The following is a 144,179-nucleotide window of genomic DNA, read 5'->3' as shown; positions in this document are numbered from 1 at the left end:
TCATAATAGTCAAGAAATGGAAGCAACCTAAGAGTCAGCTGATAAATAAAGAAAATGCGGTCCTTATACACAAAGGATGCTATTCAGCTATAAAAAAAGAATGAGGTCCTGTCATTTGTGACAACATGGATGAACAGAAGATCATTATGTTCAATGAAATAAACTGGACACAGAAACACAAATACCACATGACTTCACTCCCATGTGGAATCAAAACAAGTTGACCTCATGGAGATTGAGAGGTGGGATGGTGGTTAGTCGAGGTGGGGAGAATAAGTGGGGAAAGGTTGATCACGGGTGCCAAGTTACAGTTAGGTCAGAGCAACAAACTGTTGCACTACTTTACACAGCAGTGTAACTAAAGATAACAATAATAAATAAGTTTTTAAATTAAAAAGGCATAATAAATATAGTATGTGAGAGATCGACAAGCACTGTAGGATAAAGTAATGCAGGATAAAAAGGGTTTAGGAACGCGGGCTGGGGAGCTACTTGAGATTTTTAAACAGATTGTCAGGATATCCCTGAAAGGACATATTTGAGCACAGACTTGAAGAGGTGAAGAAACCCATCAAGAAGATAGTTGGGAGAAGAGCATCCCAGGCAGAGGGAACATCAAGGGCAAAGGCCCAAAGGTAAGGGGGACCTGTTCAAGAGCAATAGGAGGCCAAAGGGCAGAGAGGAGTGACCAAAGGCCATCAAGGCAAGAGATCCATTCAGAAGGGCAATGCGGTGGCACCGAGAGGTGGGGACTTTTTGACTGGGTGAGATGGAGAATTCCAGAAGGATGTAAGCAAAGGAGTGTCATAATTTGACAGATTTCAAAGGAGCCACTCTAGGGATTATGCTGAGCCCACACCAAGGCAGGAAGGTTTTGGAGCAAGGAGACCAGAGCAGTTTTCGTAGCAGTGGAAGTAGAGGGACGGGTTTAGATTCTGGATACATTTTGAAGGTAGAGCCAAGAGATTTTCCTTGTAGGACTGGACACATGACATGAGAGAAAGCCGAGCTGCTGATGGTGTCACAGTTTCATCCTGAACATCTGAGGGATGGAGTTAACCATCAGCTTGACAGGGCCAACTGTGGATGGAAAAGTGGAGTCAAAGATCAGCCCTACAATTTTGTCCTGGGCCATGCTTCTAATCCACTGGTGCCCCAGTGCTAAATACAGCACCTGCCACCAAGTAGACAAAAAAAATACATGTCAAATGGACAAATGAGTGAACGAGAGACAAAGTGCATTCACAAGGCAGGCAGCCTGAGTTCTTGCTGCTTTCTTGAGTTCTACCCAGGGAGCACAGGGCACAATTCATCTTTGCTTCCAGATTTCCCCCAAATCTCCAGAATTTCTTTCAACTCATTTCATCCCCATCTAGGATTTTCATTCATCCTAGGAATGGAGCAATGGTCCATTTCCCAGAGACATAAAGCTCAGTTTCTCTTCTTCCTCTCCAACTATCCTTTGCCAGCTCCAAATCCAGACAATCCTAGTCTATTTCCAGGAATAAGGAAAACCACCTGAATGTGAATTCTTCCAAAGCAAGAGAATTTACTCTTTGCTTTAACCTTTGGAAACTCCAAAATTAAGACTTGTGCTCTTGTTCTCTGAATGTATACTAATTGATCCAAAATTGGCCAGATAAAATTTTGATCTTCTTTGATATTATGTTTTTCATGCCACTGATGGAAGAGGTGGGGGTGGGCGGTGGAGGCAAGAGGTACAATGGAATAGCAGAAATGAAAAACACACCAGTTAATAACCGTGGACTATTATGCAGCTACTTCTTGATCCTTTAGGATGAAATGGATTTTGCCCCTCGAATAGACTATGTCTATGCACAGGATTGTTATCAGTCTGCCCATTGATCCAGAGTAAATGAGCTTGATGATATTTAAGTAAAATAGATTCTTCCCCATGAAATTATGCAAAAATAACAGTGTTCATGTTGGTCATACTGTGCAAGCTAATAATTAGACGTTGTCCGTGTCATTTTCCGCACTTTCAGAGAGAACATTAAACAGTAAGGAATTTGTTAAGGGTAGAACATTTCCAGGAGAAAATGGCCGGCAGGAGAATTGAGGGAAAAGGATGAAAGGTACAGAGAGATGAAAATGAAGTGTAAAGACAGGCTTCTGAGGAAAGAGTGAGAAGCAGACACATCAACAGCAAGGAGGGCACATCTTCCTTTACATTTGGCGAATGTTTATATCCTATCTAATCAGTGGTTTTTATAGGTTAATCATCACCTTTTATTTCTGAAGATGCCAACTCCCTCTTAGCTCTTTAAAGAACAATAGATTATTTAACACATGAGAGAAAGTTCCTGAAACTCTTGAAAATTCCCAAATTCATGAAGATCATATTTCATTTTCCCTTACAAGGGGGTTTCACACAACTGAATAATTATATATAAATTATACAACTCTCACTTGATGATCAGTTTCTGTTCTGTAAGAAACAATTACTAAGTCCATTTCATAAATTTTGCTTTTTTATATATTCAAAAAGAACATATGGCTGGCTTGTTTACATCATGGATTCCCATCACCAATGAATTTAACATTTCACTCCATCTACAAAAAGTCTATTTTCTGGCTAAGAATTAATACTTTTTGAATCTACATCACTTACCTTATCAGTTCTTGAAGCTATCTTCATTTCAAGCATCATTTTCTGGCAGAAGAAAAAATTTTCATACATACATAAGATCATAAGTTAAGACCCAGAACACTCCTGAATGTGCACATCCTGAGCTATACACTGGCTTCTGGCTACATTAATCTCTAAGAGAGTCAGTCCTGCTCACCAGCATTTCGAATTCAAATGTGTACCAGCAAAATTGCAAATTATTTCATGTCATGAACTTTCACGTCACCTGCAAAGAGACAACCACAAATGTTAAATTCATGAAGGCAAAGGGTTCTACTCTAGTTTCCCTTGAAAATAGAGAAATTCAGTTAAAGTGAATTTACATGAAATTATATTAGCAGAGACTAAATTTCAAGGGTTCTTTCATTTAATGAATATTCAAAATAATCTTGAAGGTAATATGGATCATGAAATGATGATTCTCTTAAGGCCCTTGCCCCCAAAGAGTATGTATTCTACCCTGGAATTTAATCATTTGTTCAATAAATGTTTGTTGAGCAAACATTATGTGCCAACTACTCTCATAGATACTAGGCAGACAACGATAAGTGTGAGAGGCGATGCTCCTGCTCTCCTGCAGGAAGACAGACAATAAGCAAGCCAATAAAATATAAGTACTAGTAAATGCTGCAGTAAAATTGTAGCAGATATTGTGATCAAGAATAACCTGGAAGTATGATATTTGCTGTCAGCTTGTCACATCTGAGGCACATTTTTTTCTCTGTCTTTTTCATCATAAAAAGATGTTGAATTTTGTAAATATTCTCTGCATCTATTTAGGTGATCATAGGATTTTCATCCTGCATTCAGTTAAAATGGTGTACTGTATTTAATGATTTGTGTATATTGAACCATCCTTGCACCCCAGGAATAAATTCTACTTGATATTGGCACATGATTCACATAATGCACTGCTGTATTTAGTTTGCTAGTACTTTTTATAGGATTTTTATATCTATGTTTATTAGGGATATTCACCTATCATTTTCTTTTTCTTGTAGCATCTTTTCTGACTTTGATATAAATATAATACTAGCCTCTTAGAGTGAGTTTGGAAGTATTGCCTCATCTTCAATGTTTTGGAAGAATTTGAGATGACTGTTGTTAATCTTTAAAGGCTTGTTATGATTCACCCATGAAAAGCCATTTGATCCTTACCTTTCCTTTGTTGGGAAGGTTGTGATCACTGATTCACTCTTCTTGCTCATTATTGTTTGTTTAGGTTTTGTTTCTTCCTGATTCAGTTTTGATGGGTTGTGTGTCTCTAAGAATTTATCCATTTCTTCTAAGTTATTCAATTCAGTGGTGTTCACAGTAGTCTCTTATAACTGCTTGTTTCTGTAGTTCTAAATAATATCCTCTTTTGCTTTAATTAATCCAGATAAACATTTGTTGATTTTGTTAATCTTTTCCAAAAGTCAACTCTGAGTTTTGTCTATTTTTTTTATCTTTCTAATCTTTGTTCCATGTATACTTTTTTCTCTGATCATTATTGTTATTTTTCTCTTTGCTGTGTTTGGACTTAGTTCGTTCTTCATTTTTCTCATTCCTTGAGGTATAAAGTTGGATGTCCACAATACCCAAAGCAATCTATAGATTTAATGCTATCTTATCAAAATTTCAATTATATTTTTTCACAGAAGTAGAAAAAGCAATCCTAAAATTCATATGAAACTACAAAAGACTCCAAATAGCCAAAGTGGTTTTGAAAAAGAGTAAAACTGGAGGTGCCACACTTCAATTTCAAACTATATTACTAGTCTAAAGTAATCAAAATAATATGGTACTGATATAAAAACAAACACATAGATCAATGGAACAAATAGAAAGCCTGGGAATAAACCAACATATTCATGGTCAGCTAATCTTTGAGAAGGGAACCATGAATACACAATGGAAAGGAAAGTCTTTTCAATAAATAGTATTGGGGACAACAGATCCCCACATGAAGCAGAGTGAGATTAGATCTCTATCTTATACCATATAAAAATTAACTCAAAATGCATTAAAGACTAAAAGTGCAAAACTAGTAGCAAAAAATAAAACATGGAAAAAAGCCTCTAGGATATTAATCTAGACAGTGAATATTTGGATATGACACATAAATCACGAGCAACAGAGGCAAAAGAGACAATGGGATTATATCAAACTAAAAGGCTGCATGCAGCACAGCAAACAATCTCCAGAGGGAAGAGATAGACTACAGAATGGGAGAAATATTTGCAAACCATACATCTGAAAGAAATTAATAGCTAAAATATATAAGGAACCATTAGGTATATAAAAAAATATATTCAATGCAATGAACTTTCCTCTTGGAACTGCCTTCAGAGTACTGGAAATCCATATGTAAAAGAATGAAATTTAACCCCTATCTCTCACCCTGTACAAAACGCCACTCAAAATGGATCAAGAACAGATACATTAAACCAGAGACCCTGTGCCTACTAGAAGAAAATGTAGGCCAAAATTTCCATCATATTGGCTTAGGAACCAATTTCCTCAACAAGACTCCTAAAGTGCAAGAAGTAAAATTTAAAAATTAATAAATGAGATGGTATCTAACTAAAAAGCTTCTCACAGCAAAGGAAACAAGAGCAAGAAGAAAGAGCCTATGGAATGGGAGAAAGTCTTTGCTACTTGCATCCAAGATAGTACACTAATCTCCAGGATATATAAAGAACTCAAAAGACTTAACACCAAAAAAAAAAGTAACCCAATCAATAAATGGGCAAAGGAACTAAACAGACACTTCTCAAAAGAAGAAATACAAAAGGTCAACAAATACATAAAAAAGTCTTCAACATCTCTAGCAATCAGAGAAATGCAAATTAAAACTACACTGAGATTTCATCTCACTCCAGTCAGAATGACAATTATCAAGAATAGAAGTAACAATAAATGTTGGTGATGTGAGAGAAACCGTACACTCATACATTGCAAGTAGGACTGCAAATTGGTCCAACCATTCTGGAAAGTGAAGTGGAAATTCCTCAGAAAATTTGGAATTAAACCACCATTTGACCCAGTTATCCCACTTCTTGTTATATACCCAAAGGACTTACAATCAGCATACTGCAGTGATGCAGCCACATCAATGTTTATAGTAGCTCAGTTCACAATAGCTAAGCTATAGAACCAAGCTAAGTGGCCTTCAACAGATGAATGGACAAAGAAAATGTGGTATATATCCCAATGGAATATTACTCAGCCATAAAAAGAATGACTTTATGACTTTTTCCAGTAAATGGATGGATCTAGAGACTATCAAGTAATGTGAAATAAGCCAATCCCAAGAACCAAAGTTCAAATGTTCTCTCTGATATGGGGATGCCAGCACACACAAGGGGGGAGGATAGAATTCAGTGGATTAGACAAAGGGAATTCAAGGGAAGTAGGGGGGATGGGAAGAGAAAAGACAATAGAATGAATTGGACATAACTTTCCAATGTTCACATATGAATACATTACCAGTGAAAATCTATATCACGTACAACCACAAGAATAGGATCCTAATTAGAATTAGATATACTCATTAGTTCATATATATATATATGTGTTTATAATATGTCAAAGCTGGTCACGATGACTCACTCCTGTAATCCCAGCAGCTCAGGAGGCTGAGACAGAAAGGATCATGAGTTGAAAGCAAGTCTCAGCAAAAAGTGAGGTGCTAAGCAACTCAGTGAGACCCTGTTTCTAAATAAAATACCAAAACCAGGCTGGGGATGTGGCTCAGTGGCTGAGTGCTCCTGAGTTCAATCTCCAGTACCTCCCCACCCCACCCACCCAACCCCCCAAAAAAATAAGAAAGAAAGAAAAGAAAAGGAAATCTATATCATGTACAACCACAAGAATGGGATTCTAATTAGAGTAAGATATACTTTATGTGTGTATAATATGTCAAAATACAGTCTACTGTCATGTGTATCTAAAAGGAACAAATTAAATTAAATTTCCAAAAAAGAAAAATATATTCAGCATCACTAATCACAGAGAAATGCACATTAAAATCACAGTGAATATCACTTTACACCCGTTAGAATGGCCACTATTTTAAAAAAAGCTATAGATAACAACCTGTGGAAAAAAACCTGAAGACTTTATATGTTACCATATGATCCAGAATTCTCACTACTGGTTGTTACCCAAAGGTAATGAAATCAGAATCTCAGACAGAGATCTGCACTCACCTGTTCATTGCAGGATTATTTTCAATAGCAAAGATATGGAAACAACCTAAGTGTCTATCTACAGATGAGTAAATAAGGAAAACTGGGGTGTGTGTGTGTGTGTGTGTGTGTGTGTGTGTGTGTGTGTGTGTAAATAATATTATTTAGCCTTGAAAAAGGAAGAAACTCTGCCATTTGCAGCAACATGGATGAATGTGGAAAACAGTAAGTTAAGTGAAATAAGATAGACACAAAATGGTAAATACTGTAGGGACTCATTTAAATATATAATCTTTTAAAAAGAGTCCAAACAGAACAAGGATGGTGGTTATTAGGTGTGGTAGAGGAGAGTAAATGGGAAATTGTAGGTCAAAGGATAGAAACTTGCATTTATGTAGGATAAATAAGTCTAAAGAAATAATGGACAGCTGGAGGGCTATAGTTAATAATATTGCATTATATACTGTATAATATATTGAAAACATCCTGACAGAGCATACGCATGCACACAAGCATGCCCACAGAGGACTACCATTAACCATGGAAGATGTTGAATATGTTACATTGGCATTAACTACCGAAGGACACACTTGTGGTAATTCACTATGTATGTCATAACATCGGGTTGTACAATCAAGAAAATGAGGGAGGAAACGCAGGTAAGTGTACTGAAGAGAATTAGAATTTTTCTTAATCCTTAATCCAAGGAAATAAAAAAAAAAGCCTCAGTGGTAGAGTCTGGCATAAGTGATGTCCTGGCTCCATCTCCAGCACCACAAAACAAAGAAAAATTACCTGATCCTGTTTCGGTCCACTTGCTTTCAATTTTGTCATTTCCTATTCTTTCTTATGTATGTATATAAGTATTTTTTTCTTGAAAAAACAAACTCATATTCTCTCTATGGGTTGTAACCTGATTTTACCTCCCTGTTTTGCATTATAGTAAGTAGCTACAAATGGCTTTGATTTTTAAAAACATGATTTCTAATGAAGGAATAATATTCCCTTGCACCATAAATTATTGAACCATTTTTCAACTGTTGGACATTAATGCTATTTCCAATTTTTACTATTTTAAATAATGCTAAAGTGACTAACATTAACATCGTACATAAATATTTAACGACAACTCTGATTATCCTGTGATATTTATGCATTCCTTGGAGGCTGTCTACCATAGCAGTAAAATTTTTAAAAAAGTGAAAAAGAAAGAAAAGTCCAGATTCTAGAGACACAGTACCCAAAATTAGATTTGATCTCTACGACTAACTACAGCTTTGTGTCCTTCAGTAGTTAGTTAACCTTTCTGAGCCTGAGAAATATATAAAAGGAACATTCTATGTATTCATGGTTATGAGTACTAGCTTACAATTATGTGATCCAAGGAGCCAAAATTTAAATGGTGAATAAATAATGCCACTATCTGTATACGGTATCAATCCTTGTTTTAAATATGAGGACCTTTACCTCATGCAGTTGAAACAAGAGGTGAGTATAAATTCTTGGAGTTTTAGACATTTTCTTCATTGTGATAATTGTTCGTGTGTTCAGATAGACAAGGAAAGGTGAGAAACAAGTGGTAAATTTCAGAGTATTGTTAATTGAGAGATTTTGCTAATTAATACACTACCTCCTAACAGTGAATGAATAGAGACTTTAATTGTCTTCTTCATTACAAAGACAGAGTTAATGCCAAGGATTTGAGACAAACAGCACTTAACCCCCTGAACTTTGGATGAAGAGGGAGATAGATGTTTGCATCGGATCATTTGGGTCGTTTCATGATCGGAATCAATAACTACTCCTTATAGTTTTGAGTCATGATTCTAATTAGTCATTCTCCTGGTCCTGGTTTGCAAAGTAAAATATAAATCAAATCATATTTGTAAATTCCAAAAGCTTTCTGGGCCCATGCCATCTCAATAAAGTAGTTTAAATGCCACCCGCTAGTTAAAAATGCTTTTCCCTTATGCCAAAATATTTATATTATCAAATTTAAATTATATTTGAAAGGAAAGAGTATTTTAAAAATATGAATAGATAACATCATGCTATTATAAATAATGGGGTATCTGACAAGTAAGTTTATAACTAAATAGAAAAAAAATTTTAATATGTTAAAAATTTCCAAATAAAAATTAATAGGAGAATGTGATGATTATGAAAGGAGAGTGTAGGTGGCATGTCAAATCCAGAAAAAAATGTTCAGAAGAATAATCACCCACAAAAATCCCTCGCTTTGCCAAAGTACAGAAATCAAAACATAGCAAAATGAACATTGGCCTTGAGTTTTGCCCAAACATTTAACACAACCACACAAAATTAAAGAGGACTATTTCTTCAATATCAGAAAATCCTTTCATGAAATAGAAATGTCCATGCAATGGGTGAGGTTAGCTATGAATCCTTTCTGGGGTAGCATATGGGGTGCCCCAGAAATGGGCATTAGCAGTTCGAGCCCTTTGCCAACTCTGTTCAGAGCCTGCTCCATCGGTGCTAACTGAATGAGTTATCCATGTCTTCTCATTGGTTCTGCATTGGGCATGCCACAGTGATTGCCTGCACAGGAACTAGTCACCTGCTTCACCTCTTTAACTTCAGTCTCTGAGGACTGTTTACAACACACATGTTTTATGAATGAATGAATGAATGAAGAGTTGGCTTCCGCGTCTCCTTCACCCTTCCTCCCATGTCAGTCCAGTGAGAAGATAACTTCTATTTTCTGTCTTTTAGAAGTTGCAAAATTTAGCTTCCAAAGCTTTTGGAATTGCCATCAGAGTTTGCCCTAGCCGTGCTCCATTTTTTCATGAGCCCCCAATTTCCTTTGGAATGAAATTCATGAAGGGAATCAAAATAAGATTGAGCCTTTGATGAAGCATTTGTTGTTTAAACAGTATTGGATATTCATGTGACACCTGATATTTGTAGTACTTGGTTTTATATCATAATAGTGTATGTAAATATTTGCATATCTAATTGAACACACACATGCCAAGGACTCATTGATACAAACAGTACCCTGCATGTTTTTCATGTCCAAAGGAAAGCCTCTGGGCTCTTGTGGAGTCCCAGGGAGCTAGGAATTAAGGAGCCCCACCTCCTCCCCAGGTGAGCAATTTTCTCCAGAGCAGGCAGTACCATATCCACTCTTGCTTGATTTGTGGCTTTGGAGACCCTAGGGGCATCAATTGCTGGATGTTCAAATCAGAAAGATTGAGAGGGTTGCCTCTGAGAAGTCCTTAGAGCTACACAATGAGAGGAGGGAAACCCCAGGCTCCTCTCTTTTAAAAATTTGGAGTCATTTCCATTTTAGCAGCAACATATTGGCTTCACATTCTTCACCTTCTTTAACCTCTTATCTTGAACAAGCAGAATAATTAATGTGAATCCTAACACAACAGAAGCCATCATCCAATCCCAGACATTTCCCTTCTATCATTCTCTGTGTCATAGACTCATTTATTACCATGAATGATTTCTTTTGCGATGTCTTTCTGAATAGACCTACTTTAGCCAGAACTGCTTAGTTGCTTCATTAATAGCCATTGCTTTTGTGGGTTTTTTTTTAAACTGTTTTAACTTTATTGGTGAACAAGGAAATTGCAATATTGTGTTAGTTTGAAGTGAGAACCTGTTAGATGTCCTCAGTTTCCCTCTGAGAGATGGAGAGTCACATCTGAGCTGGTCCTTATCTCTCCACTTCGCTATTTACCATAAAGTGGCAAATCAAAAAGTCACTGAACTCCCTTGCACGTCAGTCTCATTAGCCCTTAAAGAACAAGAAGACTATTCCCACTTATGACATAAGGACAAGAGGGAGTCTGGGAACAGACCTTGAACAGAGCATGGAGGACAAGTTTCTCAACACAGTTCCTTTGTGCCCCTGAAAGGCACACAGTGACCTTCATGGCCAAAGAAGCTGCAGGATAGGACACACTACAGCAAATTAAGCTGCATGTTGACTCACCTGTCCCTATTGCCCACCCCACATCTTTCCTCAGATTCCAGAACTTTCTGGCACTGTCATCTCTGTCTGATCCTAACTTTTATGCTCTCAATTTTAGTTTATTACATACAGGACTTTATTGCCTAAGACTCTGGAGTTAACCAACTCATGTTCAAATCCTATTCCTTGTAACTTACTCACGTAAGTTTAGATAAATAACCCATCACCAATACTTGTTTTCTTATCTGTTAAGTGAGGGGCTAATACCTTGAAGGAGTATAGTAGTTACTCAATAAATGAAAATATTCACCTCTTTTAGCTATTTGACATAGATATAAATGATTCAAATGATACTGTTAGAATAATAAGGGGTAAGCAAGGTCTTTATTTATTTATTCATTCATTAATTTATTCATTCATTCATTTTGAGATAGGGTCTCACTATGTGGCCCAAGCTGGCCTCAAACTCCTGGGTTCATGATGTGCCTGCCTCAGCCTCCCAAGTAACTGGTACTACAGGCATGTGCCATCATATCTGGCTTATTATATTATTTTGAAATGGTCTTCTTTGTTCCCAGTAATGCTTCTTGTCTTGAAGTTGACTGTCTAATATTGTTACATCAGTTTTATTAGAGTCAGTGCCTAGACAGTATACTACTTTCAAAGTTATTTTCCTTTCTGCATATCAGTGTCTTGATGTGTAAAGGGTCTCTTGTAAACAGCACAGAGTTGGACCTTGTTGTGTTATTCCAACTGAAAGAATCTGACAATGGTGCATTACTTTCTTTTGTACTTAATACAATTCCTGATACAGTTTAAGTATAACATCTTGCTATTCTTTTTCTAATTGTTCTTCATGTTTTTGTGTTATAGTTTGGATGTGAAGTGTCCCCCAAAAGCTCACATGTAAGAAAATGCAAGAAGGTTCAGAGGAGAAATAATTGGGTTCTAAGAGTTTTAACCTTATCAGTGAATTAATCCCCAATAGGGATTAACTGAGTGGTAGGTTTGTGACTGAAAGAGGTGGGAATTGGGGATGTGGCTTTGGAGTATATATTTGTGTCTGGGAGAGGAGACCTCTCTCTCTGCTCTCTGCTTATCATGTGAGCTGCTCCCTCTGCCACATTCTTCCACCATATTGTTCTGCCTCACCTGGAGACCTAAGGAATGGAGCTTGCTGTCTATGGATTGAGAACTCTAAAACTATGAGGACTCAAGTGAACTTTTCCTCCTCTACAATTGTTATGGTCAGGTGTTTTAGTAACAGCAGTGAAAAATATGACTGAAACATCTTGCTTTTTCATTCAAGTTCTCTGCTGTCTTTGGGGTTAAAGATTTTTATTTTCTCATTTCACTTTATCTTTTTAACTATACATTTTTGTTGTTTGTTCAATAGTGATTTTGAATTTATTATATGTATCACTAACATTTTTACCTTGATTATTATTTTATCTTTTCACATACAAGAACCAAACAAAACCATACTTTCACTTGTCCACCCTACACTTGTGTTACTATAAAATATTTCACTTCTTAAATCTGTTATAAATTATATAATACATTTGTATCAGTGCATTTTCATTATTGCTTTAAGTACTCAATAATCTTCAAAATTAGTTGGGCACGCTGGCACATGCCTATAATCCCAGAAGCTCAGGAGGCTGAGGCAGGAGGATAATGAATTCAAAGCCTGCCTCAGCAATTCAGTAGGGCCTTAAGAAACTTAGCAAGACCCTGTCTCTAAATAAAATATAAAAAAGAGCTGGGGATGTGGCTCGGTGGTTAAACCCCTCTGGGTTCAATCCTTGGTACCAAAAATATGAATAAATAAAATAATCTTCAAAATATTTTAGAAGTACCTTTTTTGTTACTTTCTATTCATTCCTGAATATCTTGTCTTCAATTTTGGCCTCAAAAATATATTCTGTATTATCTCTCATATAATATTTGATTTGCTGATAAAGAATTCTTTAGTTTAGCTTTGTCTGAACATGTACTTGTGTTATCTTCATTTTCAAGTGTATTTTTGCTGGTGTGCAATCCTGGGTGGACATGCTTTTTACTCAGGACTTCACTGAAGTCCTGACCTTGTGATTTGACCTTCATTATTTCTGGTGAGAAGTCAGTCTCCTTCATTTGTTGTTCTGCAGCATTTGATGTGTCTTTTCTTCCCTTGGCTGCTTTTAAGATTTTTCTCTTTTTCTTTGATTTTCAGCCATTTGGCTGTGATGTGCCAAAGTGCGGTTTTCCCTCTATTTGTTCAAATTGAAGTTTGTTGAGCTTCTTGAATTTGTGGGTTGATATCTTTTACCAGTTTTGGAAATTTTTGAGCCATTCTGTCTTTGAACAGTCTGCTTCATTCTGTCTCATCCTTCATGTCTTGAGTGCCCTTTTTCCACCATTATTTTTTCACTCTGTTTCAGTCCAGCTCATTCCTAATGAAGAACATTCAGCTTTACTTGTTCTTTCTTCTACAGTGTCCGGTCCTCTGCTAAGTCCATCAAATTAATTCTTAACTTCAGAGTGTGTGTTGGGCATTTTTTTCTGTTTTTTTTTTTAATCCTAAAATTTCAATCATCTTTACCAGAATTTTCCTCTATTTTCTTTAAAATATTTTTAACTATTGAAGTCTTTACTCTGCTGATTCCAACATCTGGGTCATCTGTGGATGAGCTTCTCTTAACTGGTTTTCTTCTTGATTATTTTCTCATAACTATTTACAAGTTTCACGTTTTTTACATTGTAGCTCGGATATCCTGATTTGACAACTACTGGAGTAAATAGCCTTTTCCCCTAAGAAAGACATACTCTTCCTTCTGTCTGGCAACCAGGATAAGCTACTGATTACTTGGACTCAATCAGGAACGGGACTAGGTTGAGGCAGGGTTGCTGTTTTGGTTCATTTTGCTTTACTTCTGGTTTCATATATTTTAGGAAGAACTATTCCTGCATTTGAGACTGCTCTGTATTCTGTACTGTCACCAGCCTACCCACAATTAATCAGAGTTCTGCTGGTTTCTCACTACCCCCAGAAAGTCCCTCTGCCCATGGAAGACCTAATAATTAACTTGTCCACATTCCAACTTGTTAATTTGCCCCAGGATGAAATTGGCTACCTCCTTTGCTTACTTAAGAAAGGTTTGCCCTTCTGGGGAATGGAGTACCCTTCCATTTCTTTGCATTCATAGTTTTCTGCCGCCTTTTAAAAAATACAGATTTTTATGGTTACCCATTTTATTGTAGCCAGAATGATGGTTTCTCATGATTTTTTTCTTCCTAAGTAGAAAATAAATTTTTAAACCATATCTTTTAAATTCTCCTCCTTTTTTCTTCCCAGTGTTCTCTCCATTACCCAGGAAATAAAGATGTTTTTATGCACCTCCTTCTTTCCACTTTCAAATGCTTAGCTAAATATTGACCATGAATATTGGTATTGTCCATAGATTTTGAGAATACTTTGTGAACTGAATCCCTGATTTAGCAATTTATATGCCAAAAAATAGGGAGATCGGTGCCAAAAGGATCTAGAAAGTCCTTTACAACAAACAGGCTTTCAGGGCAATTATCTTAGCTGTAGATATCTATTTTGAATATAAAAAGTTAATATGATTTCTTTAACAAATCCTAATTCTTTTCTCCTCCCACCACCCCACAGAAGGGTGTTCTAAGCAAATTAAAGTCAAGTGTGTTCACTTAAAGCCAAACAGACCAGATTACACATTTCAAAATATTAGCTCTGTATAATACAACCTTATCTAGGGTAGTCGCAATGAGAATGTGGCCAGGAGATGGAGACAAACACAAATGACCACTTCAGTGGAAGATTCTTCAGGAAAGTGCAAATTATTTCTTCTTTAAAAAATCAACTTTCATTTGCACCCTTCCAAGACTAGTTGACTGGTATCCCTCCAGGACTTCTGAAGCTCGGTATATAATTTTATTTGGAAATATACACACAAATATACATACATACGTATACATAATTATACATGATCATATGTAATATACATTAATATAAAACATAATCATATAATACATAATATCCATTTATTATATAATTATATATTCATATATGTGTATATATATTTATTTATACTTGAAAATATATACATATAGGGGTATGCATATGTGTGTGTGTGTGTGTGTATATATATATATATATATATATATACACACATATACAGTATGATATATATATATATATATATGTCATACTGGATAAGGGTGGGCCCTAAATCCAATGACTCATATTCTTGGAAGGAGTAGAAAATTTGACAATGCACAGAAACAGAAAATGCACAGGGAAGGAGGTCATTTGAAAGCAAAGACAGGGGTTTAGAGTGCTGCCTCTGTAAATCCAGGGACACCAAGGATATCTGCAGCCAGCACTGGCTGGGGGAGTCTCCTTAAGAACCCCAGCAGTGCCAATTTCTTGAATTTACACCATTTTTAAATTTTTAACGTCACATTAATGTTTATTTTTTCTAATTAATTATTTATTTTACAGTAGAATGTGTCATGATATATTGTACACAAATGGAGTACATCTTCTCATTCCTCTGACATACTTGCCTTCTTTAAAATGACCCAATGGGGAAAAAGCAAGAAATTTTTCTGGTTATAGCAGACTTCAGGGGCTGTCATCCCAGTTATTCCAGAGGCTGAGGCAGGAGACCCCAAATTTAAGGCCAGGCTCAGCAATTTAAAGCTACCCTACCTGAAAATTCAAAGAGAGGAAGGTGGTGGGAGGCTGAGGATACAGCTCAGTGGTAGAGCACTTGCCTAGCATGCACTAGGCTCTGGGTTCCATCCCCAACACTACAAAAAAAATAGTGATTTCCTTTTTTAAAAATATTTCTCTGATATTAATAATGACTTGCAGTGTGGGGAAAGGTTTTTTGTTTGTTTTTGTATTCATTTTTTACAGTATTTATAAAAAATAATCTAAATTCAAATCATGAAAACAAAAATTAAATAATAGGATGTCAAAAGTGATAGCAGAGTGCTTTGGCCAAAAAACTAGTGACAATAAGAAAATGTTTCAAAAAGCTAAGTAAAGGAGACTATTTGAGAAGAGGATTAGCAGGTGATGGATGTGTCAAGTTTGCAGGGGCAATGGGAATGGAAGTGAGGAAGTTGCACACTTAGCTGGAAATAACACAGGTCTTAATTATTGCTAATTACAATGAAAATATTTATTAACTCAGCTAATTGCTTTATATCACCCAACTTAAAACAACCCTATGAGGGTGATATTAGAACACCAGTGTTCAAATGAGAAAAAATTGAAGCTCTGATAATTTACATAATTTGGCACATGTCAAACAGGCAAGTAGCAGAACAAGGATTTTAATCCAAAGTCTATGGGATTGTGAGAACTGCATTCTAAGTCTCAGCTTCTGTGCTCCACTATCTCATTTTGAAGGGGAAAAAAAGAGAAAGAAAATACCTATATACTAGTTTACAGGAAAATTCAGAATTAGAGGCAGTTATAAATGATTTATATATTTTTTCCTAAATCCTTCCTGAAGTGACATTTGATTTGATATTTCCTTCCTAATTTCTGATTCTCTTACAGAAGTAGGAAACTTTACTTATTATGGGGCATACCATATGAAGGGTTCATTCTTCAGGCTAATTAGAGAGGCAGAGTGAAGCTTCTTTGGAAATGTTAAATGAGGAATGACAAATTGATATAATCAAGATTTGTAACCACATATTTTAACCAGAGAAAAGTTTTTGCAAGAAAAAAAAAACTGCCTTACTTCAAGTCATGGAAAGTCATTAGTTTAATAATTGCAAAGCAGCCATTTTTGAAAATATATTATGGTGAGAAACAGATTATCTTGCTAGTTTTTCCTCTTCTTTCCTACCTTCCTTCCTTTTCTATTTATTTATTTATTTGTTTGTTTGTTTGTTGATACTATGAATTGAATTCAGGTGCACTCGACCATTGAGCCACATCTCCAGCCCTATTTTGTATTTTATTTAGAGACAGGGTCTCACTGAATTGCTTAGCTCCTCACTTTTCTGAGGCTGGCTTTGAACTTGAGATCCTTCTGCCTCAGCCTCCCAAGCCACTGGAATTACAGGTGTGTGCCACGGCACCTTACCCTTCCTTCCTGTTCTTAATTATGGATCCAGAAGAAAGGCTTAGTTTGGATTTAATTTAAAATGTCTATCTTTTCTATTAAAGTTGTACACATTACAAAGTGGAATGACATATCTTCACATCAATGCAAGATGGCTGTCATCACTGATGATGAGCCTGATCAAGATCCAACCAACTGGTACTAGGAGAACCAACTTCCCCACGTGTACCAGACAATGTTGGATGCCCTTGGGGTTTTGTTTTTAAATTCATGCTTGCAGGAGAGCTCTTCTGTGTCCATGTTTTAGAATATCTGGGGAAAGGAAAGAATGGGACTGTGCATTATTTGAAAAAACTTCCCAGGTGATTCTGAGATTCCCTCTTCCTTCTCTGTTTTGTGATTAGAAGCCCCAGCACCACAAGCTAGGTGGTCATGCCCTCCGATGAGTGGCACTAGCAGGTCTTGAGTTGCAGCTCCCCAGGAGCATCAGACTCCAGCTCTGCAGACCTGAGATTTTCCATAAATGAAAGCCTGTTCCTCTCCTTACATTGCATACCTCATATTCGCTTCGTCAGTAGCATCGTTACCCTGATCTACCATCTATCTACCCTACCTACCAGTGAAATGTCACCACTTAAGTGAGTGTCAAAGGCACAGAAGTGACTGCAGCAGGGGTCTTTTGTATGATCTGGTGCTTAAGATGTGAGCTGCCTTGATGTTTATGTCATAGAAAGCTACTGGATAAAAGTTCGCGGGTGCAATCGCCAATTTATCTACAAAATCTCACTCTCACTGGAAGAAATGTTCCACCTCGTCTTCCAACACCAACAAGACTCATTTTGAATTCATTTTCAATTCTTTCTAGAGTCTCCATAGCCAACCCGTTGGATATAAGCCCCAATGCTCTTTAACTGTAACGTTTTAAAAATAGACTGAAGTAGCGTCTAAGTTCCAGGTTAAAAAAATAAATAAATAGACCAAAGATGTCAAGCACTAAAGTAAGCCATTTTTCTGCCTACACTGGTAGATAACTTTGTGAGACTTAAAAATGACTGAAGTAACACCTTTAATATTTTCAGTGGACTGCAATACGGTGACCCTGTTAGTTGCTTTTTCAGCATGTTTGGGCTGAGGATTTTTTATCTGCACTTACTGTCTCTCTATGGAGGACCTCATATGCCACATCTGCCATATCATATCAGCAGTAGTGAATGTCCTTGGCCAATGCAAATATTTGCAAAATATTCTCCAAGTAGGAAGGGACAGAGTTCGATGATAGTTTAGAATAATTAAGGGAGCCCCATGTGCAAATGTCAAAATAGAAAAAAAATTAGCAGAAAATGGGGCAAAGTGACAATACAAATGGCCAGATCTCCCTATTATCACTTGCTGTACATCTCACAAGACAGCTGATTCCCCGCTCTGCATGGGTTCCAGCATCCAGTGATTTATTGGGTAATTCAGCATTTGCCAGTATGTCTTGTGCTAATTAAATGCATCGCACTCTATTCAGAAATGTCACAATTGATTTGTCTTCTGCAAGCACTGACTTTATTTCAATCTTCTGAAAAAGATTTTATGAGCCTCAGATAACTTATCCTGGCACATTCATCTCCCAGGGTAGCTTCTGTGAGTGAGGGCAGTAAGAGAGGAAGCCCTCAGTGAACATTCAATACAAATTCCTTCGCCTCTTATTTATTTGTTATATGCCATATTTTTGAGCAATAGTTTAAGTATGGCAAAATTACAAACTGCCCTATTAGCCTATAAGTGCATTTAAACATGACAGAAGTTAACGTGAAATGGTATTGGCCGAGCTTATTGGATGATGTTAGATCAATCCAAACAACATGTGCTTTTGAAAGTGTGTTATTTATTACGAGGTGTTTACTTATTCACAAATTGATTTTGACAGAATTTAGCTATTAACTAACTTGCAAACAAGAGGAAATCACATAATGTCCTTTCAGGGGCAGGGAGAGGAGTGGAGAAAAAAAGAATTGTAGTAGATTTTAGGAGATGTCACACATTTCACAAGCTTGCAGAATAACAAAGTTTGCAGAAGACTAAATACTAGCTGTTATTTAATCCCAGGGGGGGTTTCCCCCACCTCATGTCACCCTCAGAACCCAGGTACAGCCTCTGCATTCACTGTGTTCTTTAAAGATCAGCCATAGGAAAAATGTTCAGCTTCATCTATGAGAAATTAAAATTCAGCCTGAAACAGCCACTGCTTATGAATTGATAATCTATGCCACAAAAAGAGAAAGATGACCATTTACGTTGAACTGGAAAAGAGTGATTATTGCATCTATGAGCCTAGGAAAAGATTTTTCCGAGAAAAGCTACTAGGCAAGAAAATCCAGCAGGGAAACTTTAGAGGGTATTTTACCTAGAAACTGGTACTTCCTTAGCATGTATTATTCCATTTGTCTCATTGTGTATACTAACATTTGGGTTTGAATTTAAAAACTGCACCACTGCACAGTAATAATATCAACTTGCAACATCCGTTTTTGTCTTCCACGGACTCTTCCTTTGAAACTAAGCACGACACTAGTCATAAAGGCAGAGTTCTTCGTGGTTTGTAAGTAGCTGTTCTATTAAAATGGCTTTTCATTCCTGTTCTAGTTTCGAAATTGCCTTTTAGTTTCTGTCTATTACAGGAAAAGTCATCAGGTGAATGTGAAACTGAGCTAGTTAGAGGTACTCCAGATCAGCCACGTCGCACTACTTCTCAAACAGTGTAGTCAAATTTTAAAAGTCACTCTACGGGTCTGGTTTGGAAATAGCTAAATAAATAATCTGCAGATATCAATTGGAAAGTTCTTTCAGCAAAAATACAAAAGGAAAGTGTCAGTTAAAGTGTATCAATTGTCTGTGCCTTTATACTTTAGAATACTATTCTTTGTATCTAACTAGGCAGGAAACCAAGATGCAGATCCCTTAAGTGACTGTACTTACAAGCATACATAGGGCAGCAAAATGGCAGAATTGAAACGTAAAACACAGATTCCCGACACCAGTACCTTCTCTTTCCATCAGAGCTCAGTTGAAAGTATTGTAGGGCACTAATATAAACAAAATCAAAGCCCTATCAAGAAAAAATGAATTAACCCAATTCCCAAGTTATTTGGCTTGATGTCAGATCTTGGTGCAGTGGATGATGTGATGTGCTGCACAGACGACCCCTTCAGGAGGAAGGTCCTTATTCCTCAGCTGCCAGAAATGCTGGCAACTGAGTCCCTAACTCAGTCCCTTTCTAAGAACTATCTTAACAGAAGGGGACAGCCCATATCCAATGCCTGGTTCAGTGAGAAGTAAATCTAGACCTCCTGCCTCAGGTGGATTCACCATGAAGACCAACTCAGCTTTAGAAGTGGGAATTACTGAGGTATTTGTTATAACCACATTGGATCAGGTGCTTGGATCTGCAGGTATCCACTTTGACTTCCCTCACTTTCTTATATGCATCATTCCTAACAAACCTCCTGCAATCTAATCTGCATCTCAGAGCCTGCTTACTAGACAACGTGACCTCTGATAACAGGCATCAGATGGATTCAGAACTCATGAAGGATTTTGCATTTCAAGCACATAAGAAAGAACTATGCAGACACACATTTTCTAAAGTTCATTTTTACTAATTATCATCTTCCTGTTTTTGACCACATATGGTTCTCATATTTTCCTTAATCTTATTTGTCCTAAAATTGGGTGCAATGATTATTTGAAATGTAGGTTCACGGGAAATAAAACAACTCATACATATTATAACAGATTGAACCTATAAATAGGTACAAGAGTTTAAACTTGTTTTGAGGTATTCATCATAAAAAATTTAAAGTGAAAGTGATGCTAATCAAAGTTTACAAAGATTATAAAATGTGAATTGAGTTAACATACTTTCTTTTTAACTCAGCACTGTAATAAAGTGTTTTCTCAGTAGTTTGGGGAAAATATGAAAATAAGTTTAAGGCCATCAAATGAAATTGTTATCCAAGTGATGGTAGAGACATAGAATAACAACAGGGTCTGAAAATTTTTAATGAATCTGCAGATTTAAAAATGAGATTAAAAAATAAATTTATGTAGAATAAATTCTAAATAAGTCCACCAAAAAAGGTATTTGTGCAAATTCATTCATGGTTACAAAGAAAAACCAAAATAAAAATGATAGGTACTTCCTTGCTCTAATAATATCTCCCAAAATCCAATATTTAATAGTGAAATATTCAGTTTTTCCCAGATTGAGTGAAATACAAGGATATTATTGGCATTTCTATGGGGAAAAAATAATTTAGTTCAAGCCAGCATGATAAGGCAAGAAAAAATTATAAGAATAACAAAACAAAAAATAAAACTGCTCATTATTTGAAGTTAGCATGATTTTTTGCCCATTTAAGATATAAAAGAAAACAAAATTATTGAAAAATTAAGTAAATTTAACAAGGTCACTGGTTCCAAGATCAGCATATAAAAGTCAATTGTGTTTCTAAAATCAACAACAAATAAAAATTGAAATTGTAAAAATCACTCCTTTAAAATAGTATTAACAAACATAACACAAGTCAGAGATAAATATAAGAAAGATTATACAATGTTATTACACCAAAAATTTTTAAGACTTCATCTGGAGAAATTAAACAAAATTGATAAATATGTTTTTGGTTATAAGGTCAATATCATAAAGATTTCAGTTAAAGCTAAATATATACCTTACTTATGATCCAGCAATTCTACTTCTAGATATTTACCCAAGAAAAATGAAACCATACATCCACAGAAGGATAACCATTAATATTCATACCAGGTTTATTCAAATTGTGGTATGTCCATACATTGGAATACTGCTAAGTAGTAAAAAAGGACTAAACCTCTGATAGACACAACAATGAGGATACATTTCAAAAACATGATGATGAGTAGAAAGAGACAAGAATATGTACTGCATACTTCCATTTGTACAAGATTATAGAATAGGCAAAGTCATCTGTAGTAACAGAAAGTAGATCATTTTCCTGCATGGGGCTGGTATAGAGAGAAGCTTGGCAGAGAAGAGAACTTTTTGGTGTGATGAAAATGTTCTTTAAGGTAATTGTCAAGGTGTTGACACAGGTGTATGCTATTTCAAAACTCATCAAACTATACACTTAAAATGGGTGCAACCAATTTTAATTCAAAAGTCAATTTTTTTAAAAAAAAAAAAAGTCACTAGCTACAAATATATAAAGAATGAGAAACCATTTTAAGTAAACTCATTGGACCCATATAATATATAGCAATGTATTATCTCCAGGAACAGAGACATCTTGCAAATTCTAGATGTATATTTCAAACTCCATATCAGGATATAGGGAGGGAGGTAAAAGGGAGAAGAGAGAGAGAAGAGAGACACTCCAATTAGGTAAATTAAGAATTCAGTAAAGGAATTATTTAAAAGACATGGACAAAGTATAAAAAGACATATAAGAAAGCACGGTAACCCAGAGGGTTAACAGCCCTAAGACTAGAGGGACCAGGAAGGCAGTGGTTACCAGGACATGGAGCAGAGAGCAAGGGAGGGCTGGCTTTAGGAGGAAGTAGTCAGCTGGAAACACCCTTCAGAGAGGGGGAGGGACAGGGAGGATAAATACCCAGACTCCCTTCTCCCTCCCTCCCTCCTGTGAGTCAGTCCCCTTTGCTGAACACACCTGGAAGCCAGAAGGCAAGGAAGCTCAGCAGTGTTCCTGCAGATCAGACTTTTGGGTACAGAGCATACCTGTGGAGAGGCTAGAACACCAGATGCATAACTTGCAACTCCCCAGTCCTTCTCCCTGTCCCATCACCACCAGTTTGTATTTGGTAGCTAAACACTGGGCCCAGGAATTTGAACTCTTAAAAGCTATACAGGTGATCTTGGAGTCAGTGCCTTGGACCACTTCACACATTTCTCCAGGTTGACCGTCAGCACTTGGAATTTATAATATGGCACCATGGACACAAACGTCCTGAGATTTCATTCTTAATTATATTTATTTATTTACTAAGCATGTCAAAAGGCATGGAGCATTTATAACTCATGCTTTCTGGAAGTCGATGGAATAAGTACAACAGATAAAAGTATTTTTTATTGACGGTTAGACACTTAGAAAATTAATGTATTGCAGCTAGGATGCCTGGACAGGAGATTGTTCAAGAGACATAGTATGATAGAGTCATCGAGAGGAACAGGCAAGGGCATCTTCCCATAAAGCAGTAGCCATTGTTTAAAGGATCAGTTTAGCAAAAAAAAAAAAAAACATCTTTCATCTTTGGGAGGTGAGTTTAGAAATAGCTAGGAGGGGTCATCTGACTTCCCAGACTTGTTCAATTGCCTCCTTCTTCATCAGGAGTCTCTTCATAAAATGAGAGGAGCAACAGAAGAGAGAGAAACACTTGTTCTCAGGTACTAGGGAAAAAAGTCAAGATTTCCCCAATGGCAAGGCACATGGTCCACACCTAAATCACTCTGGATCAATTTCACTGACAGACTAGAGTAAGGTGAAGAAAGTTGGGTTGACTTCAACATCAGTACAGATGCAAACACATTCCCAAGGATGTATTTTTGATAGTACAAAAAGCTCTGTTTTTACTTCAAAGTACTTACAAGCAAAAAATAGAACTGAAATTATACTCTAAATTCTGTAAAGAATGCACTTTGAATGTATTTTTATCTTGAATACACGTAATAACGGTATGATGCATGCCTCTTGTGATAAGACAGTTACTAAGACATCCACGAGGCTTCCTTTTTATGTAAATATCACAGTAAGTAGGTGCATAACATTTTTTACATAGAAATCGTACATAAATATATTCATCCTTAAAATGACATAAAACATACGCATAGTTTTAGGTAAAATTACATCTTTAAAGTGTTTCAAATTTTTTCCCACAACAGGATATCAATCCCACTTTCTTTTTATAAGAGTATCATTAGTTGCAGCCTTTAATAGTTTTGTTCTCTGCATCAGCATTTGACATGATTCTACTATAGGAGGATATGCTTCTAAAGACAAAGGAAATAGAGCAGTTCAAGAAACTTCTGAAATCAACAACTTTGAATATGGAACCATGATTAATAGACATAGAAAAATACATGGGTCAACGTCTATGAGGTCAGCAGGGAAGAAACAATTACTGTCATGTAGCCATAAAAGATATTTCTGTAAAGTCATCTCTAGAAGTCAGTAGGAAATAGAAGTCAATGTTTCCTTGTGGATACTCTGCCATGTCTCCATCTAGAACTGCTGCTAACATTTACAGAATGAGGGGTTAGCTTGACCAATCTAGATACATGTAATATTTATCTAAATATTTTCTCATTAAAAATACAGCTAAAAGGCTATAAAATAAACAAATTTCCCACCTTGACAAATATACCCTTTATAATATCAAAATAGAAAATTGTATATAAAGCAATGGCTTTCATATAACTAAAAATTGATAAAACAGCAGGTGATTGAATTTGATTGCTTTTGCATGTATCAGAATATTTTGTCAATGAACCAGTGATGAGTAGATGAACAATAAGATAAAGACTATAGTTCATAAATTCTTATAGATAATTGCATAATTTTTATTTTGTTTTTTTTTGCCACATAATCAATAATTATGCTATTATACTGAATATATTTACATGATTTTTGTTCAGTAATCACCCAAGGATTTTTTTTAACCTTTTTGGATTGTTAAATTTATTTTTATTGGTATATTTTAATTATACATAATTGTGGAATTCATCATGTCATATTCATTTATGCACATAACATAATTGGTCACTCTTATTCCCCAACACCTTCCCTTTCCTTCCTCTCTTTCCTCCCCCACACCAATCTGTTCACTCTACTATTCTCCTTTCTATTAGTATTATTTCTATTTAAATTAGTGCATTATAATTATATATACAAGCAGAATTAATTGTGGTATATTTGTACATGGACATAGCATAATTTGGTAGATTTAGTTCCCCAGTATTTCCCTATTCCCTTCTCTCCTCCATCCTTCTCCATCACCTTCCTCTACTGTATTGGTCTCCTTTCTATTTTCATGAGACCCCCTTTTTATTCCTTACATATCTCTCTCTCTATCTTTCACATGGTCCTTGATTTTTCTAAGTGTGGCTTATTTTACTTAGCATCGAGTTCTCCAGTTCCATCCATTGCCCAAAAACAATACGATTTCATTTTTTTATGACTGAATAGAACTCCATTTTGTGTGTATATCACTTTTTTTAGCTATTCATCTGTTAATGAACATCTGGCTGGATCTGTAACCTGTCTACTATAAATTGCACTGCCATAAACATGGGTACGCATGCATCACCATAGTGTGCTGATTTTAGTTCTTTGGATAAATCCCAAGGAGTGGGATAGCTAGGTCATAAGATGACTTTATTTCTAGTCTCTTGAGAAATCTCCATACTGCTCTCCAAGGTAGTTGAACTATTTTGAAGTACTATCAATCATTTAAAAGTGTACTCTCTCCCTACATCCTCAGTAGACATCACTATAGAAAATGTTTTCAGGTTTTCTCCATGCAGTGTGATTTTGGCTTTGCGTTTGTCATTGACAGGCTTTCTAATGTTGAGGTAAGTTGATCTATTCCTAGTTTCTTCAAAGTTTTTAACATGAATTGTCACTGGGTTTTGTTAAAGCTCTTTCTGCGTCTATTGAGATGATCATGTGATTTTTGTCTTTAATTCTATTTCTGTGATGAGCATCATTTGTTGATTTGACTTTATTGAACCATCCTTGAATTCCTGGAGTGAAATCAACTTGTTCATGGTATAGAATCTTTTTAATGTGTATTTGAATGTGGATTGCTAATATTTTATTAAGAGCTTTGTCTATGTTCATTGGGATATTGTTCTGTAGTTTCCTTTTCTTGTATCTTTAACTGGTTTTGGTATCAGGATGATATTGGCTTCATAGAATTAATTTGGGAGTGTTCCCTCCCTTTCTATTTCTGTAATAATTTGAGGAGGATAGGAATTAGTTTTTCTTTAAGGCTTCGTAGAACTTGGCCGAGAATATATTTAGTTCCTGGCTTTTCTTTATTGGAAGCTTCTTATTACTGTTTCAAACGTATTGCTTGATATTGGTCTGTTTAAGTTTTCTATATCTTCTTGGTTAATCTTATAGATTTTCTAACTTATTGGAATATAAATTTTCAAATTAATCTCCAATGATCCTCTGGATTTCATAAATGTCTGTGTTGATATCTCCTCTTTCATCTCTAACTTTTTTTGATTTGGGTCTTCTTCTCTTTCGTTTGGCTAGTTTGGCTAAGTATTTGTTATTCTTGTTTATCTTTTAAACAACTCTTTGGTACGTTGACTGACCCTTTGTAAATGTTTTATTTATTAGTTTCAGCTCTGATCTTAATTATTTCTTGTCTTATACAGATTTGGCATTAGTTTGTTCCTATTTTTTAGGACCTTGAGATGTTCCAAGGTATTTTTTAATGCAGTGATTTTTAAATTTTTTAATTGTCATGTATTTTCTTTCATATGTGACAGCTAGTAATAAGGAAAAGACAAATTTCATGAAAAATAGAAGTAAGACCATGGGCTTGAGGAAGGGAGAGGAGGAGCAGAGAAAAGGAGAGATTCTGAGAAATAAAATTGATAAATTATGTCATGTGTATTTACAAAGATATGACAATGAATTCCAATATTATGTATAATGATAATGTACCAATAAAAATTTTCAAAGTTTTAATTGTGTCCAAAATTTGAGTGCATTTTCATCCAAAATGGAAATTAATGTAAATGTAAAAGATTGAATAATGTTTCATACACTATTTTAAAAGTTATCTTCTTCTAAAAGAGGATCACTAATTAAAATAAGGGGAAATATGAATTAGAATAAATATATGTTCAAAGTTTTGATTTAATAATTCAATTTAAATTTTAACTGAAATTATTTCAACATTTATTTTTTTTAAAAATTTAAATATTTATTTAAGCTTTTTATGTTTTTATTAGTGCATTACAGTTATACATAATAGGTTAATCTTGACATCTGCATAGAGGCATATAACATAATTGACTCCATTTCAATTCTCAGTACTTCCCCTTTTCCTCCCATTTTCCTTCCCCTGATCCCCTTTCTTTATTCTACTGGTATTCCTTCTATTTCACTTACATTTTGAAACTTTGATTAAATCTTAATAGATATGTCCATACACATAAAATTATCATATAATTTCTAGCATTCAATCTTCACTTAATTATTACTGTAAAGAATTAATTTTATGCTTCTCGTACCTAGACCAGTTGATTGATTAGAGATAGGAGAAATGTGGGAACTGAGTGAAAAGTAACCCAATAGGCAGTGATGGAGCCCGTGACAAAATGGAAAGGCCATGCCCACCCAAAGGAATTTCAATTCAAAGACAACAGTAAACACTTTGGTGGTCTACGAATCCAAATTTCCTAGACAAAAATGGACTGTGGGTGGCATTTCTGAAACAACTCATCCTAAAGACTGATGTTTGAATTATACAAACTGACTTGCTCTACTGTAATAACAAACATATCAGTATATTACAGATGTCATGGTTACAGGTGATAATCAGGAAAGAACTGCCTATTCTTAGCCCCAGTCCACAAACACAATTTAGTCCAACCCTAGACTGTTTTCTTCTCTTATTCAACAGGCTCAAAAAAAAAATTGTAATTCCAGAAAAAGAAAAACAGAAGTTTTTAATCACTTGGCATGTTTGAGCTTTCAATGGTGTTGTTTTGGGGGGTACTATTTCTTCATCTGCACAATCTCTGAAATTCAAGATTGTTACTATCAACTGAGAAATAATGCTCCGTTTATGACTCCATGATCCAAACAGCTGACAAGGTAAGTAAAACATCTTTTTTTTAAATTTCAAACTCTCTAAAATTAAGCTGACATAGTAGAATGCACTATTGAACATAATTTATTATTTAGGCTATGGTTCAAATAAAAACAATATTTTCTTTTGATTATTAACCCTCTTGAAGTTTCCTGACCTGGGGAAGACATAAATTTCTAATTTACTTTAAAACTTCTGTCTTAAAGGCTAATCAAGATTTAGCATAGGTCAGGGGATGCAGTGGTCGAGTGCTTTCCTAGCATGTGTGGGGCACTGGGTTCGATCCTCAGCACCACATAAAAAAATAAATAAAATCAAGTTATTATGTCCATCTACAACTAAAAAAATTTTTAAAAGATTTAGCATAGGTCAAATTTCATTTACTATCAACAAAAATTGTGCTTCTTTTACAGCTCAAGCTTGAATTTTGACCCTTAGTGTTTTTCTTTCCTACGCATGAATTATCTTCAGTTGGATCTTAAACCTTTGATGAGCATTTTAAGCAATCAGGAGGACTTTATCTACTTTTTAAACATAAACAAAAGCAGAAAGTAAATAATAACTCCCTCAAAAAATGAAATATTTAGTATATGCCATGTGCCTGGCTAAAACACTCTACTCCTTTGTTCCTTGGAATAAACCTATGAAGGCTAAAAATACATTCACATCCACTTCAGTAGAGAACAAAGCAGTTAACTCATGCCCAAGGTCACACAGCTAGTTAGTAGCAGGGCCAAGACTTCAGACCATGTTTGCTAGATGTCAGGGATTCATTATCCTCATCTTTCCCTTGTTTTCTTTCTGGGCATATCTGTGTCTCTAATTTTTTTTTTTTAATTTTCATTGTTGGTTGTTCAAAACATTACATAGTTCTTGATATATCATATTTCACACTTTGATTCAAGTGGGTTATGAACTCCCATTTTTACCCCGTATACAGATTGCAGAATCACATCAGTTACACATCCATTGATTTGCATATTGCCATACTAGTGTCTGTTGTATTCTGCTGCCTTTCCTATCCTCTACTATCCCCCCTCTCCTCCCCTCCCCTCCCCTCTTCTCTCTCTACCCCCTCTACTGTCATTCATTTCTCCCCCTTCTATTATTTTTCCCTTTCCCCTCACTTCCTCTTGTATGTAGTTTTGTATAACCTTGAGGGTCTTCTAATTTTTTTTTTAACTCAGACAGCTTCCCTCCATTAATTCAATTTATATCTCAACTCTCTACCTAAGTTATTATTTTTGTAGCTTTTAATTCAGATATGATGCTTAAATTAAGTCTATTTATTAAAAACTCAGATGGCCTCATCTCTGATAGGAACTACCTTTTAAAATAAGACAATGAAATATTTTCTACCTCATAACATTTAAGCATATTTCATTAGAAACTAACAAGAAATGTAAGCAGGTATAAACATATTTCCTCACAGAGACTACCTCATAACCTTAGTTCATATCTCATAAGAAGATCAAGGAATGACTTGAAGATTAATGGAATTAACTTTAAAAAGTGATGAAATTTTCATAAGGTGGAAAGTCTCACAAGATATAAAACAAACTTAAATATAATTTAATGAAATCTTAGAAGGGAAACAGGGCTGTCTGAAACTACTCTTGCTCTATGGAATTCTTTGTCAAAGAAATAGAAAGTTATGCTAAAAGAAAAAAACTTACGGGAGAATGCAAAAAATCTACAACCACTGTAAACTTATTTTTACTAACATTGTTGACTAATTTTTTTGACTGCATATGACTTACTGCACTTTGTCTGAACCAGGGGTTTAACCTAGACCCAGTGGTTGACCTTTATTTGAAAAGTAAATAATCATTTACAGAAGTTCTTGATTTAGAGATGACTCATTGGTGACCGCTGTCCGTAAGCACCATACTGGACGGATGGACATTTGCTTCATGATTAACCTCTGCTATGGGCGCAGCTGACTTGGAAACAGAGCAAATGATTAATGAGTCAAGAATTTGTTTGTCCCTCTGTTACTTATAGTGTTTGCACCAAAAGAGAATGCTATGGCAACCAGAATATAGAGAAGTGATTGAAGGATGAGGCTGATTATGACAAAAGCATTTTTCAAGCAGTACTGAAGCTATGGGAAAATGAATATGAAACAGAAATTAAGCCTTAAGAAGAAAAAAAAATAGCCATCAAATGAAAGGATGTCAGGGAACAAGAGAAGGTTTGGCCTTTAGGAAAAAGAAAATAAAACTTCACAGATGTTAAATAAAACGAGAAGGTGCTGGATAACACAGAATACATAATAGTAATAGAATCCACAATTCAAAGGGTTTTGAAGATATCAACTAAAATTAGACAACTTTTCAATCACGTTCCGAGCAGGTGTGCTTTGCTAACCAAATGTCATAAACCATCACCATCATCTTCCAAAAGCATCTAGTAAATGTCAACTGTGAATGACTTGTGAGCTCCTGTTTGTTTTTGTTATTTTTGACTTTTGTTTTTGCAATAATTTTACACTCTTTGTTTTTACCTATAGCACATCAAATTCTTACACATCAAATGAATTTTACTACTTGTTTTGGTAGGATGACAAAGATCATCATGTATAGGAATATAGAATGGGAAAAAATAATCAGAAATGGTTAATAAAATGCCCCTTAGTAGTTATTTGGAGAGTACTACATCTTGGCAACATAAACGAATATGTGCATCATCAAGATAACACAAAAGAAAGCAGCTACATAGTTGAAGTGACTCAGTAAAGAGGGGCGCTTTACTTTCATCTCTGGGAAACCTGCAGGGAGGAGAAAGAGAAGAGGGCTCTATGTGGGGCCTCAGCCGGTTTAAGGACACCCTGTGTATATACCAGATAGGTGGAAACCATTGGCTGACTTATAGGAAGCTCTCTGGGAAGATGGCGCTACATAGCAGAGAACCTTGAACAATTCCAAAGAAACAGATTAAGATGACTGCGAAAATCACATTTGGAGAAGTTTGTGGGGGTGGGGTTGGGCACATTCTGGGATGCTCATCTGCTTTGCTAACATTCCTATTTTCTAGGCATGGAAATTCCAGTTGTGGGGGAAAAGCATTTGAACATAGGAGTTGGCAGGAACGTGGGAGAATAACTCAACATATACTGAAGTTAGAAAATCTGAACAGAGGGTTGGGGATGTAGCTCAGTCGTAGAGTACTTGCCTAGCATGTGCGAGGACCTGGGTTCAATCTCCAGTAATGGGGGAAAAAAAAACCTAAACAAAAAAAGAATACCAAACAAAGCAAATGAATCCTTTAACCATCCAGTGAATTTAATTTCAGCCAAAGGTTACCTACCTGCTCATTTACCTGGCTATATGACCAAGGCACTTTGACCACTTTTACTTCAGAGCCTATAGAACCGTATGTACCTGTATATAGTAGAGAAATGAACCAATTAGCCAAACCTAGGAATCCACACACATTATTACCAGCTTGAATACCCTACAATCACTATTTGAAGACTGCAGTAGGAGCTCACAGAGGATTATGGTGCTCAAACCCACAATGGACTTTCTGGTTCCAGAACAGAGCTGATTAGACAATGCTTGCAAAAATAGGGTTGAGGTTCCCAAGGTCCAGAAAGGAGCCTGTGAATGGTTGTTTCATCTATAGCAAAATCTCAGCAAGAACTGGGGAAGGAGGGAATGTGGTCTCCAGCTGGGCTGATGTCTAGTAATTGGTCTCTAAGAAGCAACAATTACTTTTCAGGTGTCCTGTCAATGAAGACCTAAATGCATGCGTACTCTAAAAATTTTCCAAGTATTTGTTATCTGCAAATCCATTACTTGCAAATAGCCTATAGCTTTTGGCCCTAAAACACTGAGATTCACCTCCTTCCTGCTGAATTTCTAAAAAGGGAGGAAAAAGGACAATGGTGCAGAATATGACTAACCCATCAGTCAGTTCACTTCTGTGACTATTTCCCCAGACCCTTTGTCCCCTCTCAGTCAGTATTAACTATACAGTCCAATTAAACCTAGAGCTGGTCGTCCACAGGGATTCTTTTCATACAAAAATGCAATTCTCTCCAAGATTCTCAGCATTACCTAATGGCCTGCATAGAATCAGTGCGATGGTCTCTGGCTGGTTCCCAGGGGACAAATTGATCACCATGGCAATAATCAGAGGCTCTCGCCCTATAGAGGGGCAAGGTAAAATCCACAGAGCCATGGAAGAAGCATATCTGATTATCTCTGAAGGGCTGCCTCCTTGGAGTGGGCTGTGCTGCCGATTAGGCTGTTCCTACACACGCACGTAGGGCCTGTGCCAAAATGCGGAATGAGGCATATGGTTGGAAACTGAGTGAGGAAAACATGCCAACTTCTGATGCTGCCCAGCTGCCTCTGCTCTGGTGGTCTGGGTCAGCACTCAGAATAAGACCAGCTCAGCCCCAGGAAAGGGCTCGATGTATATTCACAGATGTGGGTAGAAATCAATCAACCACCTCGCTCGCAATACAGTGGTGTGGGGGATGGGGGGGGGGATGCAGGAAACCTGATCCTATACACACATTAGAAAAAGAAATGTGAACCCAGTCCTAAACCCTACTGTAATTGTGAATTGTTGGATTTTACAGTATTTTTGTAGAGATTATAACTATGAATATTTTGTAACTATTAAGGATAAACTAAAATTCATTTACATGTTTCTGCATGATATTGACCCTAAATAGGTTGGTGACATTTGCTTGAGACATCCCCTGAAAGGAATTACTAATGAAAATATAGATAAGGGGGGAAAACTAAAACATGCCTCTATTATACAGCCTCTATAAAATAACTTAAATGTCCAGGGTGCCAAACAAGACCAAAACTCCAGCTTCCTACGACTGTGCAAAGGGGGCAGGTTTTCACTCAATAAAGCCAGAATCAAATTGCTCCAGGCCATAGTGAATGTATGCATTCTCATTTCCTATTCTAAGACACACATATACTTTTATTACTTTGTACGTGCAAAGGACCTCAGAACTTGCATTCACAACCATTACTTTTCTTCAATGATAAGAATAATCTAGGGACAGTTTTCCATAGATAATCAAGGCAGAGAAATATTTTCTAAGCCCTCATGAAAAGTTCTCACCCTTGTAAGTTCAGAGGTTGACACATAGCCCCAAAGACAAGAAAGACGTGGGCCAACAGACCACTTCTCAGAGGGGCTCCCAGCAGTCAGCTCTGGGTAGAAAGATAGTCCCTTGCAGGACTTTAATGAGCTTGCTGAAAATTGCACTGAACCTAAACACAGAGTGATTCCACAATTAGCAGTTGGAATTGTCTGTTCTCGTACTTTTCTGTCACATTTTTGTTCTGGTGTTAATAGGTCCTTCTAAGTCTTTTTAACTAACCCCTTTAATAGACTGCAATTAAAGAATTTCAATGATGCTATACTATGCAGGATAAATCATGTTCCATATCTGTAGAAATAAAGCTCATCTTATTATTCATTTGGAGAAAAACCATGATATTGTGTTAAATTCAATGTAGTTTTGACATGGTAATTTGTAGAAATGCTCTGTGTTTTAAACTGCTGCCATTTAAAATACATAGCAGTTCCTTCTCTGCTGTGAGAGTGGTGAGAATTTGACTTATTTAGTTGATCTGTAAGTCTCAGTTTCTTTAATCACTGAAGAAATTGAGCTTTGTGTGTCTTTTCCAGAGGTTAGTGGTGAAGATTACATGCTTAGTATGTAACAGTCTCCCAAAACATATAGATTACTTCTTTCTCCCTCCCTTTCCACTAACAATATTTATCAAAACTTTGTTTCAAATATCCTTAAATAATAAAACTTCTATTTTAGTTCTATTTGCTATTTCATAATAGCAAAATGCAAAAACAAATAGTTTTTAAACCCTCAGAATCATAATCCACTGAGTCCTTGGGAAACTGAGGCAGAACACACACAGCTACATAACTCCTCAAGATATATTTGTCTTTCAAATCAACCAAATATCCTTTCTCACTTCAAATTTTTTCACCCTCCCTTGTCCTCAAGACGGGGGTATGCAAGCTGGGTGTGGTGGCACATGCCTGTAATCCCAGCAGCCCAGGAGGCTAAGGGCAGAGGATTGAAAGTTCAAAGCCAGACTCAGCAATTTATTGAGGCTCTTGGCAGCTTATTGAGACCCTGCCTTAAAATTTAAAAAAAAAAAAAAATTAAAGGGGGCTTGGAATGTGGCTCAGTGTTTAAACACACCTGGTACAAAAAAAAAAAAAAAAAACGGTGTGCAAGGATATCCCAAAACAAGATACTGCCAAAATCAAAAGCATCTGGGAGCAATGCTCGTCACTTGAGGGTGTACCCTTTGGAATGATGCAGATGGAATTTCAAACCATATCGGGCCATGCAATTCCAGCAAGGTGTTCAAACATACTAAGTCTTAGATCTCTCAACTGCACCACAGGTGAAACACAAGTATCTCTCAGCATTGTCAAAGACCCAGGTGGACTGACAGAACTCAACAAAGATGATCTCTAGGACTGCACAATAAGTGTGGATTTCTTCCAAGGCCCCATACCTAATACTGTATTCATTTTCTTAAAAACAACCTCTCAACCTGTAAAAACTTCAGCTCCCACAGACCTACATGTACTTTTGTATGATTAAAAAGGATAATAAATATAAAGTAACTGGCCCAAAGCAATGCCTCAATAAATGGCACTGTTGTCACCAGACTCAAGGCCATTATTTGGATCTGACTTTAAATGCAGGGAGGGCTACCATATAATGACATTGGTTACAGGTTACACAAAATTTAACCTATTCCAAAATATGCTACACCTTAGCCCATGGAATACCTGAAACAATCTCTAGTAACATCTGTGGTTGAAACCCTAATTTTGAACATGTAACCACATTTAGGTGTATTAGGATGTTAGACTGTACATAAACCACAGAAGGGTTAACTTCAATATGGAGGAAGAAACATAAAAGTCAAGAGCAAATAATACCATTTCCCAGGGTTCCAGGGGTATCTTATCATGGCGGCTGTGGGGGGGTGAGAGTAAAGAACAAGAGCCCAGAGTGGACTCTGTGTGGCACCGCTTGTCCACATGCAACCTGTGGTCATCAGAACCATCTAGGGAAGCTTCATGAGAGCACAATCTCACAACCCTACACTGGCTCTCTAAATCACTACTCTAGGGTTGGCACCCAGGATTCTCCCTACCTGGTGATCCTGAATCCATTTAGTTTAAGAACTGCCTGTGTATTGAACCTGAAATAGAGAACTGATGACATATTTTTCAGGATCCCATATAGGTTCCTACCTAGCTCAGAAGAAGACCAATTTTTCTACCAACAGTATGACCCTTCTCTTCCATGGTAAGATACCTATATCTGGTTTGTACATTTCTTTCTTTGACAGGTCTACTATGCGTGAAGCTAATGAGCTTGCTATTCAGACTCACATCATGATTTCAGCAAAACTAGGAGCCACTTGATGTTTGTTATGGTTTGTATGTGAGGTGTTCCCCCAAAAGCCCATGTGTGAGACAATGCAAGAAGGTTCAGAGGAGAAATTATTGGGCCCAATCAGTGAATTAATTGGGTTAAGAGCCTTAACCTCATCAGTGAATTAATCCCCTGATAACTGAAGTGGTAGGGTGTGGCTGGAGGAGGTGGGAATTGGGGCATGGCTTTGGGTATATATTTGTATTTGGCAAGTGGAGACCTCTCTGATTGCTGATCACCGTGTGAGCTGCTTGTCTCTGCCACACTCTCCACCATAATGTTCAGCCTCACCTTGAGCCCTGAGGAATGGAGCCAGCCTTCTATGGACTAAGACCTCTAAACCTGAGCCCCTGAATAAACCTTTCCTCCTCTACAGTTGTGCTGGTCTGGTCCTTTAGTCACAGCAGTGAAAAAGCTAACTAAAACACAGCAAGACTGGGAATCATTTTATGTTCTTGTAGATGAGATAGCTAAAACACATATTACTTCTCAGAGAAGCCCCATCCTGCTGAAGAAAGTAGATTAACAGCCATAAAAGCCTGAAACAAGATTTCTAAGGGGTTGACTAAGCACTGCTTCATTCATCTTTGTTATCAACAACTTGGAAAAAGAGAGACCTAGGAAGCATTCTTGCCTTACCTAGGAAGATTCAAACCTAGGGATATGCAGATGATACAAAATCTAGAAGGAATAAATGCTCTCAAAATGTGTAATAATCAAGCTACAAAGTAATCTCAACAAGTTGGATTGCAAACCAAACACAAATAACATCATAGAATGGATGGAAACATATGTGAAAAGGTGAAAAAAAAAATCAGAATGCTTTCTGTAGTATGTCATTGATACAAGTTTATTTGAGCCAACACAAAGATATTGTTATTGCAATAGTTTTACTGTTATTTTTTTTTGTTTTTAGAATAAAATAATCCACTCTATTCAATGCAGCTTAAACTACTATTGTTTTTTAACAGATCGATTTCTGAGCATGACATTTTAAGAAGAGACATCTTCAAATTACCAAGGAGCCAAAAGTAGATGGCAGGAATGAGGAGGAACCTAGAAAACTACTATGTTCAGCTTGAAAGGAAAAAAAAAAATGTCTTTCTTCAAATAATGGATTGTGTGTAGACCTATTCTGTTGGTACTAGGTAAGACCATGATATGTGAGTTGTGAGAAGGCTTATTAAGTTAAATATAAGAAAAGACAGTGAAATGAACAGCTAAGTATCTCCAGAAATGCAACTGAGAATCCAGAATGGAAGTGAGCTCCCCATTGAGAAGGTAATCAAGCACAGACGGAAGGATGACAGCCAGAATTGCTGCAAAATAGATTCTCTGTACTGAGAGTGTAGATTTTTTTGTGGATAATGCTCAGAAGCTTTCAGTGCCTTAGGAAGGTTTCTACGATTTGTCTTATCCTAGCAAAATCAGGTTTCAGGCAGCAAGTTGAAGCAGAAGAGTAAGCAACTAAGAACTGAAAGAAGCAAAGGAGAATGTAGACATTCAGCAAATATGCTTGGAGCCTGGGCTAAGAGCCAGATTCCATTCTGCAGACACAGCCAGGGGAAAAACTCCACCTAAATCCCCACCCTCAGAGAACTTATATTCTTTAAGGAGACCATTATGAGAGGTAATTTGCTCCTGCTATAGGAGCACAAAATAAAAAAAGGGATGTGGGGAAGGAAATGGAAGCTTAATTGTGCCAAGAAGGACTTTTTACAAAGAACACGTTTCAGCCCAAAGAAATCCCAAGACTGTTTATCAGTGAAATGTATTCTGCATTATGATTTCCCTGGCTTCCTTGAAGCACTGCAGTCTGTTCATTCAAGAGAGGGCAGCACCTTTGTGCCCCACCCCCTGTTAAACATCCCCCAATGACCATCTAACTCCATAGATATTGACCGCTTTCCAGGGTCACCACTTACCAGATGTCTCATCCATCAGGCAAACAAGTGCCCTTTGACATATTGATTATTTCATCTTTCTTGTCTTTTAGCCAGAACCTCCTTTCCAATTAACGAACCGTGGGTTCTATCCGTGTGTACATCTTTGATGTACCTGCAATCCTACCCTCTACTTAAATTACATAGTCAGCTGCCTGATTCTGGTAGCTGCTGTTTCCAACCTCAGCTTAAATAATCTTGAACCCCCCATTTTTGGTGGCCTTGCTTTAGGAGAAACGTGACATTTTGCCAAGTCCTAATTCTAGTATTGCTTTACTTTACAACTGTATTTTTCCAAGTCTTTATTCCCCTTGTGCATATTTGGCAGTGAATGGCCCTAACTCTAAGAGTCTTAAACAATCAGGTAATGTCCCACTTTCTCTCTGCATTTTTTTGGTCTGTTTTCTGCTTAATTCTGCTCACCTCCAGGAATGGAGCTGCTAGCCTCTGGAGGTCAACTACAGGGGGGTTTGCATTAATAACCTCAGCTACGCATTGATCTTTAGTTTCTTAGTGCACTCATATTTCTCTCCCTGGAATTAGATGCTCAGCTATCTGCCAGGGGACCTCTTGCCAGACACTCACTGATTTGAGCTAGCCGAGGACTCCTCATCAGGCCGTTAGGGAAGACGAACAACCACATAGCTCATACGGTACTTCCCTCTTGGTGAAGGTCGCTGCATTTTGCCAACCCGTCAAACCAATACCTCAATCACAGAAGATTAATATCACCTTGCTTCCATCCTTGAAGGGGAAAAATTGCTACCACGATTCTTTCCTTCATAAAGGCTTCTGTGCGGTAAGTGGCTGGGATTACATTATACAATCACTTCATCTATTTGTTTGAAAGCCTGTCACTCCTGTGCTGCGTCTGCCAATTTGTCCCTTTTGCAGAGGGGGTCAATCCTGCGGGAAGTGGAAAAGGGAGCCTGATGATGCTGGGTAATATAATTCTAAATACCATCAAGCTCATAAAATGGGGAGTAAGCGATAAATAATTTATATTTATCAGAATGACTGAATCTTATTACAAGTTCAGCAATATGATATCCTCCCTCACAGTACAGACGTGGATGGGAGAAGAGGATCAGAATTTCAATAGTTTGCCAGAGTTGGATTGAATTCCTGTTTAAAGACCTTTCAACTCCATGTGAACCTAGGGGGCTTTGTTTTCAGCAGTCTTTAGGAAAAGAAAAGGTGCTAGCCTTCTAAAAAGGGGATCAGCGAGAAGAAAAAAGAAATGTGATACAATAAGATAATGGGAAAAAGAAGATAAAATATGGCAATAAATAATGAGACTAAAATGTCATTGATATTTGCATTCTTTTCTCCATTTCAACTCCACCCACACGAACCAAGCAATCCATTCATTCCTTTGGTCTTAACTCATTTCTTCATTTGCTCACTCACTTATTCACTGTCGTAAACTCCTAGAATATGAAAGATACAGTACGAGGAGTTATGGAAGCTGCAACAGTGAAGAAGGATCCAATTTCCACCTTCAAGTAGCTTCCATTCAAATACTGCACTTACTCCTGACGAACCCCAGGGAAGCAAGCTCCAACTGAATGAAGGACAAGTGAGCTAACAGCATTTCAACTGAAACACTAAAAAAGTATCATTCTGTATCCTCCTATTTTGATGGTGTGTCCCTAAATCAGAACTGGTCCCATGTGAAAAGTTGTCCTTGGCAACCAGGCCCCTACTTTGAAATGCAAAAGTTCAAATGCACCTTCATTTCTTCTTATCAGACTAAAGGTTATTAACGCAAAGCCAATGAACAAGTAGACTTGGTTTGATGTGTATTTTTGCCAAGAGGAAAAACAACCCACCATCAGCGGAAAACTTATCTGAAAACCAAGTAATCTCTACACATGATCAAAACTCCAGGCTGCCTTTTGGGGGGGAGGCAGGATTTATCTCATACCTGAGCATAAAGTAAGGTACTATGTGTTGGGATTTTTTTAAGAAAATACCTGATAATGTGCTCAATTAAAAGCAATAGCTTCATTTTATTTATTTTTTTTTCTTTTCTGTTTTAGGGACAGTAATTGGCTTTTAGTATAAAGACTGAGTCAGTTGTATAAGCACTGTCTGGGTATGTGGCTGTGTTTTCTTTTAGGACAGGTGCCCAAGAGAGGTTATTAAATAAACATTAAACTTTTTGCAGTGTTTCTTTGTGTTCCCTTTGTAAGTTCCACTTAGGAGATGACCAAGGTGCAAAAACTGAGGGATGCAGCTGAGAGCTCTAGCTGCCACTGTTGAGTGACAGTAAGCAGAGGTGCTGGGCTGATCCTCTTTCCTTCTAGCTGTGACGATGGAGGCTTTGGGGCACAGTCCCTCTGTCTCTGGAAGAAGGAAGCACTGCTTTACTAACACTGTGACTTACAAATTTGTCCCTTTCTCCTCTACATACACCTTATTATGTTCCCTCGAGAGGCCTGCTTTTAAAAATTACATCAAATCAGAAAGTGAATTAGCAAATTTCTCTAAATTGCCCAAACACACCAAATTTTGTGCCTCTGAATTTATTCTTGTATCAATCGCTCTACCTGGAAAGGCCTTTTCTTCCCCAGGGTTTTTCTCCCTTCAAAACACCACATTGGGGGCTGGGATTGTGGCTCAGCAGTAGAGCGCTCACCTAGCACCGGCAGGACCTGGGTTCGATCCTCAGCACCACATAAAAAAAATAAAAAAATAAAGGCATTGTGTTGTGTCCATCTACAACTAAAAAATAAATATTTTAAACAAAACACCACATTGACTTCCAAAACCCAGTTCAGGAACTCCCTCTTTATGCTCTTTCCTAGAGCCCAGTGCACTCTGGAGAGCTAACTCCCTGCCCCACCTCACCTGGTTTACATGACCTGTCCATGCTGTGACAAGTTATTGTAAACTTGGTGACTTATGACAACACACTTTATAATCTGACAGTTCTGGAGACCTGAGGTCCTAAAATCAAGGTGTTAGCAGGACTGTGTTCCTTCTAGAGAGGAGAATGTGCCCCCTGAATTTCCCATCTCCTAGAAGCTGCCTACATTTCCTGGCCCCTGGTCTCTTCCTCAGACCACTCTGATCTCTGCTTCCCAGTTGCATTTCCCTCTTTGCCACTGACTCTCTCACCTCCCTTTGTCCCTTATTAGGACCTTTCTGAGTACAGTAGTCCCACCCTGAGGATCCAGGATAATCTCTCCATCTCAAAACCCTTAACTTCATCACCTCTCTGAAGTCCCTTTTGCCATTTAAAGTCACAAATTGACAGGGGATTAGGACATGGACCTCTTTGGGGGACCATTATTCTGTATACAATACTCCAAGTGAGCCCCACTCTCCTGATACAAATGTCCATGTTAACTGCATAGCACTCAAGCATATTTTATTTACAGAAGTCACCTTAACAAGCTAATATCCCCTAGAGGGTGGTATCTTGGGACTACAAATTATTTCTACAGTGCCTAGAATTTTTCTTGTTAGTTAACAGATGTTCCATAAATTAAACGTGAATGTTTAGAGGCAAGAAAAAAAAAAGGAGCAAGGATAATTTAACTTTAAATCTATTATTTGACAAGAAAATATAATCAGCAAATAGATGCCAAAACAAATGATTAGGGAAATGCAATTGAATTAATCCTTTTGATATACTGATTCATAGATAAACACAAAACAAAAAAATAAAATTCCACCAGTCTAGATGAGGTGTCAGCAAGCTCTAGCCCACAACTTCCTGTTCTTGTAAATAAAGTTTTATTAGAATACAACTGTGTCTATTTGTTTGTAAATAAAGTTTTATTAGAATACAGCTGTGTCTATTTGTTTATATATTAGCCATGGCTGCTATTGTATTGTATTGGTAGAGTGGAGTAGTTGAAATAGAAATTTTATGTCCTGAATGCTTGAAGTATTTATGACCTGGCCCTTTACATGAAGTGTTTGCTGATAATCTGGTCTAGAAAATTGGAAAGGTTAAATCACAATTTTGTTCAAGGCAGATTTGATTAACCATTCTGAAAGTGGAATTCACATATTCAACTACCAAGGCTATGAAATGTCTACCTACTTAGCCAGGCTGCCTCTTACCTGCTGGATTACTGAGCTGATATAGTATTCCAATCCCTGGTCATGAAATTGTAAACAGTCTCCATTTGTTTATTTTAAATATTTTAATGGTTGGGATAACAGGAGTGTATCCAATTACTTAAGCAATGATCAAACTTCAAATTTCCTGCCGGGTTCAGTGGAACATGCCTGTAATTCTAGCCACTCAAGAGGCTGAGGAAGGAGGATCACAAGTTCAAAGCCAGTCTCAGCAACTTAGGGAAGCCCTAAGCAACTTAGCTTATCTCAAAATAAAAAATAAAAAGTCATATGGATGCTGCTCAGTGGTTAAGCTCCCTGGGTTCAATCCCTGGTACCAACGATTTTTTTTTTTCCTAACTCCTCCATTATGACCTCTTGGTTCAAATTGTCCTATCAATACTTAAAAATGATGCTCTTAGAAAATTAATTCAGAATTCAGTCTGCATCACTTCTGCTTTCTGCTTGCCTCTTTGAAGGGTATTTAGAGGCACTGGAGGGAAATTGTCACTTCTCTTTGTTTGTAAGAGGAAATCAAATGAAAATGAGTGTTTCAAAATACTTCCCTTTAATAAGAATAGCTTTACATTTTTCTTAAAGCTACTACTTTCAGTATTTGTGCAAAATTAGAACTTTTAGTGTATGTAACCTGAAGGAAAATATTGATGACATTCTTGCCTTGTCACTTTAAATACTACTTTTTTGTGTTAGTCAGCTTTTTGTCACTTTAAGAAATACCTTAGAAAAAGATTTATTGTGGCTTATGGTTTCAGAAGTTTTAGTCCATGGTTGGCTGGCTCCATTGTGTTAGGCCTGAGGCAAGAACATCATGGTGGAATTGTGTGGGAGAGCATAATTATTCACCTCATGGGAGCTAGGAAGGAAAAAGAGAAAGAGAGAACAGAGAGAGCCAGAGACAAAGAGAAAGGGGCCAGGAATAAGAAATACTCTTCCCAGTAATGCCCCAGTAACTTATTTCCACCAACCATGATAACTTCAGTTCCCACCACCTGCCAGGAGATCATTCAACCAACAATGGATTAATCCAATGCAGAGGTCAGAGCTCTCCTGATCCAATCAGTTCCCAAAAGTCCCATCTCTGAACATTGTTCCATTGGGAACCAAGGCTTCAACATGAGACTTTGTGGAGCCTCTTAGAGCCAAACAGTAGCACCTCTCTAATTTCAAAAATGTAAGATTGAGCATCAGACACCACTACTTATATAATTTCTAATACTTAACCCAGTTTCTAATTCTCAGACATTGAAATTAAGAGTTTTCCATCATGATTCCAACTTGGCTGCTACTTGTCCTGTGAACTAAAACAAGTCACATTAATTTCCATGGCCTCAATTTTCCCCTATGTAAACTGATTATAACAATATTTTCTCCATCTAATTCATAGCAAGCTGTAACGAAATAAGGAAATGTTTGTGAATTTGGGAAAGCAAGATCTAAGTGGAAGATATTATTATTGTATGATTATGGTCTTAACATCTTCCCAAATGGTCTGTGGTTGTTAAAACTGTGAGGGTCATAAAGATATAAAATAATGTCCCTCAGTTGATTGTGAAATTCTCCTTGTGAATTTCATAGTTTGGGTTTTATTTTGATGTAATAAATGAGCATAATTAACTTTTATTGTGTGCATTATTTGTGAGAATGTTTTAACGCCTTAAGTACAGCCATATATCTCAGCATTACACAAGGATTACCAAACTGAGAAGAGCTATCTTTAAAAACGGGATGATTTCATTTGGAGGTTTGAGTCTGGTTTTATTGCTGAGATTAATAAAATGTTGCTGTTTAAAATGAAACTGTTTTCTTTCCAGCACTTCATATTTTCGCTTGGTTAAAGAAACAGCAGTAACATGATTAGATGTCAGTAATTAAATATCTCTGCAGAACAGTATCTTAATAGCATATATTTAGAACACAGCCATACCAAAAACATTCAATTACATGGATACAGCTTTAATATTTAACAGCTTGTTTCTTAACTTCCAACCTTCTGGTGAGGCGATGTTGACTATCGATGAAAGAAAGCAAGCAGCTTAGTGTCAAATTAAGAAAAGTGGAATATATTATAATGGTACTTTTTATGTCTTGCTACTCTCATATGCAGCTAAGCATAATGTTTTTATTTAATATATCTAACTATCAATTCATCTTTCTTATTTCTAGCAATAGAAACCTTCAATTTTCTCTAAGCAAAAGGAAGGTTTATCCAGGGTCCAAAAAATCAAGACAAAACAAAAAGACCAGTCATTTCATAAGAGCATCATGTGAAAACAAACATATCTAAAAAGCAATAGACATTATCTCAGGTTCCAGTAAAATTCTCTGGAAATAAAATGTTGGAACCACTGGAAAGGCAGCTCAGGATGTGGGAAGGGAAGCTACCCTATCTCTCTCTTAGTGATGGGAAGAGGATGGATGTCAGAATCCAGTCAGGAGACTGTTCCTCTGTGACATAAAATGAGTTTGTAAATAAATGAAATGATCCCTAATTCATGTGCATTTTTTTAAAAAAGACTTAACATTTTCCCCAAAATTTGGATTTTAATTCTAGTTTCATGACTGTTTACTAAAATCTTTGGCCTCTACCTACTGGAAGTCAGGACACATCTCTTTTTACTAAGAAAATAAAAAGGTATCCATTTGCTGTGGTTGGGAGTGTAATGATCTTTAACAAGCCATGAGAGTACGGGTATAGTTCCACCTATTTCTAGGCCCCACGGATGATAAGGATTGTTCATAGAGCAAGATGTTCATTAAATACCGATTGATTTCTCTGGCGGTGGAAGAATGAGCCCGTCTGTCAGATGTAGCACATATCACTGAGTCTGAAATCAGGGTACAAAGTTGAGATCTACTACTTGTTCACTGGATGACCCTGGGCAAGTTGCTAACTCTCTGAATTGCAGTTACTTCTGAAATGATAGTTAATCATGGTTCCTACTTTCTGAAAATGCCAGAGTACTTAAGCCTGGTAGATAATTAGTGCTTAATAAAATATTTGCAGAACAAAGGTGAAACATTGCTAAACAAAAATCATACAAAGGGGAGACTGTATATGCAGAGAAAGAGAGAGAGGGCTTATTTGGATTACAGTTAATCTTTCTTTTAGGGTGGTAGGAAGAAGGGAAATGTGCAGAAAAAATGACTTTCACAGTAGGTACACTTTTACAGTAGGAGAGTAAAATGAGATAATACCTCACTGGCAGGTTGTGACTCCCTCGTATGAATTACAGTTCCTGAGGTTACCCGGAAATGAGAAGGTTTTTGACTGAAGTGCAACGTACTTCCTCTAGATCTTCATTCTTTAAAATATTGTTCAGGGCATCTGGCCTTTGAACCTAATTGTGATGATAATGACAATGGACATTGATCTGGAGCAGCCCACGTGCATTACACGGGAACAATTGCGTTCCACCCTCATTTACTCTGTTAATGGGCACTTGAGAATATTCGTTGAAGAGCTGCTATTCTGATGACCTTGCAGCTATTGTGGAGCATCAAGTTCCTTGTATATAGGTGGTGGAGGCCCAAGAGGCAGCTAGCATTACTTCCATCAAATAAGGACACAAGGCCCCAAGAAAGATGTCACTGAATGACTCTGCTTTGTGCAAACAGCCGTTGGAAGGAAAATGAGCCCCAGAGCAAAGGACAGCTCCCCTCCATTCCTTGACTGTGTTCTCTATCCAAGATTATAATCAATATTCTTTAGCAGTGAATGGCCTATCAATAGCTGAAATGGGAAAAAAAAAAAAAAAAACTTATTTCTGATTTGTATTTCAAGAACCTCCAGAGCAGGAGATTTTGATCAAGCAGAGCAGTAAACAATCTCTGTACCGTGGGGCTGCAAGAACACAAACACTGTTCTCATTCAATCTGTTTAGGAGGGGGAAAAAGTAAAGCCTGCCGTGGAAGCAATATTTCTATGAAATCCTCCCTGATCATTTCCACCAGGGTCTGCTCAACTTAAAAGCCACACTTTTGAAAAAGAAAGAAGAACGAATATTGCTGTGACTAATGCGAACAAGCAAAGGGAAATAAATGCACAGGGGGATAAGTCAGAGAGATAGCATTAAAATGCCTTTTCATATTCGACATAGAAGAAACCTTATCTTCCAAAAAAGAAAAAAACATCTGATGACTCTAGGAGCTAATAGTCCGCTAGAGCTGAGATTCCATCTTGGATGGAAAAGGGAATGATTTCATTGTGGTGTTTTGAAAAGAAACCTTTGGGGAGTGAAGAGCAAGTGTCCTCACTTGAAGATTGGATGGTGTGATACCACATTCTGAGAAGCTGTCTCCTGTTAGGAACTGTCACAGGATCCTGGATTTTTATGGGATTCGACACAAAACAGAAGGGGGGTTGCAAAGAAAGCACTTTTTTTAAACTTATGGTTTAAAAACAATGCCCAGAGTAAGGATGTTTCCTCTATCACAAAGTGGAGACCTATGTCAAGTTAGTAGCTAACTTCAAAGTCCTTGGGGTCAAAGAATATTGCGGATGGATAGATAAATTGCTAAAGACTTTGCACCTATGGCTTAATGGTAAATCGGCTATCAACCCATCAGAACTGAGCAGGCTGGAAATTGCTTTATTCATTTTGAAGTAATTTAAATCCAACTCCTTGAAAATAATTAAAGTGAAAATAACTGGCCCCCAAAATAAAATTCATTGCCGTGAAATGCAGCGCCTAGGAGCAACATTCTCTCACACGGATACTTTTGAATGACCCTTGCCCAGAGTTTCTCAATCTTGACATGATTGACATTTGGGGCTGGATAATTCTTTGTCACAGAGGCTGTGTTGCATATGTAGGCTGTCAGGCAGCATTTTGGCCTCTTTACCCCTAAAGGTAGTAGAGTTCCTTACCTCTGTTTTGACAACCAAATGAACTGCCCGAGGTGTTCCTGGAAGTGGAAAGATGCAAAATCACCCCCAATTCAGAACTAGTGCCTGAGAATCCACCCTCTTCTCATCATCCTGCCATCCATTAGACTCTGTAAGATGTGGCTGGCACCACCACCAAAATGCTCAAATATCTCAAGACTCTCCCCAAATGGCCCTGAGCAGCCTACCCAGAGCTAGTCACCCTAAACATGATTTTCCCTAAGATGGTCCTTGTATGGACCATTTGTGTTTCCTTAGGCACTTGGACGGCAGCTCCACTACTATGGTCTGAATGTCTACATTCCCCAGAATTCACATGTGGGAACCTAACCCCCAAAGAGATTGTATGAGAACATGGGCCTGTGAGAGGTGATTAGGTCATGAGGGAGGGGGTCCTCATGAATGGAGTTAGTGCCCCTGAGAAGGAAACCCCAGAGAGCTCCCCCCTTTTCTACCATAAGAGAAGGCACCATTTTTGAGCAGGAAGTGCATTATCAAAAATGACACCAAATCTGCTGTCACCTTGATCTTGATTTTCCTAGCCCTCATAACTGTGAGACATAATTTTTTTTTTTTTTTAGTTTACAAACCACTTAGTCTAGGGTAGGTTGTTATAGCCACCAGAACAGACTAAGACATCCAGCAAACTCTTTTTAGATCTCTATCTATAGGTTGTGGCCTAGCAAGAGGGAAAGAAAACTTATGGCATAGTTGATTGGCCCCGGTTCAAATCCTGCCTCTGCCACTTAGAAGCCAGGAGATTTGGAGGCGAGTATTTTTCTTTCTGAGTCTTTACTTTCTATGAAAAAGAAAAAAGAAAGAAGGAGGAGGAGGAGAGGGAGGAGGAGGAGAAAGAAAACAGAATAATTATAACCACTCTATGAAACTGTTGCTGATTAAATGATATCATATGTAAAGTCTCTACCAGAGTCTAAAAGTACTGGTTTCATGAGAAATTAAAAATTTATTGCTTACAATGTAAGGGTAATGTGTTAGTCAGCTTTCCATCACTGTGACAAAACATCTAGGAGAAATCAACTCAAAGGAGGAAAGATTTATTTTGGATCACAGTTGGAAGTTTTATCTATGGTGAGATAGCCTCATGGCTTTTAGACCTATGGGGAGGCACAATGTCATGTCAGAAGTGCATGGATGGGGACAGCCTTTCAGTTCAGAGCAGGTTTCCACCACCTCTCCATCACCCATTTTGCTATGAATTCATCAAAGGATTAATGCATTTATGGGGTTAGAGCCCTCATGATCCAGTCACTTCCCAAGGCCCCACCTCTATTGCGATGGGGACCAGGCCTTCAATACATGAGCTTTGGGGGTCATTTCAGATCCGAACAATAACAGGTAACAAGAAGGGTCCATTTGGAGGTGAAGGAGTATTTGCTAAACTAGGATAAGAATCAAAATCGACCTTACTCAGAAGGAAAAAGTCAGGAATGATGGGCAAGAACACAGGTGGGCCCAAACCACCTGTTTTATTTGTAAGCAGTTTAGTGGTTTCTATGGTCAGGTCCAGAAAATGCCAAATTAGAGATGTACAGAAATGGAAGTAAAAGCAGCTGGTTTCTACTAGGTGTGCCTAAAATAAAAATAAATCAAGCTGTCAATTAGGGTTCAATCCGTTTTTACTTCACTGTATTTCCCTGGTCAACTATTTTTACCTCACTGATTTTCTTACTAATTTATAAGCGGCTACCTGTTTGTAAAATATCTCCCCATTTCCTTTAGATTAATTTTTTTTCCCACTTAGTGTTTCTCCTAATGGCTCATCACTTCAGAATAAAAAATATATTATTGATTAAAATGTGACATTTCCTTTGCAATTATTTTTCTAATACATGAAAAAGAAAAAGTGCCACAAAAGTCTTTATTACATATTAGTCATTCAATTCTTAAAAAGAAAGTGTTAAAAATCCAAATAGCTTAAAGAATTAGAGTTCAAAAAAATTTAACACAAAATTCATCGCATTATTAAATTTATCTGTAAAGTGGATTTATTTGGGTCTAGAATAGCACACTAATGATAATTGGGTAAGGTCTGAAGATAAATGCATTTACAATCTGCCCTTTAAATCCAATATTAATATAAAATTCCATTGTTGCTTAAGAAGGGCTTGAGATGGAAGGCCAACATATCCTTTTACTGTAACAATAGTCAGAGAAAAAATACTGTATAGCGTCAAAATTATAAAGCAGAAGCTGGCAATTGCATTTTTCAATCACCTCGCATTCCTAATAGCCCCATACAATCACTATTAGACCAAGTCTCAGTGAGGAGTGTTGGGAAAATTAGAACAGACAGGCATCGCTTTAAGGCACTTGGTACAATTTAGTTTGACTTAATAGGGTCTTTCTCCGGGAGCCTGAATGGAAGCATAAGCAGGTTCTGCTAAAATTTCCAGATCTTATTTGCATTAGAAATGTCAGCTGCTTCCGATCACGTTGACCACAGAGTCCTTTAATTCGCCTTGTACAAAAAAAAAGGGGGGGGGGCTCTACATGACATTATCTCATTTCTCTACTCACGAAAGTGTTTCTATGCTTTTTGTTTCAGTTCAAACAAATGTGCATCTGGCAATGACTTGCGGAATTCTGTGCTTCCTCCCTTCAGTATTCTGTCCACATCTCTACAGCCTCTCTCTTCAGTTGCTCTGTGTGTCTCCTATCATATCCATTTTTAGGTGTCATGTATGTTATCTCTGCTACATCCAGTTTTATCACTCTATTTTCAAACAACTACAAAAAAGACCTTGCCCTTATAAAAATTACAAATAGAGTCGACTTATTTTTCATCTGATTAGAAGAGAAATCCTATCAATTTTTATTATCAAATGTCATCTCTGCTTTAAATGTTTAGAATGACAATGAATTTCACTTTTATTGCATTTCTCTTCCATTCTTTAAAACAGATCAGGAAACATATACAAACTGTGAAACTTTCCATAGCAACAAGACATAAGAAAGAATATGGCTTTCTTTTGCATTTTCTCGGATAAATGGCTGTGAGTTACTTTGATTCTTGCTTTTTAAATGCATTCCCATATCATTCACAAGTAGGACAAGCCCCAGAGTTTATCATGTGTCTCAATACCAACCGAGTAAATTATTTATGTTTTCTAACTGTATTTTTTTAACATAACTAGTCGTAGTTACTGAATTTCAAGGAAGTAAAATTCTTTTTCTATGTGCTCCCATGAGATAGGAGACTCTTTTCTTTTTATAGAATTTGAAATATAAAGAAGTTAATTACGTAATTAAGGAACTTGAACACACAGGCATACACACAGCTAGCTATATATACGACCCCTAGAATATGAATAATGGAGGGCATTTCTTTACCATCTTGGTAAAGAAAGAAGTGAGGGCCGGGCACAGTAGCACAAACCTGCAATCCCAGTGGCTGAGGAGGCTGAGACAGGAGGATCATGAGTTCAAAGCCAGCCTCAGCAAAAGCAAGGCACTAAGCAACTCAGTGAGACCCTGTTTCTAAATAAAATACCAAATAAGGCTAAGGATGTGGCTCAGTGGTTGAGTGCCCCTAAATTCAATCCCTAGTACAAAACTTTTTTAAAAAGAAGAAGGAAGTGATGTAATGTGTTTGTATGTTGGAAAACATGGTGCCGTGGTTGATGGTGAATTCCTTAAAATAGGAGGAAATTCACAAGGTCTAAAATCTCAGGAATCATTGCACTTTGTCATTTTCCCTGCTTTAGTAGATATTTTATCTCCTGTGAATGAGAAGAGTGTTCAGCTGCATAAGGGCATCATAAACATTTAAGATCATGTTTTCTAAAGCCTCAAAACCTACCAATCCACTGGCAGGAGACTCCTAGGTTCAACAGTGCAGCCGGGAAATCTAGACTCAGCATTTGAACCACCTGGTGTTCTTGTGAAAGATAGTTATTGCAAGGCAGTGCCTGGGTAATGAAATTTTTTAAATGGATAATGATGGAGGATATGAGGAAGAGTAAGTCCTAATTTTCGATATTTAGAAATAAACAGAATTCACTTTTATTCAAATGTAGGAACTAATAATAGTTCTAAAGGGTGATGCTATGGAAATCTGGCACCAAATTTCTCTGTTTGCACAGTGCATGCCGTACTCAGTCCTTGTGGATACAGTGCTGGTTTACTTTAGCAAAGGTACTCATTACATATTTGTTGATGTTCTCTTACCTTGTGTTGTTGTTAGCTGTTTTATTTTTTACATGAAGAACCACCGATGTAAGAGATTCTGCTTCATATGGCTTGTGAAACATCTATTTACTTAAACATGAAAGTCCATAAAGAAAAAGAGAAGGAGCAAGGAAACATATGCCATAGAAGAGAGAAATTCATTACTTATCGAGATTTGCATATTTGGATTTATTTTTGTTTTTACTAAAAAAAAAAACTGAACAAATCTCAACAAATATTTGTAACATGTATATACAGTGTGACAAATTATGACAAAACTGACAACCATGTGCCCATCGACCAGGATCATAGTGCTTTGGGTACCTTTGGAGGTAAAGCGTGAAATCTTTTGTTACGTATAGAGGTGTGACATCATACTTCATTGCATGATGTCATACCACTTCTCCACAGAGGAAAGCACTGCCCTGAATTGATTTTGCTTGTCATTTGACACAAACATTAAATGTTCCCAGTTGATATAAATGGAGCCACTATCTGAATTCTTTTGCAACTTGACTTTTTTTCGTAGGAGAGTATTTCCTGAGATGTATCCAACTGGATGTGTGTGCCTATGTTTTATTCTTTATCACTGCTACATAGTTACATTTTTCATTTTAAGAAAGAACATACAAAAGGAATTTAGATGGAAAACAGCATATATCTTGACTATTTGTCATTCAAGAGAACTTCTACCTTCATTTCCATTTTAGTTTCTGATTCAATTTTACTTCCTCTAGAGAAAAAAATGATCAAATGAATATTAGTGCTCAAATGGAATTTACAGATAAATTTTCTCAATTGTCTTACCTTGAGTACAATGTAACTAATGCTCAGGTAAATTAAGGGTTATAAAACAAATAGGCTTTTTGGCATCTAGCCCTGGCTATAGGCTAGGCACATTTCAGAGTCCTTCAAAAGGAAGAAAAATGTTATGGTTTAGATATGAGGAGCCCCCCCCCCAAAGCTCATCAGTGAGACAATGCAAGAAAGTTTCGGAGTGAAATGACTAGATTATGAGAGCCCCCAACCAGGGGGCTAATCAGTGTGTTAATTCTCTGGTAGGGATTAACTAACTGGGTGGTAACTGTAGCCACCTCTCAGGCTCTGAAGAACTGAGTCACCATCTATAGAGGGCAACCCCTGAAACTGTGAACATCCTCATCTTTCCTCCTCTGATCATTCTTGTTAGGTCCTTTGGTCACAGGGGCAACAAAGCTGACTAAAATAAATAGCTTACTCCCTGTCACACAACTTGTGACTCCTTTTTTTTTTTTCAGGAATAATTCATTGAGATGTTAAAAGAGGGTTGCATCTGGACTCACTTCAAAGTGACACAGGTCCCAATATTTGGGAAAAAAAAAATACAGCAGACCTCCCTGTATAATGCATTTTCATGTTATTAAGTAGTTGTTTCATTCTCTGTCATCTAAAAAAAAATGGGCTCTTTGTGGATTGAAAAATTTGCTTTCCCCACTTAAGCCAGAAGAAACTTGTGATGAAAGTAAGTAAAAGAAAAAGGAAGAAGAAAGTAGTGGCTCCAAAATTCAGTAAGCAAAAGAATCTCCCAGAACTTCAGAACTGGGGCCACACCTTCAGAAACACTGGTTCAGTGGGAGAATCTAGTGGTCTGCACTTTTAACAACCATCCAGATGACCAACACAAATGATCAAGTAACCCCAAGGGGAAAATATTATATAAAGGAAATGAGCTTGCGCATTGAGTTGCAAAAATCAGTTACCATGACTATTCCTGGATGCCAAGAATAGAAATTTTTTTAAGTTTTTAAAATTTGTTTTAATTAATTATACATGACAGTAGAATGCACTTTGATATATCATATATAGTGTAGCATAATTTCTCATTCTTCTAGTTGTACATGATATAGAATCACACCAGTTGTATAGTTATATATGTACATAGGGAAATAATGTCCAATTCATTCTACTATCATTCCTACCCCCATACTCCCTCCCCTCCCTTCACTCCCCTCTACCTAATCTAAAGTAACTATTCTTCCCTAGACACCATTACCACCTTGTGAATTAGCATCCGCATTATCAGAGAAAACATTTGGCTTTGTGGGGGGGATTGGCTTATTTTGCTTTGCCTGATATTCTCCAGCTACATCCATTTACCAGCAGATGCCATAATTTTATATTTCTTTAAGGCTGAGTAATATATATACATACATACATACATATATGTGTGTGTATATACATATATATATATATCACATTTTTCAATCCATTCATCTGTTGAAGGGCACCTATATTGGTTTTATAGTTTAGCTATTGTGAATTGAGCTGGCATAAACATTGATGTGGCTGTGTCACTGCAATATGCTGATTTTTTAAGTCCTTTGGGCATAAACTGAGAAGTGGGATAGCTGGTTCAAATGGTGGTTCCATTCCAAATTTTCTGAGGAATCTCCATTACACATTCCGTAATGATTGCAGCAATTCACATTCCAGCCAGTAATGTATGAGTGTAATTTTTCCCCACAACAACAACAAAAGGACATGGGCATAATGTAACCAGCTAGAAGTTCAGTTTCAACAAATGTACTTAGGCAACAGAATACCGAAAGTTTAAATGCTATTGCTTTCCATGATAGCAAGAGCAAGTCTCCTAATAGTCTCCTAATGAAAGAAAGTTATTTAATATCCAAGTGTAAACCAACCACTCTTGAAACACAGTTCTATTTCTCCCATAGCACAATATTCATTACAGAGAGTAGCAGACTTGGGTGGTTGTTGATGGTTTTGATTTGGTTTGGCTTTTTGATTGTGCAACATCTGGACTTATTTTTTTTTACACTGGGTAATATTTACCATGTGGGAATTGGTAGGAGGCAAAGTCCAGTTCCTACTACAAAAGCTCAAAATACCAAATATTCACTCTCACAGGCTTCCTGGCAGCTAGGAAGGCTGAATAATATTTAACATAACTGATGACAGGTTAAATCTCCTTCATCTGTCAATACATACACCCTGGACTTAGAATGGGGGGATAATGGCAAGTCCTTTGTCAGCAGTGACAATAAAATCCAATTTCCAGAAACAATAATGGTAGATTAGACCTACATATGTACAAATTTAAGAGCAATGTGAACATAACACAAAAAAGTCCTCAGTTCCTGTGTATATAGTGAATACCGCATTAATTAATGTGCATCTTCAGTATCACAAATTAGAATATAAGGCAAAGCAGGAAAATGAATGTTCCGCACGCCGAGAAAGGTTATTTCCCTAAGTAAGCATATATTGCACTGATGGTGTCTGAGATGGATCTGACTAGTTAATTCCACTCTCTTGCTACCTAAGTTCCTTTCTGCTCAAATTTTCCCAGTGCTTGGAAGCAATGTCCATTTCTATGTTGGCAGGGATACCACCCACAGATTTTCACAATATTGTATATAGTCACACCTTTTGCTTCACAGTATTGTGTAGAGCAAGAGATGTGGACAAGTGTTTTCCTGGACCCTAAATGGCATAGCCTCAAAAGCAGATGTTTAGGATTATGAGTCACATTATGCCAGCACTGAGTGCCAGGTCCCAAATGTCAAGTATGGCCTTGTGTGTGGGTGGGTGGCAGAGTGTGTGTGTGTGCATGTGTGTCCTTCTAAAGAGCAGAACCCAGTCTGCTCTGGCCTAGATTCAAGGTGTCAATGACATTTTATCTAAAGAGAATCAAAGGTGACAATGCCCTTCTCAGAACTTTCTGTGGTCCTACACACTAGATAGTCTTAGTTTCCCCTTATTTATGGTCTTATTCATCTCCTTCCCAACAATTCTTGTTATAGGACATCTATCCATAAAAATGGGTACTTCACAGTTTAAATCCACCAGGGCTTTTCACAAATTCTGTAACCCAATCCAGTAAACCACAGGCACTTCAGATGCTCCGGATGCTAAATCATAAGGCCCCATGAGCGAATTGCTTAAATCAGCTATGAAGTTTCTGTTTTTCCTCCTGGTAAGTAGAGACATGGAGAAAGGAAATGACCCTGAGAATTTTTTCTGTGTTTCTGTAAAAAGCCATGACTGTTCACATACCAGGAGAATTCCAGCTGTAGCAATTTGTCTAGCTCTTTACCGTGATCTAAAAGTATACTAACTTTTCTAATCTCTTTGAAAGGACCCCGTAGAGTCCTGACTAGGTTCCAGGAAGACAGCTCTTGCCATCTCCCTAGATCTTTGCATTTCAAAGAAGAAAAGGGAAGGAGCCTAAAAGCAGGAAAGTGCAGGGGTCTCCAGGTTATCAAAGCAGAGACACTCAGCTCCTGCCAAGGTCTTATTTACATTTAAAAAGTACTAGAGGAAAGCAGACTTCTTTTCTGGAGGTGAGCCAGCAGCAGCTTCTTCTTTTGAAAGCAAGGGAAACCACCTGGTGTGGTAGCATGGGCCTGTAATCCCAGCAACTCAGGATGCTAAGGTAGGAGGATCACAAATTCAAAGCCAGCCTTAAGCAAGTTAGTGAGATCCTGTCTCTAAATAAAATACCAAAAAGGGGTGAGGGTGGGGTGGGGACTGGAGATATAGCTCAATGGTCTAGTGCCCCTGCATTCAATCCCCAGTACAAAAAAGAAAAAAAAAAAAAAATGGAAACACATTTTCCTTGTCTCTGCTGGTTCCTTAACCTGGTTCTCATCCTGCCACCTCGGGGGCAAGACTGAATGAAGCAAAGGTTCATTCAATCTGGCAATCTTGTTATTTACTGTGAAGTGTATAATATGAAATTTTTCCCGGGTCTGATCCAGGATTCTGCATGCATGTATCCAGGATAAGTTTGATAAAGATGAACATTCACACCCCAGCAATAAGATATAGGCTGGATTTTTCAATACGCATTTGTGATGTCCTTCATCAAATCACCAGAGAGAGCTAGGGTTGGGGTGAGGATGTGAGGGGTGTGGTAATAATTTTGGATGAGGAAAATTCTTGAGACTTGTCCCAAATGAACTGAATCAGGATCCCTTGGTGAGGAACCTGGAGATTGACAGACATTTTAACCAATACCCTTAGGTGATCCCTGTGCCCACAAAGAGGCCAAAGGGACTGGATTTTAAGAGACCATTTGCTTCAGGTCAGCAGTTCTCAACATGTGACTTGAACCACGGGAGGTCTGCTGGGTCCCTTTCTGGGAATCCAGAATGCCAAACTCTTTTTATAACATTGTTTGGGTGTGATTCACCTTTTCTGCTCTTCTTCCGTCACCAGTGGAAAGTGGAGCTTTTCAGAGACCACATGCCCTGTGATGGCTTCAGTGCTCACATAGCTCATAGAGGATGCACCAGCCATTCTTGGTCTCTAAATGTCTTCAGTGTATAATTTCTAATACAATAAATATTGAAAGATATAACCAATATACTAAAAGTACTTGGGGATCCTCCACAGGTTTACAAAGTTTAAGAATGTAAAGGGTTCTTAAAACAAACAAACAAACAAAATCTTTGACAAAGGTTATACTGGTTCACAGAGTACCAGAGGTTGATTCTACGCAGACAGAATTTGCACTCAGATGAGATTAACACAGAGCCTCTAATTCACAGAGCCAAAGATACTGTGGAAACACTGTTAAATTGGCACCATCGATGTCTGTGGGTTGTCTTGGTCACCTCCCCTGCACTATGCATTCTCAAAGCAAAGGTTTAAAAAGTTGGTGCCCTCTTCTGAAAGGTCACATTCCCCTGGTTTAGAGTAAATATTCACTAAAAAACAGTTTGAACGTGTTTGGTAATTTTTAACAACAGTAAACTTCTGTTTAACTTTTAAGTTAAACAGAAAACCCTTTTTATGGCAATACTTATTGTTGAACATCTTTCCAAACTGCGTTTACTCTTTGCTAAGAAGGAGGGGTGTGTGTGTGTGTGTGTGTGTGTGTGTGTGTTTATATCAAGAACAAACTAATAATATATATATACATATATGTGTATATGTATGTGTGTATATACACACATATACATACATGTATATATATGCATACATGTATGTGTGTATGTGTGTTTGTGTGTATTCTCATTAATCCAGTGTCTGCCAATGTTTTAAGTCAAATATTCAGAACTCCGATTTTTGGACTGGAGTATAGTTGGGCTTCTGGTATACTGGCAGGGGGATCATGGTTTCTTTTAATTATGTTTTTATTTAAATAGATTACTTTCTTACAAATTTCCCCTAAAAAAAAAATTGGGGAAATTGTAACAGTTACTTAACCTGCTTCATGTTTTTCTTAAAAATATTTTTCCATTATTATAATTCATGAAAAGTGCCAGTGTTTTTTTTTCTTTTTCACAGAGGGAAAAATTGAGACTTAGTAGAGTTCAATAAACCTCTCAATTAGTTGGATTTAACCACATATTTTAAAAATAAAACATTTTATCTGATCTGGTTTTATTAGTAAAACTGACCATTTCTAAGCAATATTCAAGTCATGTTAAAGATTAAGAAAATACAGACAAATATAATAACTTCTATAGTATTTTTGAACAAACATTAAGATTCTAATGGGTGTCTTTTTTTAACCAAATCTTTTATGTTTTGGTTTGCTTTTGTGGAATAATATCTTCCCTCATGGATGCTCAAGTAATATTCAAGAAAAAATAGGAGAATCTACCTTTTCTCTGTAAATTGCTATGTGATTATATGCTTTATTAAGCAATTCATGACACTATTTACTTTTCACCAGAAATTATATACTCTACAGTGGTTTAAATTGACAAGTATTTGTGGTTCTATTAAGGATTCTCTTTCCAATTTTAACTTGTAGAGGAATAAAATTATTGATATCATCCCAAATGAGATTCAAGTTTATTAAGTGACCTTAATCCCTGAGGTAAAGAGTTCCAGCACAGTCCAGAGTTTCTTATGGGGGGATAAAAATGGTTCCAAGAGCAAAGTAGCTCCACCACCAATCTACCAAAGCATGAGAAAGAGATGCAATTTCCTGAACACAGACCTGGCATCCTAACCCCCAAAACATGAACAACCTTCTTAGTTTTCCAGATATCAGCTGTGATTGCTGGGGCTAGAATTGTATTTGGTGGGAGTTATGCATTGAATTATTAGTAAAACTGACCATTTCTAAGATTCTAAATGACAATCTTCAATATCATGGATTCTCTCCTCTGTGTGAAAAGTGGTCACCGTTTGTCCAGGAGACAAGATAAGGCCTTTCTTTATGGTAGTACCCTCTTCTCTCTTGGATGTAGCTGGAAGAGGGCTTCAAAATTCTGGGGTGGGGTAAAGGATATGTGATGATTTGTTTGATTTAACTTAAAAACAGAATTGACTATCTATTAAGGTAAACTGATGTGACTTTAATTAGTATTGACTTCAAAGCGCTTACCTTAAAGAGCCACCACAGAGTCTGAAATCTGCACCATCAGACCAGCGCTACTTTGAATGAAGGCAGCATATATCCCTAAGTGTGTTCTCCATAGTGCATTGGCAGGTGTCGTACTAAGGAAAATAAATTACACACAGGTGTTCATTAATGTCCATAAATTTGGAGAAATACTAATTTAAACAACTAGCTGTTTTTCTGCTGGACTTACTGGTGCTTGGAAAAACTAAGAATCACCAATAAATGGAATATAATAGGCAAAGTTTTCCAAACTTGATTGGTCATGAGATAGTGTTTTATATAATGCATCTTGATAGACTGGTTTTCCTCACATTAGAAAAGTGGTCACAGATGTCCATGGATGTGTCTTGGTATCTTGGATGTGTCTTGGTCTATTATAACAAAAAATACCCTAAACTGGCTAGCTTTCAAGCCACAGAAATATATTGCTCACAGTTCTTGTTCTCTTGTTCATCGACGGCATTTACTTACTGAGCCCCCACGTGGTAGAAGAGGCCCCCTAGTTCTAGAGCACTAATCTCATTTCTGAAGGCTCCATCTTCATGACCTAATCACATGCCAAAGTCCTCCCCGTCTAATGCTATCACATTGGGAATTAGGTATTGATGTATGAACTTGGGCGGGACATAAATATTCAAACCATAGCAGTTTGCAAATATCATAACTAGATGGAACCACTCATGGATCCATGGTCAAGCATATGTACTTGTTTGTTTTGTTTTCCAAAAATAACTACTTTAGAGAACAACCACTTGCAGCAAAACAGAATTTTCATTTTGGAATGATTGCCAGCGAGTGACACCTAGAGGGTACTGGGGTTTGGGTGAGGAATACTGCCAGACTAGTGAGCTCATCAGAAACAAAACTACTTAGAAAGAGTTATAAGAAATCTCATGCTGAGAAGGGAGATTATAACAGGGAAGTAATAATGCTCGAGAATCAACAGAGACTGACATAGGAGTGAATTGTGAAAATGGTGGGAGATGCTAGGGGCAATTTTTCTTCATGGAAATCTTGGGCCCAGAACCATCCTTACCAGAAAACAAATAAATAAATAAAACACTACTTCTTACTATCAGACACAGCCAGCCATTTTAGCCCTCCCTGATTATAAGGAAATTACCTAAAAATAATTCTTTCTTGAGTCAAATAGAGTATAATCCCAGTGTGCAAAGTAGTGGAGAACTTCGTATATGTTTATGACTCTCCAGTGCTGTAAAGTTGACCATCAACTACATCTTAACTCCCACCCTTTTCTATGGAAAACTAGTTGATTTCATTATTTTAAAAACATTACTCAAACCATGCAAGTTTTAATACTGTATTTTGAATTTACTCTTCTGATGGGAGTTAAAGGTTTTCCTCCAAGGAAAATTACCCATAATCTTCTCCCCTAGAATGTCAATTTCTTCTGTAAAGTGAAGTTTTAGTTAAGACCCTGCATTAATCTGCAAATGCCATTCTGATTTTAAAATTTAATTTCTCCATTTACATGATTAGGGATTCTCTTTATCCTAAAAGAACTGTACAACATCACCTCTCACTATAACTGAATATGGTTCAAAAGAAAGCAATGATAAGGGTTTTGTTTTGGGAGATGACCATATCTCATCAGCACCATAATTTAATGAAGACAAGATGTGCATGTGGACTGTCACTTTGAGATGCATTCTTTTCCAATCAAAGGATAAATGTGTCTTGCTGTAAGAAGAGGGTTTCTTCTTCTTCTTCTTCCCACCCATGTTTTCCACCTAATATTCACATTCAATGAAATATTTTCATGTAAAATTCCTACTGCCTGTCAAAAGGCACAATCTGTCTATTATATGATGTGCTAAAATATTTGTACCTATCAACTGTTAATTAGCACGACAGCCTGCAACTTTTTTTTTTTAATTTACTGTAGCTCTTGGTGCCTGGGCTTAGGTTAATATTGCAGGCTGACATAACTGTTCTCTTTTTACACTTACTCCATGTTCCCTGGGTGCTGACAGAAATATTTTTTTATGCTGATAAGTCAGGCTGTCCTGTTATCTGAAAGAGGAAAGAAGGCAAGCAAAAAAAGTTAGGGAAATAAACATTTCCATAACTTCACCCATGCCAGAAGGAAAGTAATAATCCCATCTCTGAGGGGTCTAAGTGATATCTTATTCGTACATGATGTATTGTGAAATATTGAATTTGCCTGATGTCAAAAAATTGTTGTCTTCTATTACCATACTAAATGATGTGAGTCATAGTAGTTTGCCCTTTTAAATAAGTCCCTGACAAATCTCAAACTCTGTCTTTTCCACCTCTTCCCATCTTTGTCTTTCTGTCTATCCCCCATCAATCAGGAGGTCATCTTTAAATAAGACTGACTTAGGGTCTTGAATCTGAAATGAACCACAAGAATGGCTTGGTTCAGGACCAACTGCAAGGTCAGGAGCAGGCAATGAAGAGCCACAGTAGGTTGTCATGCAATTCATGAGCAAGAATCAACTCCCAAGACAGATGAAGGGACTTCTAGCCAATCTGCTAATCAGGTGGAGGAATTTCACAGCAACTCTCAGCAGCACAGGGCCACTTTTAAATATAGTACAGCTGTCCTAAACAAGCACAAATTAGCCACCAGCATCTTCATTCTGAGATCTTTGCCAAGGTTATCACTGGAGCACAGTTTCTATTATACACAGCCCGTGGTCATGAGAAGTGTGTCAAAATCAGCTGCAAAACAAGACAGATTAATTTCAATTTTCAGACCAATGATATGAAAATACCACTCCACTCAAAATAATGAAACACGATATCTACGATCATTGTCCTTTTATTTATCTATTCATTTAACTTTATGGAGTGAAAGATAAAGTCGACACTTCCTTACTTTGTCCTCTCCTCCATTCCCACTCCACTTCACATGACTTCTTATGGCAAATCATCCTTGGGTCCATCCTGGTGTCTATAGTTCCCATGTTTCTTCCTGTTACAATGACCTGGGTCAGGGTGTTTCCTTGGACAAGCCCAAGCAGTGTTAAGATGAAGGACTCCCCATTGTTAGGTGGTAGTTAGTAATGAACGGTGAAATGCAAGCCAGTAGCATGGCACGGTCACAGGTTTTTTTTTTTAATTGCTTTTAAGGCTAATGAATAATTGAGTAACTTGTAGAAAAATAACAGGTGTTCAAACCCTGAGAATAAACACATGGAAACAAAGGGAGACAATTAAGAAATGGGTCAATGGGGTTAATTCCAGACAGGGTCTACTGAGGTCATTATAAATTTAGAATGTATGGCCACAGATGTCTTAATGTATATCAGAAGGAAATGTCTTCAGTAGTACATCACACTGTGGTAAAGTTTGTCTGATCATTGACCCCAGCACCCACATTAACATAAGTCTGACTTGTAGATATAGCCCCTGCCTGAACAGGATGGTCGATGTGACAGTTCCAGAGAGGACCCACTAAGGTCAAAAACTCCCCTGCCTGATATGAAGGAGAAGTTACACACCTGATTGACCAAGATGATAGAAAGTAGACCGCAACTTTCAAAGCTAAGATAAAGCAGCAATAAATTTGGAAGCAGCATTGTTTCTTTTGTTATTCCTGATCAGAGATGACCCACTCTCTCTCTTCTTGAGAGTGTTCTTTACTTGAGCTTCACTTTCACTCATAATAAAATTATCTTGCCTGATTTTGCATTTGACTCTTAAGTTTTCTTTCATTGGAATGCAAGAACTAGGGTCTGGAGCTTCAGCTGCCCACTCTCCATGATGGTGTTTCTCACCTAACTTTGGGATTAAGAGGAATCAATCCTCAAGTCCAATGTGACTTAAAGTTATTTCTGCCTTATTTTCTATGTCTATGAAAATTGCCATCATTAGTTGATTTTAAAGACAAGTGAAATTTTGGCAAAGCCTTGTTAAGGAATATGGTGTCACTTTGCAGCTCCAATTTATAGTGGTAATATTTTCCCACTTTTTGAGATGCTGCATACAGGAGATGGAGGTGGTGAAGGTGCCTGAAATATAGGGTCTTTCTCTGAATCACACACACACACACACACACACACACACACACACACACACACAAATGATTACCATAAAGTTCAGAAGAGTGGCTGCCTCCTGTGGGGAGGTAGGTGAAATGGGGATAAGGCCATGCAAAGGACATCAATGGCACTGGTAATGTTGTCAGGTGATCACAGCTGCTTATCTTATTACTAGGCTTTTGTAACTTATGTAATACATACTGGATGTTTTCTTCTGTATCATTTTAGAAATACTATGTGCCTGATGTTCAAATAGGACTGTCTGTTAAAACTTGCACACATTCATACACCTTAAGTTAGAAAACACAGTTCTTTATGGAGATGACCAAGCCAACCTCACATTCTATTACCACCTAAAAATCAGATTAATGAAACACTCTATTTTAAAATGTTTTAAGGAATCTTAAGGCAAGAATGCCAAAGCCTAATATAGAAGCTTTCCTATTACATCTGTTACTACTGACACTTGTTCCAACCTTCCTCTTTCACACATGCAATGATTATAAAATGCTCTCCGACTCATCCTGCTTCTCTAAGGTTAAAACCTTTCTCTGGGACTTCAGGCTCTTTGTGTTAAAAGCCCTTTTGAGTTTACTTGTTTCTCAGCAGTTGGTGATTTTTTTTAAAAAAAAAAAAACCCTACTTCCAAGAAGAAAGGGTTGGCTACTAGATTTTTTAAAGATCTTCTTCTAGCTCTAAAAATCTTTGATTCTGTGATAATCAAGGCAAGTGCTAGCTTTCCTTTCCAACACCCTGTCGTTATAAAAGTATCTGGTTTCTTCCCTACCCAAGTGAAGAGAAAGAATAATGCTCTGGAATTAGAAAGAATTTTGATCCTTGACTCCTCTTTTTTTTTTTTTTTTACTCTCTGATAGGAGTCAACTTTCCTTACTTGTCAGAAGACCACTCCTGTTTCCTTCTTCTACCTCTGGTGGCTCCCCTACACACACACACACACACACACACACACACACACACACACACACACACACACACCGTCTCCAGGTTAATTCTAACAGTTATTGACCCCTTCACTATGCACTGTGCTAAACAGTTTCCTTGGATTTCTAAATAGTTCTTAGTTTGGGTTGTAGAGTTATCAAGTCCTAGATTTGAATCTCAGCCACTTAATGGCTTTTAGACATTGAACCAAAAGACTTTATTATCTCTGAGCCTGTATAAAATGGAGGATTATATGGATACAAAATCTTTAAAATGTTACAAAGAGCTACCAGGATACACACTGACACAGAGACTATCAGTAAGAGGATGGTTATTCTGTTACCATTATTATCATTACTGCAAGTGTCTCTGCATTGCCACTATGTTTAACTGAAGTTCCTAAATCCTTGCTCCTAGGCTCTTCTTAATCTAGGGTCTGTAATTTTCATGAGCCCAGTCTGGGAGTCTCCTGACCTTTGGATCTTGAGCTGTTGTCTGCAGTTCCTGGCATGGTGCTCTCTTAGAGTATGGAAACCTGAAGCCCACCTACCCTCTTGTCTAAAAGCACATTGCTTACTCAATTCCGTTTGCTATTTCCAGCTTCTCTGTACTTAAAGTAATTACTCTCTCCTGTCTAGCAAACCTCCCCATATGATTCTGAAGACTCTAGATAAGACACTTTCTAATTAATCTACACACCAACCCCATGAAGGTATGAAAGTCTTGGCCATCTTCAACATGTAAACTCTCTCTGTGGACCTTTCTTTGAAAGAAGGAGGCAGCTTCTTCAATTCTCATCCTTTCCCAGTGGGATGGAGCACATGTCAAATCTGCCTAGTTCCACAGCCTTGCCAAGCTTCCACGGAGTTCAGAAGTAGTATTATTAACTGAGTGGCCACAAGCCCTGCTAAATTACTAGTGTGACAGAAAAGGAAAATGAATCTTAGAGACAATAGTATTTCCATTTTATATGCGAGCACTGTAGCTCACAAAAATTAAAGAGTTTCCATTACAAGAAAATTGAAGAGCCAGGAATTAAGAAGTCCATCTGACTGCACAGTTACTTGTGAACATACTGTGGGTACTGCCTGTGTCCCCATGTTCCCTGAGAATGCAGCTACCACCAGCACACCCTGGCAGGAGACTCCTTCCAAAGAAAAGGTCCTGATCCCTTGCTCATTCTTCGTAGGAGATTGAAGCACATTGTTTTCTTCATTTATTCAAGCTACAACATGATTTTTGTATGCCCCAATAATTCTCTTAACAACATTTACTACATAAGCAAAAACATTCACAACCTACACGTGCAAAAGATTTCTTTAGCAGTAAAGGCTAAAAGGCTTGTGTTCTTTATGTTAAACAGTGATTAAAAACAGCATTTAAACAAAAGTTTCTGATTAGAAATTTAAACTAATTCCATGGGGAAAAAAATTAAAGATTTTCAAATGACAGTAAGAAATAGATTAATTTATTTAAAGAAAAATGTTATTTGATTGATAAATTTGTTATCCTTCCAGTATTTGGTTCAAGTCTACATTGTTTTGCTTTTCAGTCCTGGGAAAACTACCATTTGGTATTCTACACAGACAAGACACACATTCTTGGACTTAACAGTTAATGAACAGCTTTCCTGCCAACTTTTGGGGGTTTAATTCATTCTGTTTAAACTAATTTTCAACACTGCATTTATTAAAGATCAATAATAACATTATTGTGTGCTAATAGATTCCTCTGATACTTAAATAATTATCTCAAGGATTTGAAAGCCATTTAATATTAAGTTATTAATGTCTGGCTAATGGAGAGTAGTTTTCAATTTGCAAATGGGTACATCCAATTCTCCTGCCAAGACAATATTCTGTTAGTCAGGCTAGGCTATCTGCAGTAACAAATATGTAATTCCCATATCTCAGCGACTTAAAACAACAAAACTATATGCTTTCTGGTTAAAGTTCTGTTCAGTTAGCTCCAGAGTCATTCAGATACAATCTCCTGTCCTCTTGAGGCTTCTTTCCCCACATCCTTAGAGTTCTTTACATCCAGACCACAGATGGAGGAGAAGAGGGGATGGTGATTGGATGGGAGTTTTGTTCACTAGTCAGTTCTAGAAGGCACATGTCACTTCTACCAAGAGCCACCAATGGACCACACCTAACTGCAAGGGAGGCTGGAAAATACAGCATATTTCCTATGCTTCCAGTGAGCAACCAGTCACCAGATACGAATTAGCTTTTGTCACAAATACCAAAAGGAATTGCTAAATTAGAAACATAAACAAGGCAATAGCAGCAGAAAAAAAAGCAAGGCCAATGATTTCTTTTATATTAATGGCAATTAATTTAAAACGATAGCTTTTATTATTTAATACTTGCAAATACAAGTGAGAGTCATAGGTATTCTAATTCAAGGTTTCACAGGATATCTACAAATGGCTGTCTAAAGTCAAGCACTTTTTTCTTATTTATTGTACCTAACAACAAAATTTACCAGTTTAACCATTTTTAAGTGTACAGTTCAGTGGCATTAAGTATATTCACTTTGTTGGGCAGCTATCACCAGAAAGTGTGCCTTTAAATAACTTCTCATTTTCCCTATAACTAACCCCTAGCAACCACCATGCTACCTTCTGTCTCTTTGAATCTGACTATCAAAGGTACTTTGAATAAGTAAAAGAATACGACACTTGTTTGTTTGTTTTTTGTTTTTTTTTGTTTTGTTTTTTTTTTGAGTCTGGCTTATTTCACTTGGCATAGATTCTTCAAGATTCATCCAAGGTTAAGGTGAAGTGAAATCCTATTGCATGTATATAACACGTTTTGTTAAACTGTTCATCTATCAATGGACATTTGGGCTGTCTCCACCTTTTGGCAATTGTGAATACTGTTACTATGAACATGGATGCCTGAATATCTTTTTGAGTACTTGTTTTCACTTCTTGATAACATATCAAGAAGAGGAATTGCTGGATCACATGGCAATTCTATATTTAGTTTAGTTTAATTTTTGAGGAACTGCCATAAACTTTTTCAAAGCAGCAGTAAAAGTATTTTTTGAGACAAACTTGTAATCAAATCTCTAAAAAAAAGAGTATAGTTATTTATTGATAAAGGCATAGTCCCTATTTAAAAGGTTTACTCAATTGGGGGGTTATATGTTTACAATTTAGCTCTTTAAAAACTAGAATAGTTTCAATTTCCTTTTTTCCACTATTAAGTGAAATAATAAAATATATTGAATAGTTAGTTGTGTTCTCTGTGATATAAAAAGATTAAGAATTTGATAGAAAATGATATGTGCTGAAAGTTCTGGGCCTCTTAGGACATTGGTATCGAAAAGTTTTTCTAGAAATGATAAGAATGGTTTATCCCATCATGACTGAAATGTAAACTAAGAACATCTCTGTACCACTGTAAATGTTAACTTCTAATTAACAATAAAAACCTGACAGTAATGCTACTTAAAGAATTGACATAATTGGCCTTGCCTTTTTTCTGCTGCTTATCTGATAATTATATCTAGGTTACTTTATATTTTATTGTGTGTAGACTGTTTCTATAGGCTAGCTTTGTATGAATATTTAAAACACTAACGAGGGTGATGAAAACCTGGGTACATTCTAGAAATTTAACCCAAACAGCAAGGGGCTTTGAATGTTTGGTTTGGATTTCATTCTCTCTGCCAATTTAGCATTTCTGAGGAAATGCTGTTGAAATTCAAAGATACTATGAAAATGAAAAGCAAGTACTGCAGAAATGAGAGTGTATTTGAACCACACCCTTAACAGAGAGATTGATTTGGAAACCTTTGGTTCTTTAATACTCTGATTTTTAACTTTGGTATTTCAACTATAGGTCATTGATATTGTAGTTTCAAAAAAATATTTCCAAGTTTTTTTTTTCTCCAGAAGGAAATACTTAAAAGTGAAATTGGGCACAAGTTTGAGACCAGATTATCATTTTTGATAGCAGAACATCATTAAAAAACCCTTAATGTTTGCCCATATCCAGGGCTGGTACATTTTGAGGTCTGTACTGAAGAATGTTTATTTTGCTTTTTTTAAAATACAATAGCATTTGGTGCTCAATTAAGCACAATAGTGCTTAAATTACTTATGATGTGCAATGAGATTAGAGTATATATCCAGAAACTATTTGCTCAATTTTTTCATTGTCATACCTTGGGTTCATATGATCTTCTTGCCACTGGTTGGAACATGCCTTTTCAAACAGTTTGATACAGTTTCTGATATAAATCTTTTGCATTTTAATTTGAAGTTTCTTTGTGGATATTTCTTTCAAAGAGAAAACCTAGAGTGTTTTCTCTTTAACACTATCTTTTAAAGGGGTAAAGTCATAGAAATAGAATCAGCATGTGAAATTCATTACAAATCTTGCTCAAAGGGTTTAATATAGGCAGCAGAGAATTTAGTAACTTCCATAAAGAAAAACCAAAGTCATTTTTTAGCATGAGCCTTGTGTATAATTTTACATCTGGCAGCATGGACCACTAAAGTACATAACATTATAAATAATGGACTTTTAGGCCTCTCCTTAACAACCATTATCAGGTACACATTTGTATGGCTTTATGGTAGCAGTGAATGCAATCAAAGTGATAGCCAGCACTGAATCTCTCAGAAGCCTCCCTCGATCCATCTGTTCATTATACAATCTCAGTAGGAGCCCAGTCATTCTAGGAATATTCAATTCTCCCAGTACTCATACCTCTGTAGTTCTTAACCTCTACATTTGTTCTTGTCTCTCCTATTCTTGGGCACTACTTTTATCCCCATCCCTGTCCTAAGAGTTACTCAGTCATACTCTTTAAGCACCATTGTCCTTTCTCCTCAATATCTTCTCTCCCCCTATCCCTTACCAACCAGCCCCTTTTCTCAATAACTTCTCCTACTTTTACACTCCCAGGAAAGCAAAGCAAAACAAAATTTCAAAAGTCATGTATTTCTCCTTTTCTTCCTCCTCCTCCTCCTCCTTCTTCTTCTTCTTCTTCTTTTCCCTGACTTAAATGGGTAAATTTTTTAGTCTTCTATCAAAGTATTCCATTCTCTAAAAGTTGATGTTAATGAAACTGTTAGTATGCTTTATATCTGTAATTGCAGGGAAATACTCTTACCACACGCATGATGCTTTAAAAATCAAACAAGGCACCCTACCTATACCTGTTATAAAGTCTGACAGAGTTGATCTCAACAAATATCATTGATTATTATTAAAACTACCTTCCTTTGAAATGACTTCTGTAGGTTCTGCCAACAATGAATGCCCATCCTCTTTTTCTCAAATTTCAGGGGAAAGTTGAGTGTGGTGTACTACCTGAAGGTATTCCTCTTTATTGTGACACCGGCTCCTAATACCATCTTTTGCACAGACTCACCCATATTTCCAAAGCCTATTTCAAACAGTCACATAAAGTTCAGGGGCCAGTTCAAATGCTGTCATACACCCCTCTAATTTTAAAGATGAGGAAACTCTGGCCCAGGGGCATGAAATAAAAAAAAGAAATGGGACTACAAACCCAAAGTTCTATGTATTCAGCACAGGGATCCAGAACCTATCATGATACCAAATTGCTGGCACCACCTCTGGATTTTGTTTTCCTTGGTGAAAGGCCCCATTGTTCAGAACTGGGATCTGAGGGAAATGCAGCTGCTTCCTTTCCCCTTTGGGACCTGGACCTTAATTCTTTCAAACTATCCAAACCAAAGATAGATAAGAAATCTCTCTTTGCATGATATATGGGAATATATACACAATAGACTCTTGCACTGAGTAAGTGGACTCCCAGTCCAGCCGCAGAGCCCATCCTGCTGCTGCAAGCCTGCTTGCATAGGTGTAGGCTGCCAGCTGGCTGGAGCCCAGACACAGTCAGGACACAGACCTTGGCAGGGCAGAAACTTACTGGGCGTGGCCAGAGCCCGACGGGCGTGGCTTTCGACCAGGTGGGGCGTGGCCGGGGCCCACTGGGCGTGGCTTTGGACTAGGTGGGGCGTGGCCGGGGCCCGTTGGGAGTGGTCTAGGGCTAGGGGCGGGGAAAAGACCAAAGGGTAAAGTGAAGTGGGAGGGGAGTCGAGAGACGGAAAAGGCGGGCAAGTTGGCCTCGCCCCGGGTCCCTGGGGAGAAGGCGGCGAGCTGAGTGGAGGGAAGGTGCCCGAGAACCGGAGCGGGCGCGGAAGCTGTGGGCCCGGTAGGAAGGGTGGGGCCCGACGCTGGGGCCGGGGGCCAGGCCCGGGGATTTTGAAGCGGCCTGTGCTGAGAGGCTCTGCTGCCCTCCCCATGCGCCCGGGGACGGCTGCAGACTGGGAGCGCAGGCTGCGGGAGCTCGGGCCTAGGAAGCTGTCCTGGGCTCCAATGGCTGCTTGCCCCAAGTCTGAAGTCCCTGGAAGCCTGACTTGAAAGCAAGAGACTGAGGGTCGCCCCTTGCGACGCCAGCTCCGCACGTTGGTGTCTTTGCGCATCGGTGCCGAGGCAGAGGCGCCTGTTCTCTGCTCGTGCTCCTTCAATAAGCTTTGGACATCATACCGCTCAGCCTAGGGCCTTAGTCTTGGCATTTATTTTTACCGTCTCTCGGTTCTTCTGTCATAAAGATATTCCAAACTCTCGGGTGCGCCTTCCTAGGGATAATGGGCCAGGTAGGCGCAGGCGTGGTTTGGGTGTTTGTAAACACGCCTCAGGTGCAGTGGTACCTGCCTGGGAGGACATTTGCAGATGAGAACTTTCGTGTTATGTAGAAACCCTAGTCCACTCGTCCTTAAATCACTTCTAGAGTGGAGGAAACTGACAAGCATTTATTCCTGTCCTAAAGGATCATCACATTCCTTGTCGCAGAGAATGAATGTTATAAGAAAAGAGGCTTAGGACTTATGACATCTACTTAGCCTGTTACATTTGATTTTACATAGACAGTAGGCATGTTCGGCAGCTATCCTCAAGGCCTGGGGTAATTCCAGAAATAACTAACCCCTTTCAAAAAGAAATCCCAGTGCAAATTGAAAAACAACAACAAAAAAAAAAAAAAAACTGAATTTTTTAAAAGGGGGGAGCTATCAGAAAATTTGCTGACTATTGTTGTAAAACTTGCAACTTAATTTTTAAGAAGATAGTTGAAGCACCAGATTTGCAAAGTGTGAATTTATAAAATCATATTTTCTTTTGAGGAAGTTGGATGCTGCTTTAGTGTTAGATAAGTCATTAAAATATATAATATAGATTTTTTTACATAAATGAGGAAATATATTTTATTCTTATTGCTTGATTTTGAAATCATTATAGGAATGACTACATGCTCACACCTACTTTTTCTTTTTTCTTTTCTTATCCTTTTTTCTTTTCTTTTTTTTTTTCCCCTGACCATAGAAGTTAATGGCCAGGAGGAGTGGTGACTGAGTCCTGCACTCTCTAGTGTTGTCTACAACACAGCACTGTAGTCTCGTGGTACAGATGAGAATGTTAAGTAAGGCACAGGGAGCCACAGTGCCTGAAAGTTTAAAGGCAGAAAAAATAAATGTTTTTCTGACTCTAAAGCCTGTACTCTTACCCTTGGACCACCCCACACTTTGTACATCACTCGTCTGCCCTCTATCCAACAAGGACTAAAGGTACAGGGCGGTGAGAGTGGTTGCTGGTTTAAAGAACTTTGGACCTCTAATGAGGAGACTCTATTTCTAGCTCTTGTTCTAGCTCTGTGACTTTGTATAAGTTGTTTATCTTGTATAGGCACATGAAGGTAAATTAATTTCTAGATCTCTGCTTTATTTAATAGTGTATGGGTTTATGAAAATCAGATCCTGATTTTAGCATTTAATGATATCTTCAGTATTCTTTGATGTTGAAATTATCAAGTAGTCAGGAAGGATGGATTTATTCAATCAATAAATATATGCTTGTACCTAGACATACACTGGCACTACAATAGAGACCAGGACAAAGCAAAAAACAGAAAAATGGAGAAGGGAGCACTTTGGACATAGTGATACAGAAGAGGCCTCATCAATGAGATTGCTTTGGAAGGAGAAGGACTTGATGTTCATTTCTATCACTGAGTCAACAAGGGCAGAGGAGGCACGAAGGGATGATACACTCTAGAAATTGCCAGAAGGCTGGAGTGTCTACAGCTTGAGTGATTGGCCCAATAGCAAGTTTGAAAGCTGTGTGGGACAGGTTATGCTGGGCTTTGGGCAGTCTGCTAAGGACTCTATATTTAAATGTAATAGCTACTGGGAGCCACTGGAAGATTTTAGACAGGGGAGTGACATGAAGGTGGCTATGATGAAGCCCAAACAAATGCTGATGATGGCTCAGGTCAGGGTAGTACAGAGGAGACGGAGAAAGTAGAATTTTCAAATGTCACTTTAACACTAATGCCTTCCTGACCACCTTGTTTAAAAGAACCTTCCGGCACCCCTCACACACCCTAGCATATTCCTACTCCCTTTACTTTCCCTCCATGTTATTTATTCCTGTATGACATGCTGTATGTTTTATTTGTAAATTGTTATTTACTCCTCCCTTAAGAATGTCAAGTACTTGAAGACTGAGTTTCTTTCTTTCTTTTTTTTTTTTGCCTGTTTTGTTTACTGTTGATTTTCCAGTAGCTAATGCTGTGTCTTATGCAAAGTAGAATCTTAATGCATATTTATTGAATGAACGGATTTGTTAAGTATTTTGTATTTTGATTCCATAGAACTTGCTGATGAATTGAATATAGTAGTGAGAGAAAAGGAAAATTCAAAGGTGATTCTCAGTTTGCTAGCTTAAAAACAGGGCAGATGTCAATGTTAATTACCAAGAAGAGGAAGGTAAGGGAAAGAACAAATTGGGGATCAGGATGGGAGCTAGAAAGTTGTATTTCATACATATTAAGTCTGTGGTACATGGACTAGTTATCTACCGCTACGTTTTAAAGTGCCCTAAAATTTAGCAAATTAATAGCAGGCATTTATTATCTCATAGTTTCTGTGGGTCTGGATTTTGCATGTGGTTTGCTTGGGTGGTTCTGGCCCAAGGTCTCTTATGAGGTTGTCGTCATCACAAGGCTTAATGGAGGCTGAAAGATGTGCTGCTTAGCTCTTTCATATGACTGTTGACAGACTACAGCTGACTCTTAGCTGAAGATCTCAGTTCCTCACCTCATGGATCTCCATGAGGGCAGCTTATAATATGGCTTCATTCAGAATGAATCCAAGAAAGAAAGAGAACCCATAGTGAAGCCACAGTCATTTTAGAACCTGATTTCAGAAGTGGCATACTATCACTTCTGCCGCTTGCAACTGGTCACACAGACCAAACCTGGTATGGCCTGCAGGGAAGTACACAAGATAGAAGTACCATGAGGGTTGGTTGTTGGGAGCACTGTAGCGGCCACCTGTTACAAGGTCGGGTTGCTGTGGTTTGAATGTGGTTATTCCCCCAACAGTTCAAGCACTGGACAATGCCCAATGTAATGGCATTGAGAGAGAGTGGAATGTTCAAGTGGTGTGACTTAGTGGGAGATAATTAGATCACAGGAACATGTCCTCAGAAGATAATAACACCTATTTCTTGGGAGTGTATTAGGTCTTGTGGAAGTGGATTGGTGAACAAAAAGTGTAACTTAACTCAATTTAAAGTGTGAGCAGTTAAATTTTAAGCCAGACGGTAGCAGAAAACAGAGCACACAGAGATTGAACATTTAGAATCCTGAGAAGTACATGTGTGTATATGGTATGTACCTGGTCTGGGACTTGTCAACAGGTTCCTGTGATTATAGTAAGTAGAGAATCCCTCTCCTAGACTACCTACCATACACAGGTGAAGGTCTGAATCACAGATATCCAGAAATTTCTGTCTCCAGTTTACCAGACTTGGGAGCCTCAGAGAAGGGTCTGCACACGTTCATCTTATAAATAATGCAGTTTTACTGTTGGAGAGATGGCAGGTGCATGAGGTCCCATAATGCTTTGGTCAGCCTTGTGATTTTAATCAAAGGGGACAAAAATAGTATTTAGATGCAAAGATTTTAGAGATTGCTCTTCTAATTAAACCTGAAGACAAAATGATGAACTGTATATCATGGGACGAACTTGGACTATATTCACCCTTGCTTCTGAGTACTATACATGAGGAGTCAGTCTTCCCAAATGTCTCAAATATTTCAGTAAACCATAGAATAACCATAATGAAAATTCCTGGTTAACTCTATCCTGCTCAGTGACCCTGTGAACTTGACTGAGATGGTTGTTAATGTATATTTTTTCATATAACAAAACAAATGCGGCCCAGTTCTTTATTTATTTATTTGCTGCTCTTTTGTATTTTCAATGGTCTAGGTTTTTCTTTTTTTTTTTTTTAATTTTTATTGTTGGTTGTTCAAAACATTACATAGTTCTTGACATATCATATTTTACACTTTGATTCAAGTGGGTTATGAACTCCAATTTTTACTCCGTATACAGATTGCAGAATCACATCGGTTACACATCCACTGATTTACATATTGCCGTACTAGTGTCTGTTGTATTCTGCTGCCTTTCATATCCTCTACTATCCCCCCTCCCCTCCCCTCCCCTCTTCTCTCTTTACACCATCTACTGTAATTCATTTCTCCCCCTTGTTTTTTTTTTTCCCTTTCCCCTCACTTCCTCTTGTATGTAATTTTTTATAACCATAAGGGTCTCCTTCCATTTCCATGCAATTTCCCATCTCTCTCCCTTTCCCTCCCACCTCTCATCCCTGTTTAATGTTAATCTTCTTCTCATGCTCTTCCTCCCTACTCTGTTCTTAGTTACTCTCCTTATATCAAAGAAGACATTTGGCATTTGTTTTTTAGGGATTGGCTGGCTTCACTTAGCATAATCTGCTCTAATGCCATCCATTTCCCTGCAAATTCCATGATTTTGTCATTTTTTAATGCAGAGTAATACTCCATTGTGCATAAATGCCACATTTTTTTTATCCATTCGTCTATTGAAGGGCATCTAGGTTGGTTCCACAGTCTTGCTATTGTGAATTGTGCTGCTATGAACATCGATGTAGCAGTGTCCCTATAGTATGCTCTTTTTAGGTCTTTAGGGAATAGACCAAGAAGGGGAATAGCTGGGTCAAATGGTGGTTCCATTCCCAGCTTTACAAGAAATCTCCATACTGCTTTTCAAATTGGCCGCACCAATTTGCAGTCCCACCAGCAATGTACAAGTGTACCCTTTTCCCCACATCCTCGCCAGCACTTGTTGTTGTTTGACTTCATAATGGCTGCCAATCTTACTGGAGTGAGATGGTATCTTAGGGTGGTTTTGATTTGCATTTCTCTGACTGCTAGAGATGGTGAGCATTTTTTCATGTACTTGTTGATTGATTGTATGTCCTCCTCTGAGAAGTGTCTGTTCAGGTCCTTGGCCCATTTGTTGATTGGGTTGTTTGATCTCTTATTGTCTAATTTTTTGAGTTCTTTGTATACTCTGGATATTAGGGCTCTATCTGAAGTGTGAGCAGTAAAGATTTGTTCCCAGGATGTAGGCTCCCTATTTACCTCTCTTATTATTTCTTTTGCTGAGAAAAAACTTTTTAGTTTGAGTAAGTCCCATTTGTTGATTCTAGTTATTAACTCTTGTGCTATGGGTGTCCTATTTAGGAATTTAGAGCCCGACCCCCACAGTATGTAGATTGTAGCCAACTTTTTCTTCTATCAGACGCCGTGTCTCTGATTTGATATCAAGCTCCTTGATCCATTTTGAGTTAACTTTTGTGCATGGCAAGAGAAAGGGATTCAGTTTCATTTTGTTGCATATGGATTTCCAGTTTTCCCAGCACCATTTGTTGAAGATGCTATCCTTCCTCCATTGCATGCTTTTAGCCCCTTTATCAAATATAAGATAGTTGTAATTTTGTGGATTGGTTTCTGTGTCCTCTATTCTGTACCATTGGTCCTCCCGCCTGTTTTGGTACCAGTACCATGCTGTTTTTGTTACTATTGCTCTGTAGTATAGTTTGAGATCTGGTATCGCTATACCGCCTGATTCACACTTCCTGCTTAGAGTTGATTTTGCTATTCTGGGTCTTTTATTTTTCCATATGAATTTCATGATTGCTTTATCTATTTCTACAAGAAATGCCGTTGGGATTTTGATTGGCATTGCATTAAACCTATAGAGAACTTTTGGTAATATCGCCATTTTGATGATGTTAGTTTTGCCTATCCATGAACAGGGTATATTTTTCCATCTTCTAAGATCTTCTTCTATTTCTCTCTTTAGGGTTCTATAGTTTTCATTGTATAAGTCTTTCACCTCTTTTGTTAGGTTGATTCCCAAGTATTTTATTTTTTTTGAGGATATTGTGAATGGAGTGGTTGTCCTCATTTCCATTTCAGAAGATTTATCGCTGATATACAGGAATGCATTAGATTTATGCGTGTTGATTTTATATCCTGCCACTTTGCTGAATTCATTTATTAGCTCTAATAGTGTCTTTGTAGACCCTTTTGGGTCTGCTAGGTATAGAATTATGTCACTGCAAATAGTGATAATTTAAGTTCTTCTTTTCCTATTTTTATGCCTTTAATTTCTTTCGTCTGTCTAATTGCTCTGGCCAGTGTTTCGAGAACTATGTTGAACAGAAGTGGTGAGAGAGGGCATCCCTGTCTTGTTCCAGATTTTAGAGGGAATGCCTTCAATTTTTCTCCATTCAGAATGATGCTAGCCTGAGGCTTAGCATAGATAGCTTTTACAATATTGAGGTATGTTCCTGTTATCCCTAGTTTTTCTAGAGTTTTGAACATAAAGGGATGCTGTACTTTGTTGAATGCTTTTTCTGCATCTATCGAGATGATCATATGGTTCTTATCTTTAAGTCTATTGATGTGGTGAATAACATTTATTGATTTCCGTATATTGAACCAGCCTTGCATCCCAGGGATGAATCCTACTTGATCATGGTGCACAATTTTTTTGATATGTTTTTGTATCCGATTTGCCAGAATTTTATTGAGGATTTTTGCATCTAGGTTCATTAGAGATATTGGTCTGTAGTTTTCTTTCTTTGAAGTGTCTTTGTCTGGTTTAGGAATCAGGGTGATGTTGGCCTCGTAGAATGAATTTGGAAGTTCTCCCTCTTTTTCTATTTCCTGAAATAGCTTGAAAAGTATTGGTATTAGTTCTTCGTTAAAGGTTTTGTAAAACTCTGCTGTATACCCATCCGGTCCTGGGCTTTTCTTAGTTGGTAGTCTTTTGATGGCTTCTTCTATTTCCTCAATTGATATTGTTCTGTTTAGGTTGTCTATATCCTCCTGACTCAATCTGGGCAGATCATATGACTTAAGAAATTTATCGATGCCTTCACTATCCTCTATTTTATTGGAGTATAAGGATTCAAAATAATTTCTAATTATCTTCTGTATTTCTGAAGTGTCTGTTGTGATATTGCCTTTTTTATTCCGTATGCTAGTAATTTGAGTTCTCTCTCTTCTTCTCTTCGTTAGCATGGCTAAGGGTCTGTCGATCTTATTTATTTTTTCAAAGAACCAACTTTTAGTTTTGTCAATTTTTTCAATTGTTTCTTTTGTTTCGATTTCATTAATTTCAGATCCGATTTTAATTATTTCTTGCCTTCTACTTCTTTTGCTGTTGTTTTGCTCTTCTTTTTCTAGGATTTTGAGATGAAGTGTGACATCATTTATTTGTTGTTTTTTTTTTCTTTTTTTAAGGAATGAACTCCAAGCAATGAATTTTCCTCTTAGAACTGCTTTAATTGTGTCCCATAGATTCCGATATGTTGTGTCTGTGTTTTCATTTATCTCTAAGAATTTTTTAATTTCCTTCTTGATGTCTTCTATAACCCATTGATCATTCAGTAACCTATTGTTCATTCTCCAAGTGATGCATGATTTTTCCTTCTTTCTTTTATCATTGATTTCCAGTTTCATTCCATTATGATCAGATAAGATGCATGGTATTATCTCTACACCTTTATATTGTCTAAGAGTTGCCCTGTGACATAATATATGATCTAGTATTGAGAAGGATCCATGTGCTGCTGAGGAAAAAGTGTAACTGCTTGTTGTTGGGTGGTATTTTCTATATATGTCAATTAAGTCTAGGTTATTAATTGTATTATTGAGTTCTATAGTTTCTTTATTCAACTTTTGTTTGTAAGATCTGTCCAGTGGTGAGAGAGGTGTGTTGAAGTCTCCCATAATGATTGTATGGTGGTCTATTAGACTCTTGAACTTGAGAAGAGTTTGTTTGATGAACATAGCTGCACCATTGTTTGGGGCATATATATTTATGATTGTTATGTCTTGTTGGTGTATGGTTCCCTTGAGCACTATGTAGTTTCCCTCTTTATCCCTTTTGATTAACTTTGGCTTGAAATCTATTTTATTTGATATGAGTATGGACACTCCTGCTTGTTTCCAAAGTCCATATGAGTGATATGATTTTTCCCCACCTTTCACCTTCAGTCTATGTATGTCTTTTCCTATCAAATGTGTCTCCTGTAGGCAGCATATTGTTGGATCTTTTTTTTTTTGATCCATTCTACTAGCCCGTGTCTCTTAATTGGTGAGTTTAAGCCATTAACATTTAGGGTTATTATTGAGATATGGATTGTTCTTCCAGCCATATTATGATACTTTACATGGTTTGTTTTTCCTCTTTGATTATTTCTTCCCTTTACTGTACTGTTGGTTTTTATTGTTATTTTCCATTTTCTCTTCCTGTAATGTTTTGCTGAGGATGTTTTGAAGAGATTGTTTTCTAGCTGCAAATTCTTTTAACTTTTGTTTACCATGGAAGGTTTTAATTTCATCCTCCATCCTGAAGCTTAATTTTGCTGGATACACAATTCTTGGTTGGAACCCATTTTCTTTCAGCGTTTGAAATATGTTATTCCAGGATCTTCTAGCTTTCAGAGTCTGTGTTGAAAGATCAGCTGTTATCCTGATTGGTTTACCCCTAAATGTAATCTGCTTCCTTTCTCTTGTAGCTTTTAAAATTGTCTCCTTATTCTGTATATTGGGCATCTTCATTATAATGTGTCTAGGTGTGGATCTCTTATGATTTTGCACATTCGGCGTCCTGTAGGCTTCTAGGATTTGGGATTCTGTCTCATTCTTGAAGTCTGGGAAGTTTTCTTGTATTATTTCATTGAACAGATTGCTCATTCCTTTGGTTTGGACCTCTATTCCTTCCTGTATTCCAGTGACTCTTAAGTTTGGTCTCTTTATGTTATCCCATATTTCTTGGATGTTCTGCTCATGGTTTCTTAACAGTCTTGCTGAGCTGTCTATGTTCCTTTCAAGTTGAAATACTTTGTCTTCATTGTCTGATGTTCTATCTTCTAAGTGTTCTACTCTGCTGGTAGTATTCTCATTTGAGTTTTTAATTTGGTTTATTGCTTCCTGCATTTCTAGTATTTCTGTTTGTTTGTTTTTTATAACCTCTATCTCCCTGTATAGTTGATCTTTTGCTTCTTGGATTTGTTTATGTAACTCATTGTTGAAGTGATCTTTCATTGTCTGATTTTGCTGTCTAATGTCTTCCTTGAGATTCCAGATCATCTGAAGCATGTAAATCCTGAATTCTTTATCTGACATTCCATCTGCTGCAGCTATTACCTCTTCTAAAGTTGAGTTGACCTGCATTGCTTGTAGTCCTTTCTTTCCTTGTCTTTTCATACTGCTTGCGTTTCTTTCTGCTTGGTGAAACTGTTGTGTTATTGAATTTTCCCCCTATATATTTATATTGCTCTTGTATAGTTGCAAAGTCTCTCTTGCAGGGGCAGGCCGCAGCTGTGCTCCTCCTCCAATTGGGGTGATCTGTCTATCACGCCAGCGGGCCGCTGGGCCCCTTCTCCGGGTCGCGTGGTCTGCCTACCTTGCGGGCAATGGCTGGGCCCCTCCTCCCATAGGGGTGATCTGTCTACCATGCTGGCAGGCCGCTGGGCCTGTTCTCCAGGTTGCAGGTCTGCCTACCTTGCAGGTGCAGGCGGTGGCTGTGCCCCTCCTCCAATTGGGGTGATCTTTCAACTAGGCCAGCGGGCCGCTGGGCCCCTTCTCCGGCACGCGCGGTCTGCCTACCTTGCGGGCGGCAGCTGGGCCCTTCCTCCAATTGGGGTGATGTGTCTACCGGTCGGTCGCAGGTCTGCCTACCTTGCAGGGACTTGTGGCGGCTCTGCACTGCCCCTTTACCAATTGGGGTGATGTGTCTACCACGCTGGCGGGCCGCTGGGCCTGTTCTCTGGTCTAGGTTTTTCTAAAAAGACTTTTATAATAAAAGAACAAAAGTCTCATTCATGGACATGAAGAAGTAGGAGGACAAGAAGAAGCAAACACCTGGCCACCTGGTATAAACTGGCTCTGTTTGTGAAAGCCATATCTCCCTGAATATAAATGCCTCTCAAATATCCTGCTTTCCCAATGTGGGAGTCATGAGTGTTATCCATTTCTATATCTCCTTCCAGCCACATATGGCCATGTGAAAGGTTTACCCAATGAAATATAAGTGGAGGGAGGTGTGCTACTTCCCAGTGAAAGTTTTCAGGGCCAGTGAAAGCTCCATCAGAATCTCTTTCCCTCTGTCACAGTGAGCCTACAGATAGTGGCATTTCTGTCAGCCTGGGCGATGGAATGAGGACAGTGAGCATAAACCCCTGCCACCCTATATTAGATTTATATGATGAGATAGAAATAAATATTTGTTGCATTTAGACCCTCAGATTTGGGGCTTTGTTTGTTACTGCAACCCAACCTCACCTAGCCTACCTACCATACACAGGTGAAGGTCTGAACCACAGGTATCCAGGAATTTCTGTCTCCAAGAGACCAGACTTGGGAGCCTAGAGAAGGGGCTGCATAGGCTCATCTTATAAATAATGCACTTTTACTGTTGGAGTGATGTCAGGTGCATGAGTTCCCATAATGCTTTGGTCAGCTTTTTTATTTTAATCAAAGGGGGCAAAAAATAGCATTTCAGTGATTAATTACATTATGTAAGGGCATCCAGTGTTAAAGTATAAAGGCTCAAAACCTGCAAGAGGTAGAAATTAAGGTCCTAATTTTTAGTTTGATACAGTTTATATATTTTAAAACTTTCATGTGCTGCCAAGTTTTCTAACTCATGGGTGAGTTGCAAAGAGACAGTTCTTCCCAAATGTAGTTATCAGTGGATGCATCTCAGAAATCATTTTGTCACCAAAGAACCTTTGAAATGAATCCTATATACTTACCATTGACTATTTTTTTTCATGCAGCTTTAAAGCATATTTTAAATATGATTTCCTGGCTCTCTTATTTCAGATGGAGGAGTATCAGACCTCAACATTCATCCTAGAGGCAATGTGTTCCCTGTTTTACTGTGACTTAAACAGAAGTGAAGCAGGGAGCATTTTGCTTTAGGCAGAGCTTCACTGCATTCTGAGGGATGTTGGCTATAAATCCAGCCTCCCTAGAGGTTAACAATCAAAGTTCTCCCCCTCTCGTACTCCGACGAGTGATATGATGATGATAAATTGCTTGGACACGACTGCCCCAAGCACTAGCGTGATGAATTGTGTTGTTCAGGGCACGACCAAAGATTCTCTATTGTCAGTCTGCGATGCAGAATATTGACAATATTCATAAATACGCTTCTGCCAATTTTGGTCTCTGCTTTGCATATTAAATTCTGTTTTCACAGGTCATGGTTCTTAGTTCTTAACCATCTCTATTTTCCACTAAATTCACATAGATAATCAGCCTTCTGTTCTTTTTTTTCAATTTCCTACTCATTAAAAGGGTGTGAGGTGTGCTCAATTGTGTATAGTAAACACTGTCTTTCTTCACAGAAACTGTTAAAATAGTCATTATTAGTCTTTTCACTAAATCTGGAGTAAAACAGCTTATCTTGCAGTGGCTTAATTGGGTAATTATTTGTGTTTGAAAAGTACTTTGAATGGAATATTGGTAAATATTGTTAATTTAATTCTTTTCTGTGTAATTGAAAGCCATTGCATTTACAAAATCCTCAGTATTAGTAGGTATCAATAAAGGATTCTTTCTGATATTGTTTACTATTACTAAGATTATTTATATATTGATTTTTTAAATATTTTAACTATTTTTCATAAATTCTCAAAATTCACATTTCTGTATGTCTCATTATATTTCTCACATTTCTGAAAATTTAAATGTTGTCCATCTTACTGTTTAAAAGTTTGGAGGAAAGATCCCCAGTTCAGGGCTATTTTATATTACACAGCTTGTCTGTATGTTGTGATATCTGCTTAACTTTTCAACAAGCTTTCCTGTTATACCCTGACAAATAATTGAAACGATGATTTATTTGGTCTAGGTCCATACCCTAAATTATAACCTGATTGTCACAAACTGTGTCAAAAACAGTTAGGCAATTTCACAAGTTCAGCCAGCTTTTCTACAGATTTCCTGTTCACTTTATAGATCCAGAACCCCCAAGTGTAATTAAAGGCCATTTTTTAGCTTACATTAGATGATCTCCAGTACTGACTCTCTCTCTCTCTCTCTCTCTCTCTCTCTCTCTCTCTCTCTCTATATATATATATATATATATATATATATATATATATATATAAATTTTTTTTGCTTGGGTTACCAAAATAAAATATGACAAACTGGGTGGCTTACAAAATAGAAATGAATTTTCTCACGGTTCAGGAGACTGGAAGTCCAAGATCCTTGTGTCAGTGGAGTTGGTTTCTTCCAAGGCCTCTCTCCTGGACTTGCAGATGGCACTCTAACCCCTCTCTTGGTCATCACAGGGTCTTCTCTCTGTGTGTATCTGTATGTATCCTAACCTCTTCTTCCTGTAAGGACACTAGTACTATTATGAACACAATAACAACTACACTTAATTAAATACCTCTGTAAAGACCCTATCTGTGAATACAATCACATTCTAAAGTACCGTGGGTTAGTACTTTAATACATGAAGGTTTGGGGGACCAAATTCAGCCCATAATCCTTCCCTGCAATCATAATGGTCTCTGTTTGAAAAATGACCATTTTTGGAGTAATTTCCTTTGGTTATCATATATGAGCAGCCAGGTGATGATTGCAAATGTTTGGAGGATCCACTCAATTTATTAATTTCTCCTTAACATTATTTGGGGGATAGATTTATGCTTATGACTTAAAACATTGAAAGAATTAGGTAGAAACTGAAGCAACATTATTAAATGATTTTGGGAGAGATTGTTAAACAGTCAACAAAAAAACATACATAATGAACTATAACCATCAAAATATTTAAGAACCTGCAGATATTTTTACCCAAAAATATGTTTTCTGGATCAAAAACTTGCTATGATTAGTCTTCATACTCACACCAGCTAAAAGGGAAAAGGATAGAGTGTGCTTGGGCCTGTCTCAGCTCTTCTCTCCATGAGGTGGTATCTTCAGTTTATGTTGCTTAGTGTGTTGTATATTATTATCTCCATATCATCACTGAAAATGTCTAAGAAAGCAGGAGTCTCTGATGCGAGAAGTGAGCCCATGGAGCTAGCAAAGCCCTTACATTTGAAGAAATATTGGGAAATGGGATAGAATAAAAGACATCAGATTCACAATTATCTGTTCACATATACCAAGTATACTAGTGTGGATTTTGGAAAGTTTTGCAGTATTCCTTCAGAACAGAATCACAGTCAAGGTGTGGTGGCACACACCTATAATCCCAGCTACTTGGAAGACTCAGGCAGGAGGATCACAAGTTCCAAGCAAGTCTGAGCAATTAGCATAACTGTGCCTCAAAATTTAAACAAAATAAAAAGGACCAGGGATGTAGCTTGGTGACAGAGTGCCCCTGGGTTCAAATCCCAGAACTGCCAGAAAATTTAAAAAAGAACAGAATCATAGGTTTTCATTTTTTGTTTCAATCAAACAAAACAAAACAAAAACCCCAAACACAACCTTTTCTAGAAAACCAGTAGGCAGAAATCCTATAGGATCATTTTGTGGGTGTATAAGAGGATGTCAGTGAAGTTTGAGATATTGGTGGTTTAAATAAGTTGTAAAAGGATGAATTTTACCTTTAAAAATTATTTTACATTGGAAGTTATTATTTTAATGGTAACTATAGAGGGGTTCACAATGCTATGGCCTCTACATTTGTTAATTTTTGAAAACGTTCATGTTAAAAAGTTTAAAAGAACTTTTTTAAAAAGAAAAAAAAATGAGTAGAAATGAACATAGTATCCCGAGATGCAAAATTGGCTACATTTTCGGGACAGATTAAATGAGGTATAGACATGCATATGTTAGACAATATACATGTAAGTAGAATGTGGTTTTAACTACCAGTTGCTCCATGTTGAAATTCTCATCCACGAATGGCTCTGAGAGTTCCTCTCCTAGTTTTGGCCTAGATTATTTGACACATATTTATTCATCGTGATCTGGCATACAATATGTCTGATTTTCATGAGCCAGTGATTTTCTATAAGTTAGAGATTTTCCCAGGCTCTCAGACTGCACTTCCTCCAAGTTCAGTCTTTGATTTCAGAGACTTTCTGTTCGCCACTGCACAAACCACTCAACCCAGGAACTTAAGAAGAGGATACTTCCCTCCAATGCACCATGTCTGGCTGGTGCCTTCTACCCAGGACTTTCTATAAGAACATCCTCTGCTATTGCAGAAGGAATCTTACTGACATTAGACAAGAATGTCATTAGGAATCAATAGCTCTTCCCCGAGTGTTCTTCAAAGGAGTCATGCTCTGAAGTCCTTTCCCTTTCTGTCACTTGCAGAGCCTATCCACATTTTCCCAGTCTTCACATCTAAGATTGGAAACTATTCTGGGCTTTACTTGTGAGTCTCGCATTTCTGTACAAGTCTCAGGCCTGTTGTAGATTTCCTTTTGCTTTGTGTGGCTTTGAACTTGCCCCATTATCATTCAGTAAAGTTCAACTTCAAGAGTGGTCCTCGTTCTCCTGTGTACTAATATTTTGCAGTAGTATAGAACCTGCTATTTCAAGTACTGGCACTTTGACTCTGCAGCCATATTTGATATGGCAGATATACATAGAACGAGAAGGTTCTTGCAAATAGAGTGGCAATGCCCCTCTTTGACATTCTTCATTCCTCTCTAGCCTTAGCCTTTCACTTTTGTCCATCAGTGTATTTGAGTAGACAGAGATAGATCAAATGATTTCAAGCTAACAGTTCCAAGTTTAAAATGATCTCCATGAAAATTCTGTAGTTCTATTAGTCCATTGCATTTCATTTAATTATTAGATTTGTAATATAAAAGAACATACAGCCTTTCTTCACATTAGGGATGCTTTATGAATCATTGCTACTACTTATTCTTGCTATGTTGAGGTCAAAATAGATTAATTTCTAAACTCTTTTTTGATAAGCCGAATCGGGATTTTAAAATATATGTATGTGTAATTTTTATGTGTTATATGATGACATTGTACTTTTTTGTGGAACTGTTCCCACTTTATTTTTATTTTTGTTGGTAATACGTTAGCCAAAATAAATTTACATCACTTATTCCTATGTAATAGAATAATTTCTCAATATTTTATTAGTTTGCCCTTTCTATTTTTAGTGCTGGGGATTGAACCAAGGGTCTTGTGCTTGCTTAGCATGTGCTCTGCCACTAAGCCGCACCCCCACCCCAGCCCTCCACATAGAGTTTCTTATATGTGGTTTCTTACAAAGAATGATGTATTAAAGTTTTAGTCTATAAATATTGCAGAGCTTAATAAGTAGCTGTACTGTGTCTGACAATAATGTCTTGATCCATATTCTTTAAACCATATATCATATTTATATTTTTAAACCAACATCATTTAAAGTAATGTCAACAATTACAGGATCAATACAAAGGTCTGAGAGTTAAAATTGGATAATAGCTTTCTCTGCTTAATTAGAAGTCAAGATTATATTTCTTATGAGTTGAATTCAATTTTAGGAGTTAGTCATTTAACAAGCCAAAGAAAATGAATGTGATATAAAATATTGTATAGAGATCTATATTAATGTGATATAAAATATTGTATAGAGATCTATAGGCCCTTTAATTTTCACAAATTCAGTGTGATTTTTGTCAATTCTCTTGAAGCTTGAATAATTCCCATATCCTCTTCAGGAGGGTTTGCAATGCCTGTGTACTACCTAATTAGTACTACTAATTACTTAACATTTGTTTTAAAATCAATTCACTTTTTAACTTTAGCTTTATCCTAAGGAATACCTATGAAATCACTGGCTTGTAATGTTTATTACTGTTTTTCCTAGAACACATTAAAATGAATAAATACTTGCTTAAACACTTTTAAATGCACAGAGGTCACCTAAAATCAGTTTGAGCCACCAATGGGATATATGTCAAACTTCTTTGAAAAGACATTGACAAATGCCTAGCAGATTACGGACCTACCTACCTACCTACCTTCCTTCCTTTCTTTCTTTCTTACTTATATCATCATCTACTAGAGAATAAAATAATTCTCTGTTGTTCAGTTAGCCCCAGATTTTCAGCATAGTTTCTATGTTTGTAATGTGATGATTAGAAACTGTATAAAACTGTGTATGTGTACATATAGAGATGCATATGGATAATGGATCCTCTTAGCTGTTATTTGAGAAATAACAGTTTTCAGTTGCTTTAGCATCATTTATTTGAGGGCTCAAGAAGCCATCATTAGTTTTTACTTGTGCCTTTATTTTATTCTTACTCTCAAGCAGTATAAAGGATGATAATAAATAATTAACAATCTGTAACTTCTGGGTTTTGAAGTATTTTTATTTCATTCATCTGTTAGTAATAATCTGTTGTTTATAGTAAGTTGATAGTCAAGTAAATACTATAATATGGTTTGTTTGAGTGTGGTTTGCTTAATGGGATATCAAAAAAAGAACTCTTACAGAGAAAGACCTAAACAGACTTCATATTCCCTGTAAGAAATATTCTAATTTTCCACTACCCATATACCCCTATTAAATTTTGGATAAACTGAACTAATGGAGGAAACACAGAGGCCATGTTAAACTGTTCTACACAGAGTCACAGAACTTGTACCTGGAAGGGATTTTGGAAATCATTTTGTTTAACTTTCTGTTGATAATGAGAAAACATTTCCACAAGACTAAGTGATTTGCTCAGGGATATGAATTCAGCATATTGACTCTGTAACATTTATGCAATAGGAAAAGTTCTAGCTTTTGTTCCCCCTTGGGAAAGTAATGATAAGTTCAGAAAAGCATTACGTTGAACCATCTGTGTCCATTCTTCCATTTTTGAAATGTAGTAAGTTGACAATTTTTGGTGATAGTTGAGATATCTTATACCTACTGACTGTCATTTATCTCAATAAAAGATTAACTTATTGAATTAGGGAATTAGCCTATTGAGTCAGGAATTATCTCTGTTTCTTTTAATACACTTGCAAGAGAAAAACTCTGATATTTTTCTAGGTAGTCTCAAAATATGCCATACATAATAAGGGTAATTTCTGTTCTCATGGAGAGTATATGTGGATTTAAAATTTCAAGTTCTTGATTTTTTGATCTATGACTATGCCTGGTAATAGAACCAATAACAAAATTTGATAATCATGTAATAATAATACATTTTAATATTAATACATAATGAAAATTTTATGAGCTAGGTTATTGTAAAGAGTAAACCAAGAAGTGAGAGTTTACTTTCATGTTGTGCTTAAGCAAGTACTCAAAGAAGATTAGAATAGCAAGCGCCATAAAGTCTTTACCTATGAAGTTAAAAATAACTTCCAAAGGAAGGACAGCTAATTTTGTTTATGTAATAGGTTTATATTACTCCACAGCTTGTTGGTGAAAGTAGCTTTGAGCACTCACAGAGCATATCTTTATCCTTACTGTGTTCCAATTAAAAATCTGTTATTACTTCTTTTCAGAAACGGAGCCTTGGAGTAGTTCTGAGGTCTCCCAGGCCCACACAATTCGAGAAAGGGAAAATTAGCGGCCATTATTCCTCAGAACGCTGTGATTTGCCATAACCAAGAAGGCAAGCAAGTTTTAATAATATGAGAAGCAATGCCAGTTGTTAATTCTTCTGCTGTTAATGCGACCAGAGAGTACATATTTCAAATCTATTCCATGTTTTCAGACCCACAGCAACTCTGAAACCTGTACATTCTTTCCAGTCAAGTTAATTTATTCATCCACCCATAAACATTTATAGAATGCTTGCTATGGGCCAGGCATGGTGCTAAATGCTGCCGGTGACGTTTTTCTCACTTAAACATTGAGCAGAGCAGATTCTTTATGAGTTATGATAATCCATTTGCAATTCTCCTGTTGTGTCCCCAGAGAAGACTAGAAGATTAGAGGCCCCTCAAATGAACAAAATATCCTGCTACTCTCTGCAGTGTGTGCCATTTGTCATTGACACATGATAGTCTTTTTCTACTGTAATTTCAACTAAGACAAGCAAACCAAGAAAACTTGGAGGCTGGGCAATGCTTTTCCAAACCAGAGTTTGTTTTTTTGATCCTTGATCTGCTGTTTCATGAGAACAGCTCTGCTAATTCTTCTCCTAGAAATAAAGAACAAGCTCCAGCTTCCATTTTTGCTCCCAAACCAATAGAAGTTCTGGCAGAAAAGTTTCCTGCCTGCATCAGTCCATTTTGTATTGCTATTACAAAATACCTGAAGTTGGGTAAAATATAAAGACATGAAGTATACTTGGCTTATGATTCTGGTGGCTGGAAAAATCAAACAGCATGTCTGGCAAGGACCCCATCATCATGTCACAAAATGGCAGATAGATAGATATGTGTGTGTGGAAAGACCATATGTGTAAGAGATTGAAAGCAAGAGATCAGGAGGGGTCAAGGTCACTCTTTTATAATGACCCACTTTCTTAGGAACTAATCCACTCAACCCATTCCCCAAGACCAACATTAAATTCTCCATAACAGTGATCATGAGCCAATCACCTCCAATGAGGCCTCACCTCTTAAAAGTCTTACCACATCTCAATATTGTCACATTGGGGAATTAGGTCTCAACATGATCTTTGGTGGGGACAAACCACCTTCAGTTCATAGCACTGCCTAGAGTTCTTGCTCCTTTAGGATGGGGCTCTGGCCACATCTCCTATCCATATCTCTAGTGGACTTTTTCTCTTTCCAGAGTTAGTGACTATAAAGATGCCAACCAAACTCTTAGCAACCACAGCACACACATTCCATTTTGGTCACAGTCATTGTATACATGACATTTAATTATTTTCTTAATGTCAACATTTCTTCCTCAGGAAAACCTAGTTTGGTTACTCTTACCCTCAGGTCATGCCAGTTACTTCAACACACTTTGTTTATCACAAGGGTGTCCATTGTGTTTACCTACATTCTGTATATAATGTGCAGTAAACCTGATTAAATTGTAAACTCCTTGAAGTCAGGGACCATCTGCTTTTTATTTCTATGCCATGGAGAGAGACTGACCCAGTTTATTACTGTTGTATGAATCCTAAGCAAGCAAACAAAAACAAAACCCAAATGCTTGCCATCTTGGGAAAGAACATATATTCAGTAAAGTGTAGTATGGTGACCTTACCAGAGAATGCATTGACCTTTTGAGAAGAGAAGTTTCAATGCCTTATAGCTGAGCATTATTTTTTTTTAAGCTCTCGTATCACAACTTGGCTCCATCACAATTAATCGTATCTGGTAAGGCAGTGACAATGAGATGATTTCTCTAGAGAATCTATGCTAATACTATTAAAATGCTCTTACAATGTCAAAATGATTGCAGTGGAAGCATGTGGGGACTGTGCTTATGTGATTATGATATTATAGTGATGGGCGATTACCATAGGAAACTACTAATTCAACCCTGCAGGGACTTGCATTATGAAGCCATTATAACATGAGATTATAATGACACAATAACTTGGATGCACATTCGTGATGTGAAAACTAAAAGCTAATTTGAATGCAAGTAGTATTTCCATTAAATTGTAATTAAACACTGAAAGCAATGCTTGTTTAAATTTGAGACGGAGACATACAATTCAGAAATGAAAACTGTGGGTAAAAAAATGCAAGCCGAGTATAAGCTTAGAATTGGTTAGCAACAATCAGCAGCTCTGCCCTTCAGTATTTACTAGACGGAAAAGCTCACATCAGGGTGGCTTCCACAGACAAGCAGTATCAAGACTGCTACCAAGTTCTGGATCCAGTTATTCCTATCACAACCACTGATTAACATTCCCAGCCTTCTTGTTTCATTGTTGATGTGGGTATCACAATACATCCATCAATAGAAGAGACCAGAGAAAATTATTTTTCCACAAATAATAACCTTTTGATATACATTAAAATGAATGCTGTGTTCAAAAAGACAGGCGCAAAGAAGAAAAAGATTTTTAAAAGTTGCTGAGATTTTTCTACCCCTTAGAGATGACCTATGTTAGCATCTCTGTATATCTTCTTTCAGATTTTGCTATTTTATTTATTTATTTATTTTTTGTAGTATCAAGGATTAAATCCACAGCCTGGTACATGTTAGGCAAGCACTTTACCACTGAGCTTCACCCATCCCCCAAACTATTTTCTATACATAGTATACTGATTTTTAAAAATTTTAAACTATGTATTCTATGCTTTTAAAACCTACTTGTTGATTCTTCTCACTCCTTCCAGTTGCAAGGTCTATTTCTTACCCAAGAGAATCCAGTTGATATGTGTTTGTTATTAAAGGACTGATCAGGCTGGCCAATTCTGTGTGTCACTTGGGAAATGTTACTATTTATTACTATTTATTATTTATTATTATTTATTACTATTTTACTATTTATTAATTTTACTATAATACTATTTTACTATTAGGGAACAATATTTGGCAGGGATGCTCTCCATAGATTAGTCATAGGATGAACGTGTAATAAATCCTTCATATTCTAATACTATAGGTACTTAGCACGGCTCTGTTTGTGAATCAGTCATGCTTTTGGTTCGCAGGTGGTAATTATCACATGACATAGGTAAACATAAAGATAGATTATGAAAAACTAAGAAAATTTAGGAGTCAGCTACACACTTGTTAGATACACACTTGCACTAGCTTCTCTGAATACTATAAGAACCCAGTAGCTCATGTGTACTCTCTCCCAATAGTGACTTCAAGTTCTTTTTGCTGTGTGGTTTAAATGTAGTTGAGCTGACTTTTTGTTATGAAGTATTTAGCTATGCTGTATGCTTTAGAGTTATTTTTATGGTAATTTCTTGTAACAACCAAATTAAAATGGTAGGTCTAAATTACTAGAATCTACATTTTTATGATTAGGAAAAGGAAAGTGCTGTGCGGTGCCTTCTTCACATCACCCAGTAAACAGTGGAGTGGGAATAGATTTTCTGGTTCTGGGTGGTTGTGGCCTCTTTTTGAGAACCAATGAGTAATGTTATTCTGTGAATTGTATTTCCATATTAATGGAGACTGGGTTAGCCAATCATGATGTTCATAGTAACTATCTGAATGAATTAATAATAGTCTTGGTTATGTGACCTTCAAAAGATCAAGGATTCAGTTTTAGCATCTAAATATGAAGACATGGAAAAAAAATGATCCTCCTGGTTCCTTACATTTCAAAAATATTGTGATCAAATAGTATATAACATTAAAGGAATCTTAAATATTTTTATTATAAATATACATTTCAATATTTAATAAGAATATTTAATATCTTACCTACTTTAAAACCATTAAAATCAAAACCATACCTTATTTGAAAGGCATTTAACAATTTGACATCTTTTAGCAGTAGATTTGTGACTTGGCTTACAATGTCTCTTTTATTCAGAAAATTTACTGAAATTATTAAAGTTGAAGACATAAATCAAGTCCAAAAAGTGATCAAAATTATAGTACTTTGGTATATTGACAGTGTTGACCCAATAAAGTTAAAACTAAAATTAAAGGCAATATCTCCTTGGTGTTTGTTTAAGTATCTAAACAAGTATCTAAAGAGTTATGAATTCTTTAGAAGCAGGTGATACAATGATTGAAGTACAATATTAAAATGTAGTGCTAGACAAATCTTTTAAAATATTTTAAGGCACCTTATATTTTTGGGGAAAATATATGAATAAATAATAATGTATTTACATGTATGTCTATGTGGGGGGGTGCATAGATTAGTTAATTAAAAATTTGTTATTTGGTGGTTGGATTTTTCTCCTAATTTTGTGAGACTTTTTCTCTAGCGAACTTAGAACTCCATTAGAGTTTATTTACAGTCATCTCAAACACTGGGAAGAGTAATTATTGCTCTAAGATATTTGCCCTTGATCTCTTCATAGGAAATAAGCTTTCAGGAAAAGAAATAAGCTGTTCATTACCTTACTTTTAGTCTTTCCCAAAAATAGGATCTCTGTGTCAGTGCCATGCTCTCTTAGTACTAAGAATTTTCTACCTTGACTTCTTTCCTGGACCCATTAATAAACCTTATGTTTAAAGCACTTTTTCCCTCAAACTTGAAGTTTCACAAATTGTCAACAAAGTTTTTGGTTTGGGTTTTCATTGTTTTGATGGTCTAAACAATTTTAAACATTCTGGATCACTAAATCCATTTTACAGCCAAAATTGCCACAAGATTTCATTATTTGCATCTCTAGTTCTTTTTAAGACCTTAATAATAGCAAATTATTCCCCCCAAAACACCAGTATTTGTTTGATTTTTTTTTTCTCCAAATAGAAGTCTCTATTTCCCTGGAAATCATGACTGTATTTTCTGGACTTTAGGAGATGGTTTGATTGACAGAGTGGTATCATAGTCTGGTAATGTCCTTTATAAGAAATGGAGTTGGTTTATATTCCAAACTCGTATATGATAGTTGCATACATGTTTGTTTATCAGAGTCTGATTTTAGGTTCTATACTCTATCCTAAGGGAAGTAGCAAGAGTCAAGACTTGCTCAGAGTTTTCTAGTTTGTATCAGTCCATTCTCTGTTGCTATAACAAAATACCTGAAACTGGGTATTTTATTTTTTAAAAAAAGAGATTTAGTTAACTCACAGTTTTTGAGCTTTAAGAGCATGACACCAACATCAGCTTATATCATGGGAGATAGTATGCAGGTGCTCATGTGACAGGGAGAGGTCATGTAGAGAAACAGGAAGCCAGTAAGATGCAGGAAGGGACAGGTTTGCTCTTTTATAACAACTGTCCCATCAGAACTAACCAAGGTCTCAAGAGAACTACATCCGTTCCTTCCAAGGGCAGTAACCCCAGTGAGCCAATTACTTTGCACTAGACTCAGTCTCAGGAAGGTCCTACCACTTCTCACACTGCCACCCTGAGGACCAAACTCCCAACACATGAACCCTTGGGGACACTCTCAGATCATATCCAAACCATACCATAGGTTTCTCAGTGTTTTAGCTCGATAATTTGTGCCATGTCTTCAACATCATCAGCCCAACTCCTAACATGACCTCCTGAAGCCCAGAGCCACTCACCCCTCTGGAACTGAGGGAAATACAGGAATAGAGGGAGGGAAGCAGTAAAGTAAGAACTCAGCTGAGCTCCTGATGACCAGTGAAAGCTGAGAGCTATACAAACGGGGATTCACGTCCTACGTGCTTTTAAAAGAAAAAAGCATGTATTTTTCCTTTGGCCCACATTTTAGGAATTCACTTATAAGTGTTGGTCGACTCTCAGAGGAAGACCTTCTGGGGTCATGATTGTTGTAATGTTTTTAAAGTTCCATCGGGGGTGCTTCCTGCGCCTACAGCAGCAGTGTGTTCTGCCTTTAGAGAAAGTAGCATACAGCTTCTCGTCCTTGTCTGAAAAATAACCCCCTTTCCCCGTTGGTGAAATGGAAACAACAAAAACAATAAAAGTGGATTTCATATGAAAGTGTATGCTATGATCCAATCTTCCGCCCTTGGATACTTTTTGGTGACTCACCTCCCATTGGTTCCCTGCTGACTTCTCCTGGACATTAGGAGATTTAATTAAAGTGTACATAGTGCCTTAAGCTCTTCAGGGAAATGCCCGGCATTATTATTGTAAACGACATTTTTTTTGGTATTCCAGAAACTCTTGAAGGTAATGAAACCAGCAATATAGAAAGCTGAGGTCTCCATACAGCTAGAATTTTATGAAGACACGTTCACACGCTGTTACATTAGTAGCGGTCCTCGCCGAGGGTTTCAGAGTGCAGAGTTCAATTACTGTGAACTTTCTCTAACTGTTCTAAGTGTTCTGAATTAATTTTTTCCATCAACAAATAACACATTTTAGAGGTCAGTTCAGTAATCAAGTCATTCTGGTTTTAGATAACTTTTAAGACTCGCCAATTATTTTCAGACAATGGTCATTACAATCCTTTTGCAAGTTCCAAGGAGAAAGAGTGTTCGTCAAGGCTTACCTTTGCCTTGAAATGTAGTCCTGCCCCGAAGATCCCTGAGGAACCAGGAAAATTGCTTTCATTTCCTAATTCTTCTCCTGGCTGCCTGTCTCTGCAGCACTCAGCCTACACTCCACTTTAATGATCATCCCTGAATCAGGTCTCATCCTCTGGGCCATACCCCACGTGTCAGTGTTTTTCACTGTGGACCCTGTGTATGAGCCCCTACAGGCTTCTTTTTAGTCCTAAGACATGCCCTTAATTGCTCATGCTGCGACCATGCCACCTCCTCCAAGAAGCCTTCTCAGTTCCTCTGGTATTGTCCAGACCCATCCCACAGGGCACTTGCTCTGGGCCTTATTTCCTAACATTGGTGGCAGGCTGCTTTACATCACTAGGCATCTCATTAGAATATTTAATGTATCAATCTCTCACTGAGTGTTCACTGTGTAGCAGGCACTGTGTTGAGGGCTCTTTAATTTGCCAGGAGTAAGGCTGTTTCCTTATTGTCTTTGTAGTCCTTAATCTCCTCCTTCAGACATAGTAGACCCTCATCCAGCATTTGCTACAACTGAATTGAAATGTTACCAGGTGAAATACGCTGGTGCCTTGACAGCTGCCTTCCCTGTGTTTCCATCCCATATATGGAGAAGTTATAGCCCAAACTTTCCCCTCTGATCTGTAAATCATAGCAGCTTTTGCTAATATTTCATAAGAATAGCAATACCTGGTCATAAGACTATAAAGAAGACACAAGAATAATGAAAATATCAGATTGTAAGGTGACATTCTATCATGTAGAAGTGAAAAGTGGGTAAGATAGAACAAAACATTGGTGGGATAGATATTTACTGAGCATCTACTTCTTCCTGAAGTAGATCATAGCTCACCATTGGTACCTACAGCTATGTGTAAGGGAAAGAGTTGAAGGAGTTATCAAAGGAAACATAGTTAACAAGTATGACCCTCCTCTCACCAAGCATGGCGTGGTGGTTCTCACACAGGTGTCCAGGTAGGCAGCACACAGCTCGCCAAAGAAAGTCGACGAGGGCTGGCATCACCGGAAGTGTCTCCAATGCTCCTTGCAGTGACTCAGACCTTTTCCTGCCTTACTACCATTTTTTACACCAAGCAGGTTGGGTCTGACTGTGTAAAAACATATCTGGTATGGTTCATTTGAAGTCTGAATTAGCTAAGCAGAGCAACAAAAATCACGACATTTTTTTTTTTCCAAAAAGAGTCTACTGTGTGGCCTTTAAGATAAAGGATCTGAGAAGATTTTGTGGGAAATGCCTTTTAGCTATATAGTTAGTTGTGTAACTGAATCACAAAGGCTTTCTGCCATTCAAAGGAGACTTATTTTAAAATTAAATTGCCTTAAAAAGAAATTAGTGTGGATGGTCTGTACATTTAAAACATTAGGATAAGAGTCATTATCCAGTTTTACTCCTTGTGGGGGAATGCCCGTGACCATGAATCACCTGCTGTAATTTTACTAGGTATTTATGGTTTTCTGATTTACAGTTGACTTCTACTAATTCAGAAAGGAACTGTCCTTGAAGATGAAGTCACTGGCTGTTATTTTTATGTGCTCAAATGTCTTGTTTTCAGTAAAGGAAGTAAAAAAAAAAAAAAGAAAGAAAGAAAGGGTTTATATTCCTGCGTAGTGGGCACAGAAGAATCAGCTAAAGGCGTGTTCATTATCTTCTGAGACCTGGGAGAGTGCAGACATAGAAAAGTTGAACACACATGGCTTCAAATTCCACAGCCCCAGATCCCAGGGGAAAACATTTTCCATGCTTTTTAATCATTTTTAAGTGTTCTGATTTAGGGTGGTAATGTGATATTCCATAAAAGAATCTGTTATGATCTCAGAATTATCTATTGTCAGAAATATATTAAATAACTCTTCCAAGGAAAATGTGCAGCTCTTTTCTAAGAATTGCTAACTTCTATAGACTACACATTTACATTGTTCTTTCTTGGTCCCAATTCTACTTCTATTTGTAATTTTCTTGCTCCTGCTTTAAAAAAAAAAAGTGATTTCTTCATTATATGTTTCCTTTGTGAAAGTCATGTGTGGAATAGGCTGGGTTAAAATAAGCAGGCCTATAAATATTAGTTAAACCATACTATGTGCCAGGCATTGTGGAGAGCTGAGGACTGATGACAGATAAGACACAGAGTTGCCCTTGAGATTTCCAAGTCCCAAAGAGACAAAACGGAAGAAGTCCATTTTCAAGGTTAAGCTTCAGGTGCTATGAGAGTGCCTAAAGTCAGCACCTTACTCAGATTGCTTGGGCAGGGATGAAGAACATCAGGAAAAGCTTCTAATTAGAAATCAGTCAAAGTCACATCCTGAAGACCAGGTGGAAATCTGTCATGATAGGAACTGTGTTAGGGAGGCAGAGTAGGGCTGGGACGGGTTTTCGAGCTGAGACCAGGGAAGCAGAAACCCATTCAAAGAGCTCAAGGCAGGTGAGAGCTTGGGTAGTCGGGAAGAGCGCAGGTAATTCTGAGTCCTGTCTGAAGCGCTGAGTGGAATCGGGGGTATTATCAGACTCTACCTTTAGATTTGTTTCTAAAGTAGGAAGAGGACTGGGGAGAGACACACATGTGTGTACATTTCAGAGAGCACTGTGTAGGCTTGGTGTGATGGACTGGGAAGGCTGGAAGACCACTATGCACTCTTACCCTAATGCATCCTGACAAGATGGAGCTTCCCATTGGGGCAGTGCCTGTGAGGATAAAGAGGAAAAGATGAATTAAAGGTCAATAATAGGGAGTCAGACTTACAGATTTGGAAACCAAATGGATATTGGTGAGGCAGGAATCTTGGATGAAATCAGAGTTTTTTGTTTGTTTACATGTATGTTGGTAGATGCAGTGTCAGAGAGAACATGGAGAATATAGACAGCCAAACCCTCAGGACTAAATATCATGACCTGTGTAATTACCAAATGCCATGTTGGGCACGTAGTAATCATTCAAAAGGTTGATATTGTTGTCATTGGAAGGTTAACTGGTCTGGTTAATTTTAACAGAATTATCCCCGGAGTGCCGTCCATAATCAATAACTAGCATCCTTTAAACACACCTGATTTTAGATTGCGACTTTCCAGCCCTGGGACAAGTTTTTAAGATTTTCTTGGCTTCAGTATCCTTGTACACATCATCCTGGCAGCGTTTGTGAGAATTCAAGATAACAGATGCCAAGTGCTAGGGTTGTGGCTCAGCGGTAGGGTGCGCACCTAGCGTGTGCAAGGCGCTGGGCTGGATCCTCAGCACCACATAAAAATAAATAAATAAAGGTACAGAGGGGGGGAGGGAGGAAGGGAGGAGAGATTCAAAGTACTTTAAGTGGCACCTGTCACTTTGTAGGAGCTCTGTAAATGAATAAAAAGCACCATGTTGTCCCCAGCCTCAAAGTGAGGGTCTAGAACCCTCTTATTACTCTTTTTATCTCCCGTAGACTCTACCTACCCAACCTAGCATCTTACACTTAACAGATGCTCAGCAAATATTTACCAAGTTTATGGAAATTGTTTCTTATTTCATCTTTCTTCTTGTTTTTCTGCTCATCTGCCAAGGCTCTTCACCATCCTTAGAAAAGGATTCTTTTTATGGTTCTATCATTACATGGTTTATCCTAATTTAAAATGTCTTTTTCTTGATTCTTCTTTTTCCACTTACAAATGAATGATATTCATATTTTCTGATCCTTTCTTTTTTTCAAATATTTATTTTTTAGTTTTAGGTGGACATTATATCTGAATTTTATTTTTATGTGGTGCTAAGGATCGAACACAGTGCCTCATGCATGGTAGGTGAGTGCTCCACCACTGAGCCACAATCCCAGCCCTTCTGACCCTTTCTTATAAAACATCTTATAAAAAACAACAACCTCCCCCATCTCTACTCCCAACCCCACATAGAATGTATTCAGGAGATCCTGGCTCTTGTCTGGCTCACATGTGATAAGAATTACTCACGACACTGAGCCTTCTCCAGAATTGTGTTTAGGCTCCAGGACTTCCACCTGGAGGCCTTGACTTCAGGGCCAGTCAACTTCAAGGTCAAATCCAACTTAATATTTAATATTTAATATTGCTAAACTACATTTCATTTCATTACATTAATGACTTGGTCAAGTAGTTTGAATTTAATCAGAATGACCTTAACCACTGAAATGGCATGCAATTTGATCCGAAATATCTGCATAAGAAACAATATCAAATGCCAGGAAAGACCAGAAATCAGCAAATCTGTGACAATAAAGAAGAATCCGAAATAACTCTTGAGTGCATAAATCTTTGCCTACTTGTGTGCTTTAGTTGGGAAATTCAAAATCTATAATTGATGATTTTACATGTGACATTCCTGTAGGCATCTGATGGGTGCACAGTGGTAACATTGATCCTTTTCCATTTCATTCCCTTTCACTGACTAGTGACATCATAGATAAGCATAAAAATCTAGAAATTACTAAATTATAAAGAAGAAACAAAATGATCTATTTCTGCTCCTCCTACCACCCAAAGGAAAACATAACATTTTTGTATGTGTAGTTGGTAATCTCTACACGCATATACTTACCATACTTAGTTTTGTGCTTTGCTTTTTTACATATTATAATTAGAGCATCTTCCTATGTCATTATTCTTTGAAAATACAATGTGAATGGTTATACATTGTATATATAAACATTCTCTTATACATTTTTGTTGCTATTCTAAATAATATCATGATGAAATCTTTGTGCATAAATATTTTTACACCTGTCTAAATCTTTCCTGAAGACAGATTCCTAGCGGCAAGTAACATTTTTAAGACTAAATAATATTGCTAAACTACTTTTGATTACAGTTGAGGGAACTCAATTTTGCCAGCATTCTATTTAGGAGAACTCTTGTGTCATTGTGTTCACTACAATCTTATCTAGTCAATAAAGTAGCCAGATGTCTTATAGCTGAGTCCCAAATTATGCTTTCTATTGGATCCCACAATGTGGCAACTTTTGTAATTTTTCAGGACTAAGGTACCATGTAAAATGATAAGGGTTTTTTTCCTGGAATGTGAAAACTAGATTTCTATTCATGAAAAATTCCAATTGGTTATTTGGTATTCCCTGTATTGTGTTGCTTGTATAAGTTAAGTTTCTTAAATGTTGTAATGTTATTTACATTAAAGTTCACAAAAACTGTGACCCTTTTCCCCCACCATGTCTTGGAACTTATCTGGCAGTAATAATTCCAAATAAATGCCTTGGTATTACATGAATTGACTTCAAAATATACTAAAAAAGCTATAGTAAACAAAACAGCATGATATTGGCATACAAACAGACACCTAGACCAGTGGGACAGAATAGGAAGCTAAGAAGACAACCTGCTCATCTATAGCCACCGACCTTCAACAAAGGAGCTAAGAACACACATTGGGAAAGGACCATCTTTTCAAGAAATGAGGCTAGGAAAATTGGATGTCCACAGGCAGAAAATAAAAGTTCACTCCTATCTCTCGCCACACACAAAAATCAAGTTAAAATTTAAGACTTGAAATGAAACTAACTAGAGGAAAACATACTGGAAAAGTTTTAGGATATTGGGATGGGCAGGGATCTTATATATATATGACCACTGAAGCACAGGAAATGAAAACAAAAACTGTCAAGTGAGATGATATCAAGCTGAAATTCTTCTGCCCAGTAGAGGAAACAAGAGAGTGAAAAGACAACTTACAGAATGAGAGGAAAATATTTATAGGCTCTACATTTGACAAAAGGTTAATATCCAGAATATATAAAGAACTCAGACAACTCAACCACAACAAACAACAACAAATAATCCGATTAAAAATGGGCAATCACCCTAAATAGACATTTCTCAAAGGAACACATACAAATAGCCAATAGGAAATTTTAAAATGTTCAGCATCATTAAACATCAGGGGAATGCAAATCAAAACTACAACGAGATATCACCTCACTCTAGTTACAGTGATTATGATCATAAAGGCAAAAGATAAGTGCTGGTGAGGATTTACAGAAAAGGGAATCCTTGCACACTGCTGAGGGGAATGTAAGTGAATTCAGTTACTATGAAAAACAGTAGAAGGGGCATTTAAAAATTAAAAATAGAACTACCATATAATTCATCAACCCCAACTACTGGGTACTTATCAAAAGAAATAAAGTCTGTATATCCAAGAGATATCTAAACTCTCATATTCATTGCAGCAGTATTCACAATAGCCAAGAAATGGAAGCTGATAAATGAATAAGAAAATGTATTATATATATAAAAATGGAATACTATTCAGTCCTTAAAAAGGAAGAAAGCCTATCATTTATGACAACATAGATAGAGCTAGAGAGCTAGAGCTATGTGAATTGAAATAAGCCAGAAATAGAAAGACAGATACCACATGACCTCACTCATATGTGGAATCTAAAATAGTTGATCTCATAGAAGTGAGTAGAATATTACAAACAACAATAAACATTGGTGAGGATGTGGGGAAAAAGGCACACTCATACACTGCTGGTGGGACTGCAAACTGGTGCAGCCAATATGGAAAGCAGTATGGAGATTCCTTGGAAAAATGGGAATGAAACCCCCTTTTGACCCAGCTATCCCACTCCTCAGATAAACCCGAAGGACTTAAGAACAGACTTACTACAGGGACACCAACCACATCAATGTTTATAGCAACACAATTCACAGTAGCGAAACTGTGGAACCAACCTAGATGCCCTTCAGTAGATGAATGGATAAAAAAATGTGGCATATATACACAATGGAAAAAATTCAGTAATAAAAGCGAATAAAATCATGGCATTTGCAGATAAATGGATGGAGTTGGAGAAGATAATGCTAAGTGAAGTTAGCCAATCCCCAAAAACCAAATGCTGAATGTTTTCTCTGATGTAAGGAGGCTGATCATAGTGGGGTCAGAAGGGAGAGTATGGGAGGATTAGATGAACTCTAGATAGGGCAAAGCGGTGGGAGGGAGCATGAAGGTAGGAAAGCTGGTGGAATGAGATGGACATCATTATCCTAATTACAGGTATGAAGACACGAATGGTGTGAATATGCTTTGTATACAACCAGAGATATGAAAAATTGTGCCCTATATGTGTAATATGAACTGTAATGCATTCTGTTGTCATATATAGCAAATTAGGAAAGAAAAAAAAAGAAGTGAGTAGAATAATGGTTACCGAAGGCTGAGAGTAAGAGGGACAGGGAAAGATTGGTCAATGGGTTCCAAGTTACAGCTAGAGAGGGATTAGGACTTCAGCATATGAATTCTAGGGGGGACTCAAGCATTCCGTCCATAGCACCAAATAACAGCCATTTAATTATCTCCCACAACTCTGTGGGCTGGTCTTGGGTGTCGCTGACTCTGCAGTTAGTGAGGATATCGGCTGCACTTGAATGTCCAAGATGGCTCACTTACTTGTCTTGACTGTTCCCACAGGAACAGTCGCAAGGCTGAGGCTCAGTGGGGACCTTGGATTGCTGGGAGCCCCCCTTCCTCTTCTCCCTGTGGTCTCAGAGCATCTCTTTCTCTGCAGGAGGCTGCAGCCAGACTTCTCACACTACAGCTCAAGTTTCCCCAAAGCACAAAAGCAAAGCTGTTTTGGAAGATTTAGGTCCCAATCTGGTATTGCATCACTTCTGCCATATTCTCTTGGTTAAGACGAATCACAGGCCAGCTCAAGTTCAGAGTGGAAGGAGCCACACACGAGGGTGAAGATAGGAAAGCATGTTCACCGAAGGCCATCCGTGGAGACTGCCTAATGCATTGTATTAAGTGCATTCATTTAAAAAGGCATTTCCAGTTCCAGTTGCCCATGGATAATGAGGACCTCCTGCAGCTGTAATCACTTTGGTGGGCATGTCCAAGAGCCTAATGAGTTCTGATGTCAATCGCAACAGTCAATCTACTTTTAACAATCACAGGCCTGAAGTGAAGGCATTCATTTTTAAGCAAATTAGAGCCTCCGTTTGATTCATACACTTCAACCCCCTATTGTTAGTTTTTTAAAAGAATAAGTTTAGGTTCATTTGCCTAAGGATACTAAGCAAATATTTGGAAAATAATTCAAAGTTTGATGTACAATAATAATTCCACACATTTGTAGGGTGCTTTATAATTTAAATAGTGCCTTTAAGTATCATCTTATTTGCTTTTCATATCTTCTGTGGTAGGTCAAGCAGGCTTTATTCTAGTTTTCAAGTGAGGAAAATAACTCATCAGAAGCTTTTAAATTTTTCACAGTCACACAGTAAGGAAACATTGAAGCCAAGACCCTAAATTTCTGGTGCTTTCAAACCATTCATTCCTTCTAGAGCTCCCTTTAAAATTTTAAAGCCCCTGAAACTGAAATCCAACCCCCCCCATTACATGTACACGTATAGAAAATGCACATTTTAAACACCATTCTTAAAGAATGCTTCGGTGATGGTTAATATCTATAGAAGGCCAATAAAATCCAATTCAAGTTAAATGACCCCACAGAAGCACAGATGTCTTTGAAAAGTCAACAGATTCAGCATCTCCATTACACAGATGGGAAAACACGGCCAAAGTGACACACAGTTATTTAGTGGAAGAGCTACAAGAACTCTTGACTCTGAACCCAACTCTTCTTCTACCTAGACCTGGCCCCCTTAAGATCAGACTTCCAAATGAAATTGTGTGAGAAATATGAACATTTCATGTATTTAACACATTAGGAATTAAAAGTAACAACAATTCAAAGTTCTTATTAACAAAATTAAGTGACATACCCACTATAAGACTTCCTCAAAATATTGCTGTTTCTGGGTAACATCCAATTGCTAGGAATTCATGGGACAAAGTTCTTTTTATAGAAAATTGAGGGTTGCTGGGTGTCATGGAGCACAACTGTAATCCCAGCAACTCAGGGGACTGAGGCAGAAGGACTGCAAGTTTAAGGCCAGCCTCAGAAACTTAGGATCTAAGCATTTTAGTGAGACTCTTTTTCAAAAGAAAAAATAAAAAGAACTAGGGATGTGGCTCAGTGGTTAAGTACCCCAAGGCTCCATCCCTAGTTCCAAAAAAAAAAAAAAGTGAGGTCTCGCCTCAGTGTGGAGGGTTCTTGGTGAAAGGAAGAGACATACCTGTTGTATCTGGCAACTAGGTAACTGTCTCATTCTCAGGACTATATGTTAGTAGTGAAATCAAGATATGGACCTGAAACATTTTCACAACATTGAGTGTGGAAGCTTCTTCTGAGAGGTAGAAGGGTTGAGATGAGATCTTGGCTGTTCAACTTAGGAAAAACAAAATGTCAGTTATTTGCCAGTGTTTTGACAATACTATCCCACTTGTCCCAACTCTAGGCTGTTACTCCAATAAATAATGAATATGTTACATTTTGACCTAAGCAGAGATGGTGTTTTCTTCTTCCCATTGCCTCCCTCCTTTCCTACTCTTTTTTCTTTTTTAAAAATACTTATTTAGTTGTAGATAGACACAATATCTTTATTTATTCATTTTTATGTGGTGCTGAGGATCAAACCCAGTGTCTCACATGTGCAAGGCAGGCGCTCTACCCCTGGGCGATAGCCCCAGCCCACCTCCTTTTCTTTTTAAAATAAAACCATATTTGTATTTAGTTTACCAAAAGGCAACAAATTGAAGAAATCAGTAGTACTAGTTACCAGAATCTACAGAGTGTGCTGACTTGAAGGGTTGACCAGATGGCCCATATTTGACTGACCTGAGGAATTAATGAATTATGTCATAAGCTGGATTCTTTTAGTTAAGCACTCTGATATCTTTTCCAGCTTGTCTAATAATAATACCTCCAGATTTTCACTTTCTTTGTCAAATGGGGGAAAAAACCTTAGGAATGAAACCTACCATTTTCGTCTGAATATAAGATACAAGCTGTCCATTTGTATCTCTGAGAAGTTTTGTTTTATTTGTGTCACAGTTTGCAGAACTTGCTGGGCTGGGTACCCTTATTGTTCTGTGTACCAAAGAGGTTGGATTTCTTTCTCTTTATCTGGCATAGTTTTTTATTTTTTGACAGTGTTTAATATTAAAAACAGTAAATCTGCATGCATTAGAACCATTTCATCATAAATATCTGAGAAAGTGGAAGTTCGGTGGCTGCATACACAGAGGGACTCCTGGTGTCGCCCTTGTTCAGCAAGCAGACCCATGCTGTTTGGGAGAAGACCTGTCACAGATCTGAACCTGCATGATGAAAGTATTCAAACAAGCTTTAAAAAATATTATACAGTTTTAAAAATATTTTGTCACAAATCAAATGTCAGCTTTAAGTGCAGTGTTTATGGAGTGCTGCTGTACTGCGTGATGTAACACATAAAAAAATAGAAGTACTGATATATTTGGACCATTTATTTGAAATATACTTTTTTAGTAGCAGTAAGTCAGCAAGAAAGTCCAGTTAGAAAGTTCTATCTGCTCTTCCTCTTCCTGCTTCTACTTTTTTGCCATCTCCACTGATGTCACCTCAGACCAAGCCACTGCCTGATCTTCTCCTGGTTGATAGCAATACCCTATGGATCTCTGTGCAGGCTCCGTTGGATTCTCATCCATCCCTTCCCCACAGAGCTGCCAGAATTTTCACTCCATCTCTTCTCCCATGTCAAAATCTGAAATGCCTGCCCATTTTTCATCAGCAAGGGTTTGTTCATGGAAACAACTGAGTGAAATGATTTGGGATAGGGATTAAGACTTCCAGTTGTGGAAGAAGTTGGGGGAGTCAACTGCAAAGCAATTCACTAAAACTCAGTTTGACCAGTTAAGTACTGCAGCTACAACTGCAAGACAAGTACCTTCAACCAGGTCTAGGGCCACTGCAGCAGAGGCAGGAGCAGGAGAAGAACATTGTCTACAAAATAGAGTGGAAGACATACATGATGTATTGCATTTAAAAGAAATCTGATATATCAAGTATGCAGAGTTCTGGAAGTCCTCCCCTCTTCAATGTAAAATGCAACTGAAATGGACATTCGAGCTAACTACACGGACTAATCTTAAGTCTGATGGCCCAGGTTTGCAATAACAGTGACCAAATCTCAGGGAAGCTAAAACTAAAATTTTCTCCAAAGTCCCCCCTCCTTGCTGAATCTTCAGCAATTAGGCAACTAACTTTTCTATGTATTTCATAAAAGTGGGATCACACATATACTTTTGAAACAGTCAAATTCTACTAATTGTTTCTGGCTTAAAATTGTGTTGTAATAATTGTACTGTTAGGCTCTCTGATTCTCCTCCTCCTGTCCTTTTTGTTTTAATATGGTTTTTTAAAATTTTTTATTCTTGAATCATCAGGATTAGAAGGGTTATTATCTTAGGTCAAGTAGTAATAGAAATTTCCAACTATCCTCTGTCTCCCAGATGATTTATATTTCACACTTGAAGTACAACCAAGCTTTTGGTTACATATTGACAGCTCCAGCTATCCCTGTCCCCACTAGTACAAGTTTGTGCAATACCAAATCTTCCCGGGGATGCTGGGGAATAAGCCCAAAGTCTCCCTTTCTTGTTGGTGGTCACTCCTGCCTGCCCAGCTGTGCACTGCTGCTCTTATCATTCATTACTTCCCTCCTGGTTCTGTGAACTCATCTCTGTGGTGGAAGGTCCTGAACAGCCACAGACTCATATGTTTAAAAAGAGAGCAACTTCCAGGCCAAATACAAGCAGAAAAGGGCTCTCCTGGTGCACAGGAATCATGAATTCTAGGTGTGTACTTTATCCCATTCGCAGACACACTCTGACTTGAAGCGATGTTAGCCAGTTTGTTCTTTAATCTTTCTTTATCCTTTGAGCGTGCGTTACATTGTGTATGATCGTAGGAGAAGCCAACCAACAAGCTCTGTCTGAGAGCATTAGAGGAGGTTCCCAGAAGGGATGACATTTCTTAAGTGATTTTGTTTTTCACAAAGACTCACAGCTTGTGAGCTTGAAATGGACCACATTGCTCTTTCAAATATGCATCAATTAAATATGCCGCTTGGTACTTTTCTAGTAAAAATGGGGGTGTTTTATCAGTTGATCCTAATTTCAACCCCTCTGTGGCTCTCTGGAACACATCTGAGACACCATCAGCCAGAAGGAAAGAAATAACAAATTAATCCATTTTGGAGGATTGGATCTATCATTAGTGGTGCTATGATGTAATCCACTGAAGGAATAAAAGGCATGCTCATTGCTCTTTATAACAAGGAGTCACTGAACAGTACTTGCCTAGATGTCATCAGTGGCCACCACGGGAATGGCCTAGCTATTGGAGGCTTGGTTTGTAGAGGAGCGCCATCAAACAGGACTTGATGGACACATTAGTCACAAGTTCTGAAGTGTTCTATCAGAATGTCTAAATCAGATTGGGTGCTGTGGTGCACGCCTGTGATCCCAGTGGCTTGGGAGTCTGAGGAAGAAGGATTGAAAGTTCAAGGCCAGCCTCAGCAACTCAGCAAGGCCCGAAGCAATTTAGTTAGTAAGACCCCTATCTCAGAAAATTAAAAGGGCTAGGGGTGTGGCTCAGTGATTAAGCACCCTTGAGTTTGATCCCTGGTATCAAAAAAAAAAAAACAGTGTCTAAATCAGGTACTTCCATGGGGCCAATATAGCTCAAACATCTATGTCCAAGATAATTTCAGTGATTGTAAGTAAATTGACCTATAACCCTCCTTCCCTGACCTCGAACTTTGTTTTCACCTTGTCTCCGTTTGCACTCTATACCAATTACAATTTTTTCCACTCCCAAATCATCAACCTCTTCTTGTGAAAAGAAACAACCCAGGAAATGCAAACTAGTTCTTAGACCCAGGGGAACAGAGCTGGAATTTGTTGGCATGGGCTGTGCTCCAAACAGGTAGATAATTTCTACCTGGATTATCTCATCCTACTTAATTCTTAGGATAACCTATGAAATTCACATTGTTATTCTGATTTTCTGATCAGAAAACAGATGCTCAGAACATCAGACAAGGCCTTCAAAGGGTTGTGGGGAAAAAATAATGATTTCAGATTTCCTTGCGTAGGAAGAGTTTCAGAGCTTTCAAAAACGCTCTCCTCTCAGTTCCCAGTCAATTTTTTTCCACCACCCTCTGAACGTGTCTGGCTGGTGCTCGGCATGGAACATCCTTTCTCACAGTGGTTTTGCTCTTGGCCACGTGGGTGTCTGGAGTCACCAGTGTCCACAGCACCTTTTTCTTTGCTAGCCCTGTCCCTTCACTTAGGAAATGTACTTTTAACAGGAAAGTGCTGGAACTGGGGTTCATGCTGTCACTGATAGAAACTTGATGAATACTTAATTCATGTAAAAATGGAAGGATGTAGAGGATAAAGAGGTCTGTGCTCTTTTTTAGGACACCCAGTTTCAGTCTCAATGGCATCACAGTTGCTTTTGTTATGACAAAGATTTTTTTTTGCTTTTAAGTATTTTTGAAGTGTTTCTTTCTGTGTGCCCTAGACAATAAGCCACCTCAGGCGGAGGGGTCTCATTATTAAACCCAGGTGTACTTTCCCTCCCCCCTCAGCTGTTCTGGGGACATCCTCTCTGAAACCACGCAGGCTAGCGGTCTCATCTTATGCTTCTTTATTGCTCCAATTTCTGGTGCTTACTGGACCTTCAACAGAAGTTTGTTCACATAGATTGCAAATGAACGATAAAATAATTGGTAGCTTCAGCACACTTACTTTAGCTGAAAACTGATGAAACAGTACTGACATATGGCTGGTTTTGATGCAAACTATTGATGACGAAGAGTTGTGGCTTTTTGTTGTTGTTTGTTTTGATTTTGTGTTTGCAGTGCTGGGAATTGAACCTAGGGCCTCCTGGAGGCTAGACACGTGACCTACACTGTCCAGCCATGAAGATTTTTTTAAAAGATTATTGTTGAATTATCAAAAAATGCATAACTATAACTAATGAAATTCAATTAGGTTAAAAAATAAATGCGAGTCAGATGTGGTGGCGCACTTCTGTAATCCCAGTGGCTTGGGAGGCTGAAGCAGGAGGATCGACAGTTCAAAGCCAGCCTCAGCAACTTAGTGAGGCCCTAAGCAACTCAGCGAGATCCTGTCTTTAAATAAAATATTAAAAGGACTGGGGGTGTGGCTCAGTGGTAAAGCACCTCTGGGTTCAATCCCCAGTACCAAGAAAATAAATAAATAATGTGTATTGAATATCAAGAAATATTTCCAGGAGTTGAAGTTGGGACTAAATCAAGCAGGCAAAGTTTCAGTGGAAGTGGAGGGGACACGTACTACCACTCATGGCACTCAGAGCTGCCCAGGGGTGGACTCTGACTTTGGCAGGATGATAAGTGACACTGATTCTCTTTTTCACATAGGCATGTGTTCACAGCCCCCTACTCCCTATGGGTATATGTGTGTTAAGTTTTCTGATTGTAGGGTTTTTTTTTTCCCCCTCCCAGGAAACACTCCTTTCAGAGCATCTCCTGGTGGTACCATCAGAAATGTCTTCCTTAAGTGGGAAAGTGCAAACTGTTTTGGGCCTTGTGGAACCAAGCAAACTGGGCCGCACCCTGACCCATGAACATTTGACAATGACCTTCGATTGCTCTTACTGCCCACCTTCTCCCTGCCATGAAGCTATCTCTAAGGAACCGATCATGATGAGAAATTTATTTTGGATCCAGAATAATCCTTATTCCCATAAAGAGAACCTTCAGCTGAATCAGGAGACAGAAGCCATAAAGGAAGAATTGTTGTATTTTAAAGCTAAAGGTGGAGGGGCATTGGTAGAGAATACAACCACCGGGATTAGCAGAGACGTGCAGACGTTGAAGCGACTTGCAGAACAGACTGGAGTCCACATCATAGCTGGAGCTGGGTTTTATGTGGATGCAACTCACTCTGCAGAGACCAGAGCCATGTCAGTGGAGCAGGTAAAAAGCACTAAGCTCTTGGACAGTGTTTGTGTTTCAATTCAGAATAGCCCAAACTTTGGATATGCCATTGATTCAGAAGTAGTGGGCATGCAGCAAAAATTTGCTAACTAGCAAAGGCATCTGCCAATTGAGCCTCTAATTAATAACCTTTTATTTCATAAAGAAAAAGTTTAGAAGAAGGACATCTTAATGCTTTAGTCATTAAAAAAAAAAACTCTGCCTATTAATGCTTAGATTTAAGTTTATCATATCAGTCCTCAGCAGCGGCACCACAATCTATTTGCAAACCTCAATTTTCCATTATAAGCTTTAGTTATGCAACCTTGATTTTTTCCCCCTGGATTTTGTAATAACCAGCAATGAAAATTCACTGTAGGGTGAAACTTGGCAGGCAGAGACTTGGCACTTTTGCAAATATGTTTCCTTCTCTTTTTACAAAACAGGAGGGGTGGGAGAAAATCCATTCTCCTATTCTTGTCATAATATGATCTTAAGCAAGAATGGGCAGAAGGAAGAAAATCTTACATGAAAAAATATCTTCAAATATGTGGCAAAGCTTTTTTTGCACACGTATGTGTTCTTTCTAAATGCACACAAATCTGTATACATGTGTTTATACAAACAGGTAATATTCATATGCGTCTTTCATTATATGTTCAGTTGAAGTTTTAGCAAAGGATCAGTGAAAGTTTAAAATGACTTGTATTTGAAATATTCATCTGTATTATTTTCTAATTAGGATTTGATTTTTAATATACTTATATTATTTAAAGACTAAGTTGAAGACAGGGATTATGTTTGACAAACCACTCTTAGACATTAATAATCACATATGTCATATTGATATTGTGTGCTGACAGTACTGAATAAGAGAGAGAAATAAAGAATTCCTTGATTCAATCAACATAGATTCAGTGCCATTCATAGATACTGCTTCCAGATTAAATTATAGATTTTTCTCCAACTGAATGTACTCTCATAGAGTCACTTTTTTTTCCCTTTTGCTTCCTCGAGCTGTGAATTTCTTGTGAAATAATCACAGTAGGATGTTATTGAATCTTAAATTTAGAATAGCTTGTTGAATGTGCTATTTGCCCAACAAAATACCTTTCTCACTGGCCAATATTAATTGAATAAATATTGAATATGCTTTTAAAAGAATGCGTGACTGAATAAATGAATTCATTCATGTCCTATGATGAATTTATTTTGATAAATTCCACCATCAATAAAGCATGTTCACTCCCACTTGCTTAGCTTGCTGATGTCCTTATTAATGAAATTCTCCATGGAGCTGATGGAACCAGTATCAAGTGTGGCATTATTGGAGAAATTGGTTGCTCCTGGCCTTTGACAGAGAGTGAAAGAAAGGTTCTGCAGGCAACAGCTCATGCACAGGCTCAGCTTGGCTGTCCTGTTATGATCCATCCTGGACGGAATTCAAGTGCACCATTTCAGATTATCCGAGTATTGCAAGAAGCTGGTGCAGACATCTCGAAAACAGTTATGGGCCACCTTGATAGGTAAGTGGGTTATCTTTCAAATTGGTGTAAACCACCCTATGATTAATGGAGAATCAACTTTTAAAAATCATCGGTAATGAAATCAATGGGCTACTAATCATGTAAGGGAAACTCACTACCTCAAAGACAGTATTAATAAAGTGTTAACAAACTAGCATAAATAAAAGTCAAACCTGCCATTTTTGTGTCCCCCACCCCCGTTTCAGATAGTATCAGCATTAGTGTTCATGGGCCTTTTCTTTAGCTTACATAATCATTTATAGCTTTTCATAGTAGATGTCACTGTCTACTTCATTTCTTTATCTTATGGTATGATATCAGAATAGCTGCCATTTCTACCTGTTTGATGCTTGTCAGTAGTTGGGATAATAAATATATCCACAAAGATAAAGGGAGGGAAATTCAATGGTTTTACCTTGAAAAGAATCACTACTATAAATGCTTATGATTGCATACCTATTTATGATTTGAATATGATTTGGAAAATGCAATTATAAAAAATAAGATTAATGAATGTGGTATCTGATAGTACCGTGTATTAGTTTCTCGTGGTGGCTGTAACAAATTACAACACACCAGGAACCTTGAAATAACAGAAATTTAATCTCTTACTGTTCTGAAGGCAGAAGTCTAAAAATCAAAGTGTTGATATGACCCCCAAAGGTGACAAGAGACAATCCTTCTTGGCTTTGTCCATTGTCTGGTAAATCTGGCTGTTCCTTAACTTGTATCTGCACAGGTGTAATTTCTGCCTCTCTTCACATGGCCCTCTCCTCTGTGTGTGTCATTTCTAAGGACATTTGTCATTGGACTTAGGGCCCACCCAGATGATCCACTCAGGGCCCACTCAGATAGTCAAGGTCCTTAACTAAATTATATCCCAAAAGATCATTTTCCCAAATAAGGTAACTTTTAGAGGTTTCAAGGGTTAGATTATGTCTATGTGATTTTGATGATCCACCACTCAAACCCCTCCATGTTATATTAGATGCATAGGGGCCAGCAAAACAAATGCCTCCATGAACAGCCGTTGGCTACCATTAATTTAATGAACAAACCTAATAGTGTTGCCAAGGCTAGCCATAAGTGTGTAGATTAGATTATTTTAAAAAATTAATAAATACCAGGGAGTCTAATAATATATTGTATTTAGTTCTATTTTGTATTTTGGAATAAAGCCATATTAACAGATTGATAAATCCTGATCATCCGTCCTGACATTCTGATATTTACTACATGAACAGACCTACAGAATGTCTTGATAAAATGCTTCTACTTAATAGAAATATTGCAAAATCCTGTACAGAAAAAAATAAACAAGTTATAATTGTTGCAGAACAGAAAAGCCAATAATAAGTGGAGAAACTGAGGAACAGCTAGGTAAAGGTAGAACTCCTGGCAACTGGGTTGGTATCCAGATCCATACTTGACTATCTTTGGAAGTCTTCTAGTTGTACTCATAAAACAGTGGGGTGAGTCTAAATACTGGTCATAGAGGTGGTGTGGCATAATATATAAAGACTAGAATCCTTGGACCCAGAGAGACCTTTAAATCATGACTTTACCATTTGTTGTGAGATCTTGGGTGGCTTCATTTGAATTTAAAACAATGTATTTCTGGGCACAGTGACAGGTAGTCTATATTGATTGTCCTGTAGTTCTAGCTACTCAGGAGGATGAGGTGAAAAGATTGCTTGAGCCCAAGGATTTGAGACTAGACTGGACAACAGAAAGAGAAGTGTCTCTAAATCAACAAATAAATAAAACCAATTGCTCAAATATTCTGTATGCCTACTGATTTTTTTTTACTCTGATCTATTGATTACTAATAGTATATTGAAATCTCTCATGATGGATTTTTGTTTCCTTCTAGTACATACTTCATATTTTGAAGGTGTATTGCTGTAGGCACACAAATTGTTGTGTCTTTTTAAATCTTGTATCAAAATATGTTGAGCTGTCTTACATCTAGTAAAGCAAGTGATGTTTTATGTTTCGAAGGCTGTTTTGTCTACTAATGTAAATTCTAACACAAATATTTTGTTATTGCAAAAATATTTGTGTTTGCATTGCACTTACATTTTTCCTCATATCACACTTTCCACATTCCAGAGTCCTCATGTTCTAGTTGTGTCTTATATACAGAACATGTGGCTGGTTTAGCGTTTACCTATTCACACATTATTTCTCTTTTTAATGGAGAAATCTGTCTATTTTCATAGACCGTGTTTACTAATAGGCTTGTTCTAGGTGTTTTTTTTTTCAGTTAGTTATTCTTTCTTGATTTCTTTTTATTACTTATTTCCCTCATTAGTCCTTATTTTTTGGATGATATATATTACTATTTCTAGTCTCTAATTATATCAAATTTTAAATCTAATAAATATTTTTGCCCTTCTTTCTAATGATACAATACCCATGGAATCCTCAATTCTATTAACCATATAAGTTGGATGTTATTTTTTTCCAGGATGTTGAGTCAGCCTGATTGTTTTAAGCCCAGTGATTAGACATTATTTTTCTATTACAAAGCTTCCTTCTTGCATCTAGACATCTTAGGTCTTCATTCTATAATTACTTTTTTTCCTGAAGTACATTCATTTAATATTCTTTCAGTGAAGGTCTGTCATAATATTTAGCTTTCATTTATCTGAAAATGTCCTTATTCTTTTGTTCACAATAGATAATGTCATAAAATTTGTTAATGCACATAAATAATTCCATTTACAAGGTATTTTTGTAAGCCCTTCAAAGATATTCCATTTTCAACTGACATACATTGTTCCTGTTGATAAGTGAGCTGAAACTAGCTCTTCCTTTAAAGTTCTCTTTTCTTTCAACATCCTCCTTTCTGGTATTCTGAATTTTTGCCATGATCTAAAATCAGTGCAAATTTCTTTTTAATTGTAAACTTGGCATTTGCCTGTAATTCCTAAAGATGAGGATGTATCTTTTATTGTTTCTCCAAATACTGCTCCACTCACATGTTCTTTATTATTTGCATCTAGATGTGTGTAGGACTTTCTTACCTGCCCTTCATATCTTTTAACATCTCTCTCATATTTCCACTCATTTTCATCTTTGAGCTGTCATTTCTCCAGTTCTTTCTTCCTATTTATTAATTCTCTTTCTAGCAGAATCAATCCTCTGCTTCCCCTATCTGGTTTATGATATTAAGACACAGTTTTTCTTTTACTCATTAAATTCTGCTTAGTTCTTTTTCAAGTCGGATTGGTTACATTTGCTAATTTGTTTTTCCAACATGTTTTCAATTAAATCTTTAAAAATATTTAACATCCAATATTTAGCTTATAATTGATGCCTCTGATTTCTATCTTTTTAAACTACTGTAATGACTATGGCAAACTATAAAGTGTGTTTGTTCTTCTAGAGCCATTCATTTAAGGTTATTTCCTTGTATGCCAGAATGTTTTTCTTAGGAGCACAGCTCAGATTCTGTGGAAATTATGAGAAGTGGGTTGGTTGTGTTTCTTTCTTCTTATTATTGTTGGTTTTATGGCTGTTCATTTTGATTGTTTGTGATAGGCAATTAGGAGGCTTGACCAAGCTGAGACTACTTTAAACTAGATTTAAAGAAATTTTAAATTTCTAAAATTTTGGTAAAATATATACATGACACAAAATTAACCATCTTAAACATTGTGAAGTGGACAGTTCCATTGCATGAAGTAGATTCCCTGCCATTGGCCTGTGGCAAGTACCATTCTATGTTCCATCTCTATGAATTTGACTGCTCTACTGCCTCAAAGAACTGGAGTCACACAAAGATTTTTGCAATGTTTTAAACTCAATTTTTACTTGAGGGATTTAGACTCATGTGCTGATATGAATCCCTGAGCTTGGAGCTTGGTGAGTGCTTTGTGGTTATGGATTCTCTTTTTTTGGCGGGGAGAGGGCAGGGGAGGTGGTACCAAGGATTGAACTCAGGGACACTGGACCACTGAGCCACATCCCCAGCCCAATTTTGTATTTTATTTAGAGACAGGGTCTCACTGAGTTGCTTAGCACCTTGCTTTTGCTGAGTCTGGCTTTAAACTCTTGATCCTCCTGCCTCAGCCTCCCAAGCCACTGGTATTACAGGTGTGTGCCACCGCCCCCCATCCCCTGCCTCTGTGGTTATGGATTCTGAAGAGAGTCCCCCAACCACTCACTCTGCCTGCCTCCCTTTCCCCAGAAGACAGACTGAGAAAGACCTATAATCTCTACAGAGAATCTTCGGGCCAAGCTTTTATCTAGTTCATCCGCAAGGTGCTGGCTTTGGGTGAAGGGCAGCTCCCTGTATGTATCTGTACTTTGATCTCCTTCCCTGTTTAGTGCCAACTCTGTCTCACTAATACTCTTAAAGTAATGCTAGATCTCACCTTGGTCCACACTTGATCATCTTTCCCGTTGTTCTAACCTCCTGAGCAAGTCTTAACTTCTCAATCACTCAACCAGTCATTTAAAATATGGGTGTTTTTCTCTTCAATTTTATTTAGTATTCTATATGTACTCTGCTGGAAAGGTTTTCTGTGAATGTTTAGTCTGCCATACTGCTTGAAACTGGCTCAAGATGCTTCTTAAAGAAGAATTTTATTCTCCCTATCTATTTACAATTGGAAGTATATGTAAGTTAGAAAATTATGCTTGGCATAAATAGAAAATAAGCTTTCACAGTAAATTGTGAAATAAACCTTAACTCCTACCACAGTAATATTTCCTGGCTCATAAAATCAAACAATGTATAAAGTACAAGTGTTCATTTCCTAGGATATACACATACGTGCACACCATACCTATACATACGTGACATAAATGACATGAATATACATAGAAATGTACACATATTTTTTTTTCTTTTAAAGGTATGTTACCTGACTTCCACTGGCTGCAATTTCAGTATTTCCCTCTTGGATGGCTCAGGATTGAGTGGAATGATTGATCTGATATCACACAAACTCAGAGCATTCTAGAAAATCCTGAGATCATTGCTACAACAGCTGCCCGTTCTCCACCTTTATTGATGGATTATTAGAGTTTCCAATGTCTGAAAAAGAAATACATGGAAGCATTTCTATGGGAAAGCAACCACAGAAAATAGCTGTAGAAAAACTAGTACATTGGCGAAAACAAACCAAATGAAGTAACAGGAAAAAAACATTTAGGAGGCAGATGCTCTCAAGAGTGACTTCACAGCAAGCTAGTTGGCAGGCTGCATCTTGACGAGGTCACCCTTTCCCACACTCTCTGGGGTCGGCTGGGCCATGCACACTACCTGATCTGAACCAAAAGGGCAAGGAAAGCTGACTTTCTATAATGGGGACAGTTCACAGACAGGCATGCATTTCATGCAACAAAATGCAGAGGATACACAAAAAGAAGATCCTCCTGAGAACATGGCCTCTAAACAAAACCCAGAGCAAAACGAAATCATTTCCTTTCTCCCACCATGCCTTTCCAGATATAGAGGAGAATGTTCTTAAGCCACAGGCTGTTATGTTTATGAAACAGTAAGTAGGCTCTGCCCCACGGCCCTTCTCAGAACACTAGCGCTCTCCAGCAGGACAGACCCTTGGCCTTGACCACCTATAAAATGTTTATTTTCCTGTTCAAAGTCGTACTTCAAATTTTTTTGAGAACATGAAAATAAGATATTTCAGTATGTCCAAAAGGTGAAACAGTTAAATATTTCTGAAGGTACATAAAAACTTCATTGGGATTCATGCCTTCACACAGCATGTGTACACACACACACATACACACACACACACACACAATACAACAACAGCTTGCCACATGGCTGTCCAAAAGAGACAGTTGCTATACTGAAAAGAAAGAGTTAATGAATGGCCATCACCTTAGGAGACCTCTGAACCACATAGTTGTCATGTGACCACTTGTGACCTGCTTAAGGTCATTTACCAGGAGATAACAGCATGACAAGATAAATCTGCTCCTGTGTCTAGGCCCTCCCCTAACCATCTGTTCCCTTGAAGAAACATGGGCCTATTGAAGAGCCAGTTGACTGCTGTGAATTTAACCCTCAGGGACATCACAGGGGGCTGCCCTTGACAGATACAGCCACCCAAAGTCAACATTTATTGGAAAATTGCAACAGCTATTGTGATCTTGTTTGGACTTTTAATCCACAAGGCTTTTCACCATTTAATCATTTATAATGATTTTACTACCTGTTAAAACGCTATCTGTATTTCCAAGTGGCGGACAATGACAGCAGCCCCTCTGCTATATATGGGCTATGTGTGACTAAACAAACACCTCTCAGATGTATGCCATTCATCTTTAGGTTTTTACCTTGATGCACTAGTAGAGTAGCTGTAAGTGCTTTTATGACAACAAATTTCCTTAGTGATTAGTGAAAGCCAGGTAAAACGAAGTGGTTGGTGGATATTTGGATACTATTTACTGATTAAACTTTTGAGCTTCCGGGAGTGCAATAGACGGATGTTATACCTGAATCTTTTTTTCTTTCTTGATTATCTGTTTAACGAACCATAGGAATTTGATGGAAATCCAGAACACAGGGTTTGATTAAGGGCACAAAAATTAAGTGTAGGAAGATCACTCTCTTTGAAAATTGTTCCCTGTGGAAGATAAAGAAATTTGACCTCAGGGAGTCTGAAGGATGACAAGAAGCGAAAACTCAGGGAATGGGCCAACAGCACATTTTATTCTTTTTGCCTCTGATCGTTCCTGCCAAATCAAACCAACTCTTGAAATGATACAATTTTGAAACATTTTTTCATGCTTTTTACTAAATAGAGGGGAATATCACTTCATTCATTCAACAAACATGTGAGTGACTAATTATCATATGTATATACCAGACACTGAGCTATAGCCAGGAAAAAGACCCATTCTCTGCCTTCAAAATGATTATTTAATTATAATTGTGGTGACTTTTAACCTTAAGGTTGTCTTTGAAAAGCCACAAAATAATTATGTGGTATCCTTGGAACTGTACATTTTTTCATTCCAATAAATACCAGTGAATTAATGTGAAGTCATTCAAAAACAATTCCAAGCAAATGTTTGGCAAATGGAAATTGAATGAAACATCTTTATACAGTTAAATAGCGTACTAGTATTTTTAAAAAGAATAATTGGAATGTTATCCACAAGGAATGGTTTATTACATTTAAAGTCCTGTGACTTAACAGTTTCATATTAGGATTATGTATATGCATACATTATATACATAATGTATGAAGTGCATTGAGAAAAGTGCATATCCTCTGTTTTCGCTGTGACAGAAGATTTTTTTAAAAATTAAGAAAATCCAGATGCTCTTAAACATGTCACACGGCCATTCATATGTGTGTTTGGATACAGGTGATGAATTTTAAATAAAAATATATATCGTTGTATAAAGAGTACCCAGTGACACAAACCTTGAATACATTTTTGATGGGTACAACTATTCTTTCATTTATGCAACACAGATTTCATGTCCATGAGGGACAATGGAGAAATAGAGGATACTGGAGCCAGGTTGCCTGGTTACAAGTTATGACACTAGCATTTACTTGCTGTGTGACTTTCAGCAAGTCACCTAAGCCTCCAAAGTCTGGTTGCTCATATGTCAAAGTGGTTAAGAAAAATTATTTTTAACCCTAAAAGTGCTATGTAAATATCCCTTTCTATTATTACTTACTATGAGACCTATATAAACAGACAGAGACAGAAGAAATAAATCCAGGCAAACATTTGACAAAGTGAAATACAGCAACACTTCTTTGTATACATAAATAGTGCCTAACTGATGCAATTGCCTAGTAAGAGAGAGAGAGAGAGAAGGAATTTGTAAAAAAAAAAAAAAAAAGAGGACCTTATGAAAGTAGAAGGGAGATGAATAGAATATAGGAAGGAGATCCAGAGAGAGGGAGGAAGGGAGGACATGGGAAGTACTAGGGAATGAAATCTACCAAATTATGCTATGTGCATGTATTAATCTACCACAATGAATCTTGCCTATATATGTGTGTATGTACACATATGAAATTATAATGCACTATTTGAATAATAATAGAAGGGAGATTAGCAGAGTAGAGAAAGTAGATCAGGGAGAGGGAGAAGAGGAAAAGAAAAAATCCTGGGGAACGAGATTGACCAAATTATGTTATGTGCGTATATGAATAAGGCATGATGAGTCCCACTATTATGTATAATTATAATGTGCCATTCACAAAGAAAACACCCAACATTAAGAAAATGCAATTACATTATGATGGCTACTGACATTTGCTGAGTGTCCCAAATTGTACTCTTTAACTAAGACATTTGAACAGCTCTGCCAATGCCAGGGCAAAGCGAGCCCTGGCTGTGGATTCTACCCAGTACATTCTACCACTGAAAACTGGCTCTAGTAATTTTTTTTTCTGAAGCAATTTTTCATGCCTCTGACACCATTCGCATGAAATGTGACATTTTAACAAATAGGATTGCCATGTCTATGAGATTTATCTTCACTCTCCTCAATACCGTCATTGCCTGAACTGTGTAGCGCCTTACAGGAAAAACGCAACCTCTTTTGTGCTCTGTGGCAGCTGGAAAGTTCATATGGTAAAAAGCTCTTCCTCGGATGTATAAACTGTGAAATGTATTTTAAAATAACATTTTAATTACTTTTTGCAATTTGGAGCCAGCTTCTCGTTTTGGTCTAATTTAAGCAAGGGTTTTTCTCTCTTGGAGCCATCTGTTCCTTTTGCTTAAACCTACACTTAAGTCATAATATTGAAAGTGTGACATCATTCCTTCCTATGATGTCATCAAACATGGACTTAAGCAATCAGAGAACTGAAAAGTGTGGGCAGAAGACACTTGATAAAATATAGATAATGGCAGTCTGAATTACTTTTCTATTGTTTTTTATTCCCAGTTAATCTCTAATATTGAAAGTTCTCTTCCCTTAAAGTAATGGCTTAATGCAAAAGAAATCCTATAAAAAGCAGAAGTGAATCTTTAAAATATTTATATATCTATCTATAGGCATAAGCTGGTACATTAGTGTAAATGCAGCATTGAATGTAAGTGAAAGAAAAATTCTAGGTAAATATTTAATTGAAGTAGCAAATTATGATTTTTTAAAAGAATAATTGGCAATGTTTAAATCACATATCATTTCTGACATTTAAATTTATTTTTAATTAATTAAATTTACTTTTAATTAGTTGAAATAAAGTGAAGTGAAATCCATCAATTAAGAATTTTTTAGGGACTGTTGATTTAGCTCAGTGGTAGAGCTTAGCATGGGTCCAATCTCCAGTGCCACAAAAATATAAATAAGTCAATATATAAATAAATAAATAATTTTCAGAGTTTATCTTTTAAATGGAGCTGCCATTAGCAGTGTAGGAGAATATATGAATCGTGTTTTGAAACTGTCAATATCGACTTTATTAGATTAGAGTAAATTAGATTATAAGCATTAGCTTATAACCACTTATTAATTTCTTTAAAATTGCACAAAAATATTTTAAAATTCATTTCCGGTTATTAGGTGAATATTTCTAGTTTAGTAATTCTTCTAAGTTGCAGTTGAAAATGGCTAAAAAAAATGAAGGAGAAGAATAAAGAATTTTGTATGATTCTATCTGTATATTTGTACATCCACTGGTTTTTAATTGAGAAATTCAAGGATGAGGAGAATGGATTATTTTTGGAATCACTTTTTTGATAGACAATTTTTACAATGGTAAGCCATTGAAATTCACTTTTAAATTAATCAGTCATATGTAAGAGTATTGTTGCATTTGTGTGCCAATTTTAAAAAAAAAAAATTTGATTAAGGATAAAAGGTTTAGCAGGGAATATGTTTCATGCTTTGCCCTAACTAGCTCAGTGAACAAAACAGAGCTGCCCTCATGGTACCCAGCCTCTGGCCCAGGAATTCATAGATTGGAATGGCTGACAGCCTACCATCAAGTCACAGCACAGCATAAAGCAAAGAGCATCAGACTAGGAGTTGGAATAACAGGGCTGTGGATCACATAAAAGATCCATGCTTTAGCTTTGCATTTCTGTAACACCGTTATTATTTGTCATAATTATTTCACCAGTTTTTTCAATGAGTTTCAGAGCCTACTCCTTCCATGATCTTGGTATCATTTAATAGCATTAATCATTTTCCCAAAACCTGCCCTTGAGTTTCCTCCTTCATCCTTGTTGTTGTGTTCACAGTGCCCCTCATTAATTACTGTTCCTCCTTTCCCTGTTCTGGTCAAGGACAGTACTGTTCACCCAATGGTGTAGCTAATTCCTTCCTTTGCTGCACGCCCACTTGATAAGACTTGTCAACCTCACTGAGATCTCCAAATACAGCCCTGCCTGTTCCTCTGTTATACCTGAATTCAGGCCCTCATTTTTTCATCTGAACTCTTAGGAATCTGCAGAAGAGAACCACTCTCTTGGCCTTCTTCCAGAATCTCACCTCCACAAACCACCAGATTGATCACTTCTCCAAGTGCAAATGTGATTACATTCCTGCCCCCCCCCCCCCCCCCCCGACCTAAAGTCTTTCAATGAGTCCCTTATGCTCTAGATTCCTCACTTCTCATCCACCTCTCCCGTCATTCCTCAGGAACCAAACAGAATCTGGGCTACAGCCACACTGCCCATGTCTTTGAGTGCCGTGAGCTGGTCATTATTATGGCTTCCCCCACATATTAGACCTCTGCTATGAATCGCTGGCAGTCTTCCTTCAATATTCAACTCACAAAAGGCTTTCCTCTCTCCAGATATTTTGTTGAAATAGTCAAGCTGTGTTTGTTATCGTTTTCTTTTTGCTAGCCCAGTTCCTAAAAGTATTCTTATTAATATACTTGGTAAATTCTATATAGCAATTATTTGTTCCCATGTCTCTTTTCCCCAGTAAACATTGAACTCTTGAAGACTAGAACTGTGGGTTATTTGTCTTTGTTTTCCATCTCATGCTTCATAGTCAATAGGTGATTGACAATTTCTTATAAAATGAATGGTTGGATGAATGGGTAGATGGGTGGATGGATGGATGGAGGTTTCTTCCCTCATGTACTTTACCTCTGTTAGGCTACAGCCTTATACATCAAGAATAGTAAACTATTTTCTTTGACTCTCAATAGATGTTCTTATGGAATGTCCATCCTTCACCCCACACTGGAACCTCATCACACGTTATAGGAATAGTACACTTTGAGATTAATACAAGTCAATTACTTCATTCATTATTCTTTCATAATATTTTGTATTTATTTGTACTATAAAAGCTTTTAACACAATTGCAATCATTAGTTTAAATATCTATCTTCTTTCACAAGCTTTAAGTCCCCTGAGACAGCAGCTGAAGTTCCTTATTCATATTTGTATTCCGAACACAAAGGATAGCACCAGATAGGTGACAACAGATGTTTTCTGAATTAATTTGCAGAGATGTGTTTGAATGTATGGAATAAAATAATGTGTTTGGGAGTTCTTTGAAACTGTAAAGCTTAAGACAAGTGGTAGGTGTGGTTATTATCACTCATTCCCACGAATCACAGCCTCTCCTCTGCCATTTAGTTCTTTCTGCTTAGAGAGCTCAAAGACCCCATCTTAATTATCATTTCACTCAATTTCTTACTCCCACTCAAGAGTGCATTTTGACATTAAACTAAACCCCTCAGCACATGGATAAGATCTAGAATATAAAGGGGTTGAAAAACAGAATCAGTGTCTTGTGTTTTCATTCCAGCCTTAAGACACTAGGTAAATGATATGTATATTCTGAAAAAGAAGATAGCCAAAATCAATTCAGATACCATATTCTAGGCTGATGGCAACATGTTTTTGCTAAATTTATGTCTGTTCCTTGTAAAGATGTATCAATTTATTTCATATTATATATACAATACCGATTTACTAGTTGGAGAACAAAAGTACAAAATATGCAGCAGAAGAAATTATTTCCTATGAATGATAAGAACAAATACTTAATACAAAAATCTCACTTTCCTGAAAGGAAAGCCCAGGATATTTCATTAGTGATATTGTGATTATTTTACCCTCCTGAAGAAGGGATTTTCCTTCAGTGTGAACTGCAGTAGCTCTTCTGTATGTCACAGCTATCTGTTTAGGGCATGACGTGAAAAAGGCCTACCATAAAACCTAGGAAAGAACAAAATAGAATTATTCATAGATGTGGAATATAAAATGAGGGAGACTGAGATTAGTTTCTCCACTCTGATCAGATTTGCTATGAGATCACTGATGTCCAGGAAGGGCAAGAACTCTGCTTATCCTCATCTGAAGGACATCAAGCAGAGTCTTTGTTCCCATGGTGCCATACTAACATTTGGGGTCAATTCTTTCTCCAAGTGGAAAAAAAAATTCACTTGCATAAATGAAATTTCAGGTGACATATTGGCAGTCCCTTGAGGTCATCCAACTGATGGCAATGTCATGTAACTACATCACTTTGTTAGATAATGTGGAAGAGGGTGCTTCTAGGTGTCATCATGATGGTGCAGAGTTCTCCACAGAGTGAGATCTGGCAAGGTAGAATGGATCTAGTCTGATGGGTGTGTGCCTCATCATGGACAGGATTGGTTTAAGAACATGGTTCCTACATACAAAAAATAATCTAGGCTTCCTCACAACCTCTCAATTCAAAAGCTCAGTTACTTTTCTGAGACTTAGTTATCTCATCTGTAAAATCAGGATATTCATACCTTCTTCATGTTACTTTTGCAAGGGTAAAAAGAACTAGATCTGTATTAAATAACTGGTGATTATTAGGTGTTGATTTTCTAGCATTATCTACATTCCCCTCCCTAATCTTCATTATCATCCAATGCCTATTCCCTCCTCCTGCCTTGTTTTAGGACTTTCCTTTGAAAAATATGCATTATCGTTTAGACTGTTTTCTTCCCATGAAGTTTGCACTGTTTCTTTCTTCCACAAGAAGAATTTAAATGAATGTATTTCTTAATTGCTTAATAATAATGTTTAGTTATCCAGAAGAGGGAGATCATATCACTAAATGGCAGTTAAAAAATACTAATAACTTCATATAGAGATACACAATTGTAATGACAACAAACTTGTGTCTGCCTTTCTTTTTCAACTTCATTTTCCTAATGTCCAAAATACACATTTAATTACTTTCCTTCTAAAGAAATCTTCTTCATTACATATGACTATAAAATTTTAAAGAATATTTTGCAGATGAACCAGTTCCCTCAAAATCATACTGCTTTTTTTTTCCTTTTGTGTGTGTGTGTGTGTGTGTGTGTGTGTGTGTGTGTGTGGTGCTAGGGATGGAACCCAGGACCCTAAGCATGCTAGGCAAGAACTCTACAACTGAGCTACACCCCTATCCCTTTTTAATTTTTATTCTGACATGGGATCTTTCTAAGTTGCCCAGACTGTCTTTGAACTTCTGATCCTCCTGTCTCAGCTTGAGTCACTAGGATGACAGGTGTGCCCTTGACACCTGGCAAGTCACACTCCTTTCTATATACTTTCTATATACTCCTTTCTACAGGGTAAGAATTCTGAGAGTTTATTTATTTATTTACCTATTTTGTTTTGAAACTTACATGTGTACATAAAATCTCATTGGCCAGTGTTAGTCTTCCTCTAGGAACAGATCTCTACTTACGGTGACATTCTTCAGACAACATTTACAATATAATGTTACATTTACAATGTAACATTTATATATCCTTGTAGAAAATTGGGTCCCTCTAGTCCCCATTCACTTGCGATGAGGCTTTTGGAAGACCACATGGAAAGATATCACAAGGGCCTTGCAGCTTATCATAAGGCCTTGGTTTTTACTCTATAGGAAATGGGAAGCCACTGGTGGGTTCTGAGCACAGGAGAGGCTTGATCTGACTTAGATACAGAAATTACACTTTTGTTGCTATAAGAATAGACAGTAATTATCCAGGCATGGTGGCACACACCTGTAATCCCAGCGGCTTGGGAGGCTGCTGCAAGAGGCTCAAGAGTTCAAAGCCAGCCTCAGCAACTTAGTGAGGCCCTAAGCAACTTAATGAGACCCTATCTCTAAATAAAATACAAAAAAAGGGCTGAGGATATGGCTCAGTGGTTAAGTGCCCCTGGGTTCAATCCCTGGTCCCTCCACTGCCTGCCTCCCCCCACAAAAAAAAAAAAAAAAAAAAAGAATAGGCAATAATAGAGCAAAGGTAGAAGCTAAGAAAGCAGTTGGGACTCTATTGCAAGGATCCAGCATGCCAAGAGTGTAGCAAGAGAGGCAATTTTGAACATTGTATTTTAAAAGTTGAGCTAAGAAGATATCCTGATAGATTAAATGTGGAATTTGGAAGTAGGAAAGTGATCAGGAATGACCACAAGTTTTTTGGCCTAAGCAGGTAGAATGAAGTTTGTGTTTGCTGGAAGCCATGCGTGAATTACTTGAGGGTCTTCTCTTGGTATGGCAGCCAGGGAGATTTTAGGTTTAACCTTGGAAACTATCTGTATCTCTCCCATGAGAAAGATTGCCCAAGGCACATGACCTTTATCTCTGATCTACTAGGAAGATCCCTCACAGTGGCTCCAAAGATGGGTGTAACCCCTTGGGAACTGGACAGCCCACCTTCAACCTTTTTTGGTGAAGAACATTCTATGGAAGGCCTTTGATGTTCTCTGACATAAATAAAGCAAGCATGGCCTTCATTTTGCTTTTTAGTATACAGGCTCTATCTGTATGATTGGCTAACCTGTCCCACCCCTGCTTTCTGAAAATATTTCCGGTGTCCTGTGGTTTTCTTGGTGTTCTATTTTTCTTAGCTTTTATTTCACAGCCAGCCCATTCCACCAAGGGGAACCCCATTCCTATTGCCTGTGCAGGATGTGTGTGAGAGTGTTGGTCAGCTTTCCATTCATTTATGTAGCAAATTGCTGATATAAATTATGTTGTAAATAGAAAAGTTGATTTTGATTGACAGTTTAGGAGACCTAGTTCATGATCTAGTGGACACATTGCTTTTGGTCCTCTGGTGGAGGAAGCAGCAAGCACATCATGGCAGGAGCACAAGACAGAGCCAAGCTGTTCATCTCATGGCTGGGATATGAAAGAGAGGAGAGGAGAGAGCTGGGTTTCCAATATCACCTTCAAGAAGACACCCCCAAAGACTGGAAGACTTCCCACTAGGCCCTACCTCTTAAAAGTTCTAACACCTCCCAGTGGTGCCATAGGATGGAGACCAAGTCTTTGTGCTATAGGATGGAGACCAAGCCCCTTTGGGGCTCCTTATCCAAACCATAGAAGAGTTGCCACCAATTGAGACAGAGAAAGGTATTGGAGCAGCCAATTTGGGTGGTGGATGGAGGGTTCAGTTTGGGACATGTTATGCTCAAACTATTATACATCTAAGTGGAAATCAAATGTAAACAGTACGTCTGATCTGGTGATAGAAAGTGGTCCTGTATCTCTAAATATATGCAAGGAGCCGAGACCAATGTGAGTTTTATAGGAAGAAAGCAAGCAACCATCATGACTGAAATTATTCCATGTCCTTTGATAATGACATTCAATTTGTCCAAAATAACTATAAATCTTGCTCATTATACATAGTTACATTCTGACTTGGTAATTAAAGTTGTCTACAAGCTAACCCTTTCTTGCCTTTCTGTGGTTTTTACTTCCTTACTCCATATTATCCCTCGATGGTAAATTCCTACTTTTTCAAATGCCATTTAGGGTGTCTTAAAGTAAAAAAAAATCTCAGAGTAATATGCTTTATGCACTGTAATTCTATTGAGTAAAATCAGGAATAGGAAATACATATAGTATGATGGTGAAGAGTAGAGGTGCCAGCCTTAGAATGAATCTAATTTCTCCTGTTCTAGTTTCTTCATCAGTGAAATGGAGACCCAAGAGAATTATGGAGAGTATTGGTATAATAAATGTATAACACTTAGCAAAATACCAGACACATAGAAAGTTCTTAAATTGTTAGCTATTATGATGATGATAGGCAACTTTACTTTTTATTTTCAATTGGAACTAAGACTGAAGATTTTCTATAATTTTTACATTTTTATTTTTCAGTAAGTATATACCTTACTTTAGAAAACTTAGTTGGGGCTGGGGATGTGGCTCAAGCGATAGAGCGCTTCCCTGGCATGCGTGCGGCCGGGGTTCGATCCTCAGCACCACATACAAAAAACAAAGATGTTGTGTCCGCCGAAAACTAGAAAACTTAGTTGTAGAATGTTAGGGAAAAAGGCATTAGAAACAGAAATAAGAGTCTGATCCAACCTATTGGTACCTCCATCTGCCTCCTTACTTCCTCACCCAGTACCTTGCTCATATTTGGGTAATTAACAAATCAAATCAAATTGACTCATAAGGGAGAATACTAAACTTATCTCTTCTTCCTTGTGTTATTTTAATTGTGCATATTTTGTTTTTTAAGGATGGTTCTTTGGGGGAAAACATAATATGTTTACTATAGAAAAACAGATATTCTTTTAGCCTAGTAATTTTGGAAGCAAAAGATGGTCTCCATGGTAAGAAGACGGGAAAAGAGTAGTATTGATAGAAGATAACATGGTGCTAATGCATATTTTAGAATATGAAGGAAAGATTGCTTAGCCTCCCTTCCTAAAACAGTACTGTGAACTATGAATTATGAAAAATTGGTGAATAGAAGAAAATGAAGCCAACCATAATAATATACTGGCTCAAAGTGAAAGTCCATACTCGACTCCCAGGAATGTAGAAGACCCTCGTACCCATGACACATGGAAGCTTAATTGGTCTTCCCATGGTTTGGAACAAAAGCTTCAAAAATACTTCTGACCTCTTAGAAGCAGATTTTATAGACATTTAATAGTGCATTAATTCTTGCATCTGGAGTTGCCAAAGGGTTGAAATGTCAGCGTGGATAAAAGCCAAATAAAGCAATGACTGGCACTGCCCACTCTTCTCCAGGCCAAGTTTAGATCCCAAACAATCACTTCCTTTTCTAGGTCCTTGATTCTCTTCACTTAATGTCTAAATAGTGCTTTTCCCTCACATGTTTTTCATATTGTTCTCTGGCAGGATGGTCATTCTTATTTTTCTGTGGCTTAATGCCTACAATGATACTTCAGAGTGACTTTAGTGCATATGTTTTTAGTTTTTATAATCTAAATTTATTGAGGTAATCGACTCTTGCTCCATATCCTATTCCCCATCTGTAACCTGTACTTATCTTACATTTCTGTGTCTTCCCACTGATGTACATATTTGTATCCTAAAAAATAGAGATATTTAATGTACCCATTAAAATGAGACAATATCCACAAAATTTACCATAAATAATCTTATTTTTAAAATAAACAGAACCAAACATATATATTTATATAAGTATTGTCCCTTATAAAAATTCGAAGTGATAGTCACATAGACTTTGGAATTAATTCTAGAGCCCCTTTACAATCTTCCTAAGGAAATCTCCCTGCTACATTAGAGTAACACTTCTGTTTCACCCAGATTAGTACTACTCACCTAATTCACAGACCAAGTGCCAAATTTTCCTTGACATTTTCCACTGTTCATGGAAATCCTTAGAGAATGAAAATTTGATCCATCAAGGATTTTCAGAAGAATGGGAAACATATCATAAGGACAGTTCCAAAAGATGGTTACAAAATTATTTTTCAGAAATACCAGAGTAGTTCAAATAAGCCATATAGTTCCCACACATTTTAGAAGTGAAAACTCCCTTTTGGGTGGGAAAGTCTTTTGTTTCTTAAAAACAAACTGAACTAATTTTTTTAAAGCATTTAACCTTTATTTATTTATTTTTATGTGGTGCTGAGGATTGAACCCAGGGCCTCACCTGTGCTAGGCAAGTGCTTTGCCACTGAGCCACCACCCCAGCCCTGAACTTACTATTTTATGGTCACATCATAAAAAGCAACTCAAAATTTCTTTTGGTTGACAACTATATTCAAGTACATAGCATGTTTAAAACTTCTAATCTGTGTATGTGGAGAATATGCTCTTAATAATAACTAGATGTCTGTCTTATTGTCTCTAGGTCTATACTTGATAAGAAGGAGCTAATGGAGTTTGCTCAACTTGGCTGCTACTTGGAATATGATCTCTTTGGTACTGAATTTCTTAATTATCAATTCAACCCAGATATTGATATGCCCGATGATAACAAAAGAATTAGAAGGTAAATATGATAAAATCTCTCATAGTGTTCTCTTTTACCGGTCCTTTTGGATTTTCATATCTGGGTGAGTATTAGCAAAGATTTAGAAAACAGTAAGCAGGCTGAACCACAGACTTACAGAGAAAAATATATCTGAGCTGTTTCAGGGAGGAAATTTCTATATATTATTTCAAGGAGAAAATGAGTCATCCTAAGTAGGATAAGGCTTAGCAGAGCCTTAGAAGTTCACTTCAGATGGGCAACTGACAAAAAAAAAAAAAAAAAAAAAAAAAAATATATATATATATATATATATATATATATATATATATATATATAAAAATACTCAATCCCTGCTACAACAGTAAGAGAACAAAAGACATTTTCCTCCTCTTTCCCCTAATGAACTAAGCTGTTTCTATTCCAGGTTGACCACAATAAAGTCAAGACTTCCTACAATTAATATTTGAAATGCTTCATTTAAAGGATTCTTTAAAGGTGCTACTGCAACTTAAATGCTAAAAACATAATGTCCAAGCACCAAACATCATATAAAATACAATCTCCCCAAATTTCCTAATTTGTAATAAAGCAAACAATAATAGGATGCTTTGCCATCACGTACAAAATTTTAGCAAGTCAAGGATAACTACCCAGTTTGGTCTTGGTTGCATGGTCTTATGAAGATTGAACAAACCAAGCTCGGGAACCTGGAAAGAGAAGCAGATTTGGGTCTGATAATGAAGACTTTAGAAGTATTATTGTTATCTCGTGGGGCCCTGAGGTAAGGATGTAAGTCTCAGGGCAGAAACATAAATTTATGTCTCTGATTTGGGCTGGGACATAAATTTAGACCTCACTGGTAAGTGAAAGTTCTATCCAAGAGAATAAATGAGATCACTCACAGCAAAGATGAGGATCAGGACCTGGGGGCACAGACATTTGAGGAATAGAGTTTTAGGAACAGCCATCCAAGAACAGGTGAAAAGATTTTCAAATTGATAACATCAGAGGAAAATGTTATGAAAGTCCATGGAGAAGTGTGCTTAAAGGTGAAGGGTTAAACACCTGTCATATGTGGCAGATCAAATCAGATCAAGACTGAAAGTATCCGTTGAATCTGACAATGAGGAGTCTTTCCTTTCATGGTCTGTAAGTATGGCCTTGAGGAATGAGGAGGTGAGAAAGAAGGAAGCAGGGAGGTGGGGCTGAAGTTAGAAGGTAACACAGGATCTCAGGAAATGTCCGTTCAGAGGTGAACAGCTTATGTGGCTTATAGCAGGAGCAGAGACAGAGAGAAAGAGAGAGACAAGACAGAAAGAATGGATCCCGGGAAGCAATGGCATTGCACAGGAGAATTATGGAACTTATATGAAATAAAGTACACAAAATTTCTGAGTGCAGAATTTGGAGGTATTCAATAGATGGTCACTTTAAAAAATCTGGAGAGATAAGAAATATAGATCAGGGCTCCTTACAAGACGAATAGATGGACTCTGGAGAGTAAATAGAAAATTGGTTGAAAGGATGATTTTCTCCATTGCAATGAACAAGCTCAAGCAAGCAATGGTGTGAATGCAGAGAAATGTCTTAGTGAGAGGAACAGGAAATGGAGTCCACATAGCCACAGGTTTTGTAGTGCCCTGGTGAGGTAGACCTGGTCATCTCCTGAAAAAGAAGGAGTGGATGCAGGGAAGGATCTTGGAGAGGGGAATAAAGGCAAGGCATGCTGTTGGTGAGTGAGGGGGACATGAGAGACTCAGCGGAGTGCATTGCCACCAATTCACATGATTTGGGGATTGTGTTCCCAAAGAATAATTTTGAGTTTTTGGAATAGGATCAGAGAAACTTTGTGGGTAGAATGAGAACATCAGAACAGTCTGATCTAGGGTTGGGATTCTATCTGAAAAGATGTGGGTGATAGCCAGAGGAACAAAGGAGGGGTTGACACGAGGGTCATGGAATCAGGCTGGAGGGAAGAAGTGTAGAAAGAAATAGGAAAATATATAGGAATAGCCCATCAGGGCAACAAACTGGAGGCTTCAATGAAGTGGGTGAATATGTACAGTGCCACGGGGTAACTAGTAACAGTAGACAGAGGTCTCGTGATCAGAGTGGGCAGCCGAAAGTTGAGGCATCAGAGGAATAGCTCTACATGATGACAAGGACCAGAATATGGTTTTGAGTGTAACACATTGGTTGAAATAGGAGTAAGCAAAACTGGAATTGAGAGGTGATGTCCAGAAACTATGAGGTTTGAGAATCAATAGTTAAACATGGCAGACTCTGGAGTTGAAGGAACCATCCTGAGCTAGTGGTCACAGTTGGAACATCCTTAGGATTGCTACCCTGGGACATTGACCATGACATTCTCATGCCTTCTGCTTCCCCTATGTATTGACATTCCTCCTTGCCTCAGTGCTATTAAAATGTGCTTAAAGTTTAATATCATTGGACAGATACTAAATGTCTGTATAACATTTATAGTATAACATTTATCAACTATATAATATTATATAGTTGATAAATGTCATACTAGCTATGTAAGGTGGCAACCACTCTAATGAGCAAACCACTTGAATGGACTTGACTGATGAAGCTAGCAGCTAGGATTTTTTTGATTTGTTTTGTTTTGTTTTGGGGAATGGAGATTGAAACTGGGGGTACTTCACTGAGCTACATTTCCAGTCCATTTTTTATTTTGATAAAAGGTCTCACTAAGTTGCTGAGGCTGGCCTTGAACTTGAGATTCTCCTGCATCCCTCTCCTGAGTTGTTAGGATTACAGGTGTGCAACACTGCACAGTGCTCCTGTTTCTTTTCTTTTTAAAATCTGTTTTAATTTGTTATACATGACAGTAGAATGCAATTTGCTGCATCATATATAATGGAGTATAATTTCTCATTCTTCTGGCTGTACATGATGTAGAATCACATCAGTTGTATAATTATATATGTACGTAGGGAAATAATGTCTAATTCATTCTACTATTCTTCCCATCCTCATACCCCCTCCCCTCCCTTCATTCCCCTCTACCTAAAGTAACTCTATTCTTTCCTAGCCCTCCCCCCATTGTGAATTAGCATCTGCATATCATAAATGGATGGAACTGGAGGATTATGCTAAGCAAAATAAGCCAATCCCCAAAAACCAAAAGCCAAATGTTTTCTTTTTTCTTCTTCTTTTTTCTAACCAGTTCTATGACAAACAGATTTATTGTTCCTTTTTATTTTATGATTTTAATTTTCTTGCTCAGGAATACCAATATAGACAAACAGGTTTCCCTAGGGAACTATCAGTTTGGTTTTTACTCAGGAGAGAATATTTTTTGCCCAAAGATAATCATAATTTAAAATGGATTGGTAGGTCTTTCTTATCTTTTATGATCTTAAAAACATGATTTCATGATGAATGCCTTCAACATGTTTTGCAATTCATCTTGGAAATGGGAAGTTTGCACTCTGGATCTGCTTCCTTTACCTAAGTAATGTGTGTCTTCCACCCCTAGCCTTTCCACGAGGTTCCCAGACCTTCTGGATGAAGAGACAGGAGATCTGAAAAAGGGCATATATAAAGGAGATATGAGGGAAAGATGACCAGTGGCTTCCACAGAATTCCTTTTTAGCACCTTCTGACTAGTAGTTCAAGAACAAGAATTTAATTGTGGTTATCTTTTATTGAGCTAAATTTAATTATTCTGAATGCATGAACATACATCAATATGTGAATATGTATGTATATATATAAATGGGATACACGTGTGCTATTCCATATATGCATATATTTATAGGTATGTGTTTGTATGTATGCTTAATCTTCTTTAAATTATAGCCATGCCTTGGGGTCACTCATGTTAATAACAGAATGACCTTGTGAGTTGTGTGTACTCCAGAACAGCTCATGTTAATAGCTGAATGACCTTGTGGGTTGTGCATACTCCAGTACCCCATTGTTCCCCACATCTTGGTTTCTATCATTCATCTGCAGTCCTGCTTAGCCATAGTAGTCTGACATCTCTGAAGTGCAAAAACATATAAGCATGCTTCTGCCTACCTCTGGTTTTCAGCACCACAAATTCTGTGTCTAACACCTGTTTTCAATCTTCTGCTCCATTTCTCAAATCTTATTATATCTCTGCCTTTTCACACTTTGTAGTCTCTCTCTAATATTTGTTTGCAAAACACTAACTCATTTGTATTGCTATAATTACTGTGATTTTTTGTCTTCTCATCTGTAGCGGTTCCTCCCTTCTGGCGGCATCTCTGTAACTCCTGTTCTTTACACGGTGGCACATGAAATATCATCTCTTCGTTAAGGCATGATCGGGCAGGTTTCCCTAGTAGTCAGAATAGTATTGTGTTTCTAGAGCCAGAACATGATCTGGCTCATGAGATAACTGATCTCCAGATCATTGACTTAATGAGCTTTATTAGTTCCCTGTTTTAAATAAGAACATTTTACCTACTATATTCTTTTCTTTACTGATTCCCAATTTGATAACCTTGTGTTTCAAAATATGACAAAAGGCATCTTGTAGGAATTTGTTTATCCATATGTATGCCCTTGTGGTAGTGAGTTCTCATAACTCTCAGATAAAGAAAAGAAATTTTAAAATTTTTCAAAATATTCATAAAACATTGGGGAGAAAGTGTCTTCTACAATATTCCTTTGCAGGTGTGGATGAAAGTACATCACACTAATTTTCAGCATCTTGTATGCATTCTGTCAAATCTTTCCCTTTTTTCCATTAATGATCATATGCCCCTTTTAGATAATTCCCTTAAATAGAATTAGTTCCAAAAGGAATTGCAGATCAGGGCACATTTCAAGGCACCAAATAACCTGATGGCACAAACAGCATTCGGTGCATTTATGGGGCACGCATGGGATACCCATGGCATAAATGCTGATTCCTAGACAAAGCACCAAGGTTGGCTTTTCTGCTCTGGTACTTGCATTCCTTTGACCTGCAAATACAAGATCTAATCTTCAATTATAATGTATTTTAAAATGCACATTCTCAGAAGGAAGGACTTTGAGCCTGAGTGTTTTGTGTGAGTGCCTTACATTTTGTTTACCATGGTAGTTATTAAATAGGTCTCATACAGGGAATGCAAAGAAATGGTCTCTACCAAAAGCAAAAGGATATCTTTTGAATGCTCAGAACCTGGAGGAAAGTGCTGTCCCCCCAGCTGCATCCATTTGGGATGCTCAGTATCCAAACAGACTGAACAAGAATCTCATAGAAGAACCATTGTTTGCAAGTTTCGTTTCTGCCTTACCATGGGAATCAAGACAGACCCTGCCCAGAGTCCAGACACATACAGATGGTGGCTGTCGGGAGGTGACTCACACTACAGATTACAGCACTTAACTAAGCAAAGAGGCTTACATTTTTAGACAAAAGTCAGGAAGCTGTTTCTTCGTCAACTGACTATAAATTTAAAGGAACCACTTATTATTTTAGCAATCTTATTGACAAGGAAGAAGGGTGGAGTAAATTTTTTTGGTCAATTTAACCCAATGCTCAGAGACCTCTACTGAGTCATAGTTCCCATAGACTTCAAAGGAACAAAATCTCAAAAAACAGAAGTGCTTTTGCCGACCCTTCTTCAATGACTGTACAGCTGCCCTTCATTTGCAAACCAACTGATTTTTACTCTCCCAGGGCTTTATCACGAAGATTCCTTTTGTTTCTGTATTTTAATCCCAAATACCCACTGATTTTATTTGCTAGATCAAAAGAGAGAGTGAGAATGAAATCTCAAAATGGGCCTAAAAGCGGGGGGTGGGGGGGGTGGGGGGGGGTGGCGCATTTGAGAGATCAGAGCTGAATACAAATCCGGAATGAAGTTATTTAGTGAAATGCTAACGCGGTCATTCATTGGAACTGGCACATCCTATTAGAAGCTATATTTAATGCAGCATTGCCAGGCATTGCCATAAATATCACAGGCTAGAAATTTCTGTGTGCGTAGAATAAAGATTTTTTTTCCTTCTAGGATGCAGCAGTACCTCCATCATTGCCACACAATGTTTATTAAGGGTCTCCCAATACACATGCCACAGTCTCTTCACCATAAGCACAATAGGTTTCTGAGCAGAAAGTTTAAAACACCCTGAAAATCCAAACTGTGAGACAAATGGCACATCATGGGTTAACATTTTCCACAGGGTGCGTCTCCTGGTGGAGGAGGGCTATGAAGATCGAATTCTGATGGCACATGACATACACACGAAGCATCGACTGATGAAGTATGGAGGTCACGGCTATTCTCATATACTCACCAACATCGTTCCTAAAATGTTACTTAGAGGTATAACTCAGCGTGCAGTTGATAAGATATTGATAGAAAACCCTAAGCAATGGCTAACTTTCAAATAGGATGTTATGTGTGAGTTTACACCTTGAGTATAACCCTTGCAGGTGACATTCAGTGATTTCAAACCTACTGTGAGATATTAGCCTGAGCTACATAGAACTAATGACAGATCACTTCTTTCTTATGAGAAAGAGAAGTTTGCTTTCTCTGAAACTGGCCAACTATTAGATTTGCACCTCTGGGGAGTTACTGAACCTAATTGAGCCCTGTTGTTTTGATTTAACAAAATAAATACAGGATTATGTATTCTCAAACAATGATTTAAAGCCTGTATACCTTAAGTGGGGTTTTTGGGTTTTTTTCCTAATCTATCAACTGCACTACTTGAGAAAATTTAAAGTGTTTCTAGTTAAATTACCCCCTTCTGGAGCAATCTAATGTTTCTTGTAATATTGATGATGCTACTAATTATCCTGCTGTTCTTTAATTAATGCTTAATGAATAATATGGCGATTTAAAATAGCTTTTGCAGTAAGGGAAATTAAATTTATCAAAGACCACTGTAATATAATAACCAAATCACAACAATAAAAATATTTTGGAAGGTTAATTATATACCATCTATCTACCTACATATACCCATAATAAATAAGTTTTTATGCCTTTTGCTTTCTTGTATCCATTTTTTCTATAAATTTTGTTGTTTTGCAAGGTTTGTATAAAAACACATAACAGTGAATTATAAAATTCAATCATTAAAGTCAAAATATATTACATAATATAGTTTAATGAATCATTACATTTATAATAACAAAGGCCACAATTTAATTAATTTATAAGATATAATGCAAAAAAAGGTCCCTTTATTTCCTTTACATTTTTTGTTTGTCCTCGGGCCTCAACAGAGAAAACAATGCTTATTTATCTGAAGAAAAGGTCAAGTCTGTTGGAAATGACAGTCTGATTCTAAAGCCTACCTCTTTAAAAGGTATCCAGCCCTGATATTTTGTATAAATAAACCCTTTTTTAAAACTGTTGGTTAAAACTTTTAATTGATATGCACTGTTGTTCATAAATTAATCTTTTGATTGAATCTTCACTATGCCATTTGGTACCTAGAACATGTCTCCAAACTTTTACTGCCAATTTCTCTTTGATAAATATATATTGTTAAATAGAAATAAAAAACTATTAATTCATTTGTGAGCTATCTTACATATCAGAAAAGCCAAATAGAATTTGTCATTATTCTCGATGAAAGGGCTAAGTGTTTTTAATCATATAAATCATGATGGTTACTCAGACCAAGGCATTTAAACAAAGCAAGCATCACCTTCAGAAGGGAACACCATGAATAACTCTTGGAAAGTCGAAGTTTGTTAAATTAAAGATATTTCAGCTTATCAAAGATGATCAAGCTCTTCGTGTATTGGAACAGAAAGTACCAAAAAGGAATGAGCCAGGATAACAAACCAAATCCTTTAAATGAAAAAATGCAAATGTCCTTCATCAGTAAAACAAGCAGATTTTTAAATCTCTGTTTTTGAAACCTACTTGTCAAAGTCTTCAAAGGCAATGAAACAGGAAGTGATTTCTCATTGTAATGGTGGAAGTTGTGTGATAGTTAATACAAATCAACATGCATTTTAATCTTTTCCTTAGATTAAAGAGATGGCTTTGGGTGGTGGTGTGTTTTAACTATAGAGAAAGGGTTTGCACTACTCTAAAAATCTGCTTGACCATCAGCTTCAATTCAACTAAGAAAAAAGAAAACAACTGATAACTCAAATGCATATTATTCATAAACACTGTGAAGGAAAGCCACTTTATTTCTGCAGTCCTGATATTAATAGTCTGCCAGATAATGCAGTTAAAGTATTGATTGGCATATGGTAAAAAAGCAACCATAGGCTTAACTTACATACATGTGAAGATAGGGCATTTTAACCTAGTTAAGATTTCATTTTCTGTATAACTCTTAAAGAGAAGTTGTTTTAATTATTTTGATAACTCCATATATTTTCATCATCTAAAATATATTTCAGTCCAAAATAAGTCAAATAATTTATGCATGTTTCTGTGTGTATATATACACCTTTTTTAAATTAAAATTTTGAGGCTGTACAGTCACTGTGCCTCATGGACTGAAGCCATATATATATAATATTTCATCTAACATATATGTATATGTATATAAATGTGTGTGGCAGGTATTTATATAAAATATATACACTTTATCATCATATTGGTTAGATGTGAAATTGTTAATTTTGAAATAACCTCAGGCCACAGATTTGTAGTAACTGTTTGAAGGTCTTACCTAGTGTCCCCTTGGTGACGCATGCAGAAGTTCAAATTAAACCTTTGTGCATTGGGTTATGTATAATCTTTTGTTCCAAAAAAGGCAAAAGCCTCAGTCTGATGTAATACCAAAGAATAAATTTCTCTGACTTTCCAAGTAAATCTAAGTGTATTCTATTGACAAAATGGACACACAGGGGATTTTCTAAATACCATACATAATTACACATTTTCACACTTAGAGGGTAATCCTATGGTACAATTTCAATATCTATTTTTAAAGACTATCACCAGAAAAGGAAAAAAAAGAAAATTCATAAGAAAAGGAAAATGTGAAAATGGTAATAGGCTTGGGAATTCCCACAAATCCAGAAAATTCCAGGTTAAGGCTTGAAGTTGAATCTTTCCCAGGTCTAGCTCTAAAGTTAACAAGAGTACAAGGCAAACAATTTCTTTGGGGACAAGCAGCATTACTTCAATTAGACCTTCTCCTGCAGGGTAAAATGATTCTTCCACACACTATGAATGGACTCCAGTATCATAATAAGCAGGAAAACTCACAAGAACCAAAGCTGACATATGGATAAGAGCAGCAAGATCACAGTACACCAAAGTATCATATATATTGAAGAAATAATTCATTGTCTTAGATTTTTCTATAAAAATTTGTGATCTATAATAGGACTTCATTCACATGGACACTAACGATAGGAGTATTTGCTTTGGCGGTAGTGGATCACACATCTGCTTATCTTGCTTTAAATACTTTTTTACATAATGTTTCTGAGTGATACAGATGTGAGTCAGGTAGCATTTGATTTCCCCACATTTACACAACCGAGGTGCCCTGCAATTGGCATCCCCTGGGATCCTTGATTCACTGACGGTAGCCATTCAAATCCAGTGTTCAAACTCAGAATAATAAGCTTAGTTTCTGCATTATCAGTCAGCATAAATAATAAATCCAGAAAACGTGCTGTATTTGTTGTTGTTTCCTCCATGGGCTTTCCCACCATCTAATTTGATATAGACTTCATCTCCTGGCTCCAGATGCAGAACCACACTGTTACTGGCATAGTCGTAATTCTGATCAGCATCTTGGGCAATGGCACTCGCACGCACCTATATGAAACAGACAAAAATTAGAGTTTGTAAAAGAGAATTCTCAAGTTTTCGTCTTTTTCCATTCACACAGCATCCTAAGCAGACTTGCTGCTGGAGCACAGAGAGTGTGGGGACATCTACTTGGCCTCTGAACTTTGCAAGTCCATCTCTGTAAACAGTTGCAACCGTGTTATTGCAAAGGAAGGGAGAAAACGGTGCTTCACTGAGGGCTATTCCAGCAATCTTTTCTATCATTGTAAACAAAACATACCAATCTAATTTCTTCCTACATCACTACTTTTTCTAATTCCTTGAATCCCTATGCCCAAAATCACCTTTTGAAATGGAAAGAATAGTATTGTTTTGCATTTTAATATAAACCAAATAGCAATATTCTAACCAACTGTGTATGAGTGCAGAAGTTCAAGTTTAACTTCATTTGCTTATCACAATTGTGAGAAAATTGAGATCCATAGTAGGTAAAGACCCAGAGAAGTACCATTCTGCTACTATATAAAAAGAAAACAAGAAAGCCCTTTGCTTTAGGACTTTCAAAATCTAACACAAGTAAAGCCCCTTTTACCAGGCTGCTTCCAAAGCTCAACTCATTTAAACATCTTTAGCTATACCACCCACGTTTTCAGAGTTCTTTTCTTCTATTTGTGCTTTTTTGTCAATCATATGTGCATTTAAATCAACAATTTAATTGCAACATATCTAAAAGTTATAGAAGGAACTAAATCACCATGATTTGAGCTCTCTCAAATTCTAGAATTTTTGAATGCTCATCTAATATCCTTTTATATTTTAAGGTGCTTTTGCTTTGAGGACATAAGTTGCTTATAATCTGCTCATGTTGAGCCTGTGGTCTCATTAGTGAGCTGATAAACATTTGCAAACAGTCAAATTGCCTATCTTATCATGTAATATGGACATTCTGTCACATCCTCAACTCAAATTAGGCTTCATATTCATTTAGACATATTTTGATTCTGCCTTGGAAACTCTTTCAATAGGCAGACTTGGATTTGATTTATTTCAGTAACACATCTTCTACTTTGTGGCTTGTTTCTATTCCACTATAATGATATTTCCCTGAATAACATAGCAAGTGATTTAGTGGTTTTGTAAACCTGCACTATGTAATAATGCATGACTTGGGGTACAATATGCTGGATTTTATCACTTGGCAAAATGAGAGAAATGAGACATAAGTCAAGAATTGCCATGCATTTCTTTCAAAATTTAAATGATAGATTCTCAAATTAAAATTTCATGTGATATATCCTCACATTAATGCTGAAATGTTAAAAAAGGAGAAGGCTCTTTGACACTGCTGAACTTGTGAAGTAATATGAGTAGTATTTTAAAAATTTCTTTTTGGATATCATATAGCAAAAGGAGAAAAGGGCTTAAAGGATTTAGAACTGCTTAACAGTGTGCTAACTGGCACTAATATGATGAAAGCAATATACCATGCAATTATGATCAGAGGCATTAACTCAATAGTGAAGTGATCGGTCTTGACCACTAAAAAATAACACATTTGCACATATAATATTTCCTAGGAATTAATCGTCAAGTTTGTAGAAGTTGAAGGCTTGATTAATTTAATTAATTTCATCTAGTCATTAAATCTCAGGGGAAAAAATCTACACCAGAGGGTAGATTTTTTTTTAACATGTGGATTTTTAATGGATGAGAAAATTTAAATACAAAAGAATATTTAACTATGTTAGTAATATATTAAGTATCAAATATAATATAAATCTCAACTATTATTAATAACCAGATACACATTTTATTCAGTGCTTTGTGTATTTAGTGTATATTCTATGAGTCTTGGATCATTGTTTTCTACACAAAGATTGCACTTGGCAAGCAGGACACATTAAAAATCACTTAATTTAGAGAAAGTAGTCTTTTTTAAAATGTAGTTTTTATTCTATAGGGTATAATCACAAAGCCACATAAACATTAGCATTTTTAATTCAAAACCCTGAAAATGCATTGGAGAGATTCCAGAGACTGGATGGTCTCCCTGAACGGTTTTTACTTCCTTTGTTGGATAAAGCCAGTGTGATTGCTGTATAATGAAAGCAGTTCTCTAAGATTTAAACCTAAATTCCACCACAAGACTTTCCCAATTAAGTAATCTCCATACTTCAGTGCACAGGGCTTGAGTATGCCCACTCACCTGTTCATACTCTACAGGTATAATGGGACTTGAAATTTCAAGCTCTAATATCTAGCACAGTGACTTCAGCAATTCATCCTTTAAGCCATCAAACTATTGAGGAAGGTAATGCGTTCACCCTGAAGGCTATTTTCAGGTTCCTAAATGTACACTGATTTCAGCATTTTGTCAGGGACTATGATGTGTCCTTTTCTATAATATACTCATTTCTACCTGTATTTGCTTTAAAATCTTTTCTTATTAGGTAAACTATTTAGATTCTGCTTTATCTTTAGTCCATCTTTCACTGCCCCTACAAAAATAATTAGTCTGATGTGTCATTAATCTCTCTAATAAAGTAATATCAAACCACAAACTATTCATTTTTTCCAATATATTTCATGTTTATTGCCATAACTAATAAATTCTTATGAGTAAAAAATTGGTCTATTATTCTTTATAATTCTAATCCTAAACAAGTTTCATTTTTATTAGAGTGGCTTATTAGAGCAGCATTATAATAATTGTATTCATATAACATTTTTTTTTCAGGTTTCCAGCTACAAGTATAAAAGCATTAAAATTTTTTCCCTGTATCTCTGTAAGCTATTTGAGTCCAACTTTTACCTTTAATATGCACTGTCATGGGCTCTCAACAAATGGTAAGATTAAATTTAGGTTGATGGTTTCATGGGGAATATGAGAACCGTGGTCCTTTTAGTGGTCTGTTTTGAGGATGTAATAGGTTGTATAGTTTTAGCATTATCTTATTGTTGAGGGCTTATCATTAGAGACAATGTCGATGGTAACATTTGCTAATTTAATTAATTGCTGCTGATGTTCTCATAATTTCATTTTCATTGTACTTCTGTGGAATCATAAACAAAAGGTTAAGTGGCACATCAGGTTAATTTACTGGCCTTTGATGTTTCCATCTGTGATCCTACATTCAATACAAAGAATTAAAAAAAAATGGCTCTGATACAGTTATGGTCCAAAGGCATTGCTCCCTCCTAGAGTGAACTGTATTTTTTTGTTTAATTTTTGCACTTCTCAATCCACTCAGTCCATAGAACATTACACTGACATGGATCTCTGAGTTTTTTATTTTATGAAAACAAACTGGTTCAGCTTGGGGAGTGGGGGAAAACTGCCATTCTAAAAAGTGATCAGACAAGAGTATAATTGAAAATCAAAGATAAAGTATTTATTTAAAATTAAAAAGAGATTTTTACAAGATTTCTTATTCATAAGTGGTGCAGACCAGACTTGATAAAATAGTTCTAGAGAGAAAATTCCTTAACAGTAATATTGAAATAGAACCATTTTCTAAAGTAGTCCACACCAAACTCAAAAATATATTGTTTACCACTATATTATTTATTTTTCTGAATTACCTGTTGCACACCTTTTGCAGAAATAGCAGCTTAATATTGTCAGCGGAAATCATTATACCTTGTAGTTGAACTATTTTGCCTTCCTTGTTTTTCTGATCCTCATAGAATGTGTAAGCTAGAGTGATACAAAGGAGCAGCTTATACCCCAAACAATGAAATAATTTTAAAAACAAAACGCACACAGAGTATCTGAAGAAAATGTTTTGCTTAGAACCCTGCAATAAACAATCTCCATAGTCTAAACATAAACATTTAAACTAATTTTTAAATATTATTCTGACTTGTGTATGCAGTTGCAGCATCCAGATGTTTTAAAATGTGACCATTTTTATACACTTTGGACAAAACTGGAAACTTACTCCATTTTAATTGATACCTCTAAGGGGGAAAAAAAAATCTCTTCAGCCTGATAGTATTTCCCAGACCTAACCTTTTGGTCAGAAGAGAGCCAATTTGTAAATAAAGGGGTGCCTCATGGCTGCCTGTGGAGGGGCTGTTCAGAACCATTTTGTCAGAATGACACACTAGCTCTATTTTGGTAACAGTGAGTCATGCCCTTTACAGCCATTTACCTATAACTATCCCACAGCTCCGTGAATAATTTTTATTTATCCTAACATTATTTTCCTGTATAATAACTATAACAAACAACCCTGCCAGTGCCTCCTGGTGGTCATTTTCCTCTTTTTTGTTCTGTGTGCCCTAAGGTACCCTAAACTATTTGTAGAAAAAGAAAGGGTCAGCATTTTTTTTTTCTCTTACACATCTTCGGACATTTGTCTTTCACTTTTGAAAGAATTCTAACACTGAATCACGTCGTTTTTCCATTTCAATGGTTGTAGCTAAGGTGGTCTGAATTTCCAGAGGGCCGGTGACCTGAAACCCATAACCCTTGTTAAGTCAAAAGTTGTTGTGTGAGATGAGGCCTCTTGAGGGCGATGGCGGGGTCGCGGGCCTTTCCCAGTGCCACTCAATAAGCAGGCAAAGCCCAGGAACTTATTCCCGACCGCAGGCTGCAAGATGCAAGGCCTCGCCCCATCAGCTGCTGATTTGAGTACAAAAGGTCACATTACACTTTTAGGTAGTAGAAACGTTCTTACCCTCCTCTGACTAAGAGATCAAACAGGCTTCAGTGTTGCAATGGTCGCGAATTTCTCTGGCAAACGGTATAGTGGCCCTAGCCTAACACTGCAAACCCCTGGCCCTTAGGTCAGCGGCTAACAACTCAGGACAGCAGGTCTTAGTGACTGAGGCTATTTTAGTCAAAGGCCAAGGTTGCTTCCCTGGGTGAGCGAGAAGGCTGAGTTTGGAAAGGCTCTCTTCACAGGTAGCTGGGGTCTCCCTGGAGGTGAGACCCATTGCCACACAGCGGGGATGGAATCGGTCGCCTGACCTTTCAGGCCACCTTCCTGTGTGTGTTCTTACTCCGATCAATTAGAGTTTGGGTCCAGTGTTTGGGTGCGTGATTTCACTGTGTAAATCCCGAGTCTCAACTTTTGCTTCTCTTAGCATTCCTTGCCTCTTCAGCTGACAACTGGTTTCTTCAGCCAAGAACTCGACTCAAGAGTGTGAAATTTATTATTTGTGAGTTTTTCTGTCTGGGACGCTGCAAGGGCCCTATGACTCCGGGTCTTACTGTCCTGCCTCTGCCCTGGATGCGCCCCGCTTGGACTCACTCCTCCTCCGGGTCCCCTCTTTCTCCTAGGAGCCCTTGTCTGTCTCCCCGGAGTTTGTCACCTCGACACGCCCATTCTGGGCTCTCTCAATCCTACCCATTCCCGGGAAAGCTAGCGACCCTAAGCTGCTGAAATCCCAAGCCCAGGGGGTTGTTTCCTACTCCGGACCTCCCCCAGCGCACGGGCCGTCGGAGGGAGTAGACGGCCCAGCGCTGGAGCTACCGGCTTCTCGCCCCAGGAGGGTAGTGCTCACAAGAGCGCGCGTACGGAGCGCCGGGGAGAGACTTTGGAACCACCCTCTCCAGGCTGCGGGGCGCCCTCCTCGGTGTCCGACCCCCGCCTCTCTAGCTTAGCACCACGTCCGCCTCGCAGTAACTCCCGGGATCAGGGTTGCCGCGCCCTTCCTCGGTTGGCTCCCACCCCCATTTCCCGGGTCTCCTCCCTCTTGCCTGTACCTTTCATCCCCGCTCCCCGCCCTCCCCACTGCCAGTCCGCACTCACCTGGTTGTTTTTGCAGAGATCAGCCCACATGCTAGTGCCGTCCCCTCCGCGCATCAGGACGTGGTAGGTGAAGAAGTAGATGCCTGGGATGGAGCAGGTGAATTTGCCGGTAGTGGGATCGTAGTGGTTTCCGAGGTTGGTGACCACGTCGTCGAACTTGAGCACCTCATAGCCTTCATGCTGCCTTTTGAGGCCAGCGTAGAAGGCAATCTTGGGCACCGTGCTGTAGGTGGCGGCGCTGATGGCCCCGGCCGCGTTCAGGCCGGGCGCCCCAGGCGGGCCCGGCAGGCCTTGGCGGCCCGGCTCGCCCTTCTCGCCCGGGGGCCCCACAGGGCCCGGCGGCCCGGGTTCTCCCGGGGGCCCACGCGGGCCTGCTTTTCCCGGTCTGCCGGCCTCGCCTTTGGGGCCCTGGATGAAGGTGGGCAGGGACTGCATGAGGCCACGGTCGGGCGTGGCGGCGGTGCTGGGCGCCTTGGTGCCCCCATAGGGGTCGCAGACCATGCGGCAGGTGCCCAGCATCTCGTAGTGCGCCGACGTGCCGGCCGAGCTCACCAGCACCGGGATGAGGATGACCAGCAGCAGCACCATCACCACCCCCAGCGCCCCGGCGGCGATCAGGCGCCTCCTGCTGCCCACCAGCCGGCTCAGCGCGGGGCGATCCTCTTGTCTGCTTTTGGACAAAATTTTGAAGGTTGGGCGGGGACCTCCTTAGAGCCGAAAACAATCCCCTTCGAACCCCAAGTCCCCTGGGCGGGCGGGCGCCGGCCGCTCCTCGCCGGCTCCTGCTCCCCCAGCTGAGGTTGCGGCTGGGGAGGGAGCTCGGGCGCCAAGTGACTTGAGCTGAAGTCCCGAGCAGAGGGTGGGGGCTGGGGGAGGGGTGCGCAGGGCGCCCTCTCGCCTCCTGCGAGCCCCTTCGCACCTGTGGCTGGCGCGGGCGCCGGCGCGGCCACCCGGAGGGCAGAGCCAGCCGCTGCCTCTCGCGCTGGTCCTGGTCGCTCACACTTTTATGCCACCGCTGCCTGCGATCGACTTTTCCGTTTTTGCAGACTGCGCCAGTTCGCACCAACTTTCCGTCTGAAGTTGCCTTTTTCTGCCTCCTCCTTCTCTTCT

General features: G+C 37.6%; 2 protein-coding genes across 3 annotated transcripts; one reads left to right on the top strand and one right to left on the bottom strand.

The window, feature by feature from the left end:
* Positions 1 to 68,753: 68,753 nt before the first annotated feature.
* Positions 68,754 to 136,377, top strand: Pter (phosphotriesterase related). 2 transcript variants are annotated; one of them, XM_027928582.2, is made up of 5 exons: positions 68,754 to 68,839; positions 107,440 to 107,913; positions 109,174 to 109,439; positions 127,472 to 127,612; positions 133,766 to 136,377. In XM_027928582.2, exons 2-5 carry the CDS (start codon positions 107,482 to 107,484, stop codon positions 133,974 to 133,976), a joined length of 1,050 nt encoding a protein of 349 aa, XP_027784383.2. In that variant the 5' UTR covers positions 68,754 to 68,839; positions 107,440 to 107,481; the 3' UTR covers positions 133,977 to 136,377. The 2 variants fall into 2 exon arrangements, with proteins under 2 accessions (XP_027784383.2, XP_071455965.1); XM_071599864.1 differs by lacking the exon at positions 133,766 to 136,377 and adding an exon at positions 131,100 to 133,359.
* Positions 136,378 to 137,157: 780 nt separating this feature from the next.
* On the bottom strand, positions 137,158 to 143,657 carry C1ql3 (complement C1q like 3). The gene is made up of 2 exons (XM_027928662.2): positions 143,070 to 143,657; positions 137,158 to 137,337 (listed from the first exon to the last, which is right to left on the bottom strand). Exons 1-2 carry the CDS (start codon positions 143,655 to 143,657, stop codon positions 137,158 to 137,160), a joined length of 768 nt encoding a protein of 255 aa, XP_027784463.1.
* Positions 143,658 to 144,179: the final 522 nt, after the last annotated feature.

Source organism: Marmota flaviventris, chromosome 12 (genome assembly GCF_047511675.1).
Source record: "Marmota flaviventris isolate mMarFla1 chromosome 12, mMarFla1.hap1, whole genome shotgun sequence".
In the NCBI taxonomy this organism is placed as follows: Eukaryota; Metazoa; Chordata; class Mammalia; order Rodentia; family Sciuridae; genus Marmota; species Marmota flaviventris.
Note: the sequence above shows the minus strand (reverse complement) of the source record. Positions and strands in the feature narration are given on the sequence as shown.

Bases quoted from the DNA above. Each gene is read 5' to 3' on its own strand.
- Pter (XM_027928582.2), top strand. From the start codon at position 107,482: ATGTCTTCCTTAAGTGGGAAAGTGCAAACTGTTTTGGGCCTTGTGGAA. The intron at 109,440-127,471 runs GTAAGTGGGTTA...TATTGTCTCTAG, and splicing joins GTTATGGGCCACCTTGATAG to GTCTATACTTGATAAGAAGG. The intron at 127,613-133,765 runs GTAAATATGATA...CATTTTCCACAG, and splicing joins GATAACAAAAGAATTAGAAG to GGTGCGTCTCCTGGTGGAGG.
- C1ql3 (XM_027928662.2), bottom strand. From the start codon at position 143,657: ATGGTGCTGCTGCTGGTCATCCTCATCCCGGTGCTGGTGAGCTCGGCC. The intron at 137,338-143,069 runs GTGAGTGCGGAC...TGTTTCATATAG, and splicing joins ATCTCTGCAAAAACAACCAG to GTGCGTGCGAGTGCCATTGC.